Below are 136,467 nucleotides of genomic sequence, written 5' to 3' on the forward strand. Positions count from 1 at the left end.
CATCAGCATTGAATGCGTGTCTTTCGCAAAAACGTTGCTGTCGATATTAAAATACTGTTCAGTAGCAGATAAGTCTCGTCAAATTGATGTTGTGCTAACAAACACACTGTAAGCTAAATAAAAACTGAAGCTGTAACATTGTATTTTGTCTACGCCACTGTTACAGCGAATGCGATCAGCATATACACGTGTTATGTATATCATCAAGATTACTCATCTTGTTCGGGATTTTCCCCAAAATTCACATAGTGAATACATCTATAACGCCTTCGGTAGATGCGAAGTGGTTTTTTTGCTTATGTTTCTAACTGGCAAATTGTTTACAGTTGTATACATCTGAATACAAGGTCATTGCTGACGATATTTAAATAAAATTCTTTATCTGATATACTTATTTAAATACATATTATTCTGAAAACAAACAAAACATTATTAATGTTAAAGGAAAACTATTGAATGAACTATTCATTTATCAGTATTTGCTTCGGACACAAACATATATAAGTTTTACAACGACTAAAGTATTCCAATCGTCTGCACAGTTATTTTTGATCATTTAAAATTATGACGTAATGCACTTAATGATTAAGTTAATTTTAACTTTGTTGTTGATTTTACGCTTGGTTTGTTTTCCCTCAAAAATATTTGTTGTTTTTTTGTTGTTATTTTTCCATTTTTATGTTTAAAGTCAATTATGTGCACTTTAAATAAATTTTCTTTCTTTTTCCTATTTTGAGTAATTGTCTTCATCAATTCTTAGTTTGTCTACAGTGTTGTACAAAAGTAACATTTTCGTTTAAAGCAATGCTTTCTTATTGGGTTGTGTGTTTGACTCTCTACCCGTTACTAAAGGATACCTTTGTGTTTCTTTTACTGCGACGCCTAAGTTTGATTCATGTCAAAAAACACAGTTCATATGGGCAGTAGATTTATGTTATGTAACATAATTTCTTTAAGCAGTTATTTCATGTTGTGTAACAAATTTCCTTTAGGGAGCTGATTCATGTAATGTAACATGTTTCCTATAGACATTTGATTTATGTTATGCAACATATTTCCTATAGGCATTTGATTCATGTTATGCAACATATTTCCTATAGGCAGTTGATTCATGTTATGTAACATGTTTCCGTTAGGCAGTTGAACTGTGTTATGCACTTTACATTGTTGAGTTTATAACTTACAGTTTGTTGATTTTATAACTTACCAAACCTGTGGGCATCAAGTTCCTTAAATGGAAAATACTTTTAAGCAATACATCTTTGAGTTCGCCTTGTCAAAAGTATACAGAATTTTCAGACACACATAAATCAACAATGTTAAATTCAGCACAAATTCATTATGCATTTGGTAATGTATCGTGCTCGTGGATTTTGTGTGAACCTTCTGTTTGAAATATCACAACAGTGCATGAGCCTCCTTCTTGAACTAATACAAATTCGTCTCGCTGTGGGAAAACTGGTTTAACTGCATAGGCGTTACGTTTCGTGACACGTTGCAGATCACACATGCTAATGAGGGACGACACTTTCCGTTAAATAGCATTTTTCCTTTCATGGAAGTCTCTTCTTAGCGAAAATTCGGTTTAGGCGGAAAGTGTTCCCTGATTAGCCTGTACGGACTGCACATGCAAATCCTGGACTACACTTACGCATTTTCATTAAGACCCGTTTTCTCAGACCTCGGCTGAATTATATCAACTCATTATGATTCATCTAATTTATAAAGCTTTTTCCCCCAAATCCACATGATGAATAAACAATTCGTTTCCTCTGGTTTCAAAATTAACATTTTCCATTGGTCGACTGCACATGTTTATAACACTTCGGTATGCAAGCAGTCATACCCCGCACGTTAAATGTGATGAAATGGTGGTTAAGGAATCACATAAACATTCACTGTTGCTATGAATGATCAAGTTGTTTATAAAACTAATTAGGTATCCAATCAGTCATACACTGCAAGTTAAATGTGATGAAATGGTGGTTAAGGTTTCTCATAAACATTCACAACTGATAATAAAACCGTTACTACAACATTCCAACGTATCAGACGAGTAAATAATATTGACACCCAATTGCCCTGACAACAAAATGAAAGGTCGAGCAGCAATCATTGCCCATCTGTTAAACAAGTAACCTTATCTACTCCTCTGCTATTGCTTAATTATAACAATGGTTAATGTTCGTGTTTATGATTAAATATAGTAAATAAAGCGAGCGCCAAAGATGCCGGGCTGACATTTTGTGAAATGATAAATAGTTGTAGCGTGACAGAATTTTGGAAAGCGACATTTTTTGAAAAGCGACATTTTTCACTTAAGCTTTTACGTATATTAAAACCATATAATATTTAAGAAAAACTTGCAACTAAAGGAACAATGTCAGGCCAGAAATTCTAGTTAACTCGAAGAAGTCTTTTATTTACGGCAAGTGGATTTTTTTATACGATAAAGAGGATATTACGATTGTCTCTTTACAAAAAATATCCTTTTCTTTTTTTTCCGAAAAATAAACTTATGAAGGCTACGGCCTTGTTAACGCAATTTATCAACTACGGAACACTACCTTACATCCTGTTTCAACAGCTCTTCCATTGAGGATCTGATAAAATTATACTGTCACTTAATTAAAACGCGATTGAACGTTTTTATATATAAAGAACACTATCATGTTCAATATTAAACAAATGGAAAATACGTCGTTATGTAAACGTCTGTACGTTATTTATAACGGTATTTCATTGTTGATATACTTTTTGTTTTCTAATGCGAGGCTAATTGTACGGTGCTGGGGTAAATCCTTCGATGATATTTCCTAAAAATGTGCATGTTATGAGGGAGTTGTAAAAAATGTTACAGTAAAGATTTAATTGTTCAGAACCTCTGGCAATGGGGACGTATACAACTTTTTAATAATCTTTGAATGTATACAATAATATTGTGTCTCGTCATTAGAGAATCCGCCTTAATGACAAAATATTTGATTTGTTATTTCCAATTGCATATTTGTCTTGCTAAAATTGTAAAATCCTCAAAATGTCATGCAGTTATCACTTATAGTCGCCAATTGAATTGGATGAAAAAGCTCATCATTTTTATTTGACGCTAAAAAAAGTCTGCGTTACGAAATGACGTCAAAATCAGTTTTCGATATATACATATATATATATATATATATATATATATATATATATATATATATATATATATATATATATATACATATATATATATATATATTGTATATTTCTTTTTGTATTCATATTCTTTTTGCGATACAGCCAATTTGTCAGGAAACGTTGGATAGTGTAAAATGTGCCAAGATTCGTGTTATGTAAGTGAAAATAGATTCTTACAACACTGGTGATCCTTATTTTGTTATTTGTTATTTTTCTTTCTGGAAATGTTAACAAAATAGAAAAATAGGAAAATATCGAACGAATTAGAAATTTAATTTTACTTATTGATAAATAAGTTTTTAAAGTACCACCAATCAAGGAATAATACTTTTCCGGCGATCAACGAAGACACTTCAAAATGTCTGTTTTGGATTGTTTAATTATGCTATGACTTCGTTAATTGCAAACAATTTAACCACAAAAACCAGGTAGACAAGTTGACATGCGGATACAATTTTTTTTTTTTCATCGCAATTCTAGCAGCACGATTGTTCAATTTGCTCAAGTCCAACAAATCCATTTGCAAAAAAGAAATAGCTGTGTTTATGTTACCCAGTTCACATGCTGTTAAATTTGTTTATTAATGAGCATAACCCCACTAACAATACTATACGTTTTGTTGCACGCGACACGAACGACGAAAGGACTGACGGACAAAAGCGCAAATCTATATGTCCCCCCCCCCGTCTAAAAGTTTGGTCGAAAAACACCTTTAAACGGTGTACTGACATACATATGTATATATATTGGAGCAACTACACTGCGATATTTCTCTTCAACTGCATTGGATGTTATCCTTGCTGTTGCATGATATTACTTAGGAAGCAATGGATGATAGTTGTGTTTGTTACAGGTACTATATGTATTAATATGCGTATACTATTTGCTCATTTGTATTTTATTACATCGTTTTATAAATGTTGTTACACCCAAGAACTTTAACATTAGACGGAAACGTTCTTTTTGGGGTTAAAATTTTCTTGCAACCTATCAGATCGGAAACATGATAAACATCAATTTATATAATATGCGTGGGACAGTTTTTGAATTATGTGTAACTTCGTTCAAATTTTTATTCAGAGGCAGTACAGTTTTCAAACTACGTGCTTATATTCACCTTAGATGGATCAGCGATGGGTTTATGACGGCCAACACAACTACCACTTTCCGTGTTTTCGCAGGAATTTCTGGACTCGTGATTGTTGTGTTCATTGCTTCGGTTTCTGTCGCAGGTAATACTGGTATTGTAATTACTCTTATCGTATAAATGCAATTGACATTTTAGTACTAACCTAAAGTGCAGAAGTACCGATATCGGTATTCAAATATGTAGATTGTCCAAGGTAACTCCATTTAATTACTTAGGCTTCATTATTGTACTCATTTCGACCGATTATCACAGTACTTACCTCAATTTATCTCCTCTTGCAGCGGTAAAATATTGCCGATCCCGGGAGTCCAAATGCATTTCCAAATCAAAACAACCACAATCATCACTGATTTGTGTCAATTACAAGAAAGCAGTAAGAAAATACATTGAACGAGGTAAAATGACACACGCTATTAAGAGAGTGAAAATTTACAAATCAAATATAACAGATTTACGAGACGAATTTTCACACGTTCTACAACATGTATGGAAAGAACATGCACACTTAATAGGACAAGGAAAAGATGCTAAAGGGCTTGCACATTCCTACATGGATATTCAAAGTATTAGAAATGTTAACAATCAAAACGTTTTGTTTAGATACTGTTGTCGAAGACAGGCAAACTGTGAATTTACTGAATCAGTAGGTGGTACTTTAAAAAATCTTCATGAATACAAAAACGGAGGTGGCTTGGTTTTTCTAACACAAAGTATTGACGCTGACGGTGTTTTTCAAAGAAATCGTACTTTTTCAAGAGAGCAGTGGTCTAACAATTTTGACAAAAGAATCAATGAATATTACCTCTTCTACGGGACAATCTCTTTAAACGCAGAATCCATTGCAATTTAGGGATTTGACGTGAATAAATGCAAAGTTCCTTCAATGCTCGGGAGAGGGATTTATTTCACAGATAGCCTCGTGAAAGCCGATCAGTACACACAACCAGGTACAGCTAAGTCCTACTCGAATACTGCAGCTGTGTTTGCAGTAAATAATAATCAGACATGAATTAACATGCCATTATAATAGATTTACAAATTTGGTGTAAAGTGCATTACTGCATCAACTAACATGTGTTATTTTATTTCAAAGATGATAGCGAGATGTGCTGCGTGATAATGGCACGAGTTCTTCTCGGAGACTTTGAAGTTGCCCCGAGTCGTTCTGGTATTCCGTCTACAAGCCATCAGCCGCCATGCAAGAAATGCATGACCACCTTATGTAGTAACAAGTCAGACAATCAACATCCGAGATTTGATTCAGTCGTCTTCACTGGTGGATTGTATAAGGAATCTGTTATCTATGATAATTTGGCAAGCTTATCCAGAATTTATCATTCTCTATAAACGTTTGTAAAAGCAATTAAGGTCAAACTTAATAAAGATTTGTTTGGATTTTTTCGTTCATTGAAAGAGGGAAACACGTAAAATAAAGTGTCTGACATTTTAATGCGTAAAAGGATTTGTGTGAACATATTGATGCACCTAGGCTTGCTTATAAATATGATATAATCTCAAAGATGTATTTAATAATATTAAATTAAATTAAGCTGGAATTGTTCCGATTTTGTTTGGTAATATTACGCCATGTTTAGAGGACACGACTTTAATATCGATGTAACGAAATTTAGTATACGTTAATAATATGGTTTAACCAAGTTACAAAGAAAAAAAGTAATAAATTAAAATAAATATACTAATTGAATCTATTTTCTCACTTTAAGTTATTGTATATAAACATTATTCAACATTAAAATACGTTGTTCTAAAGCGGCATCCGTAACGTTAAATGCAATACAATTCACACAGTTACACTTTCACGAATAGTTCTGCTGTTTTACCCTTTGATTAGAAATTTACATGCACAGATTGCATACATAAATAAACAATCCCACCGCGCTTAATCTAGTAGCTTCATTATTGACACAATTAAATGCTATTAATATTTGACACAATATATGAAATCGCGTTCATGTCATCTAGATATTTAAAGAGGACGACCATTCGATGTAAAATCGCAAATTTATCTAATGTATGAAGCACACAATACAAATGAGTACACATTTTTAGTCCGTCCCGTATGTACAAATCTTAGAATAGCGTTTACTTAAAATGTCTATTGTAATTATTTCCTTTCATGTAATAAGCCCCTGTATTTGAAAAATGATTAGGCATAAATATGCACACGATATACTATTGCATGTATACATGAAATTGGGTTGTACTATCTTTAGCACTGAATACATAAAGAGGATGCTGTTTTTGTTAAGGGTGTTGCAATGTTACTTTGGTGAGTGTTTAATTATTATGTATATGTATTTCGATCAATACCATTCTTTTACCGCAACCGTTGCACCAACAACAGTTAAATAAGAAATAAGACTGTCTTTCAAAAAAAAAACAAATTCAACACAAGAAGACCAAAATAAATGAACGGTAACATGATTCCAAAATATACCATATATTGAATATATAAAATATGCCATAGACCAAATTAGTGAACATTATGCACATTATGTTCAATGAAACTATTGTTTAAAGGTAAGCACGCAGCCTCTTAGTATACCCGCTCTTTAAAATATTAAGGACAAGCATTCCAATCTATTGAATTTGAGAATTAAGTGTAAAACTGTTGGTATGTTTCTATTATTATTGTATATATTCTATTATATTTCAATTATTTTTAATTGAGAAACGATAACTTCATGTTCAACAATTCGGCTAGCATCGCTGCAAAAGCCCTATAATTTTCGATTTGGCCAATCTAGTATTAAAATTGTATTCATTCGGGTCTTCTGTCAAAGATTTAACCTGGATATCTAATCCACTCTGGCCCCCGCTCGCGAATTTACTAGAAAGACATACCGATCGAGCTTGGTCCCTGAATTGCTGCGCAATTGAATGGTCTTCACCATCTTGAGGCGATTGCAAATCCGTATTACTCATCCAATGTGTAAATGTTTTCTTAAAATCAACACGATGAAAAAATACGCAATAAATAACGTCCTGTTTCGAAACCATAAAAATCGAATATTTGCATTACGTATTTTTTGTAAATGAGCAAAGTGTTAGTTGATTTAATACAATGTACCCTTGCTTGATAAAAAAACTGTCATGTTAATGTGTCACAACCAGTAATCCGAGCAATTTCGGACATGTTGGAATAGTCGTAAAAGGGGCATATAAACGGTATATAACCCAAAGAGTAACGCATTCAAATACTGCGTATTCCTGTTGATCAGGCGTTAGTTTATTTAACTTGATGCATTTCTAAACTGATAGACTAATACAAAGTATACTTATAATATTTCAAATGCAACATAAACGGTGGCAATTAAATGTTGATAAATGCATATACACTTTTTTTGTAGAAATGTTCCAACGTTTAATTCATTTTACTTATATATATATAAACTCACTGACACTAAATTTATGTTTTGCGTCATAAATGAGCACCTAGAACACTGGTGAACCAGCTAACTGGTAAAAGAATCCGTGTTGGTTATTTGACCTTCGTGGTGATACTGAAATACTGTTTAAACCACGGGAAAAACAATTACATTACAATAGTCCTAAACTATTTAACACAACTCAAATCTTGTTCACGTTAAAAAAAACTGTTTACCTTTTTGCTGAGCCCTTAAAACAAAGTATTATGTTTTCATTACAGAGACATTGTTTAAAAAAGTAAAAACATGGAATGCTTAAAAGATTCCCGATTATGTTCCGATTGGGTTCTATCCGCCCTCTGGATTTATGGCGGCAAACACGACTACTATATTCTCTGTTTGTACAAGTAGTGCCGGACTCATGACTGCAATATGCCTTGCATTAATGATTGTCTCACGTATTAACTGCACTAGTAATACTCTGCTCGTGTAAGTGCAATTAAAATCACAGCAAAAACATTTATTTCTAATCGATTGAAGTAGTAAACTATTGGTCTTCACAATACATATATATGTCTAAGGTGATTCTTATTCAATAGTGTTTGCCTTCTTAATATGCTTATCTCTTCTAATGGAAATTGTACTGACATCAATTTTTATCTGATTGGATCATTAAAATAGTGCCGATCCCGTTGTTAATAACATCTAGCCATATTGAATGCACAACCGACTTCACAACACCTAGCCATATTGAATGCACAACCGACTTCACAACACCTAGCCATATTGAATGCACAACCGACTTCACAACACCTAGCCATATTGAATGCACAGCCGAGTTCACAACGCCGAGCCATATTGGATGCACAACCGAGTTCAAAAAGCCTAGCCATATTGAATGCACAACCGGCTTCACAACGCCGAGCCATATTGAATGCACAACCGACTTCACAACGCCTAGCCATATTGAATGTACAACCGACTTCACAACGCCGAGCCATATTGAATGCACAACCGACTTTACAACACCTAGCCATATTGAATGCACAACCGACTTCACAACACCTAGCCAATTTGAATGCACAACCGACTTCACAACGCCGAGAAATATTGAATGCACAACCGACTTCACAACGCCTAGCCAAATTGAATGCACAACCGACTTCAAAAAGCCAACCATATTGGATGCTCAAGCGACTTCACAACGCCGAGCCATATTGAATGCACAACCGACTATAAAAAGCCTAGCCTAACTGAACGCACCACCGGAGACATATTTGAATGGTGCGTATCAAGTTTTTAACGTTGTTATTTCATGTTGAAAAGTGACCCTGATATGGTACCTAATGCAATAACAGAAAATAGTATACCTCACATATGTTTGTTTCTTACGGCGGCATAAAGGGGACATATTAATTTTTTTTAACTATTTCTTTGACGTGCGCACGTCATAGTTATGACGTGCGCACGTCAAGGCGATGACATGCGCACGTCATAACTATGACGTGCGCACGTCATAACTATGGCGTGCGAACGTCATAACTATGGCGTAGTTATGGCGTGCCCACGTCATAGCTTTGACGTGCGCATGTCATAGTCATAACTATGACGTGCGAACGTCATAGAAATAGTTAAATAAAATATTTCCTATGTTATATTATTCATATGTCATAACTATTGCGTGCGCACGTCATAACTATGGCGTGCTTAAGTCAAGACTATAGCGTGCGCGAGTCATAGCTATCGCGTACGCACGTCATAGTAGAGACTGTCAAATAAAATATTGTCTATGCTCCTTTATGAAACTCTTTGACGTGCGCACGTCAAAGCTACGACGTGCGCACGTTATAGAGACTGTCAAATAAAATATTGCCTATTCCCCTTTATGCAACTCTATGACGTGCGCACGTCATAGCTCTCGCGTGCGCACGTCATAGCTACGACGTGTGCACCGTATAGAGACTGTTAAATAAAATATTGCCTATGTCCCCTTTATGCCACCGTAGTTTCTTCTTTGCGTATATAATCTACACAGGTCCGTTCAATCTCCACGCAGAGTTGTCGTTCCTTGCTCTCACATACAACTCTGCGAAATGCTCAGCTTGCCATTTTGCCTATAAAATAGGTAAAACCGAACAAACGCATTCAATGTATATTTGATTGGATAAATAAGATCACATGCATTAAATTAAGAACTATGACTTTTAAATGTAAGATAAATCGTGCAAAAACTTTGGAGTTTTAATGCAACTCTTTGGAACTATTTTATTGCCCATTTACGCAGATGGAATCATTCCACGCGCTTCACAAATGTAAACAATTGAACATAATTTTTATTGAGTGGCGTTAGGAATTGCTTCGACGTGTGTATGTATGTTGGTTTCTTAACATCAAAAAACCATATTACTTTTATAATAATGAATTAAGACTGATATAAAATCTCATGGTATGAGATGGTTTTCTTTAATACAGTGAATGAAATGTAACCGTCGCAAGAGATTGTTTAGTATACTGTAACCTCAATGATGAACGCTTGGAATGATCATGGCATGAATGAGACGCTTTCATAACAATAGTCCGTTCTGAGCCCAACACAGAGGTGAATGTAATGTAACCTTCGTGCAAAAGATTGAGGTCCGTTATTTAAATAGTGCCCGGTAAAGATGCGCGCGCCTCTAGTCATCGGGCGCTATACAGTATAGCGCCCGCTGACTAGATGCGCGCGCATCTAATAATGCCTACTAGAATGTTAGTTATTTGTAACATTTGTGCAAGTTTTACAACGCAAAGATTTTTCGAGTACTGTTTCCTTTGTTAACAAAAATGTCGTCTGGTGGTGGCAGATTTGTCTGTTTAACAGAAGAAGAAAAAGAATTAATCGTCTCCGATAAAGATTCTTTACAAACCAAACAAGCTACAAAATATGCGGTGTCAACGTTTCTTCAGTACCTCAAGGAAAAGGGTGAACTCGAGACTTTTGAAGATTTTGAGATTAATAAATTGAACTGTGAGTCGCAAAACTTTTTAAATATTGATGGAATTTGTATTGTGTTATTTATTTTTATTTCTATTGACATTTTATCTACACAAATTTTTTTTCGGTATAATATAAGAAATAGAAAACCTCACTTCAGGCCCAATGGCAGAACAGTGACCAACCAGGCAGCCCCAAATAGTATATGGACCGAAGTCGAACTTAAATAGAAAGAGGATTTAAAGGACTTTAAGCAGTATGCTTTTCGTTTAAAAATGAATAAGCCCCGCGTTCGGAATACGGTGCTTAATGCATGTGCGTAAAGTATTGTCTTATTTAAGCCTGTGCAGTCCGCGTAGCTTTTAAGGGACGACACTTTCCACTTTTGTAACATCATATTTATTCGTAAAAAAAGTCCCTTTATACCGGAAAAAAAGTTTAGGCAAAAAGTGTCGCCCGTGATCAGCTTGTGTTGAATGAACGTGCTAACATTGTACGACAATTAAAGCACATGCATTTAGCTGCGTTTTCCCAAAATGAGGCTAAAACTATTGTATATGAAGTTGTCTTCCATAGCTTCAGGTCAGTAATTGTCTTTAATTTTCTCGCATTGGTAGATGTGAAATTTACATAAAGAATTTACATGGGTATGTATCCATTTGAATCGAGTACTTGGTTTTTATCTGGGAATGTATTTTTTGAGAATCAGTCACCATATACATTTAAATTACAGCTGAATTCTGTTTTACTTGACTTATTCGTTCTGGTTTTCCAACGTATGTTGGATCGTTTGAAATTTGAACTTTTGCTATAAACATTTTAGTAAAGTTAAATTTGAGTTTTTTTAAGGCTTGGTGTTCATTCACAGAATATATATTGTTTGTTTTCCCTGTTGTTGTTTTTTCATGTTTAAAGTAAATTATTTGCGGCCTCACTACATTCCCTTCCATAATCATATCGTGAGTTATTTTGTACAACAATATTGAGTTTGTCTTCTATATTGGTCGAAACATGTTTTTTTTTTTTAACGTTCAAACATATCTGTTTGCTTAAAACATGCTCTGTCATCATTCTGTGCATGTGTATGTCTTCTTGTTACTTAATGACAATTTTTGCGTTTCGTTATTATTTTTTCTGAAGGGAGTTGATTCATTTATTCTCCGTTGATGCAATATGTGTACTTTATACCGAACCATTATGGATAATAATAAAATAATATTTGATACAAACGAATTATACCTGTATTGGTTGTGTGTTAAGCTGCGTTGTTTTGAGAGTATAATTTACAAACTGGTGGGAGTAAAGTTCTTAAAATGACTGATTCATTTAAACAATACATCGGTGAGTCTGCCTTGTCTTAATAATACAGAGGTTTAAGACATGCAGTCATCATGATTCATCAATTTTATAGTCAACAAAAATTCATCATACAGTTGGACATGTATCGCGTTTTGTTAATTTATTGTGAACCTTCTTTTTGAAATACCAAAACAGTGCGCTTGCCTCCTCCTTACATAAATTCAATTGCGTCTCGCTCTTGGAAAACATTTCTAAATGCATATGCGTAAAATTGCGTCCCAAATTATCCTGTGTAGTGCGCAAAGGCTTATCAGGGACGAAACTTATCCGCTTTAAAGGTAATTTCCGTTTCAAAGAAATATGATAATTTTCGTCCTCTTTGACGACACTTATACAGCCCCGTTTACCCAGAGCGATGCTTAATTTTAACAACTTATTCTGATTTATTGTAATTGTAAGGGTTTTCCTCAAAATACACATGATGAACAAACGATTTCACACGTAGAATTATCAAGTTGTGTATAACACTTCAGCATAATATATTATTGACACTAAATTACACTGACCATGAAATCATGGGTCCAGCAGCAATCACGGTTAATGTTATTTTGTCTGATTTAGCATAGTAAATAAAAGCGAGCGCCTATGATGTCGGGCTTTAATTATGTGAAAAGATTAATAATTGTGGCGTGACGATATGATTCTAGACCACGCAGTTTTCAAGCCCTTTAATATATTAACAGACCGTATAATACATAGGGAAACATTAAAGTCCAGGAAAGTATCAGGTCATAAACTTTTGTTTACCCGAAGCGTACTTTTATATAAGGACACAGCACACATTTCTCATACGATAACGCATTAGATATACTTCGCAAAAATCATACCATATGAAGAAACATGGTTCCGGTAGATTGTCGGTCGAATAAATACACTAAGGTCCGATAGCCTCATTCTTTAAACAATAATGTCCTTTTGTGCCGAATAAATATGTGTCTTGTTCTGAGAAAGTTGGGCTTAATTCATGTGCGTAAAGTGTCGTCCCAGATTAGCCTATGCAGTCCGCACAGGCTAATCAGGGACGACACTTTCCTCTTTAATGGTATTTTTCGTTTAAAGGGAGTCCCTTTTTACCGAAAATCTAGTTTAAGCGGAAAGTGTCGTCCCTGATTAGCCTGTGCGGACTGCACAGGCTAATCTGGGACGACACTTTACGCACACGAATTAAGCCCAGTTTTCTCAGAACAAGACCCATATATTTTCTAGGCTACGGCCTTGTTCAAGATAGTTATTGACCATTGAACATAACACTAACAACCTGTTGCCGCTTCACTGCTCTTTCACTGTGGGTATAATACAATTAGATAAAAATTATAAAGCCACTTACTATTGAAACGCGATGTAACGTTACAATTGCCTGAACACAATCGTTTTAAAATTAAAGAATTGGATCGTGCGACCGTCATTATCGCTATTCCCGCCTTGATGTACTTAATGTTTTGTGCTTTTAGAACAACGGCACCCTTGAATTTCTGTTTGGGTGAATCGTTCGATTATGCCTTCTACAAATGTGCAACTTACAGAACCAGTATAAAAACATGTCTCATAAGGAATAGATTGAATTGCTCAGATACTCTGGAAATTGGTACGTATGAAACTTCAATTTCACTTATGTTTAAATATATTAAATAATTTTGTGTCTCGTCAATAAAACCCCGTCGTTATGACAAAATGTGTGATTTGTAATTTCCAATTGCATATTGTTTATTTTTCTTTCTAAACTTATAAAATCCTAAATATGCCATGCAGTCATCACTTATATTTGCTGAGCTATTTGAAGTCGAAGAAAAAGCCCCTTATTAGTTTGACATGAAACTACAAACGTCTGCGTCACTTAATGACGCCAAATTAAGTTTGAGATACATTTCTTTTTGTATTGATACTTATTTGTGTTGTACTGTCCTTTTTGTCAGTAACATTTAAATGTTTTCAAATTAAAGATTCGTGTTACGCAAGTGCAAAAAGATCCTTAAAATATCGTAGATTCCATGTGTTATTTCATATTAATATGTGTAAATTATGACAAAATAAAAAAAAACAGCAAACGAATTAGAAATATTATTTCACATATTGATGAATACGTTTGCAAAGTTCCATCACACTAGGAATAGAGCTTTTCCGGTTAACCATGAAAAAATCAAAATATTTTTTTCTTTTTTCGGTTTGTTTAATTATGCAATCACTTCGTAATGTTCAAAACATTAAATCGTAATATAAAGGTGAGAAAGTTCATATGCGGATAACATTTATTGTTTTCGCTTGATTCTAGCAGCACTATTTTTCCAACAATTCACCTTTGCCAAAAATGCCATGACTCTGTTTATGTCAGATAAAAAAAACTTTATCCTAAGTACCCAAGTGCACACGTTCGCATGCTAAAAATATATAAATCAAATGACATCAACCCAATAAAAACATGTTGGGTCACGCGCGACACAATAATATGATAGACGAAGGACGAAAGGACGGACGGACACGAGCGCAGATCTATACGGCCCTCCCAATGTCTGAAAGTTTGGCCATTTAGACACGTAGAAACTGACAAACATGTGTTTCTTTTGCTAGAATACTCTTCGGTTATGTCGTATGTAAAGTGGAACAATTTTACTATGCCAATTATCTTCGGCTTGGTTTGGTGTGTCGTCAACTTTTTTTCACAAGATGTTCTATGACAGTTTGGAATAGAGCTGTGTTATTTACAGGTTTTATTTTGTTTATAAATATGTGTAAAATATTTGTTCATTCGTATTCAATAAAATGCATACATAAAGTGTACGTGTACAATACATATTTTGATCTGTCTGAAGAATTTATTTACACCCGAAAAATCTTAGATGAGACGTAGACGTTTTGGTATGGATTAAAACTTTCTTGAAACCCATTAAAACGGTAAAATATCAATGTACAGACTATTGTTGCTACATTTTTTTATAATATATGTGTTATTTCGTTCCAATTGTTTTTTCAGAGACAGTGCATTTCTCGAATTACGTGCTTATATTCATCTTAGTTGGACCAGCGAATGGTTTTATGTCAGCCAACACAACTACCTTTGTGCGTGTTTGTACAAGTATTTCCGGACTCGTGATCGCTATACATCTGGCATTAACGATGGCCAAAGGTATTAGTGACATTATTAACACGAAACTCGTATAAATGCAATTCACATTAAAGTACTAACCTAAATGTCTATTCGATTGTGTAAGTATACTGTTTTCGATATTGGTTTTCACGATGCATTTATATTGTCCAATGTGATTCCAATAAAATAGTGTTTCCTTATAAATATACACACCTCGTCTAGTAATTGTCACAATATTGACCTCAATTTCTAACAGCTTGCAGCAGTAGCATATCCACATAGCCTTGCCGCATTGAACGCACTACCGACTTCAAAACGCATAGCCAAATCGTAACTACCACCACCTTCACTGATTCGTGTCGATTGTGAGAAAGCATTTAGGAAAGAAAGCAAGACAATCTACATCCGCGATTCGATTCCGTCGTATTGACTGGTGGATTGTTAAAAAAATTGTTGTGATTGATAACTGTCGAGCGTATACGGAATGGATCTTTTTCTTTAAACGTTTATAAGAGCGATTAAAGTCACGTTGAAGCTTACAAAATAGAGATTGGTTCGTTTTTTTCCTTATATATACATTGCAATGTGTGTCAGATCTTTTTAAATGCGTCAATTTTCATGAACGCATGGGGTCGCAAAGTTTGTTTATAAATATGATAACATATCAAATATGTATCTATGCGTCCTAACCAGATTTATTTTTCTATAATTATTCCAATGTTGTCTAGTAATACTGCGCCACAATGCGATCTGTTTTTGAAGGACACACGTTTATTATAAATATTTTTGCATTAAGCATATGTTTTAATCAAGTTGTTCTTTAATAGTAAGCTAATATTATATACAATAATAATTGCCTTTAATGTGCTCATGGACAGCGATTGTACATGCAACATTATTTACGATAAAAATGCGTGAAATGATTATTAGGTTTGAATCTATGGTACGGACATTGACTTTTTACACATACAACTTTTTTAAGTTACATATTAATTAAAAGTCGTATATTTATGTTTCTATTTTGTGTGTGTGTGTTTTTTAAACAGTAATGCATACATATAAGATTGTGTTTAAGATAATCGTTGCACTTGTATTGTTTGTGTAAAACTGGGAAATTGTATTCTTAAACAAGTTGCAATATTACATAGATTATAAATTGAACGTAAAAGTAATGCAAGCAATGGGTCATCGAAAGTACGCGACCAAACCGATTTTACTGATGTATGGCTTTTCTATGAATCTATAAAAAATGATCAATTTATAATTTTTATTCAAACACAAACTACGAGACTAGTATATCACTAACTGGAATGTCAGTGAGACGTCATGAAGCTCAATGATTCTATATAAGGAACTGAAACCAGTATGCAACAGATCATCTTTTCTTGATAGTTCTGAAAATAAAAAACATATTTATAAACATTATTGCTAAATTAGATTTGTCCTATCACAAATTATCTATAGAAACGGACAGAGACCAGAACACTGATAGAGATCAACGCAAATGTTTGTTATTCAACCTAAATGGCATCGATAGTGAATTTCACTTTGTTCGTAAATATCCGTATTTTAATGATGTTAGGAATGCATTAATCCTAAAATATTATAGAACTGCCCAAAAAGTTAATTAAAATCCTTAATATTCCAAACAAAACTGTATTAAGAAAGCTTGTCATGTTTTGTTAAAAATGCTTTAAAATAAGAGAAAATGTCATGTATATTTAGTGTTAAATAATAATACATTGTTTACAAACAACATACGGTCAGAATTATGTAATTATTGTTACAATTATTAAACAATACGCATATCATTGTGTGGTCACTATGTATTTACCTCATCCATGTGACATTCTCACGAAATATATTTCCTGTTTATTTTAATAAACTGTTCTTTAAAATGGTGTGTGTTTTGTGTTTACTTCAACGCATGTTGTATTTTATGTGTTTGTTAATGACGAAGAGCTTCACATGCTAAACTCAAACTAAACTCTTCTGGTCTGTTCTGTTCAGTTGTTCCATAGCTGCATACGTAAAGTTCAATGCAATTTAAGTTAAACGGTTAAACAATTAACGCATACATCTTCTGTTTAACTAATAGATAAGACAATAACAGGTAAAAATGGGAAAGAGAAAATCGCAAATGTGTATTATGTATGAAGAACACAACAGAAAATGAGTACACATTCTGAGTCCGTCCCGTATGTATAAATCTCAGCAAAAACTGTAACAGCCGCGTTTACGTTGGAAGTATCCTTAATGATATGTTTTCATCTATACAAGTTGTACTTAAAATGGCTATTGTACCAATTTAATTCCATTTTACACGCCCCTGTAATCTTGATCTTTGACCGGTTGACCTCAAAACCAGCATGAGTCTTCAATTTATCTCAACTGACCAGCCTACTCATTTGGATGATTGGTAGGTATAAGCGTTCTTAAGACAGTGTGTAAACAAATTTGCTACGGACCGGCCAATGGACAGACGGATTGGTGCAAAGTAAATGTACACACGCTTCTGCGAACGACGGTGAAAATAAATATGTACGTAATGTAAACAACTATAAATGCAATTGCTGTTTATATTCTTTATCAATGAAAAAACTTCGTTTATGTTGTTTTTGTTAAGTGTTGGAATGTCACTGCGAGAGTGTTAAATAATTAAATATGTGTATTTCTATCAGTGTTATTGAAGTACAATATCCTCCGTTTCATACATGTTTAGCAAGAAAAAAGATATGTCTTTACAAAAGACAATAGAAGTTGAAATAATACTTTCAATTTATTATCTACATATGTTATATGCATAAGGACCGAAATAATCGGTAACGTGACTTCTCGGACTCCAAAATATATGAAAAACAATTCGCATCATTATTATTGCAAATAGTGTATTAACGCAAAAAGCAGCATGTATATAATTATTATGCGTTTCTGTTTATTAAAATTGTTCGCAAAAGAAAATTCGTTTTTATGAAACCTTTGCAAAGCATGTTCGGTTATTTACTATGCGGTATAAATATGCTTATCACATTATTTTGATTGATAGTTTTAATATACTGTGTAAACAATTGCTGTAAATTTGCAAGAACTAAATTTACATCATTCGCGCAATTCCATTGGAGTTCAATATTCCCGCTACAAAAGTATCGCAAAAGTGAGCTTAGACAAACTACGCGAAAAAAGCTGCACTAGACAAGGTCACAATATACTACATTAACAAATTCAATGTGAAAGCAATAACTTAAAAAACGCAACATTTTGCGTTTGAAACTCATAAACATTCATTTTCATTAAGCGCATGAAAGCCGAATTGATTTAAGCCAAACCGAAATACAGATAAAGCGATATGCAGGAAGGAACTCGACGCGAATTAAGGTTCGCTACTATATGACTATCATTTTACCGGCTACTCTCCAATTGAAGGTATCTAGGTCTCATCATGTAGGTTCTGGCTTTTATACAAAACAGTAAGTTTGAAGCACACATAAATGTTTATCCTACCACACGTACACAAATATTCGAAAAAAAAACACCACAAACAAAAAACAAAACTACAGACAACTGTGACTTCAATTAAATGGTGTTGATTTATTTAGAGTAAAGAATTGCACATGAAATTTTAAAAATGCTTAGAAGTATGAATATAGACCCATTCATTTTATGTTCGATGCGTTCACCCCCTTGAGGCAAATCCGTATTATTCATCCAGTGTAAACATTTCCCCTTACACTCAACATTATGAATTATTACTCATTTAATCTTGTTTCAAATAAATTAATATCGATAAATGATGAAATTAATTTAATGAACATGTTGAAAGAGTCGTTAAAAGGGCATATTACGGTAAATCGCCTAAAAGATCATGCATCTAAATACTACATTTAACTAGGAGCATTTTGAAACTGATGGAGTCAAGAAGTGTGTTTTAATGCGAAATTAACCGCGGCTATTAAATGTTCATTAAATTCACGTCCACTTATTTAAGAAAGCTACGAACGTTTCTTACATGTTACATACATGATTATAAACACTTTGAACATTTATGTATGTTTTCGTCATTAATCAGCACCTAGAACCCCTTTAACCAGCTGACAGAGGAAATATTCCGAGTTGATTTACTTACCCCCGTGATGATACTCGTGTTGACGGGACAAAAAACAAAAACAAACGCACAAAATACATAACAATAGTCTCCAACCGTGTTGCTGAGCCCCTTTAAGTCCATTATTTGGTTCCATAAATAGCGAAAATGTTTTCGTCGTCAAACCTCCTGACATGTTCACGCGATATTGTATGAGCAGCTTTATCATTACGAGTGTAATCCTAAAAGGACAGACAGTTTATTCAGACTTATACATAAGTACATCGTCTTCATACACAAATATATACATTGATTTCTGTCACGTAAATAGGTTAACAATATTACATTACATAACATAACATAAATAGTCATTTAAGAATACAAATATAAATAAACACAATCAATTACAAGAATACGTAAATTCCATCAAAGCGGTAATGAAATGTATTTTTTAAACATAACATAACATAATTAGTCATTTACTAATACAAATGTAAATAAACACTATCAATTGCAAAAATACGTACATTCGCATACGCAAGGATACGTATATTCCATCAAAGCGGTAATGGATTTTTTTAAACTTAACATAACATAAATGGTCATTTGCGAATACAAAAATAAAGAAACACAATCAATTGCAGGAATACGTAAATCCCATCAAAGCGGTAATGAATTTGTTTAAACAACATTATTTAGAATTGTGTTTCTTAAAGCAAGAGCTTCCTTCAAATATATACATACATTTGAAATAACTGATTTGTCACATGAAACTAATAACTGGTGGAATTTATATACGGATGGGTTTATATAAAATTTGCGGCTTATATATTTTTTCCTAAGATCAGTGTAACATCGGCATATACATATAAAATGGTATTCATCTTCTAAATCCAAGTCATTACAACATAAACAATAACGTTCATTTCGTGGTATGTTATTTTGGGCGTAAATCCCAGTTTGGATTCTAAAAGGATGTGCAGAGACTCTTAATCTTACAAAAAATAGTCGCAGTCGTCTAGGTAGTAAATCTAAATATGTTTCATATTCCAGACATTTTTGAAAAACTTTATAATTATCTAATACAGTTCTATTATTAATTTAACCGTACCATTCTTGTTTAAAATTGTCAACAAGTCTACATTTGAACTCGCTAATAAAACTATTAACATGTACAAAGTTTGGATTTTCAAAAACATAACCAAATCCAAAATTATTTAACATGTTCTTGACATTTGAGACCCAGTTTGTAAAACCTTTATTACAGTCGCTCAAGGCTTGTTTGTACACAGTGTTCATTATGATATTATCATTGTTCAGAACTTTAAACCAATATTTAATAATTTTAACAAACCTGTTTACATACAATGGATATCTACCCAATTCTCCATAAACAGCAACATTACATGTATTTATTTTTACCTGAAGTAAGCGTTTGCAAAATTTTAAATGAATACGTTCTAAATCATCGGACTTCGTGAAACCCCTTACTTCTTAAGCATAATTTAATATCGAACCCACAAAAGAGTCAAACAACTGGCAAAATATTTTCGGTTTTATGTCAAATTCGTTGCATTTAGACAATAATGTATTCATGGCCTTAAGGGCTTTACCAATCAAATGCTCATGGTTTAGTTTAAAACTTCCAGTATAATTCAAACTGTGCCTAGATAGTTAAAGTTATCAACAACTTCAATAGCATTACCATTATATACCCATTTTTCGTTTTCTTTTAATCCCCCTCTCTTCCGAAATACCATTATTTTCGTTTTTGCAGTGTTAACATTTAACCCCCATGAATTGCAATATAAGTATAAATTAACTAAATGAGTTTGAACTTCAGCCGGGGACTTGCCTAAAATAGCCATGTCATCAGCAAATAATAATAAAATCAACACAATATCATCTATATTCAAACCAGAATTAATGCTATCTTGTAAGTAAAGTTCCAGGTCTTCAACAAATAAAGAAAACAAAATTGGCGACATTACCTCCCCTTGCCTCAATCCAACAGCATAACTTAAATAATCTAATCCGATAATTGATGAAAATAAATAAAAAACAAATATGCGAGCAATACTTTTTACTCACGAATTAAGCAGTTATAATGACAGCCCTGTTGACCCGTACTTTGTTGTTTTTGCATTACTTGTTACCCTAGCAGTTCACACGGTGTCAACAACTCTGACCTTAACATGGGAAAAGAGCACTAATGCGCTTTTTTCGGCGTAGCTGTTTTATCCAGCATTTTCACCTTAACTGACTTTTACATAACGCCAGCAGACACGTATGAATATATTCGAATTTTTCATAGGATGATTCGAGATAAAACCTCTGACCTTTGGCTACATCACTGTGTCTGTGCTCAGCGCAAAGGATGTATCACTCACTATTCAGTGTAAGGAATTCCGGACTACTCTCTGTATGTTCAAATGATAAAAATAGTGGTCCAGTTACAATCACGCGTTAAAATCCATCTCGCAGAATTTCAGGGTCAGTACTCGTTCTCTAAATCATCCGGGGAATATATAATTACCTTTCGATACACACAGTTCTGCTTTCAAGATGAGAAAACAAAAAAATGGTATAGTGTCACGATAAGAGGAAAATCGTTTAATTATCCAACCAAAAATGTTTGCTGTACTCGGTCAGCACGTCTAGAAATCGTTCCTAAACGCCTGGATAGGCTGCCCCTATTTACAAGTTTGCTATTTTGAATTCAATTTTGTATCGAAATGCATTGTGCTTAAATGTGCCATTTACAATTCGCGATGAGATTTTTAATGACCCATGTCAAGCGAAAATGGGTCTTATTCCATATGCGCCCATCATATGTATAGCCCACTCAGCCTGCGCATCTCTCAGGCTTGCCAGGAGATACATAATGAGACCATAACACATTGGGTGATTTTATAGCGAACATCATCGCCTCTGACCAGACTGCGCAAATGCACAGGTTTTGCTTAAGATACGTTTACCAAAACGCATAAGACCCATATTCGCATTACGCGGATATGAAAGTGTGATTTTAATGTGTCGAAAAAAAAACTGCGTATTAATAAAATATTATCAAAAGATATACATATGTATTTCGATGGTGAGAAATACTCTCATAATAAGGCATGTGTTAACACATACTAGTATGATGTGCAATGCCGTAGTATAATTTTTATCTACTTACACTAACACGTGGTACTCCCGTTGTATAATTTTTATCTACTTACACTATAAAGTGTGGTTTGACAATGATAACACACATTTCATGCGGTGAATATGCGACTAACAAGTAAACAAACACAATAGTTAATCTTTTGTTTTCAATTTAATCATTTAGAAACGTAAACTGCAAACTTTATTTCAAAGTCAGCATTTACGCCGACTACCTTTTTAAAAAATAGATACAAATATTGAGTTGTTTTTTTATATTCGGTTTTAGCGATTATAAAGCATTTTTGTTGTTGTCTATAACATACCTGTAGTAATTGGTGAACGCATGTTAAAGGTTTTATTAAATTGAGAACTGTGAATGTAAACGAACTTAACCTTCTACTATTGCGTTGTTAGCACCCGTGAATACAAAACATCGCCGCTATCTGTTGAGAACAAAAGAATGTTTCCCAGAAACAACAGTAGTAGCAAGCACTTTGAACGAAGGAACACAACATCCCACTATACTTGTTTATCGGCATCTATTAATAGCCTCAGATTATGAATGACCTGTGCTGAGCAAAAATACTACGTCATTAAGACGCAGCAGATAGTAGACTATTTTAATCATTCATAAACATTCCTTCCATGACACGTATAATACAAACATTGTTTATCGATTCTTTTTTATATACGCTACGTTCAAAAATATTCCATTTAACACTATATTCACATAATGTGAATGAATATAGTGGAAGAACTCAAGCTGATGCGACAGATGCGGTGGTTATCGTTCTTAGCGTAGTTAAGAGCAGACCGACTTGCAATCCGTAGAACTAACCTTAGTTGTTCGCAAGCGAACAGCTAAACACTGAGACTGCCACATAGCCTCTTGTCTTCGCCTCTCTTTAAATACAACGAATGCTGTAAATATACGCACGTTGAGTGTATGTCATCATAATTACTCTTCTTATTTCGGGAGTTTCCCCAAAATACACCTGATGAATACATTTATTACACATTTGGTAACTGCAAATTGGTTGAATGCTTTTGCAGATTGGGCAAATTGTTTATAGCTGTTTACATCTGAATACAGTGTCAATGCTTACGATGTTAAAATTACGTTCTTCATCTGATATGCTTTTTACACACGGTGTTATTCTGACAAACATATACAGTCCAATCTTACTATGCGGTCTTCTGAAAACAACGGTCAACTGCCTACAACGGTCAGTATGGACTCCCCCATACAAATTCTTCTATACTACACCTAAGAATAACGGTCACCTGTCTTTAACGGCCAATGGCCAGTATATTCAACTCCCAAAGCCATTTCTCACCTATGTATAGCGGTCACGTATCCATCGTTTCGAGATGCGTAAAGTAAACACTCAAATCTATCTGCGTTGTTTTCTCTTATTAAAATCAAAAGATCTTTATCGCTGATAAGATGTCAAGAATAGTAATTAGCTAGCGAGTGTTTTATAAGCAGGCAAAACAAAGATTAGTGATCGTAATTAATATACATCACATTGCAAGTTTTGTAACAAACTTTCGGCATTTATGTAAGTGGTTATTTTCATGTAAACCTCCTGTTTAATTTGCAGGTGAGAAGCTAACACCGAATGTTATCAGCAAGTCGAGAAACCCGAGTTTTTCTGTGATTGTTCGAATTAAAATGATGCTTGCGTTATTTTTGCGTACACATACAATATTCAAAGCTTGTGATGTCTGTTTCTTTGAATTATAACGCTACTGTCATGCCGTAAGTTTGGTTTATTACAGCGATTCGGACGTGACGTCAATGCCACGTGACGACCATTATTTAAACATATATTAACGTAATACGAACTGTCGGATTTACTGAATGAACGAGATGCATGAGTAAACCTATATATGATCGTTGATAAAAACATACGTTTAATAATAAGTTTGAATTTAAACATTTTAGAAGATATTAATTTGTATTAATGAATAGCAATAATTTGTGTTATTATACTAATTTATAGGCAATGGGCCTTTGTTTACAAAACACTGCGTGCAAACGACTGAGTGGAGTAAGGTTTTTACCCCAACTTACCTTCACCTAGATATTTTCCAGATAAAGATTCTGACTTCTATAGTGGTGATTATATGCTCAGTTTAAACCAGGAACAGAGAGACTTTTTTATTATCCGTAGATTTCGAGCCTAGCAAGCAGACTTGGTCTGTACTGTAGATGAGATACACTTACCTGTCATGAAATGTTATGAAATCCTCAAAGGCCCCGACTTTGATTTTACCAAACTGTTAAACTTTGTAGTTTTTGTTTTAAGAGTCATCCAAGTTAAAATGTACATAATTATTTTTACTATGCTAAAAAATAATAAAAAGCTAATTTGTTATTTACTTCTTGCGGTTATAACCGTCCTTGTTCCACGAAAAACATACACAAATATTATACGTGACGCCAACACACCTAAACGATTATAAACTATGTTGGCTTCATTCACATAATATAGGGAATAATCAATTTTCCGTCATGTACATGATTTCCTTGAGTAAAAATATAAAGAAAATAATGCAAATTAAATACCAAATTAACAATACGAAAAACACATTTTTTAATCACTTATATATGCTATTTGTACTAATAATGTGGTTTTACTGCGCTGCATACTGCAGAAATAATTTGTCAGAATTCTCCTTTTTCTCGCATGTAAGGACGCATATTTTACTTATCTTAACATATTAGAATTTCTGGAACAACCCTGGGTTTTATATTATTGTCAGGCAGACGTTAGCCGCTTATTTTTGTGAAAACACAAAAATGCAAACATCTTTTTTAATTGAGTCACAAACGTCAAGCGTCAACATTCTAAAACGAAAGCTAGTACCAAACTTTTAGAAATTGTTAATAATGTTTTTTTTATTTAATTTAACTTTTTTAAAAACACGTTAAACAGTTGCATTATAATAACGTTCTTAAAATAAGGCAATATGATGATATTTTGATCTTTGATATTTTTCTTTAAAAAGCAATAACACACAACATACATCATCTGATCAACAAAATACTGACATAGTATCTATATCTTCAAACATAGGAAAGTCTAATAATTTGTTTCGCTTATATAAAACATTAACATGTTTGTCTCTCTGTTGTAGTTTGGTTTGTCGTTTGGTTGGAAGTCTCTGCAAGCCAAGGTAATATTATATGGCAAAGTGGAATTTATTGCTTATATTGTTGTATTGAAATCATTAAAAATAATGACAACACTTGTGTGTGCAGTAATTAGCAAGTACTGCTAATGATGATGGGTTAATGTCATTATGGGTTAATGGATAACACAGAACATGTATGTATTCTAATACACTGAAGTTTATGACTAAAGTATCAGTCAATTACAAATAATTTGCATAGCATCTTGTTGGTATTGTTTCAAATTTTATAATAAGAGCACAAATTGAATCTTCCAGAAAACACTCTAAAACATTGATTGGTTTTTATACAAAACAATACTTCTTAAAGTACATAGTCACAATAATGGTATTGTTAATTTAGGTGTGTCCAGAAATCACTTAGTGACGGATGACCATTTCTAATTATGTATAGACTATCCAGCCTAAAATCTTCCTTGTTAAGGAGGACACACCTAGTAATTTACTAGTGGTAGAAGTGTGCATACATGCCTTTGTATTAGACCACTTAAATAATATCTACAAAACATCCTACTCCAGTCTGAAAGTTTAATTATTTAAAGAGGGTACTTCAATATATTATAATAAATATTTCATAACAAAATGTCCAACTGAAAGTTATTATAGATTTAATAATATCTAGTTTTAATATTCCATGTAAAGGCTATGTTGTTCGTAAGACTGAAGTCTGCAAAACTAAAGTCCAAAACTCCTACGCAAAAATGAGAAAAGAAATGTGAAAAAGCAAATTAAGAACACAAACATTAAATCAAGAAAAGAATCCATTCAAGGAATTCTACAATACTCTTAAGTATGTGTTTGTTTTTAGTCAACATCATACAGAACTAAATAAGCCACATACATTAATGCCTCACATTTTTGGACACAGACAAATGATAAAATAAAATAAATATTATCACCAAAAATCATCTTAATATACTTAATACTTGAACAAATACTACAAAGCGACGAAATTTGAATAAATCAAAACGGAAAACATATATCAAACAGCCATACTTCTGTAAAATTTGATTGCACAAAAATATTACTTCCTATATGATCACCTATACATGATGGATCTTTAGCTGTTATGTATGAAAAAAAACAACTACTTAACAAACTTGTGATTTATCAGTATTTGCTTCGTAAACACAAGGAAGAAATAAGGCCTTAATACAATTAATACAATCAGTCAAGAGTCTCGCAATACTCTCAATCTACTTGCATCAATGTTTCTTTAATTGTATAACTGCGGTTTTAGTTTAAGGTAAGATCATTTAAGGCAAAAAACATATTTGATTTTAAAAGGACGTTGGTCCGAAGGATCTTACGTTTACATGCTGAATACATATGTCTGTAATGTTCATCACATTAGCAAGCAAAGTTGTTAAAGTTACAGTTGAGACAAATTGAACAATGCCAAATCTTGCTTAAATAGACTGTATGAGTATTCTGCACAAATGAGCCTCGTACTGGGAAAACTGAGTTCAATGCATGTGCGATAAGTGTCATTCCAGATTAACCTGTGAAGTCCACACATGCTCATCAGGGGCGACACGTTCCGCTTTTATGGACTTTTTTATTTCCATGAGGTCGCTTCTAAACAGAAATCCTGTGTAGGTGTACAGTGTCGTCCCTGAAACGCATGTGCGGACTGCAAAGGTAAATCTTGGATAAATCTTTACGCACATGAATTAAGCCCAGTTTTCCTAATAAACCGCTAAAATATGCAGTCAAGTAGTCAGACATTTTACAGATAATATTACGTTTCAAAGTATCATCTGCAGAAGCAATTCTTTATAAATGACCCACAACAGTCCGGCACAGCTTTTTTCCCAAACAAATATCCTTATATATTTTGTGTTTAGTAGTAGAAGTACAAGCTGTTGCAGAAGCGGCGGCGGCAGCAGCAACAGTAGTAGTAGTAGTAGTAGTAGTAGTAGTAATAGTAGTAGTAATAGTAGTAGTAGTAGTAGTAGTAGTAGTAGTAGTAGTAGTAGTAGTAGTAGTAGTAGTAGTAGTAGTAGTAGTAGTAGTAGTAGTAGTAGTAGTAGTAGTAGTAGTAGTAGTAGTAGTAGTAGTAGTAGTAGTAGTAGTAGTAGTAGTAGTAGTAGTAGTAGTAGTAGTAGTAGTAGTAGTAGTAGTGGTAGTAGTAGTAGTAGTAGTCGTAGTAGTAAAAGAAGTAGAAGTAGTAGTAGTAGAGTAGTAGTAGTAGTAGTAGTAGTAGTAGTAGTAGTAGTAGTAGTAGTAGTAGTAGTAGTAGTAGTAGTAGTAGTAATAATAGTAGTAGTAGTAGTAGTAGTCGTAGTAGTGGTAGTAGTAGTAGTAATGTTCTTTAAGGTCATCATATTTAGAAGTTTGCAACTGATTAAATTAGTCAAAACGTACATTCACATAATGAAATTACAAATATAATTCAAAAATACTGTAATTCACACAGTTTAAAGCCTCTATAACTTTCAAAATCAACAAAAATTCGTAAAGTATTTCGTAAAATAAATAAACAATCAGTGTTCCTTAAAGCAATAACCACAATTTCAACGCTAGATGTGGTATGATTACATAATGATTTGTAGATACAAAATGCTCGTTTTTTATTATTTGTTACACAATTAATTCCATTTTAATTTCCCGCGAATATATCTATTCATACGACACACGAACACTAAAATGGTAGCATGTGTCGTATGAATAGATATCGTTGCGGGAAACTAAAATTGAATTAAATATGCAAAACAATAATAAAAATGAGCATTTTGTATCTACAAACATCTATTGTACCAGACCACATCTGGCGTTGAAATTTCGCCAATTGTCATAAGAAACACTGATTTTTTAATGTTTAACTTTATTTAACGAAATATTGTATGAAATTCTTGTTGATTTTGAGTAGTAATGGGGCTTTAAACCTGTTATTGCAGCCTATTTCACTGAATAAATTTTCACCTATTTAAACGAATGTAGAACAAAAAGACATTTAAATGAACGTATTTCATTCGATTATTTTCAGCATTAAAGGGACTGTCCAATGGATTATGGTCTGAACAAAACATAAAATTATTGTTTTAGATATTAAAAACGATTATCGCCTTTGATTTAAGGATATAAAAACTCAAAGCAGACTAAAGGAAGTATAACACAAACCAACACATAAGCCCAAGCGGATGGGAATTCCATATTATATGGAAACCTATCCTGAAAATAAATGTAGCTGAAAATCAGCTGACAAGTCACGTGGTACATGGTACTGTCATTTATTTTTGGCATAGAAATTACATTATTTCTAAAGAAAGAGATTTAGCTTGTTGAGCAAATAATTGATTTTCATTGAAGATTTTTGATAAACCAATAAAATATACTTCATATTTAAATCAATATTTTTATTGGAAAATCACTTTTCACAAATACGAATATGCGGTCGAAAACTGAAAGCCATCAGAATTCAAGATGGTTCGGACAAAAACAAGTGCTAGCGCTAAGAAAAGACTAAAAAAAACAAGAGATGCAAGGTACAGGCGTAATAAAAGGGAAAGGATAATAGACATTGGTATTCAGTGTGATCGATGGAGAAGAGTTAAAGAAGCTACTGAGATTGAAAGGACGAGAAAATGATGGAAATATTGATCGATGCGTAAGTCTTCTTCATTTTCAGTTTGTGTTTCATAGCTACTTTTCTATAAATTCCCGTTATTATTTTGCTACATAATGAACACGATTTGACTTACACACACACAAACCCTTATAAGTATAAAAGATTTGTTTTAGAAATGTACAATGCTTTTAAATTTCAGAACTACTTCTGAACTAGAGAGCTTCAACAATCATCTTTTGATGTACGCTCCAAACCAAAGCGAAATGCTTTCAGGTAAATAAAAAGTTAAATGTTTAAAAAATACACTTGTTAAAGTGTTTCTTTTTTATTTTATGAACACATGCTCATTTATTGAACAAAGGAATTTATGCTCTTTCTTTTTGAGAATTTACATTTTAATAGTGTAAACATGATGTACCCTTTGTGACAAGTCTCGTAATAAACTGCCTGAATGACTAAAATATGAATATATTTTTAGCTCGGCTGTTTTCGGAGAAAACCCGAGGTATTGTCATAGCCAGCTCGTCGTTGTTGTGTCGTCAGCCAGCTGGTCGTTGTCGTGTTGTCCGCCGGCGTCGTGCTAAAACTTTTACATTTTGCTCTACAATCAAAGTGCTTTCACCTACAAATTTGAAACTTCATATGTGGATTCACCTTGATGAGTTCTACACGCCACACCCATTTTTCGGTCACTAGGTCAAAGGTCAATGTCCCTGTGACCTCGAAAAAAAAATATGACAAGCTTTCGAAGCCTAGCGTGGCACCCGTAACGCGGTGCTCTTTTTTTCATCATGTGATAGTAAAATTATTTATGAACAGGATTTTTGTATTTGTTCACAGGATGTTTAAACAACTAGTAGTTAATCAAGAAATGAATTCTGATTATGAATATGTCAAGTCATTGGTGTTGAATTAGTTTATATCTAGTGTAACATCATCAAAGTCCTAAAGGCAGATTTTCACATGATGAGTTGCATGATATTTCCTGAATTTCATTTCTAAATTATTATTTTTTAGCTCTGCTGTTTATAGATGCAGGTGTTAGTTAGCAGCAATAGATTATTCAAAACACTTGAATCATCCTGTTTTGTTGGACACAGAAGGAAATGAGAGGTATTTATATTATTGTTTTTCCCCCTGTATGTTGGTTTGTTTGTTTGTTTGTTTGTGTGTTTGTTTGCGTCAAACTTTAACATTTTGCCATAACTTTTGCAATATTGAAGATAGTAACTTCATATTTGGCATGCATGTGTATCTCATGGAGCTGCACATTTTGAGTGGTGAAAGGTCAAGGTCAAGATAATCCTTCAAGGTCAAAGGTAAAAAAACACAAATTCAAGAGAAGTAATAAGCTTTAAAGAGTTCATCTGAACCTACCAAATGATAAAATAAAATGAAACAAGCAAATTCATTGAATTTATATCCCCCGCCAATATGCTTCTGGACACAAAAGTGCTATATTTGACACTCAAAAAAGCATTTTTTCAAGATACAAAGGGTCATAACTCCCGTATTATCCGATGGCGTACAATGTCATTTGGCGTGCATCATCCTCTTATCATATATATACTCATACCAAGTTTCAATGAAATCCACCAAAGCACTTCCAAGATATGGCTCCGGATACAAAAGTGCCGGACGGACGGACGGACAGCCGGACGGACGAAAGGACAACGCCAAAACAATATCCCTCCGCCTCTGGCGGGGGATAATAAATCAAAGTGGCGCAGTAGGGGAGATAGTGTTTCTGACAAACACATTTCCTGTTTTTATTAAATTTTGAATTGTAAGGATCAATTTACAGATTTATGTTTACTTATTGAAAGTTTTTATTATTAACAATTAAATTGAATTTACAAACATGATGTATTTAAGCTCCAATTTGACACATTCATGTGATATGAATAATAAGTATACATTTTGCAAACAATGCTCCTGTCATAAAAGATCTACTGTAGCATAGTATGCACTGAATCAGTAAATTTATATTATGGCATATATATTGTCTATAGATCTTTATTCTCGGTTTTGTTTTAGCAATTGTCATTTCATTTTTTCAAACATCATGTCGGTTATAAAGCAATCTTTCAGGAGGAAAAAAGTGTTCTCAAAAGCTGCTTGTAATTGGAGCACAAGGCCTGTGAAAAAAACATACATAACCGGTTTGATCACTGAAGTTATAAATGAATTCACCATAGGCAAGAAAAGAATAAGTGGCAAATGTGAACAGCTGCCTGAAGACTCCAAAAGAATTAGGTCAACTATAGCCCCTGTCACCCCTCCACCTACATCAATACTTAGAGATCAGCATGTCTCTAGATTGAGAAAAGCGAAGAAATGAATTGTTGCCCAAGACGTGTTTGATATTCATTTGAAGTTGACGCAGAAGTTATCTTTGTTAGATAACTATTAAGTTTCACATCTTTAGTGTTAATATAATTTTAGAAGTGTTTTGAAAATGTACAACCTTACATTATGTTATAAATGGGAAGTTTTAATATTGAATTTAGCATAAAATATTTTTTTTATGTTATATTTCGTGCGAATTTTATCAATACATTTTTATGATCCCCCAAAATAAAGATCCCCCAAAATTTATTTTTTTTTGGGGGGGGAGCATATAGTCGCCGCTTCGTCTGTCCGTCCGTGTGTCCGTCTGTGCACAATTTTTGTCCGGGCTATTTCTCAGAAAGTAATGACCGGAATTCAATGAAACTTTATGGGAAGCTTCACTACCAAGAGGAGATGTGCATATTATCAGCCGGTTCTCTTCAGATGATTTTTCACAGAATTATGGCCCTTTGAAATTTTCCATTGTACATATAGTGCAATTGTCGTCCGGGCTATTTCTCAGCAACTAATGACTGGAATTCAATGAAACTTTATGGGAAGCTTCACTACCAAGAGGAGATGTGCATATTATCAGCCGGTTCTCGTCGGATGATATTTCACAGAGTTATGGCCCTTTGAAATTTTCCATTGTACATATAGTGCAATGCTTGTCCGAGCTATTTCTCAGCAACTACTGACTGGAATTCAATGAAGCTTTAATCCATCCATCGTATAATTTTGTCCAAAGTTATGCCCCTTAAGACGTTTCCTTTTATCTGAATATATAGTGCAATATTGTGACAAAAAAATCTTTTGGTGAGCATCACCAGTCTACACCGGTTTCTTGTTACACATGTAAAAAACACAATTTTTCTTACAAAATGTTTTGTTTTTTGTTTGATTATCGATATGTGTTTTTCATTGTCTTCTTCATTACCTGTATTTAATAAACCATTGTAGTCAATGTCTCTAAGCCTCTTTAATTGACCTCGAGAGTAGTTTCCTCTTTAATTATCGATACTATGAATGTGATAGTGTATCCAGATATGCCTCAGTGTTCTATGTACACATTAACATTTAATACTTTTTAATGGCCATACTCATTTGAAATGCAAATCACCTAAATAATTAAATGCCAGCATCATACACTCGAACCAACTTCAATGAGTTCTAAACTCCTGTCACATTTCTATGTGCATGTATTGAGTTCGATCCATTTTCTGACACCAGATGAATATAATACAAAATTTGTAAAAAAAAAAATCAAACTTCAATGCATGGATCAAGTTCATATCACACTGAATAAAATACCTCAGTTGTATATCAATTTAATAGAAATAATAGAATTTTAATAAAAACTCGGTTGAGCTAAAATGTAGACGGTCTGCACAGGTTACTACATAAAGAAAGCACACAATATACAAAACATGGTTGAACAAAAATAAGATACTATTTTTTTAAATTTCAACAGCAACTTGTTGCTTTTTTTTATTGAATTCGAAATGTTTATTCATGCATTAGCATATGTCATGTTTGAAATGTATTTTAAGAAACCTAATCGAACAAAATATCAAGTGTGAAACAAAATGACTCAAAATAAAAATAAACAAGGGCTGTTTGTAAAACATGCATGACCCCCCCATATGGGCTGTCAGTTGTAGTGGCAGCCATTGTGTGAATACGTTTTTTGTCACTGTGACCTTGACCTTTGACCTAGTGACCTGAAAATCAATAGGGGTCATCTGCGAGTCGTGATCAATGTACCTATGAAGTTTCATGCTCCTAGGCGTAAGTTTCTTGAGTTATCATCCGGAAACTATTTTACTGTGTCGAGTCACCTTGACCTTTGACCTAGTGACCTGAAAATCAATAGGGGTCATCTGCGAGTCATGATCAATGTACCTATGAAGTTTCATGATCCTAGGCTTAAGCGTTCTTGAGTTATCATCCGGAAACCATTTTTCTGTGCGAGTCACCGTAACCTTGACCTTTGTCCTAGTGACCTAAAAATCAATAGGGGTCATCTGCCACTCATGATCAATGTACCTATGAAGTTTCATGATCCTAGGCGTAAGCGTTCTTGAGTTATAATCCGGAAACCATTCGGTGGACGGACGGACCGACCGACCGACATGAGCGAACAACATACCTCCTGTTCTTCGAAGAGGGGCATAATAAAAAAATCAAAATGCAAATTTAAAATTGAATAAAAGCAAAAGATATAAAAAAATAAAAATAAAAACAGGTAATACACTATTGACTGTTTTTTATGAACGGTCTTTTCAAGCAAACGTTACCATTTTTGAACTCATCCAAAATATCCTTGAGACCAATCTTTTGACAAATTTCATTTAGATTGGGCAATAAATGTGGCCTGTACGGCTGTAGAGTGTTAACAAGGCAAATGTTGACGCATCACGACGGACAAAAGGCGATCACAAAAGCTCACCATGAGCACATTATGTCTCTTTAAATAAAATGCACAAGCGATATGAAAACCAGATTGTATTTAATAGACGGCTAATCGTATTATTAACGCTTACGCTTGCTGTCATTATTCGACTGAAGGATTCACAGATAACGGTTATGTATTCATTGATAAAAACAACAACTGGCATTTATACAAGAAATTACGAAACGTAAATACGTCCCAACTACTCGTTGGTGTTCATATGCTTTGAATTCTGTAAGTCTTCCTTAAGTGCAAGAGAACACACATATACACATACACACAAATAAATTGACTACCCAATAAGTAATACTATACAGATGAAATAATATATTATAAAATGTTTACAAACATCGACAAGATGTATTGAAAAACATATTGGAATATGGCATGCAGTTCTCCTTTAAACATATTATACTTTGTTAACATATGTTACGTACAAGCTCTGATCAAAATATTTATACTGAATACGGTTATTCATTGTTTTTATTGTTTAAATTGGTTCAATCTGATGCGTATGTTTAATGTAAATGTATCTGCTTGACACAGAATTTTAAGAAATCTTATGCAAAATTATAAAATAGAATATTATCGATATAATGTAACACTTACTTACTAACATATAAACTAATGTAAAAATATATGCGCGCATTTTCTCTAAACGATTGTTGCTAAAAACATTATTTATAGATACTTCCGAGAACATAACATGATAAGTGATGCCATACTTAATAATTTGCATTTAAATAAACTTGTTTAATATATTCCATGAAAATATACATATCATATGATCTTACTGTTACATGCCTTGACTTATTCTTTGAACATACAATGATAAAAATATTTTTAAAAATTATTCACTTGCTATTATATCAATCAACTTAAAATAAAATTGTATTTGAATTATAATATATTTACTTATAACTTTGATGATTGGTATGTTTATAGTGTAAAAGAACATCAGGTTTGTATGAAATCAAGTTTATTTTGAAATAATGTAGGTAATATATTTTGTCATGACACTTAACTCCTGTTTCTTGACTGTTTAGTCCTCATAATCTATGTGTCTGTCACAGAGTACAAAGATATCATTTTCAGATGTCCGATTTGAAATACCGGTATTATCTGTCTCCGCATGGGTGTTCAGATTAATCTTTATTTACTGTGTCCGTCCTTTTTATCCTCAGGTAAACCGTGCGTCAGAACTTACTTCTGTAGTGTGGAGGTTTTTGAAGAATTTGCTTGTGTAACTTGTCTCGCCCCAAACTTTCGCAGTTATTATGGTCAGTTGATGCATAACGACCAAGATCACGTGAAAATTTACAAATTTGATAACACAGCTGTATGATAACTCAGCGGTTAAAATCTCTTTAAGAAAATACTAACATACATCGATGACTTATTGTATTTTTTTTTACACCGGGAGAGGAAACATTTACAAGTATTTTTTAAGTATTGACCACTCGTTTAAATGACGTTCGTTTACATTCTATTGGGGTCCAGGTTGTCCAACTGTAATAAAAAAAGTACTAATTCTCATGCTTTTGTAATGTGATTTACTATAAAGAAGTTGGTCACCGCCCTTAAATAAACGACCTCGTGCTAATGGTAAGTTTGTTTCTTGTTGGTTGAGCTGTCTGTTCACTTTGTAAATGTTTGAACCTCTTTGTTTATAGGTACCTATAAATTGTATAACTTATTTCAATAAAGAAGTATTTTTGTTGACTCGAAAACATCATTTACCCGGTAATAATATGTTTTTCACTACACGTTAATTTTGTGTCTTATCTGTTTTTATACAATAACAGTGTTAATACCTCTGTAACATTCATATAATGCATACGTTATCATTTAAATTATATAAGCATAAGGTACCATTTGATTGTGCATGTTAATCTTGTTCTTTAAATCAATTAGCGCGTGTTTTTTTTAATCAGATTCAGAGTTCAAGTACAAAGATGTCATACTCACTGGTTGGCATTTGAAGGCAGTCATAGTTGCTAGGGTTTCTTGTCGTTTGAGACATGTCGTCGTACATTTCGTTAGAAGAAGATTGTATGTGAGTACCATTTCCGCCAGCAGATCTTGAATATGGAGAACATCTGTCATAACCTTTTAAATGCTTTACATGACGTTAGGTATGGAAAACTTAGTTTGTTTTTAAAAAGTGTGTGTACATGGTTTGCTCGGCAGTTTAATACTCGACACGGTTAATATCACTCAGAAAATCTGCACTATTGACAATTTAACAAAAATTGTATACACAATTGCTCACTCTGAACACATTAATTTCAACATAAACAATATCGATGGGTATGTAGAATATAAATGTAGGACAGGATTGTGTATTTCTATAACAAATGTTCAGATAAGCACTCATATAATCAAGAATAGCTGCGCTGATTATTGAAAAAATCTTTCACTTAGTGATGCAAGCATGACATTTGGCATAAATTATCTTTAGGTACACCTTCCTTTAAAAAGAACGTTAGCCACTTGAAAATTCAAAATGTCGGAATTTTTTTCAAGATGGCCGCCAATACTCTGTTTTTAGCAAGAAGTTCTAGTTGGGTCAATATATGAAAAACAATACCTTCAACCACCCAAAAATTGCTACAAAGGGTATTTTAACTGATCCTGTTAGGGTAGAAGGTCCTTTAAAAGATATCAAAAGTTTACCACAATCGGACCTCCGGAAAGTTGTTTTTTTCAAGATGACCGCCAAGATGGCCGCCAATTACCTATTAATGATCATAACTATGTAACTATACAATAAAATTTGATGAATTAGTTGTCTATACCTAAGTTTCAAGGGGCAAATAACACATAAAGATCATCAGACATTGTTTAAGTTTATAACAGTACACACAAATCCAACATGTCGTCCAAAATGGCCGCCAAGATGGCCACCAAAACCTATAAATGATCATGACTATGTAAATATCCACTCAAGTTTGATTATTTTGGTGGCTATACATAGCCTTCAAGGGGCAAACAAACATATTAAGATCATCATACATTGTTTAAGTTTATTATATTACACACAAATTCAACATGGCGTCCAAAATGGCCACCAAGATGGTCGCCAAAACATATTAATGATCATAACTATGTAACTATGCACTCAAATTTGATGAATTTGTTGTCTATACCTAGGTTTCAAGGAGCAAATAACACATAAAGATCATCAGACATTGTTTAAGTTTACAAAAGTACACACAAATCCAACATGGCGTCTAAAATGGGCGCCAATATGGCCGCCAAACCCTATTAATGATCATAACTATATAAATATCCACTCAAATTTGATTATTTTGGTGGCTATACATATGTTTCAAGGGACAAAGAACACATTAAGATCATCAGACATAGTTTAAATTTATTATATTACACACAGATCCAACATGGCGTCCAAAATGGCCTCCAAGATGGCCACCAAAATCTATTAATGATCATAACTTTGTAACTTTCCACTCACAATTGATGATTTTGGTGTCTATACCCAGGTTTCGAGGGGCAAAGAACACATTACGATTATCAGACATAGTTTAACTGTAATATGGTACACAGAAATCTCACATGGCGTCAAACGACACAATACGAAGGACCACAAATCAATTACTTTTGACGTGATGTTTTGTCACGTGAAACGCCATAGTTTGGACCTGCCGTGATTTTTTGATTTCGACAAGAGGATCGATATTTTTCAGCTTAAGACAACACTGATTTTGCAGGGAATGATGCGTATCTTGCACCAGAAAATACAGTACCCTGGGCTGCAATTGTCATTCAAATTCTTGCCTATGATTAATATGTACAATGGGGACAAAGCGTGCATGCTGTCAACATAAGCCTTAGTTTGCCACCTTGCCACAACCTTCACACCATTGTAACGTTTGACCAACCCTTGTATTGGAAGGCTGCCAATATCATCATTAATGCGCCACAAAGTAGTTTAAAGTGTTGATTAGAATATTTGGGATGTTTCATAAACGTATAAACTTGCGAGGGGGACGGGGGCAAAGGATCCCTCATGGCAGAAACCGCTCACAAAAACATACTTGAGGCAGTGTATAGAAAAAATGCGCAAAATTGTGCACATTGTGACACGAAAAATTGTCCAGAGGGATTCACGGGATCATCGTATTGTTGAAAACTGCATACACAGCCAGCTTACAGCCAAAATGACCAAGGAAAATCCAGACATTCAGATACTGCTGGATCATGCAAAGGATTTGTACTCTTCCCTTCTTAGATGCAAAATGACGCTAGCAGATGATATGTTATGCGATTTATATCAAACCCGAGAGTGTTACAGAGAAGAAGAAATATGAACTTGCCCAGACCTCAAAGACAAGCATAGTATGGCTGAATTATCAGTTTATGATTAACAATTGAAGGGTGTTGATTAAAGCATATCGTACTGGGTGTTGGCTGATGCATTAGTAGGCAGTAGTTATCCATCTTTGATGCAAATAAGCGACCTAGAGGAAACGCAGCCAGACGTTTATCGAAAGTTCGGTATTGGCTTTCACGTTGTTCGTAGGAGCCATCAGTGCTATGCTGGGCTAGGACGTGATCTTGTCATTGAGCACACATTGATGATGTGTTTATAGAGCACATGCGATATAACTCGCGGCAGTGAAATGTCCGAGGAAATGCAAACCCCTTGAACCCTATCTGCATCATCCGAGCACAACAGTGGGATGCAGGATTTCACACATCTGACCTATACTTTAATTCCACAACACACAGATTCAACTGAGGCGAGCATCAAAGGGGATTTTTTTGATCTATAGAAAATGCAGACACAGATTACAACCTGCTCACCATACACAGCTGACCCTACTCTGAGAAACATGGTCAATAAGATAGTGCCTGGGTCAGTTGTGAATGTTCATGCTGTTGAGGCGGTTGGGAAAACGATCATAAGATATATCATGAAAGTCGGTCTTTGCTTATACATTCACGAGAAAATACAGAGCCAAAGCTCTTGGGGATAGCTTGGCTGTTAAGATCGCTTCTGACCGTGCTTTTTATCCTGCTCTTTTGTTCCAGCGTTTCATGGTGGTGTAGAAATCTGGAGATCCTTCCCTTGCAGTCGTATTGTCTTTTGAACTGTGCTCCCATCCTGCTGCCTTCTTTGAAACCAAGAACGTACTGTGTACAGCAGATAAGCCTCAGATAGCTCAGGTAATTTGAGAGTATGCTAAAGACACATCATATCGTGGGCTTAGCGCAAAACGGTTGTAACTCCATTTTTTGAAATTTTACAGGAGAGACAAAAAACTGCCCAATTTTTTTAAACATATCTTGCTGAATTTTATTAAAAAAGCATATATTTGGTTAGTTCCAAGCAGTGTTAAAAGACTCATTTCCAATCTGTAGAATAATTATGGAAAGAGATATTTGAACATGTTCAAGTTACAACCATTTTCCACCTTACATTTTGTGAAATTTCATTTATTATTTTTATGCAATAGGGAAGTAACTCAAGTTACAACTGTTTTCCATTTTTAATTTGGGCAGATTTTAATATTTATTTGTGTGTTAAATGGAAGTATCTCATCATGTACTCTTTATTCTTCATTATTAGTAAAAGAAAGCAAAACTTATTATAGTTACCATAAACTTTCAACAATCATAAAACACTTTTTTGAACAAATACAATCATTTTAGTATGGTGTATAAAATGTATTCATAATTATTCCACACATTATTGATATACGTTTTTTATAATATAATTTGTTGTTTACTTTAATAAATTAAATTAAATGAGATCTTTAAACGATTTTTTTAATCATCTAAAACTATTCTAGAGATCTACATGATCAGCTAAGATTCAAACTTTGAGGTATTTATTTTATCCTTTATTATTCATTACCGAAACAGTTTGTGATTTTATACTGCAGTCTCGCAATTAAAGAAGCGAAAAATAATATTTCTAGTATTAAAAGATTTTTTACTCAAGCCAACTTAATTAATTAATTAACTTATTTCCTGCCGTTCATGTACATCATTTGTATATAATGCTTATATATAATACTATAATTAATTATAAAGAATATAATTATTTTTCACGGTTCATTCACTTGATTCTTTAATGAATAAAAAGGAATTTAACACTATGTTGAACATAGGTAAATTAATAAAATTAACAATAAAGAAAGTTGTAGAACAAGTTAATTTTGTTTCAAAAAGGTAGAATTGAGATTTGGAAAATAGAATTGTGACTTCCAAGTATGTACTTGTATTCAAACATATTTTAGCATCACAATAATTCCCTTGTTACTTTGTTCAATTTGGTCTGCAGTTATTTAACATAAAAGAATTAATAGCTAAAGATTTGATACCATAAACGCTTTTACTGGGTATAACAGCAAAAGTAAGATCATTCATCAACATGACTTGTCAGACTGTTACAATTATACCACTATGCGGCATGTCAGACTGTGACAATGGTACCGGTATGTATTATGTTAGACTGTGACAATGGTACCAATATTAAGCATGGAAGACTGTGACAATTATATCAGTACATAGCATGTGAGACTAAGACAATGGTACCAGTACATAGCATCTGAGACTGTGACAATGGTACTGGTACGAAGCATCTGAGACTGTGACAATGGTACCACTATATAGCTTGTCAGACTGTGAAAATTATACAGTAGGTAGCATAATTGCTGCATGTGAGACTGTAACAAAGGTACCACTATTTAGCTTGTCAGACTGTTACAATTATACCAGTACATAGCATGCTAGACTGTGACAATGTAACCAGTATGAAGCATGTCAGACTGTAACAATGGTACCATTACGTAGCATCTGCGACTGTGACAATGGTACCCGTATGTCGCATGTCAGACTGTGACAATAGTACCAGTACATAGCATGTCAGACTGTGACAATGGTACCAGTATGTATTATGTTAGACTGTGGCAATGGTACCAATATGTAGCATGTCAGACTGTGACAATTTAACCAGTACGTAGCATGTGAGACTGAGACAATGGTACCAGTACGTAGCATCTGAGACTGTGACAGTGGTACCACTATGTAGCTTGTCAGACTATGAGATTATACCAGTGGGTAGCATTTGAGACTGTGACAATGGTACCACTCTTAAGCTTGTCAGACTGTGAGATTATACCAGTTAGTAGCATTTGAGACTGTGAAAATGGTAACACTACGTAGCGTGTCAAACTGTTACAATTATACTAGTACATAGCCTGCTAGACTGTGACAATGGTACCAGTATGTAGCATGTCAGACTGTTACAATGGTACCAGTATGAATCATATGCAACTGTGACAATGGTACCAGTATCTAGCTATCGGACTTTGCCAATGGTACCCAGGACTACGTGGCTTGTCAGACTGTGAAAATTTTACCAGTATTCAGCATGTGAGACTGTGACAATGGTACCACTACGTAGCTTGTCAGACTGTTACAATTATACCAGTATATGACATGCTTAACTGTGACAATAGTACCAGTATGTAGCATGTGAGACTCTTACAATGGTACCAGAACGTAGCATCTGCGACTGTGACAAAAGTACCAGTACGTAGCATGTCAGACTTTGACAATGGTACCAGTATGTAGCTTGTCATACTGTGACAATAATATCCGTATGTTGCATGTTAGACTGTGACAAATTGGCACCAATATGTAGCAAGTCAGACTGTTTTAATTATACCAGTATGGAGCATGTGCGGCTGTTGCAATCATACCACTACGTAGCTTGTCAGACTGTGAAAATTATACCAGTGGCTAGCATGTGAGACTGTGACAATGGTATCACTACGTAGCTTGTCAGACTGTTACAATAATGCCAGTACATAGGCTTTTAGCATGCTTGACTGTGACAATGTAACCAGTATGTAACATGTCAGACTGTTACAAGGGTACTAGTTCGTAGCATCTGCAACTGTGACAATGGTACCAGTATGTAGCATGTCAGACTGTGACAATGGTACCAGTATGTAGCAAGTCAGACTGTTATAATTATACCAGTATGGAGCATGTGCGCCTGTGGCAATCATACCACTATGTAGCTTGTCTGACTGTGAAAATTATACCAGTACATGGCATGCTAGACTGTGACAATAGTACCAGTATGTAGCATGTGAGACTGTTACAATGGTACCAGAACGTAGCATCTGCGACTGTGACAATGGTTCCAGTGGATAGAATGTCAGACTGTGACAATGGTACCAGTAAGAAGCTTGTCATACTGTGACAATTATACCGGTATGTAGCATGTGAGACTGTGACAATGGTACCATGCAGTGTGTAGCATCTGAGACCGTGACAATGGTACCAGTACATAGCATGTCAGACTGTTACAAGTATACCTGTACGTAGCATGTCAGATGGGGACAATGGTACCAGTATATAGAATGTCAGACTAAGACAATTGTACCAGTAAATAGCATGTCAGACTGAGACAATAATACCAGTACGTAGCAATTTAGACTGAGACAATGGTACCAGTGTGTAGCATGTCAGACTGAGACAATTATAACAATGATGCTCACAAGGTAGGAAAAAGATCAATCACATTTTGTTCTAGTTTCTGTCTTATCATTTTTCTTTTATCACAATTATATTTCAATAGTTTGTATTTGAATTCAGAAAGAGGATTAAAGTTCATTATTTTTTTAATTAAAATAAGCTGATAAGATAAACTTGTTTTGACTTTAACTCTGTTGAATTTTAATAATTACAATACAAATATTAAATGATTTAAGAAAGATGTAAAGGTAATTATGTATGTTCTTGAGAATAAAAAAAAATTAAAACAACCTTTAGAATGTCAAGGCCCACATGGCAAGCAAATCAAATAGTGATGTCATAATTATGATGTCATAAACTGAAGATGTAAAGATGAGTTACTTCCGTTCCAACATTTTAAACAATGTATTTTTTTGTGCTCAAAGGTTGTAACTTGAGATACAACTGTTTTGCATAACAAAAATTATCAAAAATTAGATACAACCATAAGCCAAATACATGTTTTCATGGGTAAATTTTCAGAATATAATCTTAATATCTATTTAGGATGTGTAAAGTAAAACAAAACAACATGAAAAATGAAAAAATATGATTTTTGGTAAAATTGTGAGTTACAACCGTTTTGCGCTAAGCCCACGATATGAGGCTGAGATGAACTGTATTAATGAAACAGATGCTTGATGGTGGCACTTTGCTGAATCCTTAACCATGGAGAAGGGCGACTTATATAGCCGAGTCGTATGTAGATTCATAGAAAATGCATTACGGACAAGCGAAAGTGGGGTTCGATGGCTACGAAGACGTTTATTATAACAAAGACAACACGCACCGGAGACGATGAAACAAACGTGAATCATATTGTGATTTTCAGCAAAGCAACAGAATGCTCATGTAAAAAAGAAGAATTTTTGTCTCGTGACAGAAACAAGGCCGGCATGATGGCTCTGATCAGCACAGCTCTGCCTTAAATGGGATGCTATTTTGTTCTGTCTTCAGTGGATGCAGACGTTGAAATTGTTAAAGAAACAGTATAACGATCCCGTCGTAGCCCCACACAGTTGGTGGGCGAGGATACAGATTTGCTCATCTAGATCCTGCATTACTCCGAAAGGGACAATAAGACCATCTACTTCTGCTTAGATGTAAATAAATAGTCAAAGGAACACAAAGTGTATAATATTAACCTTTTGGAAGAACTGATGCTTATTCAGGCTGTAATTAATATTCAATGAATTTCAGCAACGGTAAAAAATGAAGTCTACAGAAGTTAGTTAAACCTGATCCGATTTTGAAGTCATGTGCTAGTTCATTCTCTCTTCCAAATGTCATAAATTGGAGTTTATGATTGTTCAACTGTTTAATGATAACCTCAACTCGATTACAGTGTTCCTTGTCTCCTAAACTATGGCGTTTTACATAACAACCATAACTTTTGAGTAACAAGTTATGGACTTGTTGTCCTTCGTATTATGTTAATGGCCATTTTGGTCGCCGTGTTGGATGTTTGTGTAACAAAATTAGCTTACATTTTGTCTGATGATATAAATGTGATATTTATGTGTTCTTTTCTCCCTGAAACCTGGGTATAGGCACCGAATTAATCAAATTTGAGTGGACAGTTACATATTTTATTATTATAAATAGGTTTTGACGGCCATCTTGGCGGCCATTTTGGATTTGTGTGATATATAATAAACTTAAAAAATGTCTGATGACGTTAATGTTTTCTTTGCCCCCTGATACCTATCTATAGACACCAAAATCTAGATCTTAAATTGAGTGGAAAGTAACATAGTTATGATCATAAATATGTTTTGGCGGCCATCTTGGCAGCCATTTTGGACACCATGTTGGATTTCTGTGTGACATTATTAACCTACACTTAGTCTGACGAATTAAATGTGTTCTTTGCCGCCTGAAACCTGGGTATTGACACCAAATTCATCAAATTTGAGTGGATGGTTACATAGCTATGATCAGATCTTGGCGGCAATTTTTTAAGCCATTTTGGATTTGTGTGTACTATATTAAACTTAAACAATGTCTGAATTTAAATTCAAACTAGTCAAATTGTTGTGTACGAAATCAAAATCAAGTAATATTCACAGCAGTAATACCTTTCAGAGAATTCGTTTCTTTTTTTTTCATTTTTCAATCCTGATGGCGGCCATCTTGAAAACGGACGCCATTTTGAAATTTGTATTGGTTAACGTGCTTTATCAAATCGATAGTTACTGAAGAGTATATGTGCCGAATTTAGAGTTTGCATCACAAACTGAAAGATTTCTTGATTAATGGACTTAATCTGCTGAGCTTGAATAACGTTGAGTATAAAATACATAATGTGCATTACCTGATTAACAGACTAATTGGCGGTAAAGGCGCAATTGAATTAAGCAAAACGCGAATTTTAATGAACTAATCCATGCATTTCACTGAAAATAAGTCGCGACCCAAGCGATATATTTACATACAGTTTACCATGTCTAATTAAAACAATATGTCAACGAGGTACCTTTAGAATACCTAATATATAAAAACCACGTGAATACACGGACGTGTTTATTATTATGAAGCGCTTTACATTATGGATAGGTTAAAAAAATATCATTTTATAGTTATGACATCATTTGCTGATATTTATCACGAGTCTCAGTATACAGATCAGATTTGTATTTATATTAAGATCTCTCTCTGTCTTTCTGTCTCTCTGTCTCTCTGTCTCTCGGTCTCTCTGTTTCGCTGTCTATTTGTCTCTTGTCTATCGTCGTCTCTCTCTGACTCGGCGCGATTCGCGGAAGTAGATAGCATCGCGCGCGGAGACTAGAGCGGCGCGCAGCGCAGCTTAGGCTCGAGCGCTCTGCGCGCGCTCGAGCGCGAGGGCCCCCGCCTCCCGCAAGCACACGCCCTCCCTCCCGCCCGTCACGCCCCCCCATCCCCCCTCCCTCCCTCCTCCCTCCCTCCTCCCTCCTCCCCCTCCCCTCCCTCCCTCCTCCCTCCTCTGCTCGCTCTCTCTCTCTTCTGGTATATATAATATATAATAGATTAATATAGATAATATATATATATATATATATATATATATGATATATATATATATATATATATATATATATATATATATATATATATATATATATATATATATATATATATAGTATGATGTTTATAAATTCATACAAGTGTTAATATGCAAGTATTTTAGTGTGAAAATTCATATCAATAAAATTGCAATTCAAAATTGAATCCGATCGATATCTTTTAATCCTAACATAATATCTTTTATTGATTGCTTTATCGCAAAATTTATACACATGTATTTGCTTGAACTTACCGACGAAGTATTCGGATGTATACCACAATAAATACAATTACAGCCGCCACGACAATTCCAAGGACTGAAGACACAGCTAATAAAGCGATGTAATACTTGTCGGAATGATTCTTTGGACGCTCTGTTGTAGAAATAGATACCTCATCTGAAACACACATGTAGGAACGTAGCATAGGTGTGAGCATTCGATTTTGAAATCTTACCCACGCTACAGTTACTTTGACCTCACCATGGCGAACATGGGTAATTAGGACCATGTTATGTAACAAAGCTACAGCTTGTTCCTTGTAGACAATGGCATGGGTTGGAGAAGTTTATACCTAACATGCCATGGTCGCGAGCTGTGAACGTTGATATATATATATATATATATATATATATATATATATATATATATATATATATATATATATATATATATATATATATATATATATATATATATATATATATATAGACATTCTTATAATAGAGGACAATTATTAGTAATGTTGGTCTAGATTGTTTAACGTCAATCCTTAACGAGTATAGTATATGCTTAATATTATAAGTTAACTTACAATGTAGAAGTTAACATATTACAATAATTACCTACCAGTGTAAAAAATACTTTTAGTTCCTGTTTGATATAAAAAAGTTTTATACAGTTATTGCATTCATTCACAAAATCCATACCAAAGGACAAAAATAGGTGCAGATCGAATACGTTGCAGTTATATGTTTTTCTAGCTATATAATTTATTTTAAATACGAAGCTTGTGCAACAAAATTACTTGAACATTAAATTTTATACAATTATGGCCTAAAATAAGACAATCAAAACATTAGATACAATTTAATCTCTTTATTATTTGGTATGTCACACCTATCCAGGGAGCACTGACCATTCGGACAGTGTCCGGTAACATGGTCACATGTTAATCCGTTGTAACAATGACAAGATGAGGAGCAGTCCATGCCAAAGAGACATTGATAGCATTCTACAAAAGTCGATCGGGCATGTACAATCATATTATTTGTATCCGATAATTACTATCTGCAGTTAGCTCTTGACCATCCAGGTGCGCACTGATCATCCGGACAGTGACTGGTTACATGGTAACATATTGATCCGTTGTTACAATGACACGATGAGAAGCAATTCATACCAAAGAGGCATTGATCACTTTGTAAAACGGGCATGTAAAGTGATATGAAATGTAAAAGAAGACGTAGATAAAGGAAGTCTGTACGTATGCATGCAAGAGACATATGTCGTTTTATACAAAAATAATGATAACATACACACACATGGAAACAATCACAATAAACTGCTGGCAAAAACTGAAAATCAATAAACATCTTACCAACGCTACAGTTATTTCCAGTCCACCCAGGAGCACAGATATCATCGAAACAGTTGCCAAAGACATGGTCGCACCTTGCCCCGGGTAGGCAATGGCATGGGGAGGAGCAATTTGCACCAAACTTATCTTGAACGCATGCTGTAAATGTGGAGCAGATTATACAGAAGTAAAGGCCTTAAGAAAAGTAGATAAAGTATGCATCTTACCAACGCCACAGTTACTTCCAGTCCACCCAGTAGCACATACATTATCAGAACAGTTGCCAGAGACCTGGTCACAGCTTGCCCCGGGTAAGCAATGGCAGGGAGAGGAGCAGGTTTTACCGAAAAACCCCAAGATAGCATGCTGTAACCGTGGAGCAGATGAGTTTAGTGGAGGACATCACGTTAGTAGCACACGGAAGAAGAAAACATATTGCCTTAAAGGGACGCTTTGGTAAATTGACAAAATTGAAAAACAAAAAGGTTTCAGATTCGCACATTTTCCTTAAAGCTATGATATTTGTAAGGAAACAGTAATACTGAACATTTACAATGCTCTAAAATATCCATTATTTGCATCTTTTGATGATTTAATACCTAAAAATTATTAAGCGTTGCCACGCGAAACGATTGCATTATTTTGAGATCTGTTGTTGTCGTTGTATTTTTTGATACTACGAGGATTGCATTTATCAAGTAAAAAATACACTCATCATGATATGAAAGCAGATAGTCTAATGGATAGAGCGATAGACTTTTGCTCCATGGCTCCAAGGGTCAGTGGTTCGAGCCACGTTGAGGGTTACTTTTTTTAATTATTTAACTGTATTCTTGTTTTTTAACTTGAGATTTGTAGGCCAAATGTTAACATGTATCAATATAAAGCATTTAATGACAAACTTCAATACATGCCAAAACCTGTGAAAAGGCCCCTTTAAAGGGACCGTTTAAGCGTTTGGTAAATTTACAAAATCAAGCAACAAAGTTACAGATTCACAAGTTTTCGTTGTAATAATGATATTAGCAAGGAAACAGTAAAACTGAACATTAACCATTCTCTCAACTATACATTATATATGATCTTTTCACGATTTAAAAACCTGGCAATTATATACTTTACAAACGCAAACCGATTGAAAAATTGGGAGTGTTCTGTTGTTATCGTGATATTTCGTGACAATACGAGGATTGCTTATATAAAGTATACAATACACCACTCACTGTATTGGAAAGGATGGCTGAGTGGTTTAAATGTTATACTTATACTCCAAGGGTCAGTGGAGCGAGCCCAGTTATGGATTACTTTTTTGGTTCTTTAATTGTCTTCTTTTTTTCATGGCGCTATTTAGTTCCAATGTTTACATTTATCAATTTTAAGCATTTAATAAACAACTGAATAATATGCCAAATCTGTGAAAAGATCCCTTTAATGACCTACCAGTATTAAGTATAATCTTACGTCGCATTCTATATAATTACAGGGTATATATGTATTGTTTGCATACACACAATAAAGTAACTCATACCGAAAAATAACAATACATTTCGGCACAGATCAGTTGTGTTGCTGTTATTTTATTTTAGTTTGCTTTCCTTCTGTGCTATATCAAACATAAACATTTACTTATATTTTTTGTACTCGTGGGTTCCTAATCTGAAATACTTGAAAAACGAATAAAATAAAATTAGTCTACATATAATTAACGGAAAAATATTATTTATATTTAAATCCCATAAATAAATTGCATGTCAATCTTACCCAAGATACAATTAGTACTTGACCATCCAAAGGCACACTGACCGTCTGGACAGTGCCCGGTAACACGGTCACATTTTGAACCTTGAAACAATGACATGTTTTATTTAAAACGATTAGTGGTTACTGGTTAACATACCCACACATGAATGCGATCATAATAATACAAATGCATGGGTTTTCCTTCAATAAATTGTAAATCAATAAACATCTTACCAACGTTACAGTTACTTTCAGTCTACCCAGGAGCACATAGACCATCGGAACAGTTGCCAGAGACATGGTCGCAGCTTGCTTCAGGTAGGCAATGGCAGGGGGAGGAACAGTTTAAACCAAACATATCTTGATCACATGCTGTGAAGGTGGAGAAGAATAAACGGTTTGATTGAACCCTTCAATTAACTACGTTAGATTAGTAGCAAACAGTAGATATGAACATATGACCATAATAATATACCAGTGTAAAATGTAAGTGTACGTTGCATTCGGTTTAATTATACAGGTTTTTCATGACAACAAAACATCAAGAACTCCATACCAAAATATTGTCAACTATTGAGATTGCTGCGATCATCAGATTTTAATTTGCCAGCTTTCTTTTCAACATACAATATAAGCTATTTTTGCATACGAGGGTTGTCAAGCTCATATACTTAAACATGGGCTTAAATAAAACTATGCCTAAATATCAATCTTATCCATGCTACAGTTTGTGCTTGACTATCCAGAGGCAAACAGAATATCCGGACAGTTCCCAGTAACATGGCCACATGTTGATCCGTTGATACAATTACATGATGAAGAGCAGTTTACATCAAGAGGGCTTGATAACGTTCTATGTTGCTGTTATTTTTTATAATTTGTTATTTTTCTTGGCAGTGTTAATTATTAACATGTAAAGTTATGTTTTCGTACTCGAGGGTTCTTAATCTGATTTATTTTAAAATCGAATAAAATACAATTATGACCACAAATAATAAGATAAAAAATATTATTAATATTTTGATCTCATTTATCAAATGCATTTCAATCTTACCCAAGGTGCAGTTAGTGCCGGACCATCCGGGGGAGCATTGGCCATCAAGACAGTGTCCGGTAACATGGTCACATATTAGACCGTTGAAACAATGACACGATGAGGAGCAGTTCATTCCAAAGAGGCCTTGATCACATTCTGTAAAAATAGATCACACATGTGCAGTGATAAGTAATAGACGATGTAGTTTATGTAGTGGTGTATTAACTATATAGGAAGTCTATACATATGCATGCGAGTGACATGTGGCGTTTTATTTAAAACGATAAGTGATAAACATTCAAACACATGGATACAATCACCATAAACAGTCATGTTGCCGGCATAAAATGTAAATCAATAATGCATCTTACCAACGCTACAGTTACTTTCAATCCACCCAGGAGCACATACATCATTAGAACAGTTGCCAGAGACGTGGTCGCAGCTTGATCCGGGTAGGCAATGACATGGCGAGGAGCAGTTTAAACCAAACATATCTTGACCGCATGCTATAAAGTGATACAGTATTAAAGAGCGTTACATAAGTAGCACATAATGGAAGTAAATATTGACAGTCCGCTGTAAAGTATGATTGATATAGATCTAACATTCTATATAATTATACTGGTTGTATACGCATAAACAAAATCAAGTAATGCATATCAAAATTAAACAATATAGGCGAAGATCAAGAGTGCTTCAAGTAAAATAATAGTATGCATAATTATCCCATATGTTTACTGCATGTCAATGTTATCAATGCTACAGTTTATGCTTGACCATACAGTGGCCCACTGAAAATTCGGACAATCCTTAGTAACATGGTAACCTATTGATCCGATGTACTAACGCCATGGTAAGGATTCACGTCAAAGAGGCATTTATTACATTCTACGAATGGCAATCAGGTGGATAAACCGATATGCGGTGTATTTAATGTATATTATAGGTCTGCACATAAGTATGCAAGTGATATTCGGACGTTTTATTATCAAGTAGGAAACATACAAGCACTTGGATGCGAACACCATAAACAGGTCATGTGCTAGCATACATTGTGGATAACGTATACATCTTACCAATGCTACAGTTACTTTCAGTCCACCCAGGAGCATGTAGCTCATCGGAACAGTTGCCAGAGACATGGTCGCATCTTGCCGCTGGTAGGCAATGGCATGGGGAGAAGCAATTTACCCCAAACAATCCTTGATTGCATGCTTTAAAGGTGGGGCACAATAAACGGTTTGATTGTACGTTTCATCAAAGTACGTTAAATCAGTAGCAAACAGTATATATGATCACATGACCATGTTAATCTACCAGTGTAAAGTATAATTGTACGTTGCATTCGATTTAACAATTTTAATTATACAGGTATTTCATGACAAATCATGGGCAAAGATTGGGAGGACTGCGGTCATCTGATTTTGATTTGTCAGCTTTCATGTCTACATAAATCATAAGGTATTGTTGCATACGAGGGTTGCCAAGCTCATATACTTAAATATCGACTTTTATCCTTTTACCATATGAAAACCGATAGTATAACAACGATCAGATATTCCGAACATTGGAGAATCTGTTTTTGTCAACAACAGAAAAACAAAATCGTAAAAAAATGCGATATTTGACAATTATTAATCGAAAATAGGGAGGAAATAATTGAATAAATAGACTTGGCAAGCCTCGCGCTACATCGGTTCTAAGCCTCGCATGATAAACTTGATCTTTATCCCAAACTCTAATAATATTCTCTATATATGAAACTACGCCTAAACATAATAAGTTACAAATATATTAATTTTACTCTCATTATTGAACTGAAAGGCAATCTCAAACAATCTTTAGTTGGTGCTTGACAATACCGAGTCGCACAGAATATCTGGACAGTGCCTAGTAACACGGTCACACGTTGATCCGTTGAAACAATGACATGATGAGACGCAGTGCATGTCAAAGAGGCCCTGATTACATTCGATTATGATGTTCTTTTATTTCAATTTGCTATTTTTCTGTTCAATATCAATCATTAACATTTATTGTTATATCTCGTTCTCGATGGTTAGTAATCTAAAATACTTGATAATACATATACTAAGAGAAAAAAGTATTATTTAATATATTGATCTCATTCATCAACTGCATGTCCATCCTACCCAAGCTACAGTTAGCGCTTGACCATCCAGGGGAGCACTGACCATCAAGACAGTTTCCGGTAACATGGTCACATTTTGATCCGTTGTAACAATGACATGACGAGAAGCAGTACACTCCAAAGAGGCCTTGATCACATTCTATATAAAAATTTAGATCGGACATGTACAGTGATACGTAATAGCAGACGCACTGTACGCAGTGGTGTATTTACGAGTGACATTTTGACTTTTGATTCAAAACGATTAGTAATTAGTAATTAACATTCAAACACATGTTAACGATCATAAATACACGTACATTGTGCTGGCACAAAATGTATATCAATTATACATCTCACCAACGCTACAGTTACGTCCAGTCCACCCAGGCGCACATAGATCATCCAAACAGTAGCCAGCTTGCTCCGGGTAGGCAATGACAGGTTGATGAGCAGTTGAAACCAAATAACCCTTGATCGCGCGCTGTAAAGATGGAGCAGATGATACAGAAGTTAAGGGCGTAACATAAGTTGCATACAATAGGAGTAAACATTTGGCCGTAATAATATTCCTCTGTTAAGTATTATTGATGTAGCATTCAATATAATTAAAAAAAATTGTGTACGCATACACAAAACCAAGTACTTCATACAAAAAGTAAACAATATACACACAGATCGTGAAGGCTTATGTTATATTATTTTAATTTGATAATTTCTTTGCTATATAATTCTACTTAATTGAGGATTTTAAAGCTGAAATACTTGCACAGAGGATAAAATATAATTATGTTCATGAAAACAACAAAATTAAAATGGTGTTCATTTATCCCTTATGTAAACTGCATATCAATATTATCCATGATCCAGTGTGTGCTTGACCATACAGTGGCGCACTGAAAATTCGGACAATCCCTAGTTACATGGTCACATATTGCCAGAGTAATGGTCACAATTTACTTCGGATAGGCAATGGCATGGGGAGATGCTATTTAAACTAAACATGTCTTTGCCACATGCTGTAAATGAAGATGATTTACTTTTGGTTGATCGAAAGTTGTAGAAGAGGAAGTAAGATAAGTAGCACACAGTATAAGTTAACATATGGCACTTTTAATTGTCTTCCGATGTTAAATATACGTGGATGTTGCTTTCGAAATAATTATATATGTTTTGAACGCAAACTCAAAATAAAAATATTAAAATGAAAAGTTAGAAAATATGGCAAAAGTTCGAGAATGTTTCAGCTCCGTGACTTATATTTGCTCATTTGTTTTGGTTTATAAATCATGGCTTTTTAACGTACAAGAGGATTTTAAAGCTCATGCACTTACATATAAAACTAAACACAACATGTGATAAATATATTTTAATCAAAATAACAAACTCATACTTGTTAATATCATAATTCAACCTCAATGCAATCTTACTCAAGCTACAGTTTGTGCTGGACCATCCAGGTGCGCATTGAACATCCGGACAGCGCCCGGTAACATGGTCACATGTTGATTCGTTGTAACAATGACATGATGAAGCGCAGTTCTCGCCAAAGAGGCCCTCATCACATTCTGTGGAAATCGATCAGACATGTACAGTGATATGAAATGTAACACCAACTGATGTGTAAACAGTGGCATGTGCAGTATATATGAAGTCTATACACATGCATGTACGAGAATTTATATTTACAAATAATAAACAAACAAACACATGATAAATATCACCAAATACAGGTATTGTGATTGCTTTCACTTTATTTAAATAAATCTTATCAAACGATACAGTTACTATAAGACCACCCAGGCGCACAAAGATCTCCGGGACAGTGGACAGAGACGTGGTCACAATTTACACCGGATAGGCAATGGCAACGGGAGAAGCAATTTAAACGAAACCTACCTTTACTGCATGCTGTAAAGGGGATTATATGATTAGGATTTATTGTACTTTGTATTAAAGAACGGATTTTAAGTCTACGATCTTGACCGAATGCTGTGAATGGGGTGGATATGATAGGGAAGTATTGTATGTTGTATTAGCTGAAGTAAGATAAGAAGCGGTTAACAGTAAAAGTGAAAGGGCCGTCCATCATATAAGTAAATTGACAAAATTAAAAAAAGTTGTTTCATATTCGCAAATTTTCGTTCTTTTGACGATTTGAAAACCTGAAAACTAAAAAGCGTAGTGCGACGCGAAACGATTGAATAATTAAGAAAGTTCTGTTGTTGTAGTTATAGTTTAGGAAACTACGATCATTGCTTATATAGATAAAAAATACATCCACTCTAAGCATGAGCATGATGGTCGAGTGGTCTAGGAGGGAGACTGTTTACTCCAGGACTCCAGGGGTCAGGGATTCGAGACCTGTTGAGGGTTACTTTTTTTTTCCTTTTTTTAAATTGTATTCTTGTTTTTTTACTGGAGATTTTTAGGTCAATATTTATCAATATAAAAAATTTAATGACATGCTTCAATACATGGCAAAATCTGTTGGACGGACCCTTGAACATCTGATCAATATAATCTACCGGTGTAAAGTATAGGTGTATGTATCATTCGTTATTATTATACAGGTTTTTAATACAGGTCATTCATCAATAAGTTAATCTAAAAAAAAAATCAACATAGTGGCATATTTAAAGTATTGCAGTGTCGTTATTTAATTTGCTAATTTGCTATGTTTGTTTTTTTCTTCTTTATTTTCTTAAACGAGAGCTTAACGGCGAAAAGATTTGAACATTGAATTATATAATGTCGGATCCATCAATTATAAAAGCAAAACTTCCGAAATGTTTTAACCAATCAAAATCCCTCTTTTGCTGATAACTTTTTCGATCATTGTTCCATGTCAAGTAACACATAGAAACGTATAAGTTCGTATGAATTAAAGCCAATTATAATTCACAAGTAATATTATGATATGTATACATTACCTAAATGTGGCTATTTGTCAACAAATTATCAAAAACAATTGTATAACCCTATTACAAGATCTCAGATTGTTTATCAATATAAATTATTGAATTAGAACTAAAAGCTGTCTATACTATGTCCTATCTTATAAGAAAAACATGTGCACGAGCTTGTAAGTGTTGTCTATGCATGCAAAACGGGAACTCCGAATAACATTTAAAAAAAACACATCGCATATGCCCTCATGTGTATTGGTACTGTTAAGCAATTAGCTTGCTCACAGGCACAAAAGCAATGTTAAATTTCAAAAGTTATAAATGTTATTGCAGAATAAGTGATAACATTAACATGTTTCGTGTTACAATAATGCTTAACTTGAAAAAAAAACCGATTTCACATTTTTGTCATACATTACTGGTACATCTTGTTCAAGATATAGGTAGCGCAGGAAAAGTTACATGTTGATCGAAATGTTTACGTCATGTGCTTTACCCTAAGAACTGACATTTAAATACGTGGAATTGTATGCATGCCGAATATTAATGAATTAATGTATCCAAACAAAGACCAGCAAACGAGCAGAGTTTGTATTGCGAGAACGTATCCTGTTTCTTGACACAAGTCTCCTTCAAATATTTTACTTAATTCGACTACTTGACTGTTTGAAAACGTACATGAGTCAATATGATTCAATAAATCTCACATATCTTTAGTTGTGTAATCCATTACATGCACTGACGTACCAACGCTACAGTTGACACTGGTCCATCCTGCTGCGCATTTGTTTTCGGGACATCTACCATCAATAGTTCGACATGTTACATTGTTGTGACAATGGCAATGAGTGGAAGCAGTTAGCATCAATTTTCCCAGGGATGCAGGCTGTAATTAATAAACAACTATTCTGATGCATATAAACAATTGATTGTATAAAAAGGTGTTTCGAAAGAGATCATATATAAATTTACTTGTTCGCGTATAATTCGAAATCGATAAAGCTTAAGCATGGAATTACTAAAACGCGCGCATCTTGTAAGTTGCGTATTGTCTTATGTGAAATTAAATTAAATTAGTTATTTATGACTGTAAATCCAATAAAAACGTTAATGTCATTCATCAAAAGCATTCGAGAGACTTATGTACCTTTAATATTTTAATACTTAATCCTTCAAATTCAAAGATCTTAAATGAAACGTTGCTGACTTTATATCTAATGCTGCTATCATTCTTTACTTATAATGTTTTTGTTGATGTAAAGTGAAATCTTACTTTTATTACACGCTTTTCCTTTCCATCCGTCTGCACAGACCCCATTTTCACATGCACCTGTGTGCCTGTGACAATGTCGCAACGACCCACAAAGCAATGGCATTGCTTGGAAAAGTTTACGCTGTAACTTCCGAGTGGGCATTCTGATATCAAACACATTTACGATGTACGATTGGCTACATGTACGATATATGATGTTGATGTATAAAATTGAACTTCGAGTCAAAGTTAAATGTATCGTTATACATATAATCGACTGATTGGACAGTAAAAATACTATCTGATGTAATCTGTTCATGCTTTGATACAAGATTTACTGAAAATGGTCGATTCATTGCAACAAATTTATCTGCATACTGTATACAATCTATTATTTGTTAAGTTAAAGTTGTCAGATTTGAAATATATTTACTTCTACGTTAGCCATTTATAAGGAAAGTCATAAGGTTTCTGTACGCTCAACAGCATGTGCGTCTAACTTGTAACGCATAATTTGACTGATACATGGACCAGTGTTGCATGCGTGGATGATCTTTTTTAATAAAATTTGTTTATTTTGAAATCAGGTTCAAGCGAGAAAACTGTTCAAACCAACGTTTAACTATTCTAAACAGTTAAATGCATGAACCAAATATATATTTACTCATTCAACCAATTACGAAGATTATACAATCTAGGTAAATCAAGGATACATCCGATGAAAAACCAGCTTTTAAGTGCGTTACCTGCTTGCCTGTATATCATAATCTCGCATATTGTCATGACAACGCTACTGCCACCTCCATTAACTCGTACAAATTTTATTTCACGTGGAGGAGTCAGTATCAACTAATTTATAGTCGCATTGGTCGAAGTAACTTGTTCGCCCCTAAGGGAACCTTTCTTTCGAACCACTGCCACATCCAGTACATCAAACTGATCAGAATCTGTAAACAGTTATAACATTTGCAACACATCAAGTAGTAGCTATACAAACATATAAGATGCCAGTATCTTTAACTAAATACTAAAAATGTGTATTTGTTAACTGAAGTGACTTTAAAGGCAAACTAAAAACCACCATACAATACATTGTTTGGCATTATCAGCAAATATATGGTGTTATTTAATGACAACCTAACTTTGAGAATATTTCAAGAATAATAAGTGTTAAATCTTCGTACGTATATCTTTACGTCCAAAAACGAGAACTCGTTCCACAAGATAAATTTTGTCCAGTGCCATTTGCACCCAAGATGGTCTGAACAAGGCAGTGCAGCAATTGCAATCGTCCGCTTTAGCATGTATAGATATGTTATGTATCACACCATCGTTGACTCTATCTGCTGTCCAGGTTGAATATGCAATACCATTTGTTGTCGCATTGATTGCCGAGATAGGGATCCGGGTTGGGTCTGAATTTTAAATGTTGACCTGTAAGTATGCGGTCCAGTAATGATTTCCTTCTATGTCACATTAATGGCGGAGATAGGTATCTGGATGGCGAGTTAATTATGCTCATATATGTTGTTTTTCCCACTATAAACTCCAAAAAAGTAAAATAGCTCGGTCTTTTTACGTTAACTTTGTTGTATAATACTTTTTTTCATTCAATATCATACATACAATGTAAACATGTATATGATCATACAACATAGTGATTTACAAAGCAATAAAGTTCAGACATGTTTTACAAGATATGCTAATATATATTTATTTTTTTAGAGAGAAAAGAAAAGCACAACAGAGGAATAGTTATGAAAAATGATGAAATGTATAAAGTCGGAAGATTTGTGTGTTTTGTTTTATATTCACAATGATCTTGTCAGATTGAAAAATAAAAATTAAAAAAAAAACTATTTTAGAGAGATAAACTAACATTAGAGTGAAATGTATATAAGTGGACAAAACATTATGAGAATTTAATCCGATTCCATTTTTGTTCAAAGATTTGTAATGTGTCATTACTGAGGGCTATTTCTTTCTCAATCTGGATTTTTAGTTTAAGACTAGGGACAAAGCAATTAAAATTTGGTACTTGTTTTTTGTACTTCATGTTTAAGATAAAAAAAATCATCAATATAACCATAAAATTCACAATATTATTACAGTCTATTGATTTCAATGAGTTAATTCCGAAACTTACATTTAAGAAAGATAGTTTAACGTTTAGTTGATGTTGTTCAAGAAAAGATATTAATTGATTCCAAATAGGCTGGATGTGTTTGCACTCACAAAAAAGATGTTCTATAGTTTCAATGTTTTCACTGCAGAAGTCACACAGATTTGAGTTAGATAATTTTCATTTGAAGAGATATTTATTTGTAGCTATAATTCTATGGATGTATTTATATTGAAAATTTCTCAGTGTGCTTTCAATAGTTACTTTATATGACATGGTAAATATGTGTTTCCAATTAAATTAATTTTCTCCAAAAAGGACTTGCCATTTATTTTTGATTTTGGAGTTTTCTGTAGGGTTTTTAATTTGTAGTGTGTAAAATATTTTATTTGTTTGTTTTTTCTTCCAAGTATGTTTTCTACAAATGTTGTTTGAGTACATGGTGTATTATTTGTATTGATTTCAGATTTAATATGTATGGGTATGCTTTTGATTAGTGTGTAGTACTTCAGAAAATTATTTGAAGGTATTCCGTATATGTAGTATATATTATGAAAAGAGTAGAAATCCCTAATTCTGTAGTCATATAATTGGTCGACATACATGTATTTAATGCTTCGTTCAAACCAGTCATTATAGAAAAACGTCTAATTGTTTGAAGTTATGTCTTTATTGTTCCATAAAATTGTTTTACTGCTGGTTTGGGTTTCTAAGTTATGAGTGACATCACTCCACGCTGATAGAACATCAGACAGAACTATGTTTTCGTTTGCAATTTCATGTAAGATAGTATTGCTGATGTTACATTCAAAGTTTAAGGAGTCACCATATTTTTTTAGGATTTTCTGGTAGAATAATTTCCTTTTACTCGTATTGGTATTATCTAGGTATCTTTTAACCCAGCTGCATTTGATTGCATTCAAGAATGAGTCAATGTTCGTTAATTGGTACCTCCATTTTCTACAGATTGAATTAACCGAGTTCTTTTTATTTTATCAGGCTTACCGTCCCATATGAAATTAAATATTGCTGATTGTATATCGTTAATAACATCATTTGGTGATTTGGGAGAACTGTTAAAACATATATTAATTTAGGAAGTGCAAACGTTTTCAAAGCTGTGTTTTTTCCGATTAGTGTAAGTTTACGATGATGCCATGATTTTAAGCAGTTTTTAAAATTCTGTAATTTAGGTAGTATGTTTTTAAGAACTGTATCCTTTTCATTATTTGTGAAAGTAATTCCTAACGTTGTGGCTTCATCGGATGTCTAATTAAATTTCATTTCTTTTTTATATTGAATATTTCTTTGTTTTAATTTACCTACTCGAAGCACAGTACATTTACTTTTGTTTAGTTTAAGACCCGATTTCATTCTGTAAAGGGTTAGCGACTCTATTAGGTTATGGAAAGAATCGTAATTGCCATTTAAAAAATAAGTTGCATCGTCAGCAAATAGGGACTGTTTGATTTCTTCGTCAGGTTCTAGTGATATGCCTTTTTTGTGTTTATTTGATTGGATGTGATGTGGTAGATACTCGATGCAAATAATAAATAGCGATGATGAGAGTAGACATCCTTGTCGAACCCCTCGTTCGATGTTAATACTGTTTGAAAAGAAGCCATTGTTAATGATTTTACTGTTAATATCGGTATAGAATAGTTTGACCCATTGAATGAGACTTTCACCAAAGTTCATATTTTCTAAGCAAGAGAACATAAATGAATGATCAAGCGAATCGAATGCCTTTTCAAAGTCTGCAAAGAATATTATACCAGGATTATTTGAATTGTTGAAATACTTTATGCATTCTTGGATTAGACGAACGTTTTCACCAATGTAACGTCCTTTTATGAAACCAGATTGAGATTTTGAAATGATTGATGGTACTTTTTTTTTATTCTGTTTGCTATACTTTTAGTTGCAATTTTATAATCATTGTTTTGTTGTATAATACTTGTTAAATATTCTTATCGTATAAAGACGAACGTTTAAATCCATCAAGACATTATTAGAAAACTACTTTTTTCAAATTAAAAACGCACGCGACTCAAATGCGCTGAAGTAGTCAACTTACAAAAAATAATTTAAGTCAAATAAACATAACAAAAACCTCAACATAAAATATTTCACTTTAAAATTTGCTATAAATGTGCATTGGCGCCAGCTCCTAATCTGAGCGCCCTCTCCTTGGCATTGGCTCCATGTTTATTTGAAAAATGCAACTTTATTTATTAGATCGGAAAGAAGCCGATGTTTTTGTGCACGTATTCACTTGTACAGGTTCAGAGCAATCTATGTAATGAGCGATTTTCATTATATTGGCTGGGATTTGCTATTTTTATCGTTTCTCTTCTTTTGCATGGAATTCTTGAGGACTATTTCGAGTTCCGTAAACGGGAAAGATCACAATTAATATTACTAGTACTACTCAATGTTAGATTCAGTAAATTTAATGTGTTTTTGTGCTTTTATTTTATCAATTTAAGACTACTTTTTTATTTGCATCAGGAGTAAATAAAATAAAAAATATATTGTAGGATAAATAGAATACTATGTTACTGTGATTGTGTACTTAAATTTATCCCACTCGTCTCAGAAAGGCTTACAAGGCTCGGCAAGCCTCGCCATGTAAACCTTTCTTCACTCGTGGGATAAACTTAAGTACACAATCACACTAACATAGTATCCTCTATATTTTATTTATTCCTAAAAAAAAAAATTAAATTAACTGAATCTAACATTGTGTAGTAATATTTATTGTGATCTTTCCTGTTTACGGAAATCGAAATAGTCTTTAAGAATTCCACGCAAAAGAAAAATAACGAGACAAAATATCGCTATACGCCTCGATTCAAATTTAATCAGCGTTCCAAATGTAAAACTCTCAAGTAAAACACAGACGGTTGTGTTCAAACTACAATTCTTGTTTCACCACTGTAAAAAACAAACAAACATGGCTCCCGCCATTTTGAAAAAAAAAATGTGTAGACACCTACCGTGGCTATGTAAAGCATGATTCAGCATTTATCCCCGCCGATATTGTTTATTTTAGTATTGAAACAACTCCTCGTTTTACACACTTTATACTTACTTACATAAAATTATTGTTCTACTCACCGAAGTTGTATAATAACCACGTCCATGTTTATTTTTGTAATGTTTCATTTGCTTCCATGACGAGTAAAAATATTGGACACATTTCTTGCTCACCATCTACCTTTTCCAGTTTAAAGCACTGGATGTCACAGCAGGCAATTCTTTGTGGATAGACATTCTTTGATCGACTGAAAAAGGAACAACTAAATCATCAAAGAAATTACCCTTTCAATTCGACATCGATTTCCTTTGAAAAGTTAAAGAACAATTCACTGACATTTTTCTTAAATTTTATCCATCAATTGTTCAACAAAACATCGCGTTATTCGAGTACATTCGACATTTTAACTAAATAGAAAATGCAGTCTCACCAGTTTCATTTCAATTTTATTTCCCAAAACTGTGTTTTTCACATTCATAATATTATAATAATCCATCATAAACACACACACTCGTAAACTCGTTAAACGACTGCGTACCCAATGACCTCAATGACGCAATCAGGAGTGAAAGGCCAGAAAAACTAGTCCCTACGTAATGTTCTAAAATAAGTGTGGGAGAAACCTGATCTAAAAATAACCGTGGAGAAAACCTTATCTTTTCTTTATGAGTCGTATTTGTTCTATAAAATCATTTAGCTGTAGGATACAAATAAGTTTACCACGTCTTCAAGACTTTAAATAAGTGAACTACGTGTGCATGTAAGTAACGTTTTTCAGCTATGAGTTTGATAGCGAGCGTATCTTCCCCTCCAGAAGCAAATGCACCATAACAACAGAACTTTCCAAATCATACAATCAATTCCCATTTGTAACGTTGTGTAATTTTTATGCCCCTTCGAAGAAGAGGGGGTATACTGTTTTCCACATGTTGGTCCGTCCGTACGTCGGACTACGTCCGTCCGTCCGTCCGTATGTCGTATGTCCGTCCGTCCACCAGATGGTTTCCGGATGATAACTCAAGAACACTTAGGCCTAGGATCATGAAACTTCATAGGTACATTGATCATGACTCGCAGATAATCCCTATTGATTTTGAGGTCACTAGGTCAAAGGTCAAGGTCACGGTGACCGGAAATAGTAAAATGGTTTCCGGATGATAACTCAAGAACGCTTATGCCTAGGATCATGAAACTTCATAGGTACATTGATCATGACTCGCAGATGACCCCTATTGATTTTTCAGGTCACTAGGTCAAAGGTCAAGGTCAAGTAGCAGCGAATTTTTTTGTCCAATTGGAGAAAGTACCCGCACCGATCCAATTGGTAAACATTGAGTCGTGAAAACCTGAAAATTGGGAAAAATCAATCGTGAAACCCTCAAATTGGGAAATTGATGTATTTGATTTTATGCTCCAAAATACTTTAAAATTTATTCTAAGTGTTTTCAAGCTGTCAATATTATATTTTCCTAGGTTCAAACCATAGAGCTGCACAGGGAAACTAACAAAATGTTGCATTTCACCCCCCCTCGATTTTTTTTTACCTTAAATTGGGAATATTTGGCCAGCAATTGGGAAATTTGTAGTTTTTTCGAAATTGGGAAATTGCCGTTTACCGGTACTTTATAAAGAAGGAAAAAATCGCTGCGTAGACCTGAAATAGTAAAATGGTTTCCGGATGATAAATCAAGAAGGCTTATGCATATGATCATGAAACTTCATAGGTAAATTGATCATGACTCGCAGATGACCCCTATTGATTTTGAGGTCACTAGGTCAAAGGTAAAGGTCACGGTGACCGGAAATAGTAAAATGGTTTCCGGATGATAACTCAAGAACGCTTATGCCTAGGATCATGAAACTTCATAGGTACATTGATCATGACTGGCAGATGACCCCTATTGATTTTCAGGTCAATAGGTCAAAGGTCAAGGTCACGGTGACCTGAAATAGTAAAATGGTTTCCGGATGATAACTCAATAACGCTTGTGCCTAGGATCATGAAACTTCATAGGTACATTGATCATGACTCGCAGATGACCCCTATTGATTTTCAGGATAACTAGGTCAAAGGTAAATTGCTCAATGACCCTAAATAGTAAAATGGTTTCTGATGATAACTCATGAACACTTATGCCTAGGATCATGAAACTTTATAGGTACATTGATCATGACTCGCAGATGACCCCTATTTATTTTCAGGTCAAAGGTCAAGGTCACAGTGCCTCAACTTAGAAAAATGGTTTCCGGGATGATAAATCAAGAATGCTTATGCCTAGGATCATGAAACTTCATAGGTACATTGATCATGACTCGCAGATGACCCCTATTGACTTTCAGGTCACTAGGTCAAAGGTCAAGGTCACGGTGACTTGACACAGTAAAATGGTTTTCCGGATGATAACTCAAGAAAGTTAAGCCTAGGATCGTGAAACTTTATAGGTACATTGATCATGACTTGCAGATGACCCCTATTGATTTTCAGGTCACTAGGTCAAAGGTCAAGGTCACCGTGCCAAAAAACGTATTCACATAATGGCTGCCACTACAACTGACAGCCCATATGGGGGGCATGCATGTTTTTCAAACAGCCATTGTTCAAAACTGCACCCGCAGCCGAGCATTGGCACCCGTTATGCAGTGCTCTTGTTATCATTTTGTTTAACTCCTGCAGCTGAATAGGAAAATGAACTTTCTATTGGTATTATATTTTTACAAATGTTTTATTTTTTGAAACCTTAAATTGGAACATAAGGCAGTTATTTGGGAAACATTGGGAATCAGGCCCAATTTTGGAAACCTTTAATTGGAACTTAAGGCAGTCAATTTGTGAAAATATACCTTTTAAGATTGGGAATCTGGCCAGATTTTGGCCCCAAATCGCCCCCAAATTTAACCAAAAAAAAACATGAATGTCTTAGCCAATACAGGTTGTGAGAATAACTGTTTTGCCATGAATGCAAACACAAATAAATAAATGTTTATGGAAAATGTGATGTTACAAATTGTACAGGAGACACTGACTTCTATGATTATTTCAGTTTTCTATGGTGAATGCTATTTACCTCTTTGTATACCTTCTTTATTTAGCTTTCATTTAAATTTTCGTAAGTCTGATCTTCAAACATTTGTGTGTCAAATGCCATAATCACCAAAATATCCAAGGGTATAAGTCTGTTCTTATTTATTTCAACCTACATAACCACATTTTGCTGTTGAGAGGACTGGTACTATGGCTTTGATAATGTTACTTGTAAAACATCTTCAAGTTCAGAAGTCAGCATTTTCGGTCATCAACTCAGTGTTTTCTGGAGGCTTCAGTAAGCTTACATCAACAGTTTACTTTGCTTTTGCTGCATCACAAATTGCTGTTATTGTAACTGAAACCATTGCCAAGGGCGGAGTAATAACATTTATATCATGTAAAACTATTAAGTCTGTCTTTCCCTGTCAGTTGACCTGTGAACTTTACTGCTGGAAAGTGGACACCAACATCATTAGTGTTGAAATTCTTGCCATTCTAACAATTAACCTGACACATGAACTGTGTCTAACAATGGTCATTGGACGCTTTATTGACAATACAATGGTCATATGATGCTTTATTGACTCTTTATAGTATATAAGTAATGTGTTGTTAACTTAGTTAAGTTTAGGGTAAGAATTTTAGTTTGCTTATAGGGAAATGTCAATATTTCATGAATTATTTTGACTTAGCTAGCTTTAATAAAATTTGATGGTAATTTGCTTAGGCGTTAACCCTCATTGTCAGAGGTTGCCCAAAGGCTGTACCACAATTCCATATAATTATGTTGTGTGTAGGATTATGTTCTTTATAAGTGTTGAGATAAAGAAAATTATAGAACTTTTATATATGAATTGTAAAATTTCTTACTGTTGACCATAATCACCTAGTAAATAACCAGCTGCAATAGCAATTTTATTTATCTTCAGTGTGAATATTGTTGTGAGTTGTGTTATAATTCACGAACATTTACATCAGTATTATTGCAAAAACATCAACATAAAAAAAATTAATAATCTTCATGGTTGTACTGTAAGTAAACTACCATTGTCGATGAAGAGATTAACCAATTAATGTACTTATCATGATTGTAACAATCAATTGAGGTTTAAGTGAAATAGTGAAATAGGATGTTGTGAGGATTGTGTGCTAGATTTATCGGTTTTCTTTTGGGTAAATACGTAGGTATATACATTACAGATAGTAAATGCTTATAAAACATATAAGTGTGAGTGTATATATTTGTTTCCTTTTGTTTCAGACAGAATTACATACCAGCACGCATGCGATACGGAACAAGGATGTTAAAAAGAGCCTGTGATTATTACTAATACAAATGTAAAGTGAAGTGTGAAAGCAGAAATCAACTGCATACAAAGCAAATATAAAATAGTTAGGAAAATAGAAATTTGAAAGTGGATAATTACCCATCATCGGGTTTTAAGCAATAAAAATTATTATATGTGTCAAATATGTGTCAAAAGATAAATTTAGTGAATACAAGACAGTTGTTTAGATGACAATCACTTGATGTAAAGCAGTGTATCAACAAACTAGTGAAGAAAATCTAATCCCAGCTATTTTAATGATAAACAAATTAAGACTTTGTAAGATGACAATATTGAATCCTTCTGTAAGTGGAGGCTGTCTGTTAGCAGTCAGTGTGTTGACGGTACTTGCAGGTCCAGTAACATACCTCAACCAGGAAGGTTAGTATAATGTCATATTATAATACTTCTATATTTAGTGGCATGCCTAGGCATATGCACTTACGCATACAGCTGATATATAATATTGAAAATTTTAAACCACCAAAAAACAATATTTAAACTATTCTCTCAGCCTTGCCTGCACAATTATTCAATCAAATGCATTTGAGTAATGTTTTGGGGAAACCAGGCTTAATGCATGTGCGTAAAGTGTTCCCCCAGATAAGCCTGTGTGGACACTTTTAGTTTTCAATTTATTCATTGACAGTCTCTAGGAAAAACAACAAAATGCATCAGCTGTGTCTTTCCAGCAACCAATATGATGATTACAATTGTGATAACAGGAAAAAAAAACTGAACAGGTGGTGAAAGAAATACTATCCAAAAGATGGCTTGTTAACTATCAGTGTTTTTTCCAGACCAATTAATTCATTTGTTCACCAGATAAAACAGATTATTTGGCTACATCAGCTCTTTTGGTTGGCCAACCTTTTCATAGTTTGACATTTGACACATGTTGCAAGTTAATAAACACAGTCTTTTGGGGGCCTTTGATCTTCGGTTATTTTAAGGTGTTACATTACAAATGTTAATGATTGCTAACACACCATGGTCAATTTCAGTCTGTGCAATCAGTACCATTCTAAAATAAGTAAAAAATAACCCATATTCATTACAAAGGTCAGGCCAGCCCAGTTTGAAATGAACTTGATATATTTGTAATTGAAATTAGTTTGATTTAAATTTGAATGTATCCCTAGTGGTATTATGAGTACCCTGGTGTAATTACGGATGGGAATGAAAAGGTACCTTATTTAGGGGTCTGCTCAAATCCATCTAATGAATGGTTCAATTCATAAACTTTATAGATGCAAGCTCAGGGACCCATTTAGAATTGTCACAGTTTAAATTCCTATAAAATAGACATTATCTTCAAGACTTTCATTTCTACCTGTTGATTTTCTCTTAGGTCAGTAGTTGACTTTCAGTCTGCAGTTTTGTTTGACAGTCTATTATGCAAAGTTCTGCTGTGACAAATTAAGCAATTAAGTGCAATTGTGATATTGTGACAGCTGTTGATAATGAGTAGGATTGCAAATGAGTTGATCAGTTGCACTTTACCAGAAGATAATTATTGCAAGGTTTTGCTCACTCACAATCAGCTTTAAAATATTAACATTTTTATTTTTAACCAGGTTTTCGGAAGGAAAAAACTGGTAAGATTGGCGAATGTCGGCGGGCAGGCTGGCGGACGGGCAGAATAAGCTTGTCCGGGCCATAACTTTGTTGTTCATTGTGAGATATTAAAATGATTTGGCACATTTGTTCACCATCATTAGACGGTGTGTCGCGCGAAAGAATTACGTCGTTGTCTCCAAGGTCAAGGTCACACTTTGAGTTAAAAGGTCAAAAATGGCCATACATGAGCTTGTCCGGGCCATTACTATGTCATTCATTGTGAGATTTTAAAATTATTTGGCACATTTGTTCACCATCATTGTGTCGCGCGGAAGAATTACGTCAATATCTCCCAGGTCAAGGTCGCCACAACTAAAAATACATTGATTTTTAAACAATGGGGGTAACTTTGAACAATCAGTAACTAGAAATGGCGCGGCAGAGGCCGACGCGTATCCCCGCGCCGCAAGTTTGAACCAGGGGCGCCCCATGGTTGGTAATGGGTCCAAGCATAGTTAAGATTGACCGTATTGTCATAAGAAAAGTTCAGAATCAATTAGAAGTGAATCGGTGTAGAAATGAAGAAATTAAAGTAAAAGACAATTTTGGGTGGGTGTGGTCCTATTATGGCCAGGGCGCCCCAGGGTTGGTAAAGGGGCCATACATAGTTGAGATTGACCGCATTGTCATAAGAGATGTTCAGTATCAATTTGAAGTAAATCGGTGTAGAAATGAAGAAATTATAGTAAAAGGCAATTTTGGGTGGGCGTGGCCTATGTGGGCGGGGCGCCCCAGGTTTTGTAATGATGCCATGCATAGTTGAGATTGACCGTATAGACATAAAAGAGGTTCAGTATCAATTTGAAGTGAATCGATGTAGAAATGAAGAAATTATAGTAAAAGGCAATTTTTGGTGGGCGTGGCCTATGTGGGCAGGGCGCCCCAGGGTTGGTTATGGGGCAATGCATAGCTGAGATGATCGTATTGTCATAAGAGAGGTTCAGTATCAATTTGAAGTGAATCGGTGTGCAAATGAAGAAACTATAGTAAAAAGCAATTGTGGGTGGGCGTGGCCTATGTGGGTGTGGCCTATTATGGGCGGGGCGCCCCAGGGTTGGTAATGGGGCCATACATAGTTGAGATTGACCGTATTGTCATAACAGAAGTTCAGTATCAATTAAACGTGAATCGGTGTAGAAATGAAGAAATTATAGTAAAAGACAATTTTGGGTGGGTGTGGCCTATTATGGGCGGGGCGCCCAAGGGTTGGTAATGGGGCTTTACATAGTTGAGATTGACCGTATTGTCATAAGAGATGTTCAGTATTAATTTGAAGTAAATCGGTGTAGAAATGAAGAAATTATAGTAAAAGGCAATTTTGGGTGGGCGTGGCCTATGTGGGCGGGGCACCCCAGGGTTGGTAATGATGCCATGCATAGTTGAGATTGACCGTATTGTCATAAAAGAAGTTCAGTATCAATTTGAAGTGAATCGGTGTAGAAATGAAGAAATTATAGTGAAAAACAATTTTGGGTGGGCGTGGCCTATGTGGGCGGGGCGCCCCAGGGTTGGTAATGGGGCCATGCAGTGTTGAGATTAACTGTATTGTCATAAGAGTGGTTCAGTATGAATTTGAAGTGAATCGGTGTAGAAATGAAGAAATTATAGTAAAAGGCAATTTTGGGTGGGCGTGGCCTATGTGGGCGTTGCCTATGTGGGCGGGGCGCCCCAGGGTTGTTTATGGGGCCATGCAAAGCTGAGATTGACCATATTGTCATAAGAGAGGTTCAGTATCAATTTGAAGTGAATCAGTGTAGAAATGAAGAAATTATAATAAATGGCAATTTTGGGTGGGCGTGGCCTTATGTGGGCGGGATGCCCTAGGGTTGGTAATGGGGCCATGCATAGCTGAGATTTACCGTATAGTCACAAGAGAGGTTCAGTATCAATTTGAAGTGAATCTGTGTAGAGATGAAGAAATTATAGCGAAAGGCAATTTTTGGTGGGCGTGGCCTATGTGGGCCGGGGCGCCCCAGGGTTGGTAATGGGGTCATGCATAGTTGAGATTGATTTTGTTGTCATAAGAGAGGCTCAGTATCAATTTGAAGTAAATCGGTGCAGAAATGAAAAAGTTGATTTAAAATAACATGAAAAAATGAGTGAAAATCTCTAACCCGGCATCGCCCCATCCCCCATAACTTTTGACCCAGGGGTCAGATAAAAATTCCGTCACTGTCACCCTCGCACATATGCTCATAGCTACCATGTATATAAGTTTCAAGGTTCTAGTGCTAATAGTGTAGGAGGAGCAGGTTGCCAAGACGGACGGACAGACGCACATCAATACAATATCCCCACTTTTTCTCCGAAAAACGTGGCGATAACAATGCACATTTTGAGTTGGTCTCCCTTTATTATTGAGTTCAAATGGTTAATGGGCGTGAACAATGGTCCAGGATTTTATATCACATTTTTATGGGTTCACCCTGTTTGAAGTATGTAGTAAAAAGGAGAGGTGTTAATTTTACTTCTTCATAAATTCCTTTTATTTTTAAAGCCATCCAAAATAAAATAGCAAAAAGGTCAGAAGTGCTCTGATGTAATGATTATTTTATTATGTAACTGAAACATTTGACCTTTGTTTACTGATTTTTGAACTTGTTGTCCCCTACCGGTTTCACCGGAGGGAAATTATGGTTTGCGCTCTGTGAGTGTCTGTAAGTCTGTCTGTCCTGGATCCTGTGATAACTTTAAAATTTCTTCATATTTTTTCATGAAACTTTAAACATGGACTTTCAGTTTAATACAAATAGCAGGAATTTTGGGAATTTCGCGTCGTGAAAAACCCCATTTTGGGAAAAAAAATCGCAAAACTGGCTCAATTGAGTAAAATAATCGCATGTAAATAGTGTTTTTTCTTTCAAAGAAGCCGTTAACTGGTAAATAACGACTATTTTGATGACATATTATTAAAATTTTACAAAATATTATGAACATGTGTGATAAGTGCAGGTTTTTTAAATCTGATTTTGGGGAAAGGGCCTGGTCTTTTTTGAGGGTAAAAAAATTGCGCGAAACGCCAGATATTAGGGAAAATAAGGAAAGTCTTAAATAATCAGTTTAACATTTTTTACATTTTTAAAACAAATTCAAGGCAACAGATAATTTAAATATGCAATATGTTTATATTTTCTACACTGGATCTGGTTTACTTATATATTTAAATGTTTAAAAAATAATAATTTGTTTTTGGAATTGGGATTTTTTTTCAATAGGGAAAAAACAACCAGATTTGCATTGGGAATGGGGCCGATATTCGGACCCGTGGCATAGGGCGGAAAAGGCCTGAATATACTACATAATAATGTCCCGCTGCGTGAAGGAGTTGTTCACACATCTGAAGTCCAACATCGTTGAGTCAAAAGCTAAAAGCAGGTAATGTTCGCACGTTTAACCGACAAAGAAGTTGAGTAATAAATTTAGCATATAAAAGTGTCATCCTCACTAGGTTTATTTCTGTTTTGTTCTAAATCCCAAGAAATTATAACAATAAAAATAATAAGTGAATTTAAATTTCGTTCGCCATGTCAAAACGTCCAGCAGATTCGTCTGCTTGTCCCAGCAACAAAAAAGTGAAGCGCGCATGTAAGTTTCAAGACAAGTGGACGACTAAGTTTGCGTGCATTGCCAAAAGGGTTCCGAATTCGTGTTTTGCAAAACATGTGACACGGATTTTTTCAATCAACAGTGGTGGTCACAAAGATCTCACTAGACACCTGTCGTCCAAGGCACAAACTTCTAACACAAGTTCATCTGCCAGTACACCTCTCATACAGGATGCCTTCAAGCCAACCATCTCCGACCCAGTCGCGAAGGCAAAATGTACCTTTGTACCTTTGCAGGCAGAAATGATGACAGCATCAAGCACGGGCCTTATGTCATGCTTGTTCCCCGCCAGACCCTTACCTCTTGACCGTTCTTGTGTCTCCCTCGGAATTATAGCTGTTAAAAATAAATGAAAACACTGCATTCCACTTGACTAAAAATGATATTTTAAGACAGAAATCAAAATCTGCGAACATTGTTTATCAAACGTTAAATTGAAGCATTTGTCAAAGTTATGTATTCTTTATGATGCTACAATCAATGTTTATTTCTCGAAAAGACTAACAAAAAAAGACGTTTATGAAAAAAAGTATAATTTAAGTTGCCTTACATAGCTGGAACTAGTTTCCCCATCAGATAAAAGACAGCATGGCAAAACTTGCGCAATCCAAATCTTTTTATTGTGGTTGGATCATGTTCCATCAGTTGAACAATCTGGAAAATTATAATCATTAATCTTTATTAACTTGCCTGCTAATGCAAATAACATGAGGGTGAAAGGAAAATAGTGAGCTTACTGGTTCCTAAGACTAAAAGTAACTCAATTGGTTTGTGCAGTTTGCCACTTTTGTTCAGAAGATTTCATTATAGCCATACAAGGAAGAATTACCTTGGTGTCTATGTTTTTGTATGTATCGGAACCATTTCCTAAAAGACCTTATAGCATAGGAGTTCATCAGGGCCAGTTGATTCAAGGTCAAGGTCATTGTTACACCAAAATAGGAAGTTATGATTTATGCATAATAAATTGAATGTGCACAACCAACGTTTCAATTTTAAGCAAATTTAAAAACAAAGCCAAATACTGACATCAGATTAAATATATATTTTGATGAAAGAATAGGCAAATTTTAACATACCTCTAGTAATGATAATTCTTCCCTCATAGTCTTCTGTGCCCCTTTACATGGAAAAATTTGATTTTCGCTTGAAAACTTCAAATGTCAAATGTTGTTGCACACTAACAAGTGTATAATATCCTTTTCAAAGTAGACTAAACCAAACATTGTTTAACCATAATAAATTACAACACTATTTTAATATTATGTCTTAATTTCATAATTGTTCCTATTTATAATGGTACTTTTATTTTTTGTCACAAGTTTTGTTATGTTAAAGCACTCGCATTCCAATGAATATTTTCATTAAAAGAGAGCTAAGCAAAGTAAATGTGTTGACATGGGAGTATTCACCACACCTGACGCTGGTGTTTGGGAAAACTTGGGTATTGGATCTCTCTCTATCTTTGGGTATGATTTAAAATGTCACTGCTGAGACATAGCAGACAACATTTTCTAGCAATTTTTAGTATTTTAGGACAATTTATCCAGCTATAAGCAAAGAATAAAAACTTTGTAAAAACTGTAAACCTTATTTCACTCCATTGTAGATTTGTTTGACCTGTTCGATCAAATTGTAACTTTCCATGTTCCTAATGGTATGAACAATACTGCTGTATATTTTGTTGCTAATAATAGGCTGTATTTTTTAGTCCTTTTAACTGTATTATGAATTGAACATTACTGTTGGTTTTCGGTGAATAGAGAAATGTTTCCTGCAATAAACATTTAGAAACTGAAATCAGAAGTCTGTTTCTTAAATGTTACAAGTCCCATTTTGAAACGTTGTATCAGAATTTTTGCTAAGTCCAACATTCTGCCTCATTTGTCTACCAAGTACAGAAATTCTGCCTTGCTAAAATGCAAAGTGCTACAAATCTGTCTTGTAAAAATTATAAGTGTTAAAATTCTGTCTGGTGTAATAATCTTTACAGATAAAATTCTGCTTCATTGTAATTCTGATTAGAAAATCTGTGCAGATTTCAAGGTATATTCTGGGTCTGTGTACTCTTTGTACAGAAAAAAATGAATTCTGTCTTGATTCTGGGCAGATTTTGTACAGACTCTGTACAAAATTTGCATAGAATTTTCGTACAGGTTACTGACAATGCTCACGCCTAGATTCATGATCTTCATAGTTACATTGATCATGACTGGCAGATGACCAACATAATGTTCAAGTCACTTTAAGGTCAAACGTCTTAATAACAATGACTCAACACTGTAAAATGGTATCCAGATGACAACTCAAGAAACCAAGGTCAAAAGTCAAAGTCACAATGACTAATATATTCATATTCACACAATGGCTGCCATTACAACTGACAGCCCATATGCAGGCGTGCATGTTTTACAAACAGCCCAATACATTTGGTAAAAATTTGTACTTGGGACTCAGCATAAATTATCTGTGCAAACATGTTTGTGTGGTGGTTTGTCAACATGGTGTTATATAGTGAGCATATAGTGATGCGCGCACTCCTTAACAATTTATTTTAAGCCTTTTAAGGTTGAATCATAGTGACCAAAATTATATTAATCACATGGCCTTTTGAATTTTCACTGATATCATCCTATTTTGTATGTTTTGTTTAAAGTTGAAATATGCCAATTACTTTACTGATAAATCAATCTCAACAAGGAAACAAACTTTAAAAAACATTAACACAATTATGCTTTCATGTATTTTATCTTATAATTTTAAACAGTGTTATTTAAAGATTGTCAGAACGCCAGCTGCAGTATTAAGACAATCTCAGACAAAGATTAAATCTGATTAAATATTTCAATTTAATTTATGTAACCTAGTATGCTTGAAGCTTGTGGTTTCACCGGAGATAAAATCTTTTTAAATGATTTAAGTAGAGCAACTAAGTTGTAAGGTTTTTATTGCGATTTACATGCTGAAACTTAATTGACCATGTGCATTCTTGTAAGTTACAGTTGATTGAATGATAAGATATCCATTTAAATGAATTTTCAATCCCCCTCCCACCAATCACTGCACTATCTAAGGTGCAAACTACGTTTTACCATTTTACATGCGCTTGTGTCTCATGAATACAAGAAAATCTCAACAAAATAATACAGGTCACTTATTTGAATTACAATATTAACCTCTTGGATTTAGGTAATTTTCGTTTGTACCTCACTGGAGATCCGATTACCAACTATTAATTATAATAATTGGCTATTGTAATACTAAATAGTAAATATTAGAATGTTACCAAATACCAACTGTTATTTATAATAATTAGCTTTCAAATTCACTATTCAACTATCACTCAATTCCAACTTTTATTGATAATAATTAGCTATTATAAAATTATTAACAATTCAAATATCACATAAAACTGATCAGGTTTGTAAACAAATTGCAGTATAATCTCTTATGTTATAAATAACTTGAATGACACACAAATCTTTATCCTTAATATTGTATTTCAGGTTGTAACTTGGAGCTTTAGAAGAATTAATGACATGAATTGAATAATTTTTAATATTAAAAAAATTGCTTGTTTGGCAAGTTTATCTTTGTAAATGATAAAAGGAAAGCTATTTGTTTAACTTTTCTTTTACAAATTACATGCTAAAACTTATTGGTATATTCGTGTAGTTGAATGTTCATTCACCTCAGTTCTTAGGTAAAAAAGTTTATACTTACATATAGTGTGTTACATACACTGTGAATACAGATGAATTTGTTTAGCTTAGGCTTAGAAAATCAGATACACCAGCCATGGTGCCTTGGTAAGTGGTTCAAGGTTTTTGAACCAAGCAAATAAACTTATCTGTATTTGACACTTACAAGGCTTATCCATTCCCACCATTGTTTTTCAAAAGAAATAGCCTCCCTATGTTAAAAATATGCAAAGGAAAATGGCTGACGTATCCAAAAAAGCTCAATAAACATGAATGAAGTATATTAATAAAAAAAATACATAATTTTTAGCTCGGCTGATTTCGGAGAAAACCCGAGGTATATATTGTCATAGCCAGCTCTTCGTCCGGCATACAACAGTTGTTGGTTATGACTATTCCCTATCCACCCGTATCACACTGTCTCATGCACTTTCACCTTGACCTTGTTTGGATCTTGAGTGAGTCACTTTCCACAAACAGAAAACACTTCAACAGGCCCTAAACAGTTTAAAGGGAGACAAATGTTGTTTCAAATAAGCTCATATCTGAAGAGAGTGAATTGAAAAAAGGTGAATTGAAAAAATTCATTTGTTGACAAATTATAGAAAATAAATTATTTAAAATATATTTGATTTTTTTATGGAATGTAAGTGTTAGACAGTGTAAAATATGAAATTCACTGCTGGGATCTAACACAACAATTTGAAACAAAAACAATAATAAGTGTACACACCGCAAAATTCCATTCAAATATGAGTTTGCAGATATCTTGTGCTGATTTTTAATATGAATGTACAACATGCATGATATGAGACCATTATTAACAGTAATTGAAAATGTTTAAGCGCAACGGTCTTGAAAATTATTTGATTATGATTTTGAGGTATGAGTTATGCTCTTAGAAAACGGGATTTAATTCTTGTGTGTTAAGTGTCATCCCAGATTAGCCTGTGCAGTCAGTTTAGGCTTTTTTGGGACAATACTTTCGGCCTTAACAAAAGGTTTTTGCTGATAAGAAACTTCATTTTTAGATACAAGAAAAGCGGAAAGTGTCATCTTGGAATAGCTTGTTGGGACAAGCACAGGCTAATCTGGGACAACACTTATGACACAAGCATTTTGCCTTGTTTTCCCAGAGAATGGCTCATATGTTATAATACTTCTTGTATTTCAGATCTTAGCAGTAGCCATTTGGTACATTTCACATGCTGTGATGGTAGTTGCCAGGACAAAACAAATTTTGTGAATTACAACCGATACCTTGTAGTGGCGCCAGATGTCCTCTATGTTGGAGCAATGTAAGTATGTTGGTAGTGGTAGGTGGGTGGGTGGTTGTGGTGGTGGTTGTGTAGAAAGTGTAGTAACTAGTTGTGGTTTAAGTGTGAATGGTGGTATTGGTGGACGTTGTTGTGGGTAGTAGTAGTTATAGTTGTAGGTGTAGATTTAATAGTCTAATTATACCCCCACACAGGAAGTTTAGGGGGTATATAGGAGTGAACTTGTCTGTCTGTCGGTCGGTCGGTCCGTCTGTCGGTCCGTATTTAGTGTCCGCTCTCTAATTCAAGTAGTTTTCATCCAATCTTCACCAAACTTTGTCAGAAGTTGTATCTACATGATGTCTAGGCCAAGTTCGAACATGGGCCTTGCCGGGTCAAAAACTAGGTCACGGGGTCACTTAGTGCGTTTTAAACATTCAGCATGTTGTCCGCTCTCTAATTCAAGTAGTTTTCATCCGATCTTCACCAAACTTGGTCAGAAGTTGTATCTAGATGACCTGAAGGCCAAGTTCGAACATGGACCTTGCCGGGTCAAAAACTAGGTCACGGGGTCACTAAGTGCGTTTTTTTTACATTCAGCATGGTGTCCTTTCTCATATTCAAGTAGTTTTCATCCGATCTACACCAAACTTGGTCAGAAGTTTTATCTAGATGATCTGAAGGCCAAGTTCAAACATGGGCCATGCAAGATCAAAAACTAGGTCACAGGGTCACTTAGTACGTTTTACACATTGAGCATGGTGTCCGCTCTCTATTTCGAGTAGTTTAATTCCGATCTTCACCACACTTGGTCAGAAGTTGTAACTAGATGATGTGTAGGTCAAGTTCGAACATGGGCCATGCTGGGTCAAAAACTAGGTCACGGGGTCACTTAGTGTGTTTTAAACCTCACCATGTTGTCCGCTCTCTGATTCAAGTAGTTTTCATCAAATCTTCACCAAACTTGGTCAGAAGTTGTATCTAGATGATGTCTAGGTCAAGTTTGAACATGGGCCATTCCGGGCCTAAAACTAGGCCACGGGGTCACTTAACGCGTTTTTTAACATTCAGCATGGTGTCCGCTCTCTAATTCAAGTAGTTAACATCCGATCTTCACCAAACTTGGTCAGAAATTTCATGGAGATGATCTTAAGGCCAAGTTTGAACATGAGCCTTTCTGGGTCAAAAACTAGGTCAAGGGGTCACTAAGTGCGTTTTAAAAATAGAGCATGGATTCCGCTGTTTTGTGTGAAGACGACATACAAAATATAATGTGTCAATGCGGCATGTGGGGGTATTCGTCACGCCTGTGACAAAGCTCTAGTTAGCAGAAGTGATGATGGTGGTGGTAGTACAAGTAGTATATTACTTGTAGTGGGGAAACAGCTAGTACTGTGTCGGAAGAGGTAGAAGTGGTGGCTGTCCTGTAAAGCAGTTGAGGTTTTGTGCTGTCTAAATCTTAACAATTATCATCTTATCAGAAAAAAAACATTTAAATTTTTACGGTAAAAGATGCATTACAAGTCACCCTTCAAATGGAATTATAACATTCAAATAATGTTAAATAGACCAGTCCATAATAGCTGTGTATGTCTGCTTAAGATCATTTGTAACATCCAATATTAAAAAAATCGTTATTTTCAAGGCTGCAAACTAAGTTAAGTGAGCATTGTTTACTGAAACACGAACAGCTCTTCAAATCTGAGTGGAGTGGGTTCGGAAACATTCCTCTGTCATAATAAGAGCCACAGCATGCAAAAATGGATCTTACTGCATTTGCACACCCATATAACTCCTGACGAGACTGTGGATCTTACACCATTTGCACACTCCATATACCTCCTGACAAGACTGTGGATCTTACACCATTTGCACACCCATATAACTCCTGACGAGACTGTGGATCTTACACCATTTGCACACCCATATAACTCCTGACGAGACTGTGGAGCGTACACCATTTGCACACCCATATAACTCCTGACGAGACTGTGGATCTTACACCATTTGCACACCCATATAACTCCTGACGAAACTGTGGATCTTACACCATTTGCACACCCATATAACTCCTGACGAGACTGTGGATCTTACGCCATTTGCACACCCATTTAACTCCTGACGAGACTGTGGATCTTACACCATTTGCATACCCATTTAACTCCTAACGAGACTGTGGATCTTACACCATTTGCACACCCATATAACTCCTGACGAGACTGTGGATTTCCATTATAGAGTAACCCAAGCCTTCGTGGTCTTATTCGCAGAGAGTTAGCTCCTGACCAGACTGTGTGGATGCCCAATTTGCAGGCTGGTGTTGAGTTATGCTGGCTGGTTATGTCCTAAGACCCATTTTGCATGACACAGCTCATATTCTGATTCTACTGATACAGTGTATAATGATGCACTTCGGAATAGTTAGTCTCACCTTTTGTGATTGTATAAAAATCAGTGAGTTTATAACTGCCTGCTGCCAGTTTGGTATTTTATTTTTTTATTTTTTTTCAGGAACTACTTGTATCTGTTGAATAAAAACGATTTGACCTGTACAGTAAGTAGTGATTATCCATTTATTGTTTTCTCCTTTAATTACAAAATGATTGTCAAAATTCTTCTAAGAAGGCTTTATACATCATAAAACTATTGTGTGTTAACTTTTTGTAAACATATGTAAAGTATAATGAGACATTTTTATAGAAAGAAACTAATGAAATTCATTTGAAATTTAAAGTAACATAAATACTCAAAATCAACGAATATTTCGTAAAAAAAGGGTTTTTGTAGCAATAGCCAACATTTCAACACTAGATATTGTACAGTAACATAGAGTTAACAAGATACAAAATGCTAGTGTTTTTTTTGTCACAATATAGTGCATTTTAATTTCCTGCAAGAATATATATTCAAAAGACACACAATCACTTACATGGTACATAAACATGTGTTGAATATATTGTCCCACAAAAAAAAAGCATTTTGTATCTTGTTAAATCTATATGTTACCGGACCACATCTAGCATTGATATTTTGGCTATTGCTATGAGAACATAGATTTTTTTATGTGTTAACTTTATTTTCCAAAATATCGCACGAAATATTCGTTGAATGTTAGATGTTAGATTTGTTGTGATTAAATAAAACCGGTTAAGGGCCATGTTAACAATTGTATTAGAATTTTTTCCCTTAATTTAAACATTTCTTGGAAGTTTATCATTCTATTCAAAGACTTTTTGGCATTACATAAAACTTATTTTACGAAAATCTGAACTGAATATTTACAACAATCGTATTAAAATACTTCTTCTCTGTGCACCAATAGGCATTTATTCTGTTTACTGATTGCCAATTCACTCAGGAAGTTGTACATGCATTAAGTAATACTTCATTATTGGAAAAAACAAACCAACAATTTCCATGGTTACCATGACAAACGCTTAAGCATTATGAGACATTTAAATTGCTGTTTGGTATATAGTGTGTGCTAGTAAATGTCTGGTAAATGTCAATGATACCTCTACAAATGGCAGAACACATAATAGCCTTGTTCAATGAAAACTGGGCTAAATGCATGTGCATTCAGCTTAGACTAACTAGGGACAAAACATTATGCCTAAACTGGATTCTCGTTTAGGAGAAATTTCCTTTTAATGAAAAATTTATTAAAGCCAAAAGTGTTGTCCCAGAATAGCCTGTGCAGGCTAGCCAATTGATTTGTCACACATGTAAATCATATTAATGTTTATAATACACATTTATAATGTTTTGAAAGTGTTCATAGAATTGTTTCTTGTTTTGTAGGTGCCTGACTGCCAGAACCACATTCGAGTCATCATGGAGAATAATAATCGTAAGCCAGCTTTTTGTGTGTGGGACCGGGGCCTACTTTCCCACCAAATATACCCTCAATGTAAGCTTGTTAAGTCCCTGAAATGTACGTTAGAAGTTATTTTTAACCAGGTTTTCCGAAGGAAAAAACTGGTTATTAGATTGGCGAATGTCGGGGGCGGGCGGAACAAGCTTGTCCGGGCCATACCTTTGTCGTTCATTCTGAGATTTTAAAATCATTTGGCACATTTGCTCACCATCATTGAACGGTGTGTTGCGCGAAAGAATTACGTCAATATCTCCAAGGTCAAGGTCACACTTTGAGTTCAAAGGTCAAAAATGGCCTTAAATGAGCTTTTCCAAGCCATTATATGTCGTTCATTGTGAGATTTTAAAATCATTTGGCACATTAGTTCACCATAATTAAACGGTGTGTCCCGCGAAAGAATTAAGTCGATATCTCTAAGGTCAAGGTCGCCATGACTGAAAATAGATTGATTTTGAAACAAGGGGGTAACTATGAACATTTAACAATGTACATCTTGAGTTGTCTCCCTTTATCACACTTTTTCCAAATTGAAATCACGGTTGCCACAAGTAAAAATAGATTGAATTCAAAACAAGGGGGGTAACAATGCACATTTTGAATTTTCTCCCTTTATCAGACTTTTTTAAAATTGAAAACCTGGTTTTGTGACAATATTGTCCCTTGTTTATATCCTAGTTTGTTGTTGTATTATTCTCAGTCATAAGTATAGATGCCTAACAATTAAATCACAGAAAGCAGAACCGATGTTATTTGATATGGTGCATCTATACTCCTGGCCGAGCTTATTTTACAACAAATTATGTTAAAAATATTATTTTGATTCAAACACAATTATGAATGTTGTGAAAGTTAAGAATGAGGGCTTTATTTAACTTATTGTTCCACTAAGATTCATCCGTGAGTTGTACTGACATCATCAAACAACATCTTAACAAGTTGACACAATTTCATAGATTAAAATTTAGCGAATTCAGATTCATGGATAAACATTTAAAGTAAAAGATATGCTATCCCTTTAATAGATACTACTGTGAATGCCCACACACTTATTTATAATATATAGTTTAATCGGCTTTAAGTTTTGTGTAAAAGTATTACATAGTAAAATAAAATGTTTAGTTTCAATGTTATACAGGAACAGTAAGGTTGCAGTGGTTATAATTAAGCATTTTTAAGCTCATGCATTTTTACTGTACAGATGCCCAGAATTTTTCAGAAGAAGTTTTTAAACATTAGTGAAAAGGCTTACTCATACTTATTGCAGAATAGCCTACATTTGATTTCCTTGTTTGTCTTAAGAAAGCAAGTGTATTGTGTTAAAGTGTTTGTCTATAGATATCTAGTTGTGTGTTGTGTTTGATATTACCTTGTGTACTCCTTTTAAACTGTTTTCACTGTTGAGGCAAGGTATTCAGTGCTGGTGGTTTTTGGTAAATTGTGGGGCCAATATTCGGCCTTATTCTCAATATCAAAAGTACATTTATTTTTCCTAAACAACTGCTAACATTTCCTAATTGAAGATTACCAAATGTTTTTTATTTAAAAAATTGCATCATTAAGTTCATTGCCTTATTCAGCTCTATAAGTTGAACCTTAGTCAAATCACTTTTATTCACCATTTAAAAGGATTTGTAAGCAAACAAACAACACCAAATTCCCAATTTTAGTCAAAACAACGTTATTTTTCCAAATCTGAAGTGCTCGGGACCCATTCCCAAAGTTCACAAAGTATTATAGAAGGTAGAGCCTGTAACTTTTAGAATTCTTCAATTTTGAGTGTGCATAAAAAGGTCAGTTAATTCTTCAATAAATTGAATACAGTTTCTCAGTTGATTTATCATCATTATAAGCCTTATACTGTAGCTTACAGTAATTAATGGCAATTATTTTTGTTCATTTTTTTGTGACATCTACAACAGAGGATCACCATGCAGTACATGAAAAAAGTAAATTTATACAGTCCACTCTCGTTACCTTGAAGTCGGCGGGAACAAGAAAAAGTATCGAGATAACGAAAGTTCGAGATATTTGATAAGGCGTTTTCAATGAAAAATGAGACGAAAATTTACCTTGTTTTATACTGTAGCTTTCAGTCATGAATGTCAATTATTTTTGTTCATTTTTTGTGACATCTTTAACAGAGGATCACCATGCAGTTCATGCAAAATCAAGTAAATTTATACAGTCCACCCTCGTTATCTTGAAGTCGGCGGAAACAAGAAAAAATATCGAAATAACGAGAGTTCGAGATATCCGATTAGGCGTTTTCAAAGAAAAATGAGACAAAAAATTACCTTGTTTTTAACATCTAAGACTCAATCCCAGTTAACATGGACAATTGATGTCGCCAACCCTAGTTGAATATTTGTAATGTATCATGTTGCTTTACGAACTGAACAGTATCTAATTACAGTAAATTGGTATATGCAGTGTTAATTTCCGGTAAAGGTTGATTCCCAAGCACCGAAATTCATAAAATAATACTGTTGATAACGGATAGCAACTAAAAACTGCCTGTCGCCAGATGCTATTCTACAACTGTTATCGTATTTAAGACATACTAAAACACAATAATTAAAAACGTTTATGCTGTTAAATTTACGAACGCACATGTCACCATCCAGGTTACCAATTAGAAAATGATATAAAAGGTTTTTTTTTAGAAAATTTGCCTTTAAAATATTTGTCTTCAAATTGAATAAATCTACGGGACAAAAGATCTTAAACCAATTTATTAATTATATACGTGCATAATTTCTTTTATTACGCTTGTAAATGGTCCTTTGTTCATGCACACATTGATAAAAAATCAACTTTATTTAACTGACATAGACGCAGTAATTAAACAGCTGTGTCAAAGGTGGAAATCCAAGCGTAATTTCTATTCGGTAACGTACGGGACGTTGACAAATTGATCTATAAAACACTGAACATATTTAGTTTAAGGCAGATTGATGTATTAGCGTCGTTGTCAGTAATATGAAACAATCATCTAATGTACGAAATCTTCAAAAAGAAAAGATAGAACTTGCTACTCAACAGATTTGTGTTGAGACAACATATTTTTGTAATATACGAGCAATAACGTACGGGACAATTAAACGTTAGAATTTCACAAATAATGTTATTTTCTTTCCGACAATGAGCCACTTTGAGTTTATTTTAGCTCTAACAACTTACCCGGATGAAAACAAAAGTTAGAACGCGCCATTTTAGCAAATTTTCATAAGTAACGACATTGGTAAAAATAAAGGAAAACGTGGTCATCAGAAAGGTAAGCATTTAATTGTCTTTTTATATAGTGGCTTAAACAATCAATGTATTATTTTAAAGAAGAATGTGTTATCAAAAAACTATGGGTGAATTTAAAGCTATTATCGTATAAAATTACACATGTTTTGAATCAGTAAAGCATGTCCCGTATGCTACCTTAATACGTCCTGTATGTTATTCTTGAAACCCTTACAAGATGTACATTGAAAGACAGCATTTATTTTATGTAAATCACGTTTCGGAATACTGAGCTGTGCATGTACATTTTGTAGTTTGAAATGCAAATTTCAATCGATTATTAGTACAGGATAAAATAAACCCACAAGTTCTAAAGTGACAGGCCTTACTCAAGATTAAATGGCTAATGACATTACACACGTGTGGTCATTGATGCAATTAACGGATCGATTATCTACCGCACAGTATCGGGAGCAGCCGGGCATTCATTCCATTGGCTGAATAGAGCATAATGCCTCGGAAAATTAGCAACATCATCTGCTTAGTGTAGGGAAATGCAGACCAAACTGCATGTTCATGTATATACATTGTTACAAATTTTCACCCAGTTACAATGACGCATAATGTGTGAAAAAAAAAAAGAGCACAAAATTGTTTAAACCTTTGTTTAAGCTCACCTAAGCACAACATGATCAACTTTTGTCCGTTTTCTGTCGTCAACAGTGGCCTTGTTAACTAGAGGCCACATTTATTTTCAATCTTCATAAAACTTTGTCAGAAGAGTTGTCCCAACGATTTGGACGGGTTCAAAAATGGTTCTGATTGGTTGAAAAACATTACTGCCAGGGGGCGGGGCATTTTTCCTTATATGGCTATAGTAAAACCTTGTTCACACTCTAGAGGCCACATTCATTGTCCGATCATCATAACACTTGATCAGAAGATTTATCCCAATGATATCTTGGACGAGATTGAAAATGGTTCATGTTGGTTGAAAAACATGGCCACCAGCTGGTGGGGCATTTTCCTTGTATGACTATATATGAAAATAGTAAAAAATTGTTTACACTCTAGATGCCACATTAATTGTCTGATCTTCATGAAACTTGGTCAGGTGATTTGTCCCAATGATATCTTGGGACGAGATTGAGTTGGTTGAAAAACATGGTCCCCAGGTGGCTGGGCAATATTCTATAGTCAAAACTTGTTAACTCTCTAAAAGTCACATTTATCTTCATTATCCTCGGTCAGAACATTTTGTTCAAATATTATTTTGAATGGTTCAGGTCTGTTGACAAACATGGCCACCAGGGGGTGGGGCGTTTTTCCTTAAAGGCTATAGTGAAACCTTGTTAACACTCTTTAAGTCACATTTATTGTTCACTTTTCCATGAAATTTGGTCAGATCTTTTTTTCCAATGACATCTTGGATGAGTTTGAAAATGGTTCAGGTCTGTTGACAAACATGGCTACCGGGGTGGCAGGGCATTTTTCCTAAAATGGCTATAGTAAAACCTTGTTAATACTTTTAAAGTCACATTTTTTGTTCACTTTTCATGAAACTTGGTCAGAACATGTGTTCTTATGATATCTTGGGCTTCATAGAACAGGTCAGTTCCTGTGTACTTCATGTGAGCAACTTTGGGCCTTTTAGGCCGTCTTATTTCTTGTCTTGTTTGATTGTCTGTCTGTCTGTCTGTTTGGTTGTCTGTCTTTCTGTGTGTATTTTTCTGTCTTTACTTGTGCTTGAGGTTGTTTTTTTTATAAATAAGAGTTTTTAGACAAAATTCGATATTTTTTTCAACTTGATTAAGTTTTTCCTTTATGTTACTTAAATTGTATACAATGATTATTACAATTTGCGTAACATTTAGACATGTAGGGACAGGGGTTACTATTGTTTCAATCTCTTTTTTATGTTCTGTTTAAATTGTTATGTTACGATCTCTATTTATGTTCTGTTTAAAATGTTATGTTTGCATTGTTTTTCAGGCAAACTTAACAGAGACGGAAAGTAGTGGTAGAGGAAATGGCATCTGCCCATTTGATCCAAATGATACTGCAACATCCTTGTACACAAGTATGTAAACATATAAGCCTCTTTCTGAGAAAACTGCGCCCCAATGCAAGTGCGTTAAGTGTCCTTACAGGCTAATCAGAGAGGACACTTTCCGCTTAAATGCAATTTTTCTTTTATAGGAAGTCTTTTCTAAACAAAAATCTAGTTTTTGCAGAAAGTGTTGTCCTTGATTAGCCTCTGCAGGCTGCACATGCTTATATTTGATGACACCTTACACACTTTAAGCTCATTTGTCAAAGAACAAAGCGCATATTTCAACAAATTGGGGCTTAGAACACCTGTGTAAAGTATTGTCCCTGATTGTCTGGTGTAGTCTGCAAGGGCAGTTTGGCTTCCATTGTACTTCTGGTTCAATTAGTGAAGATCTGAATTTTTTCGCTCGACTATTTTATATGAAATATATAAAGTGGAGCTATCCTACTCACCCTGGCGTCGGCGTTGCCGTTCCCGTATCCGTTCCCGTATGGTGGAAATGTTAAAGTTTGCGTACTACCCCAAATATTTTCAATGTCCCTTTACATATTGCTTTCATATTTTGCATTATTGTTTACCATCATGACCCCAACCTATAAACAAGAGCAGACAACTGTATCAAGCATTTTGACAAAATTATTGCCCCTTTTATACTTAGAATATGCATATTATTTATAAATAAATGTTACAGTTTGCGTACTACCCCAAATATTTCCTATGTCCTTTGACATATTGCTTTTATATTTTGCATACTTGTTTACCAACATGATCCCAACCTATAAACAAGAGCAGATCACTGTATCAAGCATTTTGACATAATTATTGTCGCTTTTATACTTAGAATATGCATATTATTGATAAATCTATGTTAAAGTTTGCGTACTACCCCAAATATTTCCTATGTCCCTAGACATATTGCTTTCATATTTTGCATACTTGTTTACCAACATGATCCCAACCTATAAACAAGAGCAGACAACTGTATCAAGCATTTTGACAGAATTGTGGCCCCTTTTATACTTAGATAATTGAACATTTTGCTTAAATTGCCATAACTTCTTTATTTATGATCATATTTTATTAATACTTTGACAAAATAACACTTACCTGAATACCACAATGGATTCCACCCAACCAATACCCCACGCCCCAACCCAGAATCCCTGCCCCCCCCCACCCCCCCCAAATTTTTTTTATATTTTTTTCCTTTTTTTATTTTTGAAAGATCATCTAATAAATGACCCCACCCCACATTATACCCCCCCCCTCTCACCCCCCCCCTACCCCCCAAAAAAAATTTATTATTATTTTTTTTTTTTTTTTTATTTTTGAAAGATCGTCTAATAAATTATTCAATATGAACAATTTCCCTATCATGGCTTACGTTATACATGTACTGTCAAGCAATCGAATAGTCGAGCGCGCTGTCCTCTGACAGCTCTTGTTAAAATTGTTTTAAATAATAAAAGTTCATCAAAATATATCTTGTTTCATGAACAAGATGGAATTTATAGGTTTACAATTTGAAGGTATTGTTAAATGAATAGATTCGAAAAAAAATGCGTATGAGCAATTAGTGAAGAACATGCAAATCCTTTGCTTCTGGCTTCATATGATACATATGTTTATGACATGTTCATATGTTTAGTGGGTACAATTTCTTTTTAACATGTTCATTGTTTAGTCTTTAAAAGGACTTGTTCATTGATTCTTCTTATTTCAAGCTCACCTGAGCACTTTGTTCACTCTTGATGAAACTTTGTCAGAAAGTTTCCTTTATAAATATCTTGACCAAGTTCAAATCTGGGTCATATGTGTCCAAAACATAGGCAACTAGGTCAAATCTTATGAAAAAAGAAGTTCACTTTAGGAGCCGCATAAATGACTCAAATCTGTATTAAACTTGGTCAGAATGTTTTTCAGTTTTTTTTCTGGACTGTATCTCCGAGTTCAAATGTGGCTACCAAGTAGATTATTTTCCAATTCTTGTGCCATCCCTTTTGTTCATATTGGTAATTTTGCAATTTTTTTATGCTCCCCCTAAAATTTTTGGGGGAGCATATAGTCGCCGCTTCGTCTGTCCGTCCGTCCGTGTGTCCGTCCGTGCACAATTTTTGTCCGGGCTATTTCTCAGCAACTAATGACCGGAATTCAATGAAACTTTATGGAAAGCTTCACTACCAAGAGGAGATGTGCATATTATCAGCGGGTTCTGGTGGGCTGATTTTTCACAAATTAAGGGCCCTTTGAAATTTTCCATTAACTGTACATATAGTGCAATTCTTGTCCGGGCTATTTCTCAGCAACTAATGAACGTAACTCAATGAAACTTTATGGGAAGCTTCACTACCCGGATGAGATGTGCATATTATCAGCGGGTTCTGGTCGGATGATTTTTCACAGAGTTATGGCCCTTTGAAATTTTCCATTAACTGTACATATAGTGCAATTCTTGTCCGGGCTATTTCTCAGCAACTAATGACCGGAATTCAATGAAACTTTATGGGAAGCTTCACTACCAAAAGGAGATGTGCATATTATGAGCAGGTTCTGGTCGGATGATTTTTCACAGAGTTATGGCCCTTTGAAATTTTATTTAAAAAAATTATTGTCCCCCCAACTACTGTGCCCTCAAGACGTTTTCTTTTATCTGAATATATAGTGCAATATTGTGACAAATGAAACCTTTGGGGAGTATCACCCGTCTCCGACGGTTTCTTGTTTTAGCATAGTATTGAACATAATAATAATAATGAAGAAACAAATAAATTTTAATAAATTTCACTTACCTTCATGAGAAATAAATCTTATTTAAAATGCTATGATTTTTATGACATGGGTTGTTAAACTAATTTGGCATGCATTGAAACATCCGTCTTAAACATATTTATCATCATGTTTACAGATACAGGAAACCTGGGAAATGGGTCTGCAATGTACTTCGGTACCTACTCCGACTTCCTGGAGAATAATCCGGTGTTCTTTCGACCCAAATTTGTCGGGACAGACGGTATTGAGCACACCGACAAGAGTACCGACCAAGATGACTCCAAGTGGCTCAATGGTAAGTGTATAATGCTGTTGTCATGTTGATTTTTGGGGCTTGATTTCATGTATTTGATACCCCTCAAGAATACAGCTCTTGGAGTGTTGGTTAGGCCAAATGGTAGTGCAAGCGGTATCCTCAAAATTGAACTGAAATCTTATCTTTAAAAAAATGCCTCACTGTGTGGAAATGGGGCTTTATGCATGTGCGTAAATTGTCATCCTTGATTAGTCTGTGCAGTCTGCACAGGCTAATCAAGGACTTCTCTTTCTGCTTTATGGTATTTTTTCTTTTAAAGAAGTATCGTCGGAACGAAAAACCAGTTTAGGCAAGATTAGGCTGTGCTGACTGCAATTGCACTAAGCCCTGTTTTTCCAGAGCGAGGCTAAAGTACAATACAATTCCTCTTAAAATAACATTTCTGTAGTGCTAACAATACTGAAAATAATGAAGATTTAGGTGGCTTATCCACTGTACATGTTAAAAGTAGCAGCACTTTTCTATAGCTGTCGCACAACTTCAACTAAAATAATTATTGTCCCCTACCGGTTTCAACGGAGGGGACTTATGGTTTGCGCTCTGTGTTTCAGTCAGTCAGTCAGTCTGTATGTTTGTCTGTCACACTTCCCTTGATCCTGCGATAACTTTAAAAGTTCTTAATATTTGTTCATGAAAGTGCCATGGCAACCAATTTTTTTTCTTCTAAAAATTGTGGAATTTCTGACAACAGTGGAGCCGGTAGGGGACCATATTGCTTCATAATAGCCTTATTTTAACTATATAATTTTCAGAATTTGTTTATCTGTAGTAAAGCAATCTTATGTTGTTTACCTTTGCAGTATTGAATGGCTCGTACATCTATCGTTCTGTGTCAAATTATGTTTTCATATTTTATTGAAGGTTACTTGGTATATAAATACATATAATATCGGGGCTTGTCAGGCTTGTCAGGTTTTTGTATTTTGCATGCAAAATGTAAGATTATCTCCAAACAATTACATTATGTTATGCTATATGTTGTGATGTGTGGGGTGCCCATTTCAAATGGATTGATGACACTTTCATTGACAAGGGTGATAATGTTGGTTTAGAAAGAATATCAATAGACAATATTTGTTTTAAATTTTCAAGACCAAAAGTCCCCTTAGGACCTTCACCAAAGTTTATTGTTCATTGGTATAATATCTCACCCAAGCTTAACAGAAGTTGAATTGCAATTGGAACTGTATAGTTATGGTCCTTAAATTGCCTGACATGGGTTTTAAGCAATGTTTGTGTCAGTCAGTCTGTTTTCTCACATGTGAACTGGACTGTTAGAGTTAACTGAACTGTCAAATATTTATGACTTGGCAGGCGTTAACTTAAATGTCAAGCATGAACTTTACTGTCAAGTGTTCACTGAACTGTCAGGTGTTAATTGACTTGTCAGGTGTTAACTGAACTATTGATTCTAAAATTGACTGTCAAGTGTTGAATGACTTGTCAGGTGTTAACTTAAATGTCAAGTGTTTACTGAACCACGGGCGTCGGAGCTGGGGCGGCAGGGGCGGTGGCCGCCGCCTAAATATTTTTGGCAAAAATGAAATTTCGGCAAAGACCTTTTTCATTTTTATCTCGACTATTATTATATGAAATATATATAGTGGAGCTATCCTACTCACCCTGGCGTCGCCGTTCCGTGCCGTGCCGTTAGCGTGCAAATGTTAAGGTTTCCGTACATACCCCAATTATTTTCATTTTCCCTTGACATATTGCTTTCATATTTTGCATACTTGTTTACCAACATGACCCCAACCTATAAACAAGAGCAGACAACTCTATTAAGCATTTTGTCATAATAATGACCCCTTTTCCACTTAGAATATGCAGCAAATGTTAAAGTTTACGTACTACCCCATTTATTAGCTCACCTGATTGTTCAGGTGAGCTTTTGTGACCGGTCTTTGTCCGTCGTATGTCCTTCCGTCCGTCCGTAAACATGTGCTGGTATACACTCTAGAGGCCACATTTCTTGTCCTATCTTCATGAAACTTGGTCAGAAGCTTTGTCCCAATGAAATATCGGCCGAGTTCGAAACTGGGTTGTGCCGGATCAAAAACTAGGTCACTAGGTTTAAAAAAAACACAAAAACTTGTAAACACTGTAGAAGTCACATTTCATGCCCAATCTTCATGTAACTTTGTCAAAATGTTTGTCTTAATGATATCTTGGTTGAGTTCAAAAGTGTCTCCGATCCATTGAAAAACATGGCCGCCAGTAGGCGGGGCAGTTTTCCTTATTTGGCTATAGAGAAACCTTGTAAACACTCTAGAAGTCACAATTTTTGCCCAATCATCATGAAAGTTGGTCACAACATTGGTTCAATTGATGTCTCAGACGAGTTCGAAAATGGTCGAGATCGGTGAAAAAACATGGCCACCAGAGGGCGGGGCATTTTTCTATATATGTATATATACGGATTGACAAAGATTATTCTGGTAACAGAACGATTGTTATATGTAGGATTACTTACGGGCAGGTTGATTGCATGATTATTTAAGCTTTTATGATGTGTATGCTCCAAGTATAAAGCATTGCACTTGTCCCTCCATATGTATGTAAGTGTGACCCATAGCTTGAGTTTAAAACACTTCTTTTCTACTTGGAGGATCTTGCTACGATTTCGTTATATCGAGCATAGCCTAATTTAGATCACTTTGTTTACATTTAGAACGCACCTCTCGTGATTATGTCACACATGCACTACGAGTATTTTGTTTTAATAACAATACGGCCCTTGAAAATAAATACAGACATAACTAAAATAGGAAAAAATAAGTATAATTGCATGTCAAAATCTTACTTCAACTGAAATAATCAAATTTATCCCAATTCCATTAAACTTTTTCGGTCCTCTTCATTAATTTCCACATAAATTGCAAAGTGGGGCTGACGACTGCGCTAGTGTAAACACAACACTTTTATCTATCTGATTTATTTTTAAGAAAAATAATTTTCATTCGAAATTTCATTCGAACAAATGTGCGAATGTCTGTGTTTTTGAAATTCTTGAGCCTTTTACGTATCAATGTTGACTGATAAAATAGAAACTTGTTAAATTTTAAATGAAAGTTTTAAAAAAAGTTAAATTACTGTTTCAGTTTGTATTATTATGTTTATTGACCTAATGCCTATTGAAATCGTGTACTCTCACTTTTCGGCTGTGATGTCTCGTTACCAGGTAAACAACGTGCGTTGTGGATGCAATTTGTGGGTACGACTATTGGGTTTGCGTGGTTAAACACACTGTAAATAAACAATTTTGGCATGGATATAACAGGAATTAAATAAATCTTTCAAGGTAAATTGTTTTTTGCGGCATTGTTTGCATTAATTCAGGCATTCTTGTTTCCTAAACCATACGTAGTACTCGGAGGATATTTGACTGTTCATGTCTCGCGTAATGTGACCTCTGTGAACTCAGAAACCTGTAAACTCATCCATTTAAGTGAATGGTTGAAAATGTGCAAGCTATTAATCTGTTTTGGGTTTCAGATTTGCAGTTGCTCTATCCAGTGGTTTAGATAACTTAGTCGTGATCTGAGCTGTCTTATTTTACCTCGTATTCCATCAATTGATCTGAGCTTTCTCATTTAATCTCGTATTCCATCAGTTGATCTGAGCTTTCTCATTTTATCTCGTATTCCATCAATCATTTAAAACGCTAATATTGTTGAACAAACATACAATATATGTTCATAGTTCAACTTTTTTATTTATATGTGTTTAAAAGCTAATATACCCTCAAAATCAAGGAAAAGTTCGTACAATATTTAGAAAAATCGAGTTAACACTTAAAAAACCAATGTTCCTTAAAGCAATAGCAAAATTTCAACTCTAGATGATTGTGGTCTGGCAACGTAGATTTAAAAAAGATACAATATGCTCTTTTTTGTTGGACAATATATATTACACATGTTGATGTACTAAGTTAGTGTTTGTGTGTCGTATGTTTAGATATTGTTGCGGGAAATTAAAATGAAATATATTATTCCACAAAAAAATAAAGAGGAGTATTTTGTATCTTGTCAAATCTATGTTTCTATTCCTTATCTTGCGTTGAATTTTTGGCTATTGCTATAAGAAGCACTGATTTTTATGCCCCCAGATGGAATGATGGGGGTATATTGTTTTTGGCCTGTCTGTCATTGGATGTGTCTGTTTGTCTGTCATTGGATGCGTCTGTCTGTCTGTCATTGGATGTGTCTGTCTGTCTCTCATTGGATTCGTCTGTCAGTCTGTCATTGGATATGTCTGTTTGTCTGTCATTATGTGTCTCTGTCCAAAAACTTAACCTTGGTAATAACTTTGGTAATATTAAAGATAGCAACTTGATATTTGGCATGCATGTGTATCTCATGGAGCTGCACATTTTGAGTGGTGAAAGGTCAATGTCATCCTTTAAGGTCAGAGGTCAAATATATGGCTTCAAAGTGGCGCATTAGAGGGCATTGTGTTTCTGACAAAAACATCTCTTGATTATGGGTTTACTTTATTTGACGAAATATTTTGTGAATTGTATTATTATTGTATTATTTTAATGATTCTGCTATGTTAATAAATCATTCTAGTTTATTATAAAAGAAATACTGAAATTTGCTTTTTAGCTAATAAAGGATGTAAGTTTAAATTATTACCTTGCATGCTACGTCACTGTGACTGTATATGTGTGGCATGGGTACTTCTCATGTTACTCACTATATTTTTTTTGGTTGTTTGTTTTAAAGAATGCTTTAGTTGTGAATGCTGTGTTCTGGCATGCACATTCATATATTTCATGTATGACACATTCATTTTCAAACCAAACTATAATTTTTATTATTATGGTTGTTTTGTTGTTTGTTTTGTGGAGTATTAGTTCATGGTATTGTGAAGCTTTCATATTTTCACAAATCTCAATCAGGTGTGGGAAACCTGGTATTAAAGCTTAACATTGTTTTTGTTTTTACTTAAAACTGATGCCTTTTTACAGACTTAAAGGATAAAATGTAACTGTAAAACATTTATATCCTTTGGAATGAACCTTTCTTGTTGTTTTTATGGACAAATAAATTAGAGGCTTTCTGATTTTGGAAAAACACGAGGACTACATGTCACTTATTTTCTGATGTGTCTGTGTGAAATCTGTGGATCGGTTAATATATGTAATTAATGAAAATGTCCGATGAAGAATAATCATTTTACAGTACTTAAGCTGTTTCTCTGGTAGGACTTTGTAAATAGTAATGAGCAGTAAGCAGGATGAGATCTATGAAAATACTTGATCCTGTAATGGAATAGCCTTAATGGTTGTTTGTCATGTTAAAAGTTAACTAGAAATGATGCGGCAGAGGCCGATGTGTATCCCCACGCCACATGTTTGACCAAGGGGCGTCCAAGGGTTGGTAATGGGGCCATGCATAGTTGAAATTGACTGTATTGTCATAAGAAATGTTCAGTATCAATTTGAAGTAAATCGGTGTAGAAATGAAGAAGTTAATGTAAAATAACATAAAAAAAATAGAGATCACTGACGCGGCCCCAACCCAACCACCATAACTTTTGACCCAGGGGTCAGATCAAAATTTCAAATAGTGCATGGTCGCATATATGCTCATAGCTAACACGTGTGTAAGTTTCAAGGTTCTAGTGCTAATAGTGTAGGAGGAGATAGTGGCCAGGACGGACGGACAGACGGCAGAGATAACGACAATATCTATAAGCTTTTCAAAAAGCTTTGGGATAATTATTTTCTGAAATGTTCTGATAGGCATGCCTTGTAAGCTTGACTTCTCATTGTAGAGATCAATTTACTCAATATAAAATCCTTAATTTTTAGAAATTTGTAGTTTATTGTAGTTACCTATCCTGATGAACATAGCATAGTATTATTATAATAGTAAGTTTAAAATAAAGTTGTTCAATAACAAATTTAAATGGAAAAACATAATTGTTAATTATAAAATATTTAATGATTTTTATAAGAAAAAGATGAATAATTAGAAACAAATGTAATTAATATTCAAAAGAGAAACGTTAAAATTAACAAATCAGAAACTAAACAAAACTAATTTATAAATCAGTATAGAATCCATATTTTAAATAATAAATACTGTTGTGTTTTACGTAATTATTGTTTCTTTAATTTTTCTTGTCAATTTCTTCTATGGCTTTAATAGGTCATGTGCCTTTTACATAAATTTTACTTTACATTTTATTTGTTCACAAATTTACTTGTTAATAATTGTGCTAATGTAACATGTTGACCTTACTAAATTATCAGCCAAGTAGATATCACTTTATTGCTTCCACATGGATTGACAAAGATTATCCTGGTAACAGAACGAGTGTTATATGTAGGATTACTAACGGGCAGGTTGATTGCATGATAATTTAAGCTTTTATGATGTGTATACTTTAAGCATAAAGCATTGCACTTGTCCCTCCATATGTATGTAAGTATGACCCATAGCTTGAGTTTAAAACACTTCTTTTCTACTTGGAGGATCTTGCTAAGACTTTAACATTTTAGGTCACTAGGTCAAATCTTACCAAAATCTTGTTACCACTCAAGAGGCCATATTTATTACATATTCTTAAAGAAACTTGGTCAGAATGTTGATTATAACAAAGTCTGGATTGGAATCTGGGTCCAGCGCATTCAAAAACTAAGTCACCATGTCAAATCTGAGTAAAAAACAACATGTTGTCACTCTAGAGGCCACAATTTCGACTCCATTTTGATGAAACTTGTTAAGTATGTTTTTATTAAAACTTTCCAGACACTGAGTTCCTATCCTATTGACGTGCAAATAATCTTGGTCATCATGTCAAATCTCAAGAAAACCTTGTAATAATTAGTCACAGTATTGACTCAAAAACTTTTCTGAATTATTATCTTGACAATGTCCTGGCAACTAAAGAGAGGTCATCTTTGAGAATGTTTATCTCGATGGTTTCGAGGCCGTGTTTAAAGCATGGTCATTGGATTTATTTACGAGGTCACCAGGTCATATTTTATGGAAAAAAATTGTTACCATTTGAAGCTTAACTTATGACTCAGTCTTGCTGAAACTTTATCACAATGTTTATCTTGACAATTTCTAGGCCAAGTTTGAATCTGCGTCACGTGTGTCCTTGCCAGGTTTGGTTTTAAAATAGCAATATCAAGACCATAGAATCCACATTAATGACTCAATATTGATGAAACTTGGCCATACATTTTTATTAAAATGATATTGAGGCCATGGTTGAGTCTTGGTTAGGTGATGTCAAAGACTATTTCATAAGGTTAAGTCTTTGACATTTAGTGTACATCAAAGCCATATCAGCACTACAGGCCCATCATTTCATTCTTGGTTTGTACACTTTTTGTAATGCTGGGTGTGTTTGGTGGTACCACAGATTGCTTGCGATGTTGTTGATTGACATTGTTTCAGTATTTTAATATATGAATATAAATGTATCTGTGTAATGAAGGGAAGTTCTGCTTGCAGAAAGCAAGCATTTTATATTTGGTTACTGTATTATTTAAGACCGTTTTTGTTATGCAATATTTATACATTGATTAAAGTGTTTAACTGATTCAAATTTTTGATTACTTTCCCTTTTAAGTTGAATGTTTACTCAGTTATTATATAGTGTGTCAAAATTCATTTTGTGTGTTTTTGTTATCAACATTAAGGTCCTTATGCACCTCGACTTTCAGGTATAATGTTGTTACCTTAAGGTATGCCATTTTTCAGTCCCCCAGTTCGCAGGCACGTTCGATGAAGGGAACCAAGTTTTCACATTTTTCAGAGAAATTGCTCTGGAGTTCCCGGATCCGTTAGTGAAAAAAACATACGCAAGAGTAGCCAAAGTGTGCAAGGTAGGTTGCGTATTGTTGCACTTCTGATATCATACATGCTGAAAATAAAATCATAATCATTCACAAACTTACCAAAAAAGAGATAATTTTGTGAAAATCTGAGGTCAAAGTGCTGAAGGTGAACTAATGTGATCACCCTATGTGCAGTAATGTGCGTTGTTAACTTTTAACTCGTCACCGCTATCGAGGTCCATATTTTTCATCCAATATTCAGGAAAACTTGGTCAGAATGTTTGATTGGGCTATATCTAGGCAGAGACCAATGTGGGTCACAGGCTTCTAAAAATTTGGTCACATGGTACAATCGTAGAAAAACCATGTTGCTATTAAAAAGGCCACATTTATTACTCAATTTTGATGATACTTGGTAAGAATGTTCATGTAGACAAGATCTAGGCCGAGTTCGAATCTGGGTCACGTGTCTCCAATATTGGAGTCTACATTTATGACTCAATCTTTATGAAACTTTGTAAGATTGTTTATCCTGACTAAATCCATTCCAAATTTAAATCTTGGTCATGTGAGTTTAAAAACTATGTTGTGAGGTCAAATCTAAAACTGATCTTGTGCAACATTTACCACACTGTCTTGATTTAACTTGTTTAGAATGTTTATTTTTACAATATGAAGGCCATGTTAGAAACTGGGCCAAGTGTGGTAAAGAACTAGATCGCCTGTTCAAGTCTTCAGCAATGAGTGTTAATGAACTCTGAGTGCTTAATGGACATATGGTTCTCTTGTTTGCAAATGTAAATATAAAGAGAATTAAAGATGACTTTGTAATCCATAGCTCACTCTTTAAACTTAAAAAAAAACAATAATCTCTCTAACAAGCAGCATACATATTTCCTGTTCAAGTTCAATAAAATATATTGTGGATTGATTTTAATCACGCACTTTGAACAAACAAATTATTTTTTATGCTCCCCGAAATAAAATTTCATCGGAGCATATAACTGCCAGTTTGTCCTTCCTTCCTTCCTTCCTTCCTTCCTTTCTTCCTTACTTCCTAACTTCCGTCACACTTTTGTTACAGTTTCTCATAGCACCTTCAATACTTAACCGATCTCTTTCATATTTGGCATGTAGGTACCTTGCATGGACCTCTACCTTTTGATGAGGTTTGAGGTCACTGGGGTCAAGGTCACTGAGGCTAATAATATATTCTTCTGTCAAACTTTTGTTACACTTTCTCATAGCACCTTCAATACTTAACGGATCTCTTTCATATTTGCTATGTAGGTAACTTGCATGGACCTCTACCTTTTAATGAGGTTTGAGATCACTGGGGTCAAGGTCAAGGTCACTGAGGCTAATAATAGATTCTTCTGTCACACTTTCTCATAGCACCTTCAATACCTAACCGATCTCTTTCATATTTGGCATGTAGGTACCTTGCATGGACCTCTACCTTTTGATGAGGTTTGAGGTCACTGGGGTCAAGGTAACTGAGGCTAATAATATATTCTTCTGTCACACTTTTGTTACACTTTCTCATAGCACCTTCAATACTTAACGGATCTCTTTCATATTTGCCATGTAGGTAACTTGCATGGACCTCTACCTTTTGATGAGGGTTAAGTTCACTGGGTTTAAGGTCAAGGTTACTGAGGCTAATAATATATTTTTCCGTCACTCTTTTGTTACAGTTTCTCATAGCACCTTCAATACTTAACCGATCTCTTTCATATTTGGCATGTAGGTACCTTGCATGGACCTCTACCTTTTGATGAGGTCTGAGGTCACTGGGGTCAAGGTCAAGGTCACCGAGGCTAATAATAGATTTTTCCGTCACACTTTTGTTACAGTTTCTCATAGCACCTTCAATACTTTACCGATCTCTTTCATATTTGGCATGTAGGTATCTTGCATGGACCTCTACCTTTTGATGAGGTTTGAGGTCACTGGGGTCAAGGTCACAGTGGCTAATAATAGATTTTTTTAGGTGGTTATTAACACATAGATTGACAAAGCGCATCATAGGGGAGCATCCATCAGTTTCACTGATATTCTTGTTTTGTAAACATGCTAATTCAGTGTTGCTTAGTGATGTGACTTTATTTGACGGTGACAAAGTATCTTCAACTATGTTATATGATGTGTTAGGAAAGTCAACAAAAATGTAACTTATAAAAATGCTTCAAATGTGATCTAAAACATGGGAATACTCATAACTGTTGCATTACATTGGAAACAAAGTTAAACGTGTGAAACCATACATGTTATTTATGTTTTGAAAATTATTAATATTTTCTCATTTAATAATTTAACATTACATTTTATGTAGAGGACAAAGGATATTGAAAATGTTTGTAATATAGCATTTCAGGTATATTTGCTTTAATAAAATGTGTTTATATGAGGGACGCTTTTAGAAAACAGGGCCTAATGCATGTTAGTAAAGCCTGTCCAAGATTAGCCTGTGCAGGTCTTGAAGATAGCTGACGAAGCAGTTTTGGGGTGTAAGTCACATATACAAAGTTCTAGATAGTATTAAATGGTACCTTACCAAAGGGTACTATAGGTTTGCCTTCCTTTGGTCTGTTCAAAACTTTGTATGCAATATTCAAGTGTTTTTTAACAGGGTTCCAAAGTATGCATGTACCAAAACTGTGGCCATGAATTAACCAGATCCATTGTTGTTTTTTTTGCCATTGCAGCAAGACCTTGGTGGTGGCTATATGAACAAAGAAAAATGGCTGTCATACCAGAAGGCAAGGCTTAATTGCTCGCTGCCAGGCCGTGACCCATACTACTTTGATGATCTCTGTAAGCATTGACCCAATCTACTTTGATGATCTCTGTACGAATTGACCCATACTACTTTGATGATCTCTGTAAGCATTGACCCATACTACTTTGATGATATATGTCAGGGGTTTCACTGGCCCAAAAAAGTTGTCACCACTTTTTCGCGACGCCAAAACTGTCGCTTAAAATCAACCTTATTAATAAGAACAATCATTCAAAGAAACCATACTACATTGACTATATGACCACTTTAAAAAGTATGATATTTCATAAAAAACAAGTACCTTCATAAGCCATACCTTCATAAGTCTTAATAAGCTTTATTTGTATATAAATAGCGTAATTTTCAACTTGATAAACAACACAGATAACCAAAATAATATAATAATTTTAACATCAATGTATTAAACAGTATGCTGCATAAATGTTTCAAAATTTATTATTTTAACATCGAATCACACCAATGTACATCATTTGAAAGGGAAAAAGAAATATAAAACATCAGAAAATAAAGCATCTATTGTCACTTCAAATTGTTAAACAGTTATATTTTGTCATTTGGACATGATATACATCAGCTTCTGTTGTTAAAACATTTTCTGTTAGTGGTGGACAATTTCGAGGTTCAATAAAATGAATGTTTTTTTTCACGCCTATTTTCTGACAGAAAGGCCCAGATAATTGCCACCATCCATTCTAGTTGCCTGAAATAACATAAAACATATTTTTACAAACTATCAACAAAAAACCAAGACATACATTTCCCTATCTTTAAATGCCCGAATTTTAACACCTCCGAAATATAGTACATCGAGTGAATGATAAACGTTTTATTTCGGAAATTGTTGGTATCTTAATCAAATTATATCCTTCCCAGAACATTATAATAATGAAACTATTAAACAGAAATGCTCACAAATACCTGTCGAAACAAGTTTTTATTTGTTTTTGTTGAGAAATTAAATGCTTTTGCCAGCCCCATGCCCATGGTTTTGATTAAAGAAATAGCGTCCCTAAAAATCATTATAATTATTGATCGTACTGACAGTTTGTCCCCGTGTTACTTAATCTATTGCTCAATATCATAATGGAGCCGTTAATCCGATAATAACCCCCATAAAACTTGACAATAAGCATTGATCCATACTACTTTGGTGATCTCTGTAAGCATTGACCCATACTACTTTGATGATCTCTGTAAGCATAGACCCATACCACTTTGATGATCTCTGTAAGAATTGACCCATAGTACTTTGATGATCTTTGTAAGCATTGATCCATACTACTTTGATGATTTTTGTAAGAATTGACCCATACTACTTTGATGATCTCTGTAAGCATAGACCCATACTACTTTGATGATCTCTGTTAGCATTGACTCATACTACTTTGATGATCTATGTCAGCATTGACCCATACTACTTTGATGATCTCTGTAAACATTGACCCATACTACTTTGATGGTCTCTGTAAGAATTGACCCATAGTACTTTGATGATCTCTGTAAGAATTGATCCTACTACTTGGCTGATTTCTGTAAGCATTGGCCCATACTACTTTGATGATCTCTGTAAGAATTGACCCATGCTACTTTGATGATATCTGTAAGCATTGACCCATACTACTTTGATGATCTCTGTGAGCATTTACCCATAGTACTTTGATGATCTCTGTAAGAATCGATACATTCTACTTTGATGATTTCTGTAAGAATTGACCCATACTACTTTGATGATCTCTGTAAGCATTGATCCATACTACTTTGATGATTTCTGTAAGAATTGACCCATACTACTTTGATAATCTCTATAATCATTGATCCATACTACTTTGATGATCTCTGTAAGAATTGACCCATACTACTTTAATGATCTCTATAAGAATTGACTCATACTACTTTGATGATCGCTGTTAGAATAGACGCATAGTACTTTGATGGTCTCTATAAGCATTGACCCATACTACTTTTATGGTCTCTGTAAGAATTGACCTGTAAAGAATTAAATCTTACTACTTTGATGATCTCTGTAAGAATTTACCTGTAAACAATTGAATTTTACTACTTTAATGATCTCTGTAGGAATTGACCTGTAAAGAATTGGCCTGAACTACTTTGATGGTCTCTGTAAGAATTGACCTGTAAATAATTGAATTTTACTACTTTGATGATCTCTGTAAGAATTGACCTGTAAATAATTGAATTTTACAACTTTGATGATCTCTGTAAGAATTTACCTGTAAAGAATTGAATTTTACTACTTTGATGATCTCTGTAGGAATTTACCTGTAAAGAATTGACATGTACTACTTTGATGGTCTCTGTAAGAATTGACCTGTAAAGAATGGAATTTTACTACTTTGATGATCTCTGTAGGAATTTACCTGTAAAGAAATGGCATGTTCTACTTTGATGGTCTCTGTAAGAATTGACCTGTAAAGAATTTAATTTTACTACTTTGATGATCTCTGTAGGAATTGACCTGTAAATAATTGGCATTTTCTACTTTGATGGTCTCTGTAAGAATTGACCTGTAAAGAATTGAATTTTACTACTTTGATGATCTCTGTAAGAATTGACAAGTAAAGTATTGGCCTTTACTACTTTGATGGTGTCTGTTAGAATTTACCTACCTGTAAAGAATTGAATTTTATTACTTTGATGATCTCTGTAAGAATTTACCTGTAAAGAATTGGCCGGTACTACTTTGATGGTCTCTGTAAGAATTGACCTGTAAAGAATTGAATTTAACTACTTTGATGATCTCTGTAAGAATTTACCTGTAAAGAATTTGCCTGTTCTACTTAGATGGTCTCTGTAAGAATTGACCTGTAAAGAATTGAATTTTACTACTTTGATGGTCTCTTTAAGAATTGACCTGTAAAGAATTGGCCTTTACTACTTTGATGATCTCTTTAAGAATTTACTCTTAAAGAATTGGCCTGTACTACTGTGTCATACTACTTTGATGATCTCTGTTAGAATAGACATACTGTTATTACTCTATGTTTTCGGACACTCTAAGTTTTCGGACATCCCTTTTTTTAGCAAAAATAATTATTTGTCGTGACTTTTAATTTTCAGACACACGAGTTTTCGTCCATAATTAATGTCTCTAAGTTTTCGGACAGTATATTTCACAGCGTTATTTTACACAATTTATATCCTGTTTTTGATATCTAATGACACTTCGATCATGGGGTTTTACAACCAGATTAACATTATAAAACATGGCAGGTGCATGCCTGAGGGCAACGGACCATTACATTTGCGTAATTGGGTTAATAACCTTGTAAACCGGTATTAAACAATGGTTTCGCCCGATAGCATAAGCGTTATAACAATTGCCAGGGATAGCGCCAATTAACAGTTTAATTATCTACCACAATGGTTCTACCACTTATCAGTAAAATAACTGTGACAAATACTAAACGCTTCAAAGTGTGATGCACCCTATTGCAAGTTTTACGAACAATGGAAGGTGTTAGACAACAACTGTCGGTAAGGAACAAACGAAGAATTCATAGTTTGTTTGTTTTTGGCGTTAATTACAGGTTCATACTAGCGAGTATCGGTACATCACATGCTTATCTTTGAACTCATTGGTCAAAGTACAACCTTGTAGTAACTCTCTTTCAAATAAATTAAGCATTTAAAATTATTTAAAATGCAGTGCAAACATATATAACTGTAATTTATACTTTACAGCATGGTATTTTACAAGCGCGTGCTATTACCGGTAGTCGTTGATACAATTGAGGCTATTTTCGGACACTTCAATTTTCAACTCTTAAGTTTTCAGACACCTGTATTTTGTGAATACTTTTTGTATCTAAGTTTTCGGACACGAAAAAAAAATAAAAAAAATTCAAGTGTCGGAAAACATAGAGTAATTACGGTACTATAAGATGATCTCTGCAAGAATATCTCAAGGCAATACAAAATTCATTAAGTAATCATGACTCAATTAAAAACACTAGTAAAACAAGAAGAAGCATATCTCTTACCATCAAATAATTGTGTTGTTTTTTTGCAGATGATATCTACAAAAGTGGAGACCAGTACTTTGGGCTGTTTTTCAAGCATGGGTATGTACGACAGAGGACGTAAAATTACAACATATTTGATCAACGTTGTATATGAAACAATCATTTAATGCTGACAAGAAACACTTTTTGACATCCTTAAAATCAGTTTTTGCTGTGTCATTTGTTGCTTTGGGGTTTACTTCTGTGGCAAAGGCTGCATAATGTGAGAACTGACTGTGTTTTTGGACCTCAGGTTTGTTAAAAAGTACTAAAGGACATGTTCTTCATGAAGGCTGAAATGTGACACAAAAGTTACATCAATTACATAACACCAGGAACAATACAGTTTTCACCCCTCCTTAGCACGACTCATGGTGGGCTTTTGTGGTGATCTGTATTCTGTTGTTTGTCGTGCACCTTCTGTTGTACGTTGTCAAGATTGACTTCTGTAACACTATAGAGTCCACATTTATTGTCCAAAACTTCATGAAATTTGGTAAGAACATTTTGTCTTTGCTGCGTTTGAAACTGTGTCGTGTCGTCCAAGTTGAAAAACAATACACAATATCAAATTAGAAAAAACTTGTGAACACTAAAAGTCATATCTTTTGTCTAATCGTCATGAAACTGGCCCAGAACATTTGTTTAATGATAGCTTGGCTGAATTTGAAAATGGCTTCAGCCTGTTAATAACATGGCCACTAGGGCCTTATATTGCGGAATTGAATCCTTGTCAAAATTCTAGATGTCAATTTTTGTGTCAAAACATCATGATACTTGACCAGAACGTAAGCAAAAGTCCATTATATCCAGGGCATTGAAAATTATGTTCTCAAGGGGGTGATACGTATTTGATTATTTGGCCATACTTTGTCAACACTCTAGAAGTCACATTTTTATGTCCTCCTTCGAAGAAGAGGGGGTATATTGTTTTGCACATGTCGGTCGGTCGGTTCGTCCACCAGATGGTTTCCGGATGATAATTCAAGAACTCTTAGGCCTAGGATCATGAAACTTCATAGGTACATTGATCATGACTGGCAGATGACCCCTATTGATTTTCAGGTAACTAGGTCAAAGGTCAAGGTCACCGTGACTAAAAACAGTAAAATTCTTTCCGGATGATAACTCAAGAATGCTTACGCCTAGGATCATGAAACTTCATAGGAACATTGATCATGACTGGCAGATGACCCCTATTGATTTTCAGGTCACTAGGTCAAAGGTCAAGGTCACAGTGACTCGAAACAGTAAAATGGTTTCAGGATGATAACTCAAGAACGCTTACACCTAGGATCATGAAACTTCATAGGTACATTGATAATGACTGGCAGATGACCCCTATTGATTTTCCGATCACTAGGTCAAAGGTCTAGGTCACAGTGACTCGAAATAGTAAAATAGTTTCCGGATGATAACTCAAGAATGCTTACGATAGGATCATGAAACTTCATAGGAACATTGATAATGACTGGCAGATAACCCCTATTAATATTCAGGTCACTAGGTCAAAGGTCAAGGTCACAGTGACTCGAAACAGTAAAATGGTTTCATGATAACTCAAGAATAATTAGGCCTATGATCATGAAACTTCATAGGTACATTGATCATGACTGGCAGATGACCCTTATTGATTTTCAGGTCACTAGGTCAAAGGTCAAGGTCACAGTGACAAAAAACGTATTCACACAATGGCTGCCACTACAATTGACGGCCCATATGGGGGGCATGCATGTTTTACAAACAGCCCTTGTTAATATAATGTTCATGAAACTTGCTTGAATCATTTGTTTTAATGATTTCTTGGCATATTGATTTAGGCATTACTATATCAATAGCCTTGGGCTTATACAGATTCCATTGAGCCCTTTTACTGGCATGAATCATTACTCAGTGTCTCTGTTAAGATCACAAGAACAGTCCCTGAGTGGGGATCGAATATGGTACCTACCAGTCACAAGGGGCACACCAGTGCTCAGTATCATGTACATTTTTAATTTTTGAACTCATTTCAGAAGATTAGATTTGAGATTCCACTCTGATGCGTATTGAGAACATCTGTAAGCGCAATGGCAATGAAATCTCAACAATAAATAAAGCTTATATTCCTCCTCAAAGTCAGAGTTAAGTAAGACTGAAACCTAACACAACCCTCCTGTTAATGCTAAATTTGACATGATGATTGAACTCATCTTTAAAATTTAAAAAACACTTTAAGTTGAGTCAGAACAGTGACTAAGTATGTTCATGATACTATTGATTCCCATATCCATATAATCATTCGGACTGTTCGTCCCCCATTATTGCAGATATGTATGTTCACTTGCAGGGCTGACCTCAACTCCTCAGCCGTCTGTGTGTTCAGCAAGGCACGGATAGAAGAGTCCTTCAATGGCAAGTTCAAGTACAAGGATGGTGATATGTGGGAGACAGTTCCTGACAATCTCAATCCTAACCCAAGACTTGATAATGTTAGTACTCATAATGTGCATAAATAAATATGTGTACCTTTGGATAAAGTTGAATTGTTTACAGTAAAATTTCCATTGTCATTGCATCAAATTCCTATATTGCTCAGCCCTTGATGTATTTCAAGTTCACGTTATTAAGTTATTAACCTATTTTGATAATATAGGTTAATTTTTTAGCGAGGCTGTTTTCGGAGAAAACCCGAGCTATTGTCATAGCCAGCCCGTCATCCGCCGTCCAACGTCCGCCGTCCGCTGTAGGCGTCGTGCTAAAACCTTAACATTGGCCATAACTTTTTAAATATTGAAGATAGCACCTTGATATTTGGCATGCATGTGTATCTCATGGAGCTGCACATTTTGAGTGGTAAAATTTCAAGGTGAACATCATCCTTTAAGGTCTAGGGTCGAAAAAACTAAGTCAAGGGAAGTTATAAGCTTTAAATGGACATAGTTATCTGACCTGCCCACATATATATTTTTATGCCCCCGGTAGGGTGGCATATAGCAGTTGAACTGTCCGTCAGTCAGTATGTCAGTGTGTCAGTATGTCAGTGTGTCAGTATGTCAGTATGTGTGTATGTGAGTCTGTCCGTCTATCCGAAAAAAACTTTAGCATTGGCCATAACTTTTTCACTATTGAAGATAGCACCTTGATATTTGGCATGCATGTGTATCTCATAGAGCTGAACATTTTGAGTGGTGAAAGGTGAAGGTCAAGGTCATCCTTCAAGGTCAAATGTCAAATATATGGCGTCAGTCCGTCCGAAAACTTTAACATTGGCCATAACTTGTTTATGCCCCCAGAACATAGGTTCTGGGGGCATATTAAAATCGCACCGTCCGTCAGTCAGTCAGTCAGTCAGTCAGTCAGTTAGTCCGTCCGGATAAGTTTCCGCTCAATAAGTCAAGCAATTGTAATCCGATCTTCACAAAACTTCATGAAAATGTGTAAGGCAATAACATCTGGTTTAAGTTCGATGATCGGCCAAATCGACCCAGACTGAGTTACGGCCCTTGAATCATCGTAAATTTGAGTTTTTCTCTTTCCGCTCAATAACTCGGGCAATTGTCATCAGATCTTCACCAAACTTCATGAAAATGTGTAAGGCAATAACATCTAGGTCAAGTTTGATCATCAGCCAATTTGACTAACACACGGCTGAGTTACGGTCCTTGAATCATCGTAAAAATGAATTTTTTTCTCATTTCCGCTCAATAACTCGAGCAAATTTCATAGGATCTTCACAAAACTTCATGAAAATGTGTAAGGCAATAACATCTGGGTTAAGTTCGATGATCGGCTAAATTGACCCAGACTGAGTTACGGCCCTTAAATCATCGTAAATTTGAGTTTTTCTCTTTCCGCTCAATAACTCGAGCAATTGTCATCATATCTTCATCAAACTTCATGAAAATGTGTAAGGCAATAATGTCTAGATCAAGTTTGATAATCAGCCAAATTGACCCAGACACTCTTCATTTACGGCCCTTGAATCATCGAACAATTGTTTTTTTTAGCTAACCTGATTGCTCAGGTGAGCTTTTGTGACCGGTCTTTGTCCGCCGTATGTCCGTCCGTCCGTCTGTGCGTCCGTCCGTCCGTCCGTAACGATTTGCTCGTAAACACTATAGAGGCCACATTTTTTGTCCCATCTTCATGAAACTTGGTCAGAAGCTTTGTCCCAATGAAATCTCGGCCAAGTTCGAAACTGGGTTGTGCCTGGTCAAAAACTAGGTCACTAGGTAAAAAAAACACCTTGTAAACACTGTAGAAGTCACATTTTATGCCCAAACATCATGTTACTTTGTCAAAATGTTTGTCTCAATGATATCTTGGTTGAGTTCAAAAGTGGTTCCGATCCGTTGAAAAACATGGCCGCCAGTGGGCGGGGCAGCTTTCCTTATTTGGCAATAGAGAAACCTTGTAAACACTTTAGAAGACACATTTTTTGCCCAATCATTATGAAAGTTGGTCAAAACATTGGTTTTAATGATATCTCGAGCGAGTTTGAAAATAGTCGGGATCGGTGAAAAAACATGGCCGCCAGTTGGCGGGGCATTTTTCTCTATATGTATAGTGAAAACATGTGAACACAGTAGAAGTCACATTTGTTGCCCAATTTTCATGAAATTTGCTCAGAACATTTGTTTCCTTGATACGAGAGTTGAGTTCAAAAATGGTTCCGGTCAATTAAATAGAATGGCTGCTGGGAGGGGGGCAGTTTTCTCATTATGCCCCCCCCTTTCGAAGAAGAGTGGGTAAATTGTTTTGCTCATGTCGGTCCGTCCGTCCACCAGATGGTTTCCGGATGATAACTCAAGAGGGCTTATGCCAAGGATCATGAAACTTCATAGGTACATTGTTCATGACTCGCAGATGACCCCTATTGATTTTCAGGTCACTAGGTCAAAGGTCAAGGTCATGATGACCCGAAATAGTAAAATGGTTTCCGGATGATAACTCAAGAACGCTTATGCCTAGGATCATGAAACTTCATAGATACATTGATCATGACTCGCAGATGACCCCTATTGATTTTCTGGTCACTAGGTCAAAGGTCAAGGTCACAGTGACCCAATGCAGTAAAATGGTTTCCGGATGATAACTCAAGAACGATTATGCCTAGGATCATGAAACTTCATAGATACATTGATCATGACTCGCAGATAACCCCTATTGATTTTCAGGTCACTAGGTAAAAGGTCAAGGTCACGATGACCCGAAATAGTAAAATGGTTTCCGGATGATAACTCAAGTACGCTTAGGCCTAAGATCATGAAACTTTATAGGTACATTGATCATGACTTGCAGATGACCCCTATTGATTTTCAGGTCACTAGGTCAAATGTCAAGGTCACGGTGACCCGAAATAGTTAAATGTTTTCCAGATGATAACTCAAGAACGCTTATGCCTAGGATCATGAAACTTCATAGGTACATTGATCACGACTCGCAGATGACTCCTATTGATTTTCAGGTCACTAGGTCAAAGGTCAAGGTCATGATGACCCGAAATAGTAAAATGGTTTCCGGATGATAATTCAAGAGCGCTTATGCCTAGGATCATGAAACTTCATAAATACATTGATCATGACTCGCAGATGACTCCTATTGATTTTCTGGTCACTAGGTCAAAGGTCAGGATCGCGATGACCCGAAATAGTAAAATGGTTTCCGGATGATAACTCAAGAACGCTTACGCCTAAGATCATGAAACTTCATAGGTACATTTATCATGACTCGCAGATGACCCCTATTGATTTTCAGGTCACTAGGTCAAAGGTCAAGGTCATGATGACCTGAAATAGTAAAATGGTTTCTGGATGATAACTCAAGGAGGCGTATGCCTAGGATCATGAAACTTCATAGGTACAATGATCATGACTCGCAGATGACCCCTATTGATTTTCAGGTCACTGGGTCAAAGGCCAAGGTCACCGTGACCTTAAATAGTAAAATGGTTTCTGGATGATAACTCAAGAACGCTTATGCCTAGGTTCATAAAACTTCATAGGTATATTGATCATGACTTGCAGATGACCCCTATTGATAATTAGGTCACTAGATCAAAGGTCAAGGTCATGATGACCTGAAATAGTAAAATGGTTTCTGGATGATTACTCAAGAAGGCGTATGCCTAGGATCATGAAACTTCATAGGTACAATGATCATGATTCGCAGATGACCCCTATTGATTTTCAGGTCACTAGGCCAAAAATCAAGGTCACCGCAACCTTAAATAGTAAATTGGTTTCTGGATGATAACTCAAGATCGCTCATGCCTAGGTTCATGAAACTTCATAGGTATATTGATCATGACTTGCAGATGACACCTATTGATTATCAGGTCACTAGATCAAAGGTCAAGGTCACTGTGCCAAAAAAACGTATTCACAAAATGGATGTCAAGGTCACGGTGACTCAACTTAGACAAATGGTTTCCGGATGATAACTCAAGAATGCTTACGCATAGGATCATGAAACTTCATAGGTACATTGATCATGACTCGCAGATGGAATAATGATGAAACTTGACCAGGATGTTTGTCTGGACAATATCAAGGTCAAGTTTGACATTTGGTAAAGATTGAATGAACCGACTTCTCTCAGGTGAGAGAACTAGGGCCATCTTGGCCCCATTGTCTCGTTTCTGCTGCATAACTCAAGCAAATCTTAGGATCTTCTCCAAACTTCATGAAAATGTGTAAGGCAATAATATCTAGGTCAAGTTCGATAATCGGCTAAATCGACCCAGACACTTCTGAGTTACGGCCCATGAATCATCGAAAAATTGCGTTTTTTCTCGTTCCCGCTCAATAACTCGAGCAAATGTCATAGGATCTTCGCCACACTTCATGAAAATGTGTAAGTTCATGACATTTAGGTCAAGTTCGATAATCAGCCAAATTGACCAAGACAATCCTGAGTTACGGCCCTTGAATGATCGAAAAATTGCGTTTTTTCTCGTTTCCGCTCAATAACTCGAGCAAATGTCATCGGATCTTCACCTAACTTCACAAAAATGTGTAAGAAAATAACATCTAGGTTAAGTTTGATAATCAGCCAAATTTACTCAGGCACTTCTGAGTTACGGCCCTTGAATCATAAAAAAATTACATTTCCGCTCGAAAAATGCTCAAAACTTCTATGTTGCTTCAGATGTAACCTTCATATTTGGTATGCATGTGTATTTGGACAAGGCTTTTCCATACGCACACTTATTTTGACCCCCTTGACCTTGAACTTAGGGTCCGCGTTTAGGTTTCGAAATCTGCGTTTAGCTTTCAAACAAGCGTTTTTCAGGGGCATACATGTATGTCTTCCGATGGAGACAGCTCTTGTTCAATATTGAAGATAGCAACTTGATATTTGGTATGCATGTTTATCACATGAAGCTGCACATTTTGACTGTTGGAAGGTCAAGGTCATCCTTCAAGGTCACAGGTCCAAATAAAAATTTCAAAGGGCGTTCTCATGAAGCTGCACATTTTGAGTGGTGGAAGTTCAAGGTCAAGGTCATCCTTCAATGTCAAGGTCATCCTTCAAGGTCAAGGTCATCCTTCAAGGTCAAAGGTCAAAAATATCAAAGCGGCGTTTTCATGAAGCTGCACATTTTTGAGTGGAAGAAGTTCAAGGTCAAGGTCATTTTTTCAAGGTCAAGTTCATCCTTCAAGGTCAAAGGTCAAAAAAATAATAATTTCAAAGCAGCGTTCTGATGAAGCTGCACATTTTGAATGGTGGAAGTTCAAGTTCACGGTCATCCTTCAATGTCAAAGGTCAAAATAAAAGTTTCAAAGCGGTGCAATAGGGGGCATTGTGTTTCTTACGAACACATCTCTTGTGGTTAAATAAATCCAAGCGGCGCAGTAGGCGGCATTGTGTTTCTGACAAACACATTGTGGTAAAAGTTCAAGGTCATCCTTTACGGTCTATGGTAAAAAATACAGATTTAAGGGAAGTAATAAGCTTTAAAAAGGGAGAAAATTATTCAATATTGAACATAGCCACTTTATATATTTGGAATGCATGTGTTTTTCATGGAGCTGCACATTTTGAGTGGTGAATCTACAGTCACGGTAGTGGCCTTTAATTATTTGCTACTAAAAATAGAGATTTGTTACAGACAATTATTTTCAGGGAAGTAATTTATATAATTATAAATCTCATATTATATATTTCCTTACCAAGAATTAAAGTTCGTTTCACAGTTACTGTACAGAGATTTATTATTTTGATTATTTATAACCCAAATGATTGATTTGTCAAAGTTTTTTTTAATGATATAATTATAATTTCTTTGATATTCATTACATACCTGTGGACTTATGTCCATAGATACATGATCAATTCTGGCTATGATCTCTTTTAAACTACAGGCCTTGGTTGTGAGTGATGTCTGACATGGTCATAATTGACTGTAAGACGCTCCCCCCTAGTTGGATTGGACAAAATTAAAGGGAAGTAATAACCTTTAAAGGGAGATGATTTCTATACCTGCCAAATGATAAATAGAAATGTTATTTCACTGCGGCGCAGTAGGGGGCATTGTGTTTCTGACAAACATATCTCTTGTTGGGTCACTAGGTCAATGGTCAAGGTCACTGTGACCTAAAAAATAAATTCTGACAAGCTTTCGCTACCGAGCGTGGCACCCGTTATGCGGTGCTGTTGTTTCATCATTTCTCTTCCTAAACCCTGTAAATCCTTGAATCCAATCTAATTCCACTTTCCACTTTCAGTTTACAGTGCATAACAGAAAGACAAACAGGCATATTTGAAAACTGCCTTTTCGGACTTTCAGTAAACGGAAATGTATATTCAATAACTGAGCGTTTTCCCACTTTCAGTGTACAGCCCACGACACTAATCCGCTCATATTTGAAAACCGTGTTTCGGAATATCAGCTAATGGACAAGAACGTGGATATGGAATACGAGGGCCCGATATTCTATAAGCGTGGTGTACAGTTCATGAAGATCGTTGTAGGACACGAGTTCAATAAAAGTAGAAACATCTATTTGGCTTCAGGTAATAGAGCCGCACAAGTTTTGAAAATGTTTAATGTATTTATATCCCCTAGCATACGGTGATTTGCTTTTAGGTTTATATGCCTGGCTGTATGTCCATACGTCCATTTGTCCTTACATGGTTAACCAAAATATTGAATAACTTTTATTATGCTGCCTACAAAGCTTTTATACTTGACTGAATGTTGTCTTTGAACACTTTAAACACACCCACACCACGTGACATTATTTTGACCTACTTTTGTACTGAAACTTATTGAGAAGAGCCAAAATCTTGCTCTAACATCCATAATGCCTCCAACAAATCTTTGATACTTGCATGGATGATGTCTTCACACTTGGGCTTAACTTAAACTAACTTAAAACTTAATTCTTTGATCCAACACTTAGGACACTGTGTGACCTCATTTAGACTTTGACATTGACCTAAATTGCGATTAACACATCGTTTGTTGAACGCAGCATCGTGTTTATATATTACCCTTGATGATATCCACACACAATTGTAGACACAGGAAACTTGATGTTAAGAACAAAGGCCATATAAACAAAATGGTAAAGGGTTATTTCTTAAATATTATGATTTTAGTCTTAAATGAACAGCTGGAATTAATTTTGTTTCTTTATGGTTGTATGCATGTTTGTTCACTAAGTTTTTTAACATGTCGTTTCAATTATAACAGATTAATTGCATGCTTGGTAGTTTAATAATAATTCATAAATTTATAAATCATTTGTGCAACATCTTAGGGTATCATGATTGTGTTTTAATTGCAAGATCTAACAAACATAATTAAGTCATGCAATTATGCCCAAAATGATAAAAGATGATGGAGTTTTGTTTGTTCGTTAATATCTGAGATAGACCATACAACTTTCTACACCTGTCAATTCATGAAATTGTGTAATTGCTTTGTTAATATCCCATAAACACTGTGAATTGTAATTTTTCTTGATTCATAACAAAAACATACCTTTAGTTGTTTCCGTTGTGAAAGTCAATCAGCTGTAATCAGACTGTTTCCAAAGAAGGTATCATTAATCTTGCTTAAACTTAGAAAGTGGCATAACTGTTTAACCACAATTTACTGTCTCTGATATGATATATGTTTAATGGTTTAATTTACAGATAAGGGAAGTGTGCACGACATTTTTATGAAGACGTTTACCAGCGGCAAGCCAAAATGTAAAGAAAATGCAGTGTACAGGCCTTTGAAGAAAGATGCTCCTATTTGGGACATGAAACTTGAGGTTTTCAAACTTGATCATGTTACTTATTAGCCTGGCTCTGGGAAAAAGCGGGCTTAATAAATGTGTGTAAAGTGTGGTCCCAGATTAGCCGGTGCATTTCACACAGTTTATTCAGGGATGACACTCTCTGCCTATACTGGACTTTTGCTAAAATGATCCTTCCTTTAAAGATAAAGAATTAGAAAACGCATCTAGTTACTCATTAGATATAAACGTTTTACAAGTAATACGAGGATCATGAAAGTTTTTTTTTTTGCTGATCTTATCTTAATTTGTATATTGATCCTGTTTAGTAACTTTTAACCTTAACTTTTAACCAATATTTGTCAAATATAGCAGTAATTTAAAAAAACTATATAATAATTTCAAAGATCACTTTTTAAAAAATTACCCTAGTGTAAGAACTTTACAATAAGTATGGTACATGTATAAGATGAATGAATTATCTGAATAAAGCCCATTATATAAGAATTCAGAAAGATGAAAATGAGCACAAACCTTTCAGGCCTTCATAGGTAAATGTTTCATCGGAGCTGTTTTAACCCTTTCCAACTTAGAATCAAAGTGAAACTGGCTATGTGCAAACAGCATAAAACAAGAACAGCCTTCGAGTTACTCGCAGTCTGTTCAGGTTTTATACTGTTTGCTGCTCATTAGTTTCCAATGTTTGGAGATGAAGCCTTATACACTTGAATATAGTAACAAAGGTCTTAAATTAAATATAACTTTCTAAGGGACTACACATGTGTGAAAATACATATCTAAGTGGTAAAGGGTTATAATAGCTAAAAATCCAAATTTACCAAAAAGCGAAGGTTACAGTGATCTCTATCCTCTTTTTTTTCTTCTCAAGAGTTCAACCCTGTACCTGGGCACTGATCATGAAGTGGTGAAATTCGACCTGACAAAAACCTGCTCCAAGATGGTTCAATGTGACGCCTGCGTGTATAACACACTGTGTGCATACTGCAACAACACTTGCGATGTCAGGTAGGGAGCTTCACATTTTACAGTATTCAGTGTTTGAAATTGTAGGCAAAACTTAGTCATACTACCTCAATGTTCAAGGTCATGCTTCAAGGTCAAATAGTTGTGCCATTGACTGTCCGCCAGGTATTTCCTATACCTATTGAAGGATTTTCATAAATCTTGGTTCAAATGATTTGGTCAATGAGATTCTGTGCAGAATGCATGGGTTCAATGTCAATGTCACAATATTACAGTTTTGAGTTTAAATGTAAATAATGTAATTGGGAATTGGTAAAGCAATGAAAAGCTTGTTATGTGGCATGGTCAAATTTCTTGTGTTTTTTTATGTGTTTTTTTATGACCCCACCCACTATAGTGGGGACATATTGTTTTTGCCCTGTCTGTTGGTCTGTACGTTGGTCTGTTGGTCTGTTTGCTCCAACTTTAACATTTGCAATAACTTTTTCAATATTCAAGATAGCAACTTGATATTTGGCATGCATCTGTATCTCATGGAGCTGCACATTTTCAGTGGTGAAAGGTCAAGGTCATCCTTCAAAGGTCAGAGGTCAAATATATGTGGCCAAAATCGCTCATTTTATTAATACTTTTGCAATATTGAAGATAGCAGCTTGATATTTGGCATGCATGTGTATCTCATGGAGCCGCATATTTTGAGTGGTGAAAGGTAAAGGGCAAGGTCATCCTTCAAGGTCAGAGGTCAAATATATGTGGCCAAAATCGCTCATTTAATGAATACTTTGGCAATATTGAAGATACCAACTTGATATTTGGCATGCATGTGTATCTCATGGAGCCACACATTTTGAGTGGTGAAAGGTCAAGGTCATCCTTCAAGGTCAAAGGTCAAACAAAAAAATTCAAAGCGGCGCAGAAGGGGACATAGTGTTTCTGACAGACACATTTTTAATATTGAAGATAGCAACTTGATATTTGGCATGCATGTGTATCTCATGAAGCTGCACATTTTGAGTGGTGGAAATTCAAGGTCAAGGTCATCCTTCAAGGTCAAATTTTTTTTTCAAAGCGGCGTTCTCATGAAGCTGCACTTATTTTAGTGGTGGAAGGTCAAGGTCATCCGTCAAGGTCAACCTTCAAGGTCAAAGGTCCAAAAAAAAATGTAAGCGGCGTTCTCATGAAGCTTCACATTTTGAGTGGTGGTAGTTCAAAGTCTAGGCCATCCTTCAAGGTCAAGGTCATCCTTCAAGGTCAAAGGTCCAAAAATAAAAATAAAAAATGTCAAAGCTGCGTTCTCATGAAGCTGCACATTTTGAGTGGTGGAAGTTCAAGGTCAAGGTCATCCTTCAAGGTCAAGGTCATCCTTCAAGGTCAAAGGTCAAAACAAATAAAAGCGGCGTTCTCGTGATGCTGCACATTTTGAGTGGTGGAAGTTCAAGGTCAAGGTCATCCTTCAAGGTCAAAGGTAAAAAAACAACTTTTTTTCAAAGCGGTGTTCTCATGAAGCCACACATTTTGAGTGGTGAAAGTTCAAGGTCAAGGTCATCCTTCAAGGTCAAAGGTTCACAAAAAAAATCAAAGCGGCGCAGAAGGGGACATAGTGTTTCGGACAAACACATTTCTTGTTTTCATGTTTAATTTTCATATAACTAATAATAACAGATATTCACCATCTAATTTGTCTCACAGTCAATATGTAGGTAACTGACAGAATATCTTGGTGCATTGTCTTAGGACCACCTTAGTTATCTATACCATCTAAAGTATTTTCATGAAACTGGACCCAAATGTTTTGTTCATTCTGACAATGGGTAGAAGACATAAAACAGTAACTTGAACTCCATGTCTGGTAACTCCTCAAGGTTGAATGTTTTATAACGTATTTCCCTGTCTATTCTTATCTTCCGTGCTCTTTAAATGATTTGCCTGAAACTTGCATTAATAATAATATACTTTGACAGTAAGTGAGCATAAGCCATGTGGCAGTCACCCCACTTAAACGTCAGGGTCACATGTTTTAATGTTAAAAGGAATACTGAGGCGAAAAGCTGTTGATCAGACTGACTTGTAAACATGACTTCATTTTTAACTACACGTATTTCAGATTATTTTATTGATTAATTTCTGTATGTGTTGGATGTTTCAGTTCATGTACAGGCACTGGTAATCTTAGAGCAGACCACAATGATGTGCATCAAACTCTCAGCTTAGTGGCAGTTCTTACAAATAAAACAATTATTAAAGGTAAAATTATTTTTTGCAAAAGTTATGTGATGGAATAAGGTATTAAAATTACATCATTTCAGGTGTGATCTGAAAAATAACAACAGGTTGTGGTCAAATCTTTAATCAACTCTTTTACATTTCCTTTTCTTATTTGCTACATACTTAATCGTGTTACTTAAACTTTTTCATATCAGTTTTGTTTTTAAACTAGTTGTACTATCACTCTAATTCCATGCAATTGATTACCAGTAGCTCCGATCTAAGCAATCAATAAAATGTGTTACAAACACTGTCATTGAAAATATAACACCTGTAAGAACTAAACAGTAAAAGAACAACGTCATTAATTAACCCCAATCTCTAAGAATTAATAATTGTTAATTACCCATAACAACCATCTTGATGAAACAAAAAAGAGTTTGTTAGGCTTAATGGGGGCCAATTTCCTGGGCCCGGTTGCTCAAAGCATCGTTAAGATAACATTACCGTTAAGCTTTACCTCTGTTAAGTACCCAAACGCAGCGTTATTTACTCAGCCGTTAACTTCATGCTGCTCAACAAGTTTTAACGCTAGCGTTAGTTAACGCAGCGTTCAGACTTTAACGTCCATGTTAAATCCCACAATCCATTCCAAAGTTCCACTTCCTGTTTCTGTTATCCATTTCCAAAATGGCATCAACATCAGACACATCTTCACGTGAATAAAAAAGAAAGAAAAGAAACGTTAACTTCAGCAGTTCAGAAATCTTAAAACTGGAAGAGCTTGTAAAGGATGAGAAAACTTTTTTAATACTAACAAATAAATTTTCCAACACTTTGAACAATAAAATAAAAAAAGATAAGTGGGCAAAAATAGCAGAAGAGATCTCTGCTCATGGAGTAGCATTAAGATCTGCAGAAGAATGCAGCAATAAGTGGCAAAACTTGAAGCGAGAAAGTAAGGCTGCAGTCACGAGTAAAAAATTAGAAAGGCGTAAAACTGGCGGAGGGACCCTGACAGCTGTGGCCGATGACCAGAAAGTTCGCAATGCCGAACTGTATAAAGTGTAGTAAAAGTAAGGTCACTTCCAACAGCCTTGCTGTTGAGCTAGCTTTTATAGCGACGCGGTAGAGTGTCTGCCTGATTTGAAACTGGGAGGTCCCGGGTTCGATCCCCAGTATGGTCGGGGATTTTTCTGGCTGGGTTACATTGGCGCCCAACGTAAAAAACCCACCAGGTGTGTCAGACGTCCCACAGATGTCATGGCAATAGGAAATTCGTGGGAGAATTTCAGAATTGGAGGGGGTGTATGTAGCAGGGTTCGGTATAAGGAGAACTTATCTTATACTGCCTTGCTATATGGGCTAGCTCTTTAGCGACGTGGTTCAAGTGTCTGACTACCACTCTGGAGGTGGTAGGTTCAATCCCCGGCCTGAGCTCAGTATTTTCACATTAAAAGATTCGGCATCTTTTAATGGGATTCCTGGAGGAATGGACAGCGATTTAGCTTGTTTGTGTTTAAAATAATTAGTTTTTCATTAAAAGCAACAAATAATAGCAAGTAATATTTCTGTAAACCATGAACTGTCAACAGGCGTCTGCTTTGATAAACAGCTATTTATAGTAACAGAGATTTTCCCAATTGCCATACATTATTTAATCCAATAATCATTCTATTTTTATCCACGTGACATCTCAAAATGCATAAGAAAATTAAGGAATCATTATTAAACAATAACACTCACCAATTCATATGGAATCATGTCCATAAGTATCCAATTTATCACATTAACCCTGTTAAAACACATGCTTTTCCGCCATTTATGGGTACAGTATTTTCTTAGTCTCTTCTGTTGTGGGCTATATAAGTTACACACAATACTGATGTTGTTTGTTTACAGATGGTCGTCACTTTCTCTCCAACATGCCAGTTGCGTCGGCTGAGGGATCCCCAAATCAACAAAAATCAACAGAGCAGTTAAGGTATATGAAATAATGTTTCTACGATAATATAATAGTAACACAAGTACAACTATCAATGGTGCAAAGTATATATATTAAATTTATATATTTATATATAAAGCTACTATCTCCAAAACGTCTACTACAATAAATCAATACATATTTCTTCTATTATTAATTGTAATTTGTACCAATAAAATTACTATTAGTAGTTACTGTCAATTCTAGCATTTACTTATACTAATATAATTGACTACTACTAGTAGTTTTGACTAAACTCTTATAGTTAATGCTACTAAAAGAAGTTACTAATATAATGGCTAGTTACTGAAGTAGTCATCGTCGCTGCAATACAAACCACACCAATACTACTATCAAAAATACTATTATAATTTGTGATAATTATATTATGTACTATTTAATGATCAAATGCTGTTAAGAAAACTGTATTTAAAATATATGTAACTACATATACTTCATCATACAAGTTGCTAGTGTTTATTGCATATATAATTATTTTTACTTCAGTGAGTGTTGTAATAAAGAGCCTGTTAACAAACAAAAGAAGTTCGAAACCAAGTCAGATGAACTTCATTACTGGCTAATACAATATTTCAAGGGGGAGGTGGAAAAACAGGAACGGGAGGTAAGAATGTGATAACAATGTGACATTATGTATTCTATATTATTATTCACATATCATACCTACATAAATAAAATAAATTCATCAAGACTAATTATTTGTATAAACAAAGGTATTAATTTATGACAATTTATTGACTCAGATATCAAATGACACAATAAGCAAAATACAACATATTAAAAATGATATGTACTCAGGTAATTAATGTAACACTTGAATTAAACGGAAATTTAAAAAACAAACATAAATAATAGTAAGTACAAACATGTAATAGCAATTTTTGTTTTTTAACATTTTTTCAATCGTAATAAAAAATAACATAAAAAAACAATTGCTTCCATATGATTAAGTTACATTTAAAGTATTATGCGCAAATAACAGTTATGGAAACCTGTTATCGAAAATTATGAATATTGTAATTTTTTTTAAATATGATTATATACAGAATACAATGTTTCTATATATCTCTTTTGAAAATCACAAACACTGACTTTTGTTTGTGTTGTACTTATCAACAACTAAAAAAATTTACTGTAATGAAAATGCATACAAAATTTAAAAAGATCTATTACGTTTCAGTTTTAAATACTTGTTAAGAATCAGTCTTTAAGTGTGCAATATATGTTTCAGAAACAACTACTTGATATAGAAATTCGCATGCTGCTTGCAGAGGAAAAGAGACGGGAACAGAAAGTTGTGGATGATTTCATCGATTGCACATTTTTCGAGGACTAATTGAAAACCATTTTTACTACATCTAAATTAGCACATGTATCAACTCTTTGACTGAAAATAATAGTTTTAAATTTGCTATTTTGCTTTATTGAATACAAAATTATTAACATTGATTATTTTAAATGTTGTTCATCAATAATTGTGTTAGATTATGCACTTTATAATTAATGTCCTTACATTAATTCGAGAAACATTTTTCTTAATTACGCGAAAAATCTGTTGACAATGTAATCGCGTATGTGAGTCACGCTTCCGTTTCCGTTCACAGCATGATTGAAGACTGCATCTGTATTGTCTTGATTTTCATCAGAATCAATGTCGGGTTCGTTTAGAGCGATTCAAATGTTGTATAGTATCACGCATGCTGTTGTTATCTTGCATACCTTTGCCGGCGACAATCTAACCTGCAAATATTGAAATAATATAACTGTTATAGGCATATTAAATATAAAAACCTTTAATGAATTCTAGCTTTAATTATGTAACGAGCATTCACTTATTTCTTCAGTATGAAAGTAACTGACTTACTTGAACATTGCATATGTATGATATTGTTTTTATCCCCCGCCATAGGCGGAGGGATATTGTTTTGTCGTTGTACATCCGTCCGTCTTCCTGTCCGTCCATCCAGTACTTTAGTGTCCGGAGCCATATCTTCGAAGTGATTTAGCGGATTTCATTAAAACTTTGTATGAGTATATAAATATATGAATAAGAGGATGACGCACGCCAAATGGCATTGTACACCATCTTATAATAACGGAGTTATGGCCCTTGGTATCTTGAAAAAATGTTTTTTGTTTACCATCCTTGGACGGTGTGTCGAGCGAAAGAATTAGGTCGATATCTCCAAGGTCAAGGTTACACTTTTAGTTCAAAGGTCAAAAATGGCAATAAATGATCTTGTCTGGGCCATAACTATGTCATTCATTGTGAGATTTTAAAATGAATCTGTACATTAATTTTGTTCACAGTCATTGGACAGCGTGTCATGTGAAAGAATTCAAAGGTCAAAATGGCTATAAATAATAATTCTTTATAATTGTCATAAATTACATTCTCTTGTTTTGTGAAGACAGCATGCAAAATAGTCTGTGTCAATGCTGCACGTGGGGGTATACGTCACGTCTGTGACAAAGCTCTAGTTTCCATTAACACATAAGCCATGAAACTTGACATACAGTTAAGTCCGGTAATCTTGCTTAGTCATCTGGCATGACCCTGGCCAACTGGCATTGACACTTGTAAATTTCCCTGTATGACAAAAATAACCTATACGTTAACACATGGACATCGTATTTGAAAATTAAAATGACAAATCAATGTAATTTTACGTGTTGCATAATTTACCCATTTATATAACCGTTTTAAGTAAGGACAGTTTTGAATCTTCAAGGGCTTTATTTAATTATCTCCCATGTTTGTAATATTTCCATTACTTTTTTATCAAACAAAATAAACATGAAACCATTTGATGAAGAAAAATGATAACAGGTTAGTTGAACATGTGAAACTTTGTCTATGTATTAAATAACTAGATATATGTTTATAATATACTGAGTATTTGACTTGATTAAAGTAGAAATGTCAATGATAACAATGGTCATACAAATTATGAATGCTGATATGGAAATTAATTTTTAGCCGGATTTTTTTCGAAAAAATCTCGGCTTATAGATTGATGTTGTCGGGCGGGCGGGGGGGCGGGCGGGCGGGCGGGGTGGCGGCGTGCTCGAAAATGTTAAAGTTCTTATTTCATGGTATAACTTTGGTATGCTTGGACCTAGAGTCTTCAAACTTGACATGAAGGTTGGCCAGGATTAACAGATGACCACTGGTCATTTCAAGGTCATTCATTTGAAGGTCAAGGTCACTGTGACCTTCAATATAAAAAATGTTAAAGTTGTTATAACTTTGGTATGCTTGGACCTAGAGTCTTGAAACTTGACATGAAGGTTGGCCATAACTAGTTAGTAACCACTGGTCATTTCAAGGTCATTCATTTGAAGGTCAAGGTCACTGTGACCTTGAATGTAAAAATGTTAAAGTTCTTATTTCATGGTATAACTTTGGTATGCTTGGACCTAGAGTCTTCAAACTTGACATGAAGGTTGGCCAGGATTAACAGATGACCACTGGTCATTTCAAGGTCATTCATTTGAAGGTGAAGGTCACTGTGACCTTCAATATAAAAATGTTTAAGTTGTTATAACTTTGGTATGCTTGGACCTAGAGTCTTGAAACTTGACATGAAGGTTGGCCAGAACTAGTAAGTAACCACTGGACATTTCAAGGTCATTCATTTGAAGGTCAAGGTCACTGTGACCTTGAATGTAAAAATGTTAAAGTTGTTATAACTTTGGTATGCTTGGACCTAGAGTCTTGAAACTTGACATGAAGGTTGGCCAGAACTAGTAAGTAACCACTGGACATTTCAAGGTCATTCATTTGAAGGTCAAGGTCACTGTGACCTTGAATGTAAAAATGTTAAAGTTCTTATTTCATGTTATAACTTTGGTATGCTTGTACCTAGAGTCTTCAAACTTGAAATAAAGATTGGCCAGTACTAGAAGATGACCACTGGTCATTTCAATGTCATTCATTTGAAGGTCAAGGTCACTGTGACCTTAAATGTTAAAATGTTAAAATTGTTATAACGTTGGTATGCTTGGACATAGAGTCTTCAAACTTGACATGAAGGTTTGCAAGCACACTTAGATGACCACTGGTCATTTCAAGGTCATTCATTCTAAGGTCAAGGTCACTGTATTGCATTGACAAAAACACGAAAGGTACTTTCCTGTCATTTAAATCAAAAATCCGGCTTCAATGCGGTCATCTCCGACCGCGGAACTCTTGTTTTTTTAAATAACCGTTAGGATCTAAAAAAAAAAAATTTGAATTTTCATAAGATACCACTATAGTCCAATACGATTAAAACACATAAAACAGTATTTAGTTTACCTTGATGATCACAGACAGCATGGACATTTATGCTGTGAAAGCCTTTCCGATTGACATATGAAGCGTCATCATCATGATGTGCCTGAATGCGGATGTGTGTACCATCTATGCAGCCAATTAAATTCGGGAATCCAGCAACTGCATAAAAGCCTTGTTTAACTCTTTCCTTCTCCGCTGGTGATGGCCACACAACGAACTCGTGCAAGTGCTTGATGATGGCATCCGTTACATTTTCATCAACTCTAGATACCGTACATTTGTGGAATCCTAGAGTGTCTCCAAATACTGAATAAAATGCTCCAGTACCAAAAAATCTTACGAGGATTTGTTGGATTGATGTCAGCGCATGGTTTCTGTTTGTTTGCCGTTGCAAATCGTCCTTAAGAAGATTTTCCAAGAAAGAGACTCCATTCTTTGAACAACGATAACGTGCAATAAACTCTTCACTAGTTATTTCATCAAGATGATGTGACAATCGAAATTCTTTTGGTTTCCTAAATGGCAGAACAGCTATAGCAGCCATTTTGAAGCCTAGCGTTAACTGTTTAATTGTGCTGTAAACCTCAATTAAAGTTAACGGCAGAAACTGACGTTAAACTGGCCGTTTAAAGCCAGCGTTATTTTGAGCAACCCAATGTTAACGCTAACCCTGATTTTTACAGGCCCGTTATCATTTAACGGTCCATTAAGACTTAACGATGCTTTGAGCAACCGGGCCCAGCAGTTATATATGAAGTAAAGAGGTGGAAGATAAAGTAAAGAATCTTGTTATTTCTTTTGAAGAGGCAATTTTCCATTTAGGAAGGTCGTAGGGGCAACGAAAAGTATGCTACATGAGAAAAAGCACAGCCGTTAGCAACAAACTTAAGATCGTTGAGCAGAACTCTTTTGCCAAGTGTTGCTTGTCATAACAATAAAACCGAGCTTTGATTTGCCAGCAAGGAAACTTAAGTTTATTGCAAGTTCTATATCAGTAAGGTTTTCAAGCCGTTTTGTTGAAATGATGTTCGGAAACTGTTTCCAAAAATTCGAAAGTCGACGGTTATCCATCAGTGCAGTACTTCAAGTAACAGATCTAAAAATTATCTCCAGTTTCGTAAGAAGAAGGGGAAAGTGAACTTACCATAAATAAAACGCTCGGTTTGTTTCCTATATTTACATTCAGTTTTTTTTCGTGTACGTTTTGCACGAGTTTTACGTGACTTTAACAGTATACGTTTTGTAGTGCGTTTCAATCCATTAACATCGCATCCAGAAAGAAAACTTATTGATTCTTTGTAACGGTACTCTAATATATTTATGCTTAAAGGTAAGAGACATGTAAATGTTGACAAGCTTATATATTTATATATATATATATCGCCTGAACCCTATATCAGCTCAAAAGGCTGCTGTTTCAACTAATGTTTTGTAAATATCTTTTGTGTATACTTTAAATTTATATCTTGAAGAGTCATCATAATTAATTGAATGTGTGTCCAAAAACGGCGCGATTCATGATTTTTGATTCACACATTCCAGAAAAAGTAGTCCGGAAAATTATTTACTAGTTGGGTCGAATGCAGAATGAGGGTCGTATTAAATCGTGTATGGCGCACGTTATAGATATCATTAATTATTGTAAGCCGAATTATGTTATATGCTTAACACCTGTTCATATTTTGCAGCGGTAAAGTAACATTTAAATTGACATTATTTTTTTTTAAATGTATATTGAGTATTTGAAATAATAATTATTTAAACGTAAATGCGGTAAATGTGTCCGTCTGTTCGGATTTTGTTTGCGTTCATTAACCTTAAAATGCCTGAATAATACATAAGATAATTGATTCACTCAAAAGCAAGTTGATAATCACTTCAATGCAAGCTCAAATGTAAATATGTTTTGTTTCAATACCTCAAAGTGCATAGCGATGATATTAACCATAATTTCAGAATTGTGTTAAGCAATCGCTGTTGTTATTTAGACAACTTTATATAGTATAATAATAAACAAAATAACTTCTTAAAGGGGCCTTTTCACAGATTTTGGCATGTATTGAAGTTTTTCACTAAATGCTTTATATTGATAAACGTTAACATTGGATCTAAAACGCTACAGTAAAATAATCATGAATACAATCTAAAAAAAGAAAGAAAAGTAACCCTCATCAGGGCTCGAACCCCTGACCAATGGAGTCCTGGAGTAAAAGTCTACCACTTAAACCTCTCGGCCATCCGTGCTCATACATTGAGGAATGTATTTTATTCTTTATATAAGCAATCCTTGTATTTAAATATAAAATATAACGACAACAACAGACTCTCCAAATTATTCAATCGTTTCGCGTTGCAACGCTTTATTATTTTCAGGTTTTTACATCGTCAAACGATGCATATAATGGCTATTTAAGAGCATGGTAAATGTTCAGTATTGCTGTTTCCTCACAAATATCATAATTAAAACGAAAGTGTGCGAATCTGACACAACTTTTTTTTTATAATTTTGTCAATTTACCAAAACGTGAAAAGGCCCCTTCAATTAATAATTCAATTCTAACGAACAACATGAAATTCCAAAAAAAGATCTTGATACGCGTTCACAATTGGATTTCAACTCAAACATACTGCTGATTAACCCGCTTGTTTTAATTTGAAATGTTTTCAATACATTCTAAAATACCACTAAGGAGGGTACCAGACGTGACCCAGGGGGACGGCGATTTAAAAGTTACTTGGTAATGGAACAACAATACGGTGGTATAAACCTTATATCAAATATCAAACAAATTAGCCTTGTGCTTCCAATAGCGAGCTTTTCTCTATCTATTGAGCGTATCGCGATAAAATGACACAAAGCTTATGGATAATGGTAAACATGGCAAAGCGAAACCGGAATGCATTGCAACTGTTTTGGAAACGAATCTTTTCATTGGTTGAATTTCCCTGCAGAATAGAACACGGAAACTAGTGCGATATCTCATTATTTATGCATGCCTACGAATGTTTGCTAGCTTTAACTGCTTTATCAGCGTAGCGTAATTGAGTTAACATGGGTTCAAACGATGAGATTTCTCATTCAGGATATGAGTTTCTTGACGATTTTTCAATTGCACTATACATAATTATCAGGAAAACTGGACCCTTGCAGTTGCCATTCAAAACAGAACAGAAATGTTAACCCCTTAATATATTTTGCAGATCTACAGAAACTATATCAATGTTTTGGGCGCCTTTTTATGTACTCATGTGCTTGGACATCCGAAAAATATCGGAAACTAAAAGTGTCTACTACAAAGCTACAGGTAAACAAATAATTTCTTTTATAATTTATGGATAATGAACTGTATTAACGGTATTTAATTATAAATGTGAACATCTTGTGATTAGTAAAATAAAGGTTTTCATGACGGTGTTTGGAGAAAAATAGACATGATGGTGATTATAATCATGGTGTATGGTTAAAACGAATTGGTAATATTATTATTGGTTAGATGATGATAGATACAATTTACAACAGTAAGATTGATAAGAAAATGATTGCTAATATGACGACTAGTAAGATTTGTATTGGTAGTATAGTGATAGGAAAAATTGAGATTGGTACGAAGGCAGTTGGTAAATGTTGATTAGTAAGATCGTGACTTTTGAGATAATGATTTGTTACGATGATGATTGGTAAGATAAAATTGGTAGCTTACTATTGTTGAGATACTGATTAATTAGAGAATAATTGGAAAGATTATGAATGGTGATAGGTTAGATGGTGATTGGTAACACGGTGATTTGTGGATGTTGATTGGTAAGATGATGGCTGGTAAAATAATGCATTGTAACATGGTGATAAGTACAATGGTGATTGGTGAACGGTGACTTGTGGATGTTGATTTGTTAGATGATGAATGGTCAGATAATTATTGGAAAAATAATTATTGGTAATATGGTGATTGGTAAGATTGTTGTTTGTTAAGATATTTAATTGTAAGAGGATGATTCGTAAGTTAGCATTTCGTGAATTATGATTTGACATATAATGATTTGTTATAACGTGATAATAATATATGGTAAGAAATATGGGATGATAATAATATATGGCTTTATCCGATGTTGTTTTGTAAGATGATTGTTGGTAAAATAATGATTTATAAGATCGGTATTGGTAATATAGTGCTTTGTAAGATGTCGATTGATGAGATGGTGATTCGTTAAGAATTCATTTGTAATCATTTGTAAGAAAGTAATTGGTAAGGTGATGATTTGTTTCATAGTGATTGGTAAGATAATGATTGACAAGATGGGGATTAGGAAGATGGTGATTGGTTCAATGGTGGCTAGTTAAATCAGGGATAGAAATTGAAAGGAGCCCTAACATGTGTGAAGTTTTTCAAGATTGTATAGAACGACTCATAGAACTTACGAACAAGACGTTCTGAAAAATAAGTGTGGTCAGATTGCAAGTTTATATCTCTCTACCATAATGATTTGTAAGAAAATGATGGGCAATATGGTGACTGGTTAGATGGTGATAGGAAAGATTTTGGCGTGATGTTCATTGGTAACACGGTGATTGTTAAGATGGCAATTTATTCGAGATTTTTATTGGTAAGATAGTCATTTGTAAGAAAATGATTGGTAACATTAAAATAGAAAGATAGTGATAAAAAAAATGGTGATCGGTAAGAAAGCGATTGGGATGACGTTTATTGGTAAGATTGTGATGGTAAGATGATTATTGTAAATTGATGATGAGTGAAATCATAGTGATGGAAGTAACGATGTTAGTGGTGATGATGATGATACTGATTATAATGTTTATTGTGAGAATGATAATGGTGATGACAATTATGAAGAAGAAGACGAATATGATGATGATGATTATGATGATTATGTTGATTATAATGATGATATGATGATGATGATGATGATGATAATTGCGACAATGATGTTGACAAAGAAACACATATTCTTATGAAATCAACTAATGGTTGTTTTATTTCAGAGCCGGATCCCCGAGGATCTTATTTTCATGTTGCAACCGAAGCTCAGCTAGTTTACAAAACGATTTCCGTTCTCTGCAATAATGCAGACTATGAACTACCCTACAACAACAACATTTTGACCAAATCAGGTACGTAATTTTTTGCTATTTGTTTTTTCCGTTTTTTTTTTATTTGTATTTGTATCTGCTTCGTTAGTTCTCCTTTTAATATACTGTATTGTTAAGTATAATTATGTAATATTTTAAAAAATTGATTTGAGAATATTTGAAAAAAAAAATACATTCCAACTGCAGTAAATGATAAATATGAAGAATGTTAGCTTTCTAGGCGACATCACTTATACTAAGGCCGCAAATTGTAGTTGCAATACCGACATATACAACTGTTATTGTCAATATAAATAGTTGCAATTCCTTTTTTAGAGCCAATACTTTTCTAAGTGTGGTGTTCATTGTATTTGTATGAATTACACATTCCTTTGTATATTTCTATCACTACTCTTACTTTTGACATGTTAAATTCTGCAGCTAGATTTATTTCACGAATTTTGTCAATTTTATAAGGATTTGTTATATTGGTGTGTATCATACTCATGCTTGCATATGCTAATCGCAATTCTTATTTAACATGTCGATTTAAAGGGAGATTAAACGATTTAGTCAAATATTTTTTAATTTATTTAAATGTGTAAAAAAACTTATTTTACATATATTTCAATAAAAAGTAAAATAAAAGTAAAAAAGAATATATATTACAAAATGGTAAATAAGCCATATATTTAATTCTGAAATCAAAAATGTCTGTACAGTCGAATTCGCCAGCATGTATATCATGCATGTACGATGTGAATCTAAATTTAGTTTTACGGATCATTTTAATTTCCTGCAACGATATCTATTCATACGAAACACGAACACTAACTCCGATCCTAAATTAAAAGACGAATTCTTCGGTTATTGTAGCAAAATATGTACGAAATATCTTCGTCACAATCGGCTCGGGGTGCTAATTTGTCTTTGCTGCATTCGTTTTCAATGTATAATTTTCTTGCCTATTTTGTGTTATCGTTACATATTTTTATCAATGTATGACAATTTGACACATATAAAAATCTTATAATCGATACGGAATGAACTATAACTATAAAACAAAATTTAGACTGAAACGAATGTGTAGCAGGTCATGGGTCTTTATTTATTGTTGGGCAGGTGTATTGTCATGATTAGTGTTAATTCCATTTTCTTATCTGAGTGTACAAACTGTTTCTACTTGCGCGTTCTTACGTATGCGACGGTCTGTATACCCGTGTGATTATAATTGCTTAGCGACACCGGAAATATAGCAATTATTATAAAACGATACTTCAAGTGTCAATATGAGGTGATAAAGGAACAATAAGTCCGTAAGTCGACACCGGGACCTCTTTCTATCAAGGCGATGGCTCTACAAAGTATGCTAGTCGGACCGCGTACACACTTAAGTAATGTTTTATTTAATTTTTCTGTACCAAAACGGATTTCATCTTCGAGTTCATCTTCACATTCAACAGTGGAAACCTGACGCTAAATTAGATTGTTTCACGGTCACACATTGGCACTCTTGTTCTAAATTAGTAAAATGTGAAACCAGTCTTGGATCTCAACAATGGGTTTCTCGATATCAACGCGCTCGCTTTATTTGGTGACCTGACCATGCTTCTAATTTGCGTCCAGGCAACACTATATTTGTTTATAAGGTAAAACAAACAGTACAGAAGTAATGGTCACACAATAATCTGTGAACACACATCTCACTGGTGCTTTTAAGTGGTTATTTTTCAAAAGGATTTTTAGACCCTACTTACTCGCCTCCAGTCAACCATCACATGTGACTGATACGCTTGTCTTTTGTTATTGAAGTAACAAGCCCTTATTATTCTGCGCTCTGAAAAAATGTGTTGTCTCTTGATCTAGTCGCATTTATACTTCCTAAATTAAGATTTGAGAAGACATTTAAAGGAACATGTAATTAAAAAGAATTTCACCTTTTTTAGTTTGTTCTTTTCTTCCTCCAAAGTATTTTACTTTTATTAAACTTTTTATGAACATTTTTCGATTTAATTATTTCATATTTTAACTCAATAATGCAAAAAAGCACCCTTTCAAGGTAGACAGGACTACTTCGACCCATTTAATGACGTCACATTACGCGCACCGAAAATAGAAATATTTTATATTACGAAATATATTACGTAGTACATCGTGTGACGTGATTTCTGCGACGAAACACAATAGTTTTATCTAAACTCTATTGAATTTAAGGACCTGTCGGACGTGGTGTTTTTTTAACAGTTAAGTATATGTTAAAACATCAAACGAATTCAAAATGTATTTTCGAGTGTGTGTTTATCATGCATAAATGTATATTTCGATAGGAATACAATAAAATAGTGTGGTTTAAACTAAGCTTCGATAAAGACATGGAAAATAGGAGTGGAAGTGCATATTGTTTCAACGTTTTTGTTATAAACATCGGATTTAAGTTGTCAACTTAATTGTTATAAACATTGGATGAACGATGGCCTTAAGGTAAGCGTCGGAAACCAATGTTTTCCCGGTTCAAATGTTTAGACGTTAATTTACATAAATTGTATTCATACGCGTCTTAAATAAACTATGGCGTACCGTTTCAGTCAATGTTTTGTCAGTTTTGTTAAAGAAAAAAATACAATTTTTAACTGTTTTCGTTAGTTGTTGTATATAATAAAAGGAATATTACACTAGTCAATTGTTCCAAGAGTTTGTATCACTCTCGTGGCTTGTGCTATTTCGCATCACACTCGAGGCTCCGCCTCTCGTGTGATACGTCATCACACAAGCCACTCGAGTGATACAAACTCTTGGAACAATTGACTAGCGTAATATTCCGTATGTATGCTTATTTTCGAATGTCGAGCTGGCTCGGCATTCCAGCTCGACATTCAGTTCGACATTCGGATATAGTGTTGTACAATTGTTTTTGAATGTCGAGCTGGCTCGGCATTCCAGCTCGACATTCAGTTCGACATTCGGATATAGTGTTTTATGCTTATTTTCGAACGGCGAGCTGGCTCGGCATTCAAGCTCGACATTCAGGTCGGCATTCGCATATAGTGCTGCATGCTTATTTTCAAATGTCGAGCTGGCTCGGCATTCCAGCTCGACATTCAGTTCGGCATTCGCATATAGTGTTACATGCTTGTTTTCGAATGGCGAGCTGGCTCGGCATTCCAGCTCGACATTCAGTTCGGCATTCGAAGATAGTGTTGTATGCTTATTTTCGAATGTCGAGCTGGCTCGGCATTCCAGCTCGACGTTCAGTTCGACATTCGGAGATAGTGTTATATGCTTATTTTCAAATGTCGAGCTGGCTCGGCATTCCAGCTCGAAATTCAGTTCGACATTCGAAGATAGTGTTGTACAATTTTTTTGAATGTCGAGCTGGCTCGGCATTCTAGCTCGACATTCAGTTCGGCATTCGCATATAGTGTTGTTTGCTTATTTTCGAATGTCGAGCTTGATTGGCATTACAGATCGAAATACAGTTCGGCATTCGGATATAGTGTTGAACAATTTTTTGAATGTCGAGCTGGCTCGGCATTCCAGCTCGACATTCAGTTCGGCATTCGCATGTAGTGTTTCATGCTTATTTTCGAATGTCGGGCTGGCTCGGCATTCCAGCTCGTCATTCAGTTCGGCATTCGCATATAGTGTTGTATGCTTATTTTCGAATGGCGAGCTGGCTCGGCATTCCAGCTCGACATTCAGTTCGACATTCGGACAGAGTGCTGTATGCTTATGTTCGAATGTCGAGCTGGCTCGGCATTCCAGATCGACATTCAGTTCGACATTCGGAGATAGTGTTATACATTTTTTTTGAATGTCGAGCTGGCTCGGCATTCCAGCTCGAGATTCAGTTCGGCATTCGCATATACTGTTGTATGCTTATTTTCGAATGTCGAGCTGGCTCGGCATTCCAGCTCGACATTCGAGCCAGCTCGACATTCAGTTCGACATTCGGATAAAGTGTTGTACAATTGTTTTTGAATGTCGAGCTGGCTCGGCAATCCAGCTCGACATTCAGTTCGGCATTCGCTTATAGTGTTGAATGCTTATTTTCGAATGTCGAGCTGACTCGGCATTCCAGCTCGACATTCAGTTCGGCATTCACATATAGTGTTGTATGCTTCTTTCGAATGTCGAGCTGGCTCGGCATTCCAGCTCGACATTCAGTTCGACATTCGGAAATAGTGCTGTACAATTGTTTTTGAATGTCGAGCTGGAGATAGTGTTGTATGCTTATTTTCGAATGGCGAGCTGGCTCGGCATTCCAGCTCGACATTCAGTTCGGCATTCGCATATAGTGTTGTTTGCTTATTTTCGAATGTCGAGCTGGCTCGGCATTCCAGCTCGACATTCAGTTCGACATTCGGATATAGTGTTGTATAATTGTTTTTGAATGTCGAGCTGGCTCGGCACTCCATCTCGACATTCAATTCGGCATTCGCAAATAGTGTTGTATGCTTATTTTCGAATGTCGAGCTTGCTCGGCATTCCAGTTCGACATTCAGATCGGCATTCGCATATAGTGTTGTATGCTTATTTTCGAATGTCGAGCTGGCTCTGCATTCCAGCTCGACATTCAGTTCGGCAATAGCATATAGTGTTGTATGCTTATTTTCGAATGTCGAGCTGGCTCGACATTCCAGCTCGACATTCAGTTCGGGATTCGGATATAGTGTTGTACAATTGTTTTTGAATGTCGAGCTGGCTCGGCATTCCAGCTCGACATTCAGTTCGACATTCGGAGATAGTGTTTAACAATTTTTTTGAATGTCTAGCTGGCTCGGCATTCCAGCTCGACATTCTGTTCGGCATTCGCATATAGTGTTGCATGCTTATTTTCGAATGTCGAGCTGGCTCGGCATTCCAGCTCGACGTTCAATTGGACATTCGGAGATAGTGTTGTATGCTTATTTTCGAATGGCGAGCTGGCTTGGCATTCCAGCTCGACATTCAGTTCGGCATTCGCATATAGTGTTGTATGCTTATTTTCGAATGTCGAGCTGACTCGGCATTCCAGCGCGACATTCAGTTCGACATTCGGATATAGTGTTGTACCATTGTTTTTGAATGTCGTCCATCGATCGTCCCTTGTCCAACGGTCGTCCCTCGTCAAACTGTTGGCCGTCCATCGGTCGTCCCTTGTTTGCCCTTGTCCGCCGTCGGTCGTCCATCGGTCGTCCCTTATCTGTCTGTCGGTCGTCCATCGGTTATCCCTCTCCCGTCCATCGGTCGTCTCTCGTCCAACTGTTGGCCGTCCATCGGTCGTCAATTGTCTGCCCTTGTCCGTCCGTCGGTCGTCCATCGGTCGTCCCTTATCTGTCTGTCGGTCGTCCATCGGTTATCCCACTCCCGTCCGTCGGACGTCCGTCGGTCTTCGGTTGGTCGGCCATCGGTCAGCTCGACATTTAAGAATTATTGTACAACACTATATCCGAATTTTGAACTGAATGTCGAGCTGGAATGCCGAGCCAGCTCGACATTCAAAAATAAGCATACAACACTATATGCAAATACCGAACTGAATGTCGAGCTGGAATGCCAAGCCAGCTCGCCATTCGAAAATAAGCATACAACACTATCTCCGAATGTCCAATTGAATGTCGAGCTGGAATGCCGAGCCAGCTCGACATTCGAAAATAAGCATGCAACACTATATGCGAATGCCGAACCGAATGTCGAGCTGGAATGCCAAGCCAGCCTGCCATTCGCAAAAAGGCATACAACACTATATAAGAATGCCGACCTGAATGTCGAGCTGGCATGCCGAGCCAGCTCGCCATTCGAAAATAATCAAATAACACTATATGCAAATGCCGAACTGAATGTCGAGCTGGAATGCCGAGCCAGCTCGTCATTAAAAAATAAGCATACAACAATATATGCAAATGCCGAGCTGATTGTCGAGTTGGAATGCCGAGCCAGCTCGACATAAAAAAAAAAATTGCACAACACTATCTCCGAATGTCGAACTGAATGTCGAGCTGGAATGCCGAGCCAGCTCGACATTCAAAATGTATTGTACAAAACTATATCCGAATGTCGAACTGAATGTCGAGCTGGAATGCCGAGCCAGCTCGACATTCGAAAATAAGCATGCAACACTATATGCGAATTCCGACCTGAATATCGAGCTGGAATGTATAGCCAGCTCGCCATTCGAAAATAAGCATACAACACTATATGCGGATGCCGAACTAAATGTCGGGCTGGAATGCCGAACCAGCTCGCCAATCCAAATATAGCCATTATATGCATCTTTTGACGATTTGAAAACCTGAAAATTATAAAGCGTTGCAACGCGAAACGATTGAATAATTTTGAGAGTTCTGTTGTTGTCGTTCAATTATGTGAAACTACGAAGATTGCTTATTTAAAGTATACAATACGTCTATCATATATACTTGACAGGATGGCCGAGCGGTCTTATTGGTTTTTACTCCAGAACTCCAAGGGTCAGTGGTTTGAGCCCTGCTGAGGGTTACTTTTTTCCCTTTCTTATGCTCCCCTTCGAAGAAGAGGGGGTATATTGTTTTGCTCATGTCGGTCCGTCGGCGGTCCGTCCGTCCACCAGATGGTTTCCGGATGATAACTCAAGAACGCTTAGGCCTAGTATCATAAAACTTCATAGGTATATTGGTCATGACTGGCAGATGACCTGTATTGATTTTCAGGTCACTAGGTCAAAGGTCAAGGTCACAGTGACGCAAAGTAGTAAAATGGTTTCCGGATGATAACTCAAGAATTCTTACACCCAGGATCATGAAACTTCATAGGTACATTGATCATGACTGGCAAATGACTCCTAAAGATTTTCAGGTCAATAGGTCAAAGGTTAAGGTCACAGTGACTCGAAACAGTAAAATGGTTTCGAGATGATAACTCAAGAACACTTACGCCTAGGATCATGAAACCTCATAGGTACATGGATCATGACTGGCAGATGACCCCTATTGATTTTCAGATCACTAGGTCAAAGGTAAAGGTCACAGTAATTCATTAATTGTGTTTGTCTAAAACTGTAACATTGGTTAAAGTTTTGCAATATTTAAAATGGTTTCCGGATGATAACTCAAGAATGCTTACGCCTAGAATCATGAAACTTCATAGGTACATTGATCATGACTGGCAGATGACCCTATTGATTTTCAAGTCACTAGGTCAAAGGTCACGGTCACATTTACAAAAAACGTTTTCACACAATGGCTGCCACTACAACTGACAGCCCATATGGGGGGCATGCATGTTTTACAAACAGCCCTTGTTAATTTTAATCTTGATTTTTTACTAGAGTTTTTTAGATCCAATGTTTACATTTATCAATATAAAGCATTTAATGACAAACTTCAAAACATGACAAAATCTGTGAAAAGGCCCCTTTAAAACAGCAGGCAGTGGTTTTTTGCACCATTTTGGGAACGGGGCTGGGTCGCTTTTGATTCGGAAAATTCAGGGCGTTTTGAATAAAATTGGGTAATTAATGTTGTTGTTGTTTTGCTAAAAAATGCTTCATAATTAAGAGGTTTTTTCGGTATTATATTTACTAAGGTTTACCGATGAACAAATGTTGAAATTAAAAATAATAATCTGGAATCCTTCAACTGGGAATTTTTAGGTCATATTTGGGACCTACTCTGGTAAGGTAGCTCTTTACCAGTACAGGCTTGTCTGTAAATACAAATGTTGCAAATGGCATAAAACCTATTTCTGCATGAGCAGCTAATATGATTTCTGGTCCCATTTATTGACACTCATTTACAAATTTTGACTGAAGCCTAAAAGCCATATGTAAACTCAGAATATTTATTTTGATGTGCTTAAAATGTTTTAGAAAACATTTAGACAGTCATACACATATAAATGAAAGTTTTTTCATTTGGTCTAAGTACTAAATGCCATTTCACTGTTGGAAAGTGGTTATGATGGACGTCTTGCCGCAAAGTCCCAATTTTAAGTTTGGCATTTCCGTGTTTTAATCCTTTCTCATAAGGCAGCATTAACTGATTTAGATTGAATTACCTGATAAGAAATATTGTCAAAGTCTTTTGTCTCAAAAGTTATGCATATTTTGAAGTTTCATGGTCAGAAGTCAAATATATGTGGCCAAAATCGCTCATTTTATGAATACTTTGGCAATATTGAAGATACCAACTTGATATTTGGCATGCATGTGTATCTCATGGAGCCGCACATTTTGAGTGGTGAAAGGCCAAGGTCATCCTTCAAGGTCAGAGGTCAAGTATATGTGGCCAAAATCGCTCATTTTATTAATACTTTGGCAATATTGAAGATACCAACTTGATATTTGACATGCATGTGTATCTCATGGAGCCGCACATTTTGAATGGTGAAAGATCAAGGTAACCCTTCAAGGCCAAAGGTCAAACAAAAAAATCAAAGCGGCGCAGAAGGGGACATGTGTTTCTGACAAACACATATCTTGTTAGGTTTATTTTTACTTGAACTGTGTTATGCGATTTGCTATTGTCAATTACTAGTTGCTATATACCAGTTGCGTATTATCAATTACTGTATGCCATATGCTTATTGCTAATAAAAAAATAAACTGGTTTAAGAGGCACATAGCAACTAGAAATCAGCAAACATCCATACGAATCAGCAAATGGCATTTGGTTATTATCAACTGGCGTATGGCAAATAATTAAATACTTCGTTCGCCCTTTGTTAAGAAAAGACCCAATATAAAAAGTAAATTAGATAATATGTTAATGTAATTTAGTCGATATTTGTAAATTGCACTTTTTTCTTGTTCGCGCCGTTGTTTTTCAAGAAATTGTAAAATGACATTTATTTATTTGGGCTTTCAAGATGTGAAGGACAATTACAAAGGCTGAGAAACGCAAAAACATGGATAAGACAGCTAGGCAGAAAAACAATTTTAGACAGTCAACACAGGCTTATCGGGGACGGCAGCTTTCGCCGTAGTGTCATCTAAAGGAAAATCC

General features: G+C 35.0%; 1 protein-coding gene and 3 long non-coding RNA genes across 4 annotated transcripts in view; 3 read left to right on the top strand and 1 right to left on the bottom strand.

Annotated features, from left to right (window-relative positions):
• Positions 1-4,285: 4,285 nt before the first annotated feature.
• On the top strand, positions 4,286-5,779 carry LOC127876622 (uncharacterized). The gene is made up of 3 exons (XR_008047974.1): positions 4,286-4,412; positions 4,612-5,277; positions 5,424-5,779. It is a non-coding gene; the product is annotated as an uncharacterized LOC127876622 (long non-coding RNA).
• Positions 5,780-33,075: 27,296 nt separating this feature from the next.
• On the bottom strand, positions 33,076-46,072 carry LOC127879161 (uncharacterized). Its single transcript, XR_008048944.1, has 3 exons — positions 45,769-46,072; positions 35,886-35,998; positions 33,076-35,426 (listed from the first exon to the last, which is right to left on the bottom strand). It is a non-coding gene; the product is annotated as an uncharacterized LOC127879161 (long non-coding RNA).
• Positions 46,073-65,596: 19,524 nt separating this feature from the next.
• On the top strand, positions 65,597-120,806 carry LOC127878312 (semaphorin-2A-like). Its single transcript, XM_052424834.1, has 18 exons — positions 65,597-66,060; positions 75,781-75,904; positions 78,374-78,416; positions 79,341-79,360; positions 79,664-79,772; positions 84,963-85,050; positions 87,929-88,087; positions 95,833-95,957; positions 98,618-98,726; positions 102,743-102,794; positions 105,064-105,205; positions 111,554-111,734; positions 112,863-112,984; positions 113,838-113,974; positions 116,079-116,176; positions 118,040-118,121; positions 118,629-118,746; positions 119,374-120,806. Exons 1-18 carry the CDS (start codon positions 65,937-65,939, stop codon positions 119,476-119,478), a joined length of 1,938 nt encoding a protein of 645 aa, XP_052280794.1. The 5' UTR covers positions 65,597-65,936; the 3' UTR covers positions 119,479-120,806.
• Positions 120,807-124,289: 3,483 nt separating this feature from the next.
• LOC127879681 (uncharacterized) overlaps positions 124,290-136,467 on the top strand; it is a 19,157-nt gene continuing 6,979 nt past the window's right edge. The window contains exons 1-2 of the long non-coding RNA XR_008049203.1: positions 124,290-125,726; positions 127,421-127,549. This is a non-coding gene — a long non-coding RNA (uncharacterized LOC127879681). The remainder of the gene's footprint in view (positions 125,727-127,420; positions 127,550-136,467) is intronic.

This window comes from Dreissena polymorpha, chromosome 4 (genome assembly GCF_020536995.1).
Source record: "Dreissena polymorpha isolate Duluth1 chromosome 4, UMN_Dpol_1.0, whole genome shotgun sequence".
Classification (NCBI taxonomy): domain Eukaryota; kingdom Metazoa; phylum Mollusca; class Bivalvia; order Myida; family Dreissenidae; genus Dreissena; species Dreissena polymorpha.

What these genes read in the sequence shown, in the direction of transcription:
- LOC127878312 (XM_052424834.1), top strand. Translation starts at nt 65,937, where the DNA reads ATGATAAACAAATTAAGACTTTGTAAGATGACAATATTGAATCCTTCT. An exon ending in CCACCAAATATACCCTCAAT is followed by an intron (nt 79,773 to 84,962) that starts GTAAGCTTGTTA and finishes ATTGTTTTTCAG; the next exon opens with GCAAACTTAACAGAGACGGA. An exon ending in GGGCTGTTTTTCAAGCATGG is followed by an intron (nt 102,795 to 105,063) that starts GTATGTACGACA and finishes GTTCACTTGCAG; the next exon opens with GGCTGACCTCAACTCCTCAG.